Source organism: Choristoneura fumiferana, chromosome 16 (assembly GCF_025370935.1).
Source record: "Choristoneura fumiferana chromosome 16, NRCan_CFum_1, whole genome shotgun sequence".
Taxonomy (NCBI): Eukaryota; Metazoa; Arthropoda; class Insecta; order Lepidoptera; family Tortricidae; genus Choristoneura; species Choristoneura fumiferana.
The window spans coordinates 6,428,574-6,546,229 of NC_133487.1; the positions used below are offsets into that span (position 1 = coordinate 6,428,574).

Here is a 117,656-nt window from a genome sequence, read left to right on the forward strand (position 1 = left end):
ATTTGATAAATGAGAAATTTGGTCTCTGATATACATAAGATTATAGTGTTAGCGCACGCCACCTCGCATCCTGAACTAATGTTATTGCATGTTTTACAAAACCGCTTCTTGTGCCGAGACTCCGGGGCTAAATGGTATAAGCTGGTAGAGTTAAGCATGGTATTAGGTTTAGGTGGTACAGCTGATAGAGATGATTTTATTTAGGTAAGTACAGTCATTAATAATATCATCTGGCTAAAATCAAACAGTCGATTCTGGGAAATTGCATACGTTTTTATAATAAAATTTCCAAAAAATATTACCAATGAAACGGATACAAAATTCAGATCTATTGTCAAGAAAACGTATATCTAAGGCGTATTATAAAGTTTTTCTGAGAGGACGCCTGTGCCCAGCAGTGGGACGTATATAGGCTGGGATGATGGATGATGATTTTAAAGTTAATGATTATATCATGGACAGAGATATTTGGAAATTATTCCGAGCCGCATTGGCGATCCCTTACTTAATAGCGAACCTACTGTGTTAAAAATAAAGTTGTGTTAAATACCTGTGTAGGTATACACATCAGCATTTAATAATATTGTAAATCTGTTTAAAAAAATATACCTCGTGAAGTTTCTTGCCGGATTCTTCTCAACAAAGGTTTTTTCCGAACCGGTGGTAGTTTTTTTTTTACATTCATAAGTGCTTGTTATAGCTTAAATTGAATAAAGATATTTTGACTTTGACTTTGATCTGCCCTAGAAATTTTAATAGAGACATATCAGATATTTATGCACGCATTTTTACATCAGATATTGGTGCTGGTGACGTAGAACTGGCACAATTATGTTAGGTAGCTTTAAGTATACATAAGGGGAAATATAGCTAGGGGGATACTTAAAGTAGGTAAATGACTATGAAAGGGATAAACGAATTAGTTACGTAACAGATATACCCGCAACAATGCATGACTAAATTTATTATTGTTGGGTCATTAAATATCAGGAAAAGGTTCACTAAGTGTCGTACATTTATGAGAAGTTGATTATTTTTCTGTGTTGTTGTCAGCCAATTATTATTTAATTAAATCCGTACTTCATTTGGGATAAATAATGGAAATCTCTTATAAAACCTTTCATTTCACTCTATTTTCAATTAAAGTAAAGAAGTTTAATTATTGTTTAGACATATTTTTGCTCTTGATTGTAGGCACTCCAGTTCTGAGCACAATAATGTATAATGTGTAGATAATACGAAAATTTACAAATTTGAAGACCAAGATGAAGGAAGCCAAGTTGATTTCAAAGTTTCCTCTATAGCTAAATACACAATTTCACTAGCATATGTATACTGACGCGATGGTATTATATACCTATTACAGTATTGCAATGTAATGTCTCCATTTCCTATCCGCATTGCTTTCAAAATGATCAATAACACGTCTCGAAACAGCGTTGAATGGGGCGTAATTATTTGAAATAACTGCCACTAACCACGGTCTTGGTTTAGCACTTCCATTATAACAAGGCCTTTACCTGTTTTGAATGTCGAAGTACGAGGGCTTTTGTATCGTTGGTCGGTAAGTAATAAACTTTATTTATATGGAGATCAACCTACACTGAAGCTCCACCCTGTATAAACTTTCTGTTGCGTCGCATTGAAATTATTGCTATAATTAAGTCTTAGTTGACCTATCTATTAGAAACATAGCAAAAACAATTAAATAGTCGAAAAAATATTTTTCTCAATTCTTCTTTTCAAAGCTAGGCAACTAAGATGGCGCTAAGACTCTTAAATTATAATTACTGTCTGAAAAATATTAATTAGGTATTTTTACGAGTATGATTTTAATATAACGAGATAATTTTAAATATCATTTATACTTACCTGATTACGAGAATTTCCCGGAGTTAGTAGTAATCAGTAATACATATAAGGAATTGAGGGTTTTTACAGAGGCGAAATATCGTTAGATGGCGTTAGTATCGTGAGGTCCGTTTGACGTTTGATCGTGATTAGTTAAATAACTAAATGAGCCAATCGCTACCGTACCGCGGCCAACCGATAGTGTCTTTTTCAACCTCGACATTGGCGGAATCATCGATAGTATCGATGGAGCTATTTTTTTTTTAATTTAATTGAAATGAGCCAATGAGGGCTATCGTTTTTTGTCTCACTAGATGGCGCACTGTTGCGTGAGGTTTTTAAGTATGGCTTTCAAAGTCTGTTATTACGGGCGTGAAAACAAATTTTAGATTAAAATCATATTTAATACACCTTAAAACCGTACCATAAAAATATCGAGCATGCCACAGTGTTCCATAGTCCCCGTTTTGTTCGGAAAAAAGGGAGGACAAAGGTTTCTAAAAGACAAAACTGTCTCAAAACACAGACATTCACTGCCCCGGAACGCATATTTGCCATAATTAATTTCAGATATTGCAAAATATTCACAAAATTATTCTAATTATAAATAAACCCGCGTAGCTCACCCAAAAACTATGAGATTTGACATTTCGGAGACCTCACGCTACACTAGCGCCTCTAGTGGCGAATTCATACGCGATAGCCCTCATTGCAAGCAAACGTCAAACGTCAAACGGACCTCACGATACTAACGCCATCTAGCGATATTTCGCCTCTGTCAAAACCCTCATTGCAATGAAAACTATCACACCTCAATTTTTTATAGGCTTTAAATACAATTTAAGGAGTAATTGTCAACCAAACGTTTTAATATTAAATTCTGCCATATACTACATAGTAAGAAACTCTTAATAAATAATATCATGGGACAATTGACACCAATTGACCTGGTTCCAAACTAAGCAAATTGTACTATGGATACTAGGCAACGTATAAACATACTTATAGAGATAAATACATACTTAAATACATATTAAACGTCCAAGACCCGAGAGCAAATATTCGTATTATTCATACAAATATCTGCCTCAGCCTGAGATTGAACCCGGGACCGCAAGCTTCATAGTCAGTTCTCTAACCACTTGGCCATCCGGTCGTCATGACGTCATAATGTACGATAAACTAGGCCAGTTTTTAGGGTTCTGCAGTCCTACAAAGAACGGTTATAGTTTGTTCATTTTCGTCCGTCTGTCTGTCTGTTCATCCGCGGCTTAGTGGTCCGACTCATACTTGGCCAGTTTTCAAAATATTGCGAAACAATTTTCTAGTAAGACAGCCCTATTTACGCACTCAAGCCCCTATAAGTCTTTTACCATAATTTCTGTCAAGGCCTCTAAGTAAATAGTTTGACGGTGTGTCAATGACCGTAGGCGCGACATGACGTAGAATAACTTTATGGTACACTCCCCATTCACATCCTACCTTTTCGTGAATCATTCGTTAATTCGCCTCGCCCAACCTTGGCCATTGGTGATGTCAAGTATGACTTACATAATGTTATCTAAGTTGTGAGTAATACCGTTAGAACTGACGACCCAAAAAACATGTTTTTCATCTAAGTCGTTTTTAAGATTTCGTACCTCGAAAAGGAACAACAGAACCCTAATAAGACCACTCGCTTATCTGCCTGTCTGTCAGTCGAATTGCTTCAAACTTACTGAAGCAATTGAGTTGAAAATCGGTGCTCATACCTACTAATGTAAGTCGGTGACCTAAAGACGGACGTGAACGTAAATCAATGAATTTTAAACATGGGGGGTCACTTTTAGGGGTAATTTACAGAAAAATAAAGAAGTTGCAAACTATGTCGTATGATTATATTAAAAGAAAGGGCTTGTTGTCAGAATATCAAATATGTAGGTATTTTACGCTAAATAGTCTTGAAGCTGTTCTCTCCGGAACTGCTCGGCTAAAAAATTTGAAAAAAAAGGAAAAATATTCTATATCTATAGATTATACAGGAAATCACACAGTTACAATGAAACTATGACACGATTTCCAGTTGATATATTATATTATACAGTTGATGTATATTAAATAGAAAGAACTATTTTTTTTCGGAAAAGTGGTAAATTTCACAGAAATAAAACGTGTTCACTGGCAACATACCGTAGGATTATGATTATTGTCACTTTGTTACTATTCTACTAGAATATGAGACTAGTTACGAAAGAAATAATAACTAAACCTTTGTTTTGGTTTGTTTAGTTCTTGTTAGTTAATATTAAAGCTATTTCTTCCATTAACAAAGACCCAGCCGTATATCATATTGCTGATAATAAAAGGGGCTTGCCAATGAAAGTGTAAATGACTAATACGTATAACACCGTTGTAAACTTTAACTATAATATTGTTAGTAATTGGTAATAAACACGTTTTAAACTATAACTACAAATTGACGAGCAAAGTACTAGTAAGTTATATAAGACATTTCTATTTACTTAGCGTGGGTTTATTCTAACTGAAATTAGTGCCTTGAGTTTCTTTTATTGGTTTATAACGAAATAAGTACCCCAATGGAAGATAATACATATAACACAAAGATTAGATGCTGGTATCCGTAATGATAAGTATGTACCTACTGAAAATTTCCAATTTAATGTACGTTTATACTGTCATTCAAAATATAATACTCGTTTTGCATAGTTACTTACTATGTAAGTAAACTGATAATCGTGCTAACTAGAAATACGAGTACTCCGAAAATTGGTATTTCAAGAATGTATTATCCTTTTTCTAAATTGACTGACACACACAAATATCATGCAAACAATTTTTTCAGCAGTTAGGAATCCCGACAAAATATCCCCTCATATTTGTTTAGTAAACAGTATTATATTTTCGGTAGCAAATAGATATGTTGTGTCAACGATCAATGACGAAGGCACGTGTTTAAGCTTATCTTATGACGCCATCAAGATGTTTAACAACCTTAGGTTGAATCATTTCGCCAAATAAGGTCCTTTGAAATGAACAACGACGTAGCAGAATTGATATAGAGGACACTGAATTACCTCTATATTTCAAAATTGCAGTGTACCTACTTCTTTGGCCGATCAATGATATATGTTAATGTGAAATTTGCAGCAAATAGATCTCCATTTATACAGCAGTCGAGGAAACTAAATCGTGGCTTGTACTTACAAGCCACCACTATTTGGAAAATTAATGAAATTATAAAATGTTAAGGGGCTGTTTCACCATCCATTGATTAGCGTTAACCGACGGTTAAATGTGATGCCGTCTCCGTCTATGCGAAAAAAACAAATATAACCGCCAATTAACACTAATCAATGGATGGTGAAACAGCCCCTAAGAGTATTTTACTAAAGATGTCCAACGCTTGCCTTGCTTGCTTGATCGAATAAAGACTAGACATCTTTTCGCTAAACAATCGCATCGCTTGGTACGTAGGACACCCACATCCCTTTAACGCTAACCGAATTGAGTAAGGTGTAATACAAAAACAAATCGAGAAAAATTATAGTGTAATTGACTAGACAGTAGACTCTGACTCGGTAACTGAACTTGTTATAGACGGAAACAACCTAAAATAGATAACAAGTTTGACGTAGTTATTCGAGCCAAATACAAACCAGATAACTTATGGCAACAATCGATGACGAAAGCAAACCGTGAATCTTATCATGACGCCATCAAATAGTCAAACCGTTCAACACGAGTTGATTCACTCTTCCAAAGAAGGTAGTTACTAAAACGCTCTGTCACGTCGCCAACTTTGTTTTATTCGGATATAAATTGAGTTGAAAACATGATTGTTCAATTAATTTGTTGCGAATAAAACTTTATGTACAATAAAATTAATTTGGAATACAAGTCTGCATAAAGTTGTCGCATTATTTACGGTTCGCTACTGAGACATTCTGAGATGATTTCTGTCTTGTTCTGAGAGGAGGCCTGTGCCCAGCAGTGGGACGTATATAGGCTGGGATGATGATGATGATGATGACTGAGACATTGCGTTTACGAACTCGTAATTATGTCAACGTTTCTATGTAACTTTTTTTATATTGAAATTTCGGGTTTTATCAGATTTCTAAGTTATTTTTGATGATTATGATTAAAAACCAACAAAATACTAAAGTTCAGGTCAATAGGCCTCTACCATGATCTAAATTTTCTACGCTTTCCATTTTTCTCATTTCTTCCTTGCTGAATATTTTTATACATCACAAAAATTATGCAAGTGCCTTCAAACCTTTGCAATACAGTGCTTAGTGTAGTTACAACTACAACTGAGATTTATCATTCAATGCATACAAATTTCCAATCAGCCGATTTGGATCTGTATGACAAGATTGGACATAATTTTGGTTCCGACCGTTTTCTTAAATAATCCTTGCGTAGTTTCAAGATTAAATATTTCAAAAACGGCTGCTGATATGAATATGCTGCAATAAGCTAGCTTATTGCAGCTTGCGTGAAAGCCTTCAATGTTTCATCATACCAATACTATTCAACACAGTCTTTACGGCGCTTATCGTATTTTAATTATTATAGGCGACGTTTCTTCAAGTACAAAAAGGCTTTATTATGCGTTTCAAACTGGCCGTAAATACATTGCGTCGATTCGCAGCACGGAAAAAAATAACAAGGGAAAATCTGTGATCCTCTCTCACTACGTGTTGTTTTCAATCCATAACAAAGAAAACTTTAGTTAAGTTGTTTTAGGATAGTTTTTATTTCAATTGCACTCTATGAAAATTAACATCTAGGTACTAATATTGTAAATGCAAAAGTTTGGATGTTTGTTACTCTCATCACGTAAAAACAGCTTAACGAATTTGAATGAATTTTGGCTCACAGGTAGTTTATACTTAACCTAACTTGACGCTCTTAAACTTGAAAAATTTAATGTTTCCCGCGGGATAGCGATAAATAAATTCTTCGCAAATTAAATCACGGACAACAGCTAACAGCTTATAATTTATTATACCAAACTCACCTAACTATTCCTTATCATTTCTAACCACAATCTAAGTCATGGACATGTCACGCCCAGACATGAGTTTGGTAATGAGGTCGTTGACATCTTTTCGCTTTCATCCCCCGAATCTTGGTCAGCGCGCAGACGGCGTGGGCGGGGCGAAAGTGCGTTGATTGACTGCTCGATGTTGCGCGTGCGCTCAAAAAATAATGATCCAATTTTAAAAGTCCTAGAGTACGCTCTATGGATTTTGCTTTTTTTGCCTTAGATAGTAAACTCTAAATTATTTTTTTACCCTGGTTTCGTTGAAAATGGTTTATATGAAGTCGATAGTAATTAAGTAAATAAATAATGTACGAACCTTGATAACTTCTGGTGAAGTTTCGGTAAGCGATTGATTTTGATATAATTTGTTTATGATTGTGGTGTTATTAACTTATTAATTACACACTAATTAGACAATTTATTTTAGCCGAATTATGATGAATAAACCAACATTGATAAATTCTTATTTTGTACGTTAAATTGTTTGACAAAAATACCTAATAAATAACTAACTTTGTCAATTGTGTTTTGTTTCTTTTCTTTTGTACAATAAAGAGTTTACATACATACATACATACATACATAATATTGAACTACCACAAACATAATTTTATTGTCTTTCTCGTAATATTGTTTATTCAATAAAACGTGCAAAGCAAATTAATGAAGGCACAAAGCATTATTGATGATTACTGGTAATAATGGGATTAATTCCTAAATAAAGAAATGTATTATTATTATTACTGAAAAAAATCTTCGAAATTTTTTTTTATAACTGACTATAGATTTATATCTTGACTTTTTGAGTAATAAAGGACTAATTTTACATACAGAAAAACAAATTGGTGTGCAAATATTAACCAGCCATATATTTGTAAAAGTCACTAAGCAGTAAACAATACAGCTTTATAGTGATTGTAGTAATAAAGCAGCAAGAGCGTAGGATTAAAAAAGTAGGTGGACGAGTGTGACCTTAGTTTGAAAGTGAAATTAATCGCGTGCCTGTCAAAATTACTAACTTTAATGGTGATACTTTTGCCGAAGATGATTCATTGAAGTAAAAGATAATGTTTTGGTGGTCATTAATTAAGTCAAAATTGTGTTTATCGCTTACATGCGCCATTTCAAGATATATTGTTTTAAACTTTCGTGATATGCACTCATAACCTATTATCGTAGGCGACTGTTTGCGACTAAGTCTCCTTGTCTTCATATTTAGGTTTACCTTTAATACTTTATTTAAATCCAGTGCAATCCGTCTTGCAGAGCTGAAAGGAACATTATTTTTTAATTTTCTTCATATTATACCTACCTAGAAACCATCGTAAATCCGTCTTTTTATTTAAATCGTCAACGTATCCGTACCCGGGACTTAATAATCATGATTTATTACTAAAGTTACTTCAAAGTTTTAGCCATAAACATAAAATCAAGATCAAGCGCGGGTAGTTCGAAAAACTCGCGTGGCTAAACGAACGTGATACACTACACTTAGTTTACTGGTGAGCACGGCCACTGCAATGTGAATGTGATGTGTATGAACTCCTTCTAAACTCCGAAAGTACTTACAAAAATGTGCACCTAAACTAAACTATTCATTATCTCCCTGTGATCTGTCAAGTCCAAAAGCTTTCTGCCAATGGTGGTTAACATAAACAAAACACCTATTGACCAACCAAATCACTTTTAATTAAATAATGAATAAACGTCCATGTGCCGCCCAAATAGTAATTGACAGGCATTCCTAAGTGTTAATTGTAGGGAAATTTCCATGCATTTATTTCGATAGCAATATAAACTAGCTATGAACACGGCAAAGTTGTCAATCTATTAAGACGAGTTAAAAACATAACTAGGTTTTTTGACTTGCTGCAATGAACAAATAGGCGAATGTGTCACAAGGGTATAAAAAATTAAATTAATGTATAATAAATACATTTACAAGACCGCAACGCACCAACAGTCCCAATGGTACTATATAGGTGTCCATAATCAGCAGTGATTACTTAATATTAGGTAAATCTTAGACCTGTTTCTTGGCTTTCGTAATAAAAAAAGGTAGGATGAAAAAAAAACAAATTAATGAAATGAACTTTCTGTTATACTTTTTTACCATTAGAAAAAGGGTAACAGTAACTATTACTTATGATACCAAAAACATGAAAATGATCATAATAATGTCCTTACTAATTATTCCATATTTGCTGTGACTCATTTTTCAAAAGTGTTTTTCAATAAATAGATACGTCAAGTCAAGATCGCTTTTCTAATGCTAAAAAAACGGAGTATAGGTATAATCAGGCTTCCTGTTTCCCTTTCCCTAAGAATTCAATATCAGTAGCTAGTTCATTCTTCGTAGTAGGTATACCTGCTCCGTTTTCACAGCCATCTTCTTGTGTCTTTTGGGTACCTTATGGACATTGCTCTTATGACCTTATGGCCTCGATCGCAGGTTCAAACTCGGGCTCGCACTTCTGAGTTTATCAAAATTTAATACATTTGAAATTTATCACGAGCTTTACAGTGAAAGCAAACATCGTGAAGAAACCTGCACAAACATGTGAAGTAATTCTATGGTGTGTGTGAATTTCCCGATCCGCACGGGGCCCATGTGGGAACTACGGCCCATGCCCCCCACCCCCCCACCCCCCATTCTGAGAGGCCTATGCGCAGCAGTGAGACGTATACAAGGTGTTAATTAAATAACTGAAAACCAGAAAGTAGTTTGCTCAGAATCGAGAGTAGAATCGATTACACTATGTTTCAAATTAGGTTATGTTTGTGTTTTTAAATCCCTTTTTTATTGCGCCCAGTCTAAAAGTTACGACTGCAACAGGCGCTTATTAAATATTTTAGCGAGGTTGCATACTATTTCGATAATTTAATACTAGCCGTTTTGCTGTCAATCAATGTGTGATTTTCTTCTACAAACGTCAAAGCGCAACTGCAAATACAAATTATAAGTGTAGAGTTAGAAATGAAGTAGAATTACTGACTTAGCAAAACACACGAATATTTTTTTAAATAATGATGGTATTCAAAAATAAATGCTATCAACTAAAATTTTTTTTGGAGTGTCTGAGGTTTTCAGTTATTTAATTAACACCTTGTATAGGCCAGGATGATGATGATGATTACCATTGAGATAGTGTCGCATACACACGGTCAAAATTCATTACAACTGTGCAAGTTACATACAAGTCTTCTGGGAACCGACTTGTCGACAGCTATTATTATTTTAAAGGAAACGAACAAGAAATGCTCCGATGCATAATTACGCCGTTCCATAATGATAACAATTACTCGGCAGCGGCATGCAGAAATTATTTTGGCCTAGAAATAATCTGTAAGCGAGCTTGCTTGTCCCTTTCGAGTAAGTACGCGTCGCGTTAATGAATTTAATGAAAGGTATAAAGGGGGCTGGGAAGATAAAGGGGGCTGGGAAGCACAATTTTTACGCGGAATATTACGGAACTAGTGTTAAGAAATATCTAATAACTCGCTTATTATGTCACTCAACACACTTACTGGATCAGGCGTTACTTTGCGGAGGTCCATATTAATGAACTATAAACAATTAGGTACTTTGCTCGCTCGCGACCTTACGACAGCTAAGTCTCAAATGCAACAAATGTAACAAATATATGTCCATGCGGCTCCTCTACCTCCACGCTGTACGATAATCATACAAAATTATCTATCACCACCATCAGACTACGCTGACACGTTTCGAACTCAACCAGAGTTCATCATCAGAGCAACACAAGCAAGAATATAAGTCATATCTGTTTTTTTCTTTAAGTATCTGGGACAGAAAATATTAAGATCTCGAGTAGGGTTAATATTTTAATATACTACTTTTATCGATATAAAATACAATCTAAGCGTTGGCAGGTTTCTCACTAGATAGACGATGACATTGTGAGAGTTGCAGCCGGTGGATCCAAGTGGCGAGTTTGTTCAGCAGTAGACATCTTCCAGATGATGATGATGATACAATCTAAGCGAAAAGGTTATCCATAGATGTCCAATATGTAACGCTATGTGTAGCGAATGTACGAAAAGTCGACCTGAATAAAAACGAATTTAAGAGTAACTATCATTGATCAGTACTAGGATCAGCAATCATGAAAAACCTACACATAACGCATTAAATCGCTTTCACTCCACCAACATCGGAATCCACTCAAATAAACGACACTTATCTCTCCGTACAATAAGCAATTTATCATAAGCAAAGACGTTACACTTACCCAGTAAGTCAAGGAGAGAGCAGACCGTGACCTTGATACTGATTCGCACCACCGCATAAAAATATCTATTGGTGTCACTTTTTTTTAATGTCTGACCCGCGTATATGCAAATATAGGTACCGCAAATTTGAGTACGTCGACCTTGCTCTACACGCCCACAGTGTATGAATCAATGCGACCATCCGTTGGTGCGAGTAGCTAGGAGTGACCTACTGATATCCATACTGCCGTAGGCGGCATGTATATGACGTTTCTTATTTTTTACGAGACGACACAGGTGAGTTGGGTCGATGACAATGTAATGATACCGCCGCTAATTAATTATCCTGGAGTTTTTTTGAGCTCAAGAGCATAATAAAATGTATTGCAATAATAAAGGTTGCTCGCCACTCAGTTACTATTACCTAGTGTTAGAGGTAAAAAATATATATTTTGCTATCATGCAAGTTCAATAGAATATTATAATTAGCCATTTAGTATGGAGATCAAAAATTGCATCACTCAAATGGTAGTTAACCATACAAAACGGGTACAAAACGAATGCCTGAAAGAAATATCGTTTTGTATAACTATTTATTATAAATAAAACTCACGAAACAGTTAACCAGAGAAAGAGATATACAAAGAAGAACTATCTCAAGGGATGTCTTCCATTTCACCTTTGAACAATTGATAGGACACGGGAAACTTGAAATATCACGATTTGGAAACTATTGCGCGGAGAGTCGGATTGTCCAGAGCTTGTTGGTAGAGTCGTGAGATTGTTCGTGCCAGAAGTTCCACGAAAAGCTCTGCCGCTGCTCAATGCGCTCCTGACGGCGGCAGCTCCTGAGTGTGACCTGCTCGCCTGTCGTTGGTCGACTATGTGCCATGAATGTCTAAGATTTTGTAAGATGATGGATGATAGGCAATCTAGTGTTTTTTCTTAAGTTATTTTTTTCTATTTCTGTTTTTTTTGTGCATAATTTTTAATTTGCGTATTGATAAATTACTATAATGCTGTGTAGAAACAAGGGTAGACAGCAAAAAAGTCAAAATATAAAAATGTCATACTTAATTACGTTAGGATGTCCAACTTTTTCAACTACACTCCAAAATGTTTGTACAATATCCTTTACCTCTATACTACTTAAATACTTGCTTTACTTTTACTTTGTTACTTTGGTGTTAATTTTCATTCAAATACCTATGAAGTTTAAGCGACGCTTCTTGCATGGATGCAAAGGATTCTGGTCTATTAGAGAAGATTTTACTATTTTTTTAGTCACGTCATGTTTTTATTCTTGCAATTACTCATTGGTAAGTTGCTTACCTCAGTTGCATATATCAACTAAATTTATACTTTGTTTAATCCTAAACGATCAAACATGACGTAAATAGAATAATTATAGCATTGTTACAATTACGTCCGTCAATAAATTGAAATCCGTGACGTTTTTTCCAAGTATGTATATTACATTGAGTTATTTATGATGCCATCCTCATTGTAAGTAAATGTACATCACGATTAATGTTTCTAAAGTTAACTTTAACAATGGTGATGTTCGTTTTATTCGATATTTGGCGACCAAGTTTCCCGTGGTCGTCAGTCTGAACTGCAAAGCTAACTGGTGGCAATTAATTAATGTTAGTAGCAAATATGCTCTACTACTATAAATTATTTACAAGGTGCATTATCATCAATATATAAAAATTTACACGATAACCTACACCCGATCTATTTAAATTCTCTTATTATTTTGTTTATTATTCAATAAACATTAAGTCAAAACACGAAAAAGGCCGACCTGCAAATTCTAACTAGAAGCCTGTACTGCTTAGTTAAGTTTCTTGCATCACATTCTTCTTGGCAATAATCGTAAAACTGAAGCGTGCTATACTTTGTTTTTTTAGCATTAGAAAAAAGGTAAACATTCTTGACGAGTCTTTTTATTGAAAAACTTGTTAAAAAAACAGTATTTATTACTTATAATACCAAAAGCATGTAAATGATCATATGTCCTTGCTAATTGTTAAATATTTGCTGTGACTTATTTTTCTAAAGAGTTTTTCAATAAAAAGACACGTCAAGATCGCTTACCTCCTTGCAAATGCTAAAAAAAAATGAAGTATAGTAAGTATTAAATGACATGTAAAAGAACAATTTGCGGCCTACTTAAGGAATAACGCCCGTTTTCCACTGCGTGTATAATCCGTATACGGATTCGCAACAGTCAACGGAATAGAAGTGTTTAATTAAATTGATTGTTCTGAGTCAAGCTGAGTCCATACAGTACCCTCCGCTCATATTAAAAGGCCAGCATATAAACATTTGGATCTTGACTCGTGCCTTATTGAGATTTTACGGTCTTGCAATTTTTATATGATAGGGGAAAACGAGCCCGCGGATCACCTGATGGAAAGCAATCACCACCGTCCATGGACATCCATAATAACATTTATTTATTCGTGCCACTTACAAATGTTTATATGTGAATTTATAATTATTTGTTAAGATAAAAATTAAACAAAAGTTGAGTTACGAATTCGTTGCCAGCCCTTTAAGTAAAAAGTAGGCTCTAAGTAAAGTATCCTCAAGTTGTACCGGTCCGGAAATATACTGATACTGCAGATTTCAATTTAGATCTAACTTAGTAGGACCTACTACTTGAACTCGAACGTGTCAAAGATTGAATGGTGGGAAGTTTTTCATAATATTAACACTTGATTATATCAATGATTTAAGATGCTTTCAAACAATAGCACGCAACATCATTCAAGTTCTAAGACGTTACTGTGAAAATGTATTTTGCTATATACGAATTGAATTGCAAAATTTCCGTACGTCGTAAACACAAGCTATTAAACTTAACAATAAATATTTTAAGTACATCGTGAAGCTAATATAATAATGCAATTGATGATTATTTATTACACTACAGGTATGATCCTATGATTAGGTTTGTCATGATAAGCAAACAGTTAAAGTTTATGAGCTTAGACTAATAAGATGATGAAATAGATAATCTCTTAATATATTTTATTTATAACAAATCTTCAGGAATTGATCATCGATAAGCTCAGAGCCTAACATAATATGCTTATTATGGTTTGCTATGAAAAATCTTTCAAAACTGTTATTAAAATAGTTAAGAGAATATAATAGTGACATATTACATTCAATCAATCAATTATTAGGTTATCATAGCATGTCTTTAAATATGCCGTTATGTGTCGTTGATTCTATTCTAAAACTTGTCAAAAAAATGGATTTGTTTCAGTCAACATTAACCCGTACAGCGACCTACCCACAGAAAAAGCGCAGAATCGAAAAGGTTACTTTATAAATAGCACACGGACTTAGCGGCAGTAAACATTTAATGGCTCAGTAAAATTAATTCTCGGGTCAGTAATTTTACGTAAACGGCCCCCACGCGCTATTCAACAATTGTGAACAATTAGGTAAATAAACATTAAACTGTCATAGTTGTTATAATATTGCCTAGTGGGTCGCACGACCTGTTGGGCTACTACGGAACTCGAAACTCGAAGTTCGTGTCGTGCGGTCCCTCTGACACTTATACTATTTAATACGAGAGCGAGAGGGACGGTACGATACGAACTTCGAGTTTCGAGTTTCGTAGTAGCCCTGCTGGTCGCGGATGCTAGCCGCGGTCGCTGCCGACCACTTGATGCTCTAATCGCTGAAATATAAAAAATAAGACAAGTCCTGTAATGTTTTCAAAAGTGTCAGGATATACACTAACTGGAATACCATCAATAGATATTCCGATTTGGAAGACACCGACTACCGTCGGCAACTGACCACTATGAGTCTATAGAGAATATTTATTAGTCATAGTAGGCCTATACTCAAAAGTTTTACATAAACACCGACACTTAATTTATTGCAAGCCTTTTATCTGCTTTGTTTTATATGCTCCTTAAATAGACTAAAACAAAACCGTAATAAGTCGCCACAATTTAATTTACTGCAGTTAATCTGCAATAAAAAACGAAATGTGCGGAATTACATTTGAAATTTACCACGAGCTTTGCGGTGAAGGAAAACATCGTGAGGAAACCTGCACAAACCTGCGAAGCAATTCAATGGTGCGTGCGAAGTTCCCAATCCGCACTGGGCCCGCGTGGGAACTATGGCCCAAGCCCTCTTGTTCTGAGAGGAGGCCTGTGCCCAGCAGTGGGACGTTTATTGGCTGGGATGATGATGATGATGATGAATCTGCAATAAATAAAACCGAAGAAGTGCGAGTCGAAATTTCGTGGAGAGGGTGCCGTGCGATAAAATGTTTAATAATAGTAATAATAATATCAAGGGACAATTCACACCAATTGACCTAGTCCCAAAGTAAGCTTATAAAATATGTTTAGCGCAATAAATAAAACTGCGAGTCGAATTTAGAGATAAATGTTTAATAATTAATAATAATATCAAGGGACAATTCACTTGACCTAGTCCAAAGTAAGCTTAGTTGTTTATTACTAAGCAACGGATAAATATAATTATATTGATAGATACATACTTAAATACATATTAAACACCCAAAGAGAACAAACATTCGTATTTTTCATACAAATATTACACAGGAATCGAACCCGGGACCTCAAGCTTCGTAGTCAGGTTCTCTAAACACTAGGCCATCTGGTCGTCAAATCTTAATATTTATGTTTTTTTTTAATAAGCTCCCATTTTTAAACGGCACAATTCTTTTAGATTTTCAAAATCAAAATATATCTATCAAATTTAGGCTACAACAAGCAATGACAAAAAATCTAACACCAATAATAAAAATAAGTCTTCTAAATGTATAGAAATAGAACTACATATTTTCTATATTTTTTAAAGGGTGTAGTCACAACAGGCCCCTTTACGTGACATGCCATATATTACCGATATATTTTGCAATTACTTAAGTATTTTTTCTGAGTTACCCCCAAAAAGTGATCCCTATTTTTAAAATTAATTATAATTGCGTTACAAGTCTGTTTTTAGGTCACCGACCTCTATATCTACTCTACATTATAAATTTCAAATCAATCGGTTCAGTAGTTACGGTGCAAATTGGTTATGACAGACGGATGGACGGACAAACAGACACACGAGTGATGCTATAACGGTTCCATTTTTCCTTTTGACGTGCGGAACCTTAAAATGGCACTGTTTTATCCTACCTCGACACTTATACGTCCGGTCCTAAAAAAACGTACCGCAACCAAAAACAATAGTCACATCAATTTACACGCCTGTTAACATGCGGTCAACCTCCTTTGATCAGTTTTTTGTTTACGATTGTTAAATTGAGACAATGATCATCATTGTAATGAATCATTATGACAATCGATCAATGTTTAAGTGGAATAAATGCCGGTTGACGCGGTTGACATATAACTAGGTCTTTCATTGCATTCTTGATGCAAGCCGTATTGTTCATAGTTAGTTTAGATCGGATTGATACAAATTTCAGGTTAATTTGACCTTTCCAAAATGGTATTTGAGTGTATTTTATTTATTTTATAAATCACAGCTTGTAACGGTTGAAATTCAAGATTAGACAGAGAAAGCCAATACTGGCATGTGACGTCACACGCAAGTAGCGCCATCTTGCTGCATAGAGAAAAGCGTTTGAGGAAGAGACAGATATACTTAGAGAAAAAAATACTATAAAATAAATTAAATTTTCAACCAAATTATTTTTTCTTCGCTAAATATTAGCCGCATACCTACATATATTTTCATAATAATGTACATTTACGACATTGCAAATCCAGGAGTTGTCAAATACTGTGTAACTCTCGCAAATGTTTTTAAAGGACTTTACCCTACAACTATTACGTTTTTTTTTATAAGTGAATCTTTTGTTTAAAACGTAAATAATTTTCTAATTTAAATAGGTGGGTCAACGTAGAAAATGTAATTTACTTTTGTTTTTTTTTTACTACGTATAAGGAAGGATTTAAACATTGTGAAACCATTCGACAGACTTTAAAAAAAATGGTAAAATTAGACAACAATTCATCGGATAACAAACTTTTTTGCTCAGTCTGTGTGGGCTCCACTACATTTTGTTTTGGTTTGGGTTATAAATCATTAAAATGATCCTTCTAGAGTAATAATTATAAAGTAGCTAAACTTTTTTAAACAAATGCATTAAAAGAATTTCTTTGCTCACCCGCGACCTTATCATAGCTAAGTTTATGCAAGATAAGCGTGTTCATGCAACACAGTCTAACATTTGGTAGCATGGTGTGCGGTTGTGTTGCTCTGAAGATGAGCTCTGGTTGAGTTCGAAACGCGTCAGTGTAGTGTGGTGGTGGTGATAGATGGGTTTGTGTTATTTGTGTGTGTTCTTACAGTGTTGAGGTGGAAGAACTGCATAAACACGCATATCTTGCATAAACTTAGCTATCGTAAGGTCACGGGTGAGCAAAGAAATTCTTTTAGTTTATTGATATTTATGGACCTCCGCAAAGTAACGCCTGATTCAATAAATTATTTTTTTAAGCAAAATAGGCTTACGTGACCATGATCACGGAAAGAGAAGATGTGGCCAAAGATGAAGCGCTCTTGTATAGTAAATGTCCATTATCCTTAGATTTTAAGAACATCTTATTGCACCGGGAACAAAGACACAGGCAAAGAATAAATTGGTATTGGAAAATAATAGAAACCAGGGATGTTACGGAGCTCCGATTCCGTTTCCGTTAAGTCGGAACTTCCGTTTGATATTAAACATCCGTTTCGGTTCCGGTTCCGTTAATTTTGAAACGGAAGTTATATCGGATGTCAATGCTTACCGCGGCGACTGTACATAAGCGGCGTACATCAACAACAAACAGAAGGCTAATTATGTAACGCTTCTGACACTCGCGATCACAATTAAATGACAGTTTTTGTATGCGAAAACTATCATTTGATTGTGATCGCAAGTGTCAGAAACATTACGCAATAAACCCTCAAGTTTAGTAGACCTACCCTAAACATCTCGTCTACCTATCACTCAGGCTCCGATTCTGGTTCCGGTTCCGTTTTCAGTTACGATTCCGTTTCTGGTTCCGATAAGCTAAATTGAAAACATCTGGTTCCGCTTTCGGTTCCGATAAAACCACATCCGTTACATCCCTTATAGAAACACATAGTACATACTAGGTACATATTAATAGTAGATTGATAAACAAGGGTTGTAATTGACCATTTACATTCGAGTTGACGCGAGTAAATTGATAAAAACCGTTGTAATTGTATACGTTGAACAGAGCGGAAGTAAATTTATCGCGCCAAACCGTCTTTTTTTTTAATGGCCTCGCGCTCTTTGGCTTTGGCACATTCAGCCAGCACTGGCCAGCAGCATTATGCTAGCATGGAGGTTTAGAGGAAAGTATTACGCATTACAATCTCCTTGTTTACCAGTTCGTGGATACAAAGGAGCACCATTCGATTTTTAAATTTACTTACATCTCTAAAAGTTAATTAATTAAGAGAACTACATAATTCTAGTTATTTATGATAGAAATAGAAATATATGAAAAAAAATAGAACAGCATTGTTAATGAAAATTTAATTGCACTATTACTGTTAAATTTTTTTTAATTTCTCACTATCGAAGTGAAAAGAAGAATGTATGATTTTGTTCATAAAACACCTTTTACCCTGAACTTGACCAACCCGCGCCAACAGCTTATGTGGATATAAACCTCTCGGGTAAAATGGCGCTTTTTATACACTTGTTATATAATCTACCATTTGGTCTATGCTGTCATCATCTAAAACATTATTAGTTGCAAGCACTTTTCCCGCAATTATGAACAAATCAAGAAATGCTTTCACTCGTTCGCATTCGAATGATAAAGACGGAAGGCTAGTGCTTACATAAAACTGGCACAGCTGCAAAAAAGCTAATTCAAGACTGGCCGGCTAATGATGGCTCTTTATACACAACCCGTCTTGTATTTCCTGTTCCCTCTACAACAAAATTACTCTGAGTTAAAATTCCATCACTATTGTGGAAGGCAATCGGTTCTCGGATTTTTCACTCGCTTTGTTTGAATATGCATGTTGCGTAATTGAATGAAGAGCAGGTTTGCGGTGTTGTGAGGGCTAACTGACGGCGGAATCATATGTTTATGTTTTGTTTTCTATTAAACTGACCAGCGATTGGCCTTTAAATTGAATACTTTGTTAGGGTTCCGTAGGCAGCTCAAAAGGAAAAAAAACGGGTCTAGTGCGAATAAGACTCGCGCACCGAGGGTTGCGTACAGTCAAGAACAATAATAATGTATACATCACAAAATCTCAAAAAATGTGATTTATACCTACTTTATTAATCTTTTTTATAGAATAAATGCAATAGTAAACATTACCCACCAAAATTTTATAAAAACTGACTTTGGTTGCTACCAAACTCATTCCTTTTTTTACAATAGGTATTTTCGAAAACAAAAAAAATACTGGGTTTGTCTATTGAATAGATTCTATTCAACGAGCTTTGAACAATCATTTTTCTAATTAATAGCTGGACCCCTGAAATATTCATAAAAAATCCCAAAATCCTAACCGCTAAGTGTAGAGACATGAAATTTTGCATAGTTGTTCGCCATACAACGTAAATGAAGACCGCCATGTATTTAATAGAAATTCTCAGGGGAATTTAATACAATCCCATTTCGACAGCCCGATCTAATGAATCTAATATTTGCTTATAAGTGAATCAATAACAGTCAGTTATGTAATGTAGCGAAACTCACACTGTGTATTAGGCTTAATTGATGTGATAAGACAATAATATCAAAAGACGTCATAGCACTAAACTAGGGAAAGTTTTATTGACTTTGTCAATGCACTTGCACGTAACAAACTCAAAATGTGCACTTCTGTTTTCACTTTCTTCTGAAATAACTATTGTTGTCTTTTTAAGTCTCATAAAACAAGCCGAAGAATTATTTGAACGCTTCTAGAATAGTAAATACTTGTCTTCGTCAACAATAGAACATTATGTAGGTACCATCAAGCAAGACGGATTATTCTGCACCATATAGGTACTTAAACCATTTGAGAAAAATACCAACGTCCTTCCTAATAATATTATTTATGCGGAAGTTTGTGAGAGTATGTGTGCGAGCTTGTGTGTTTATTTATCTGGTACCTACATTAAAGTATTTTTATTTTTAAAACTGCCAGGCTGATTATAATTAGACTTAAATAGTATATAATGTCGCAGGGAAATGACCAAAACAGAGATTTGAACAAATTTCTGAGGGAAATGACCAAGTCTCGTAGGATGTTGAAATGTCGAATCCATTTCACCATTTGCCTAGAAAAAATCAGCCATTTGATCCAATTACTGTACCTTTTTAGTGTAAGTCATAACAAAAACAGCCAAAAAATTCGACTTGCTTTTAATTATTTCACTAGACGCGTTTGAGTCTAGAGTGTTTGTAGATAAAGCAGACGAAGTAAGTTATTGTTAAAGAAATAGTTCTATGTACCTAATTAAGTCATTAAGATTAATATTGATTCATTACTTAATTTGTTTGTTTGTGTATCTATTTATTTATTTGTATGTTAATGAAGGAACCTTTTGAGTTACTAAAGCAATAATCGTTTTCTTGAAAAAGTAGCCTAATGTTAGTTAAATATAGTGTTGTTTTCTATTAAAATGAGAGAATGTTTCAAATCGGTTTAGTAGTTCCAGAGATTACCCTGCATACAAACAACCAAACTATGTAGAATACCAACACAGTAATTAGTTTTTTAAGAACTCATTTATCGCTATCCCGCAGGAACTATCGGAGGTTCCCGAAAGTAAAAGCACAAGTTTCTTAGGACCTATCAAAAATAGGTACCCTATGTCCTTCTTAGGGTCTAAAGCCGACAAATGTTATCTAAATCACTTGAGTACTTTAAGTTAGAAAACGTAACAAAAAATACATGATATTCATCATTAGCTGGACCCAGGTACCCAAGAACCACCGACACGAGCACTACTCTACCTTCCGGTCGGGAACTGTAGCTCTTAGGTACCTACAAGTGATGGTTCCTCGATACGCATCCCTTACGAGTATCAAAGAAGTTACCATGAACTCATACCGATATAAAATGACATATTACTATGTAAAATACACACACTACTTTTTAATCATTAGGTGCCCGTGACTGACGTGGCCTGTCATATTTTATGGCAGAGAGAAATCATCATCATCACCATCATGAACATAGGCCACCTCATAGACCGCCAGTTGCATCGGTTGAAAGCGACCTGCGTCCATCGTGAACCCGCGACTTTGAGGTCATCCGTCCATCTCGTTAATGAACGTCCTACGCTGCGCTTGCCGATTCGCGCGTCTCCATTCGAGAACTTTTCGGCCCCAACGGCCATCTCTTGTAGTAAGTGCTTTGTGGCACGTGCGAACATTTTATCAATCTGCATGTACGATTGTAATTGTAACAAATAAATATACAACTGTCACGCTACGGATAATCCTACTTTTTACCAAAGTACCATTTCTGTGTTTCACTGAGTAAATGTGCGCGTGCGCTCTTGTATCGTAATTGTCAATGGCTACACGTTAAGACAATCTTCTCATATTCCTATATAAAGATGTTATACAAATTATAGTTGCGGTATATAGAAATTTCATGGAAAATGTTTATTTTGCGATTGTTGCAACGTTATTTAAAACTAGCTTGTTCTCATGGCTTTGAAAACTAAAAAAAAAAACTGGCTCCTGGGAATATTCAAAAATCCCTTCTTGATCCTTTAAGAATCATCATTCTAGCCTATAATGTGTTCTACTGCTGGGCACAGGCCTCACTCAGAATGAAAGAGCTTGGGCGGTAGTTCTCATGTGGGTACAGTAAGGATTGGGAACTTCACACACTCTAAAAAAATGGCTTCCTTTAAGAATACGTCTGTCAGATTTCAAGTTTCAAGTTGTAATAATTTAAGCTGATGTTTGTCTGCCAGTCAGTCCCTTTACTCTTACTTATCTTGGCTTTTCCTAGGTATAGATTAAATCTACATTATATGTATAAAAAAAGGTTAAATTACCGACGTTTTAAAACTGTTTTACATGCCCATGATAATCATGGAGCGAAACTTGAATGTAGAATACACCTTGCAAAGCTCAATTTTAGATAAATTCATTGAACATTAAAAACAGTTATTGCTGTAATATAATTAGCGCATGCCTAAATATTTATATCACTTCTTAAACATATCAACTAAAAAAAGTAATCGAAGAAAAAAACGAACTAAAATAAACGGTTTTAAGTAACAAAAAACAATAGCACGATAAGAAAAATCTAACACATCTATGCCATCACAGCATCTAAACTCCCAAGGTCTACAAGCGCCGTGGGAGCGATGCACCGTATTCAAATCGGTTTACCACAGAAAAAACCGTTTTATGGAAAACCTTTCCAGTTTTTCCGGTGTCGTTACATCGTGATTTTAAACGACTCCAAAGGAACGAGATCGTGTAATTATACAACTGCACATAAAGATGTACTTGCATATTCAAATCAGTCTTTGTCGCTGAAATGCGTTGCGTTTTAAGCTCTGGACTTTCCTGGCTCTAACCTGATATTAAGTAAGTAAATAATCACATGATACAATGAGGTGGTGTTGATGCAACATTACAATAAATTTGTAGATGATTTGATCACGTTTTTGCTCTCGCGCAATCTCTTTATTGTTGTTTATAAAGAGCACAATAGTAACTGGGCATAATTGTAGAAAGCACTGGTTCACTAGCTAATGCATCGGTTGTTTAATTCCTTTACATTCGAAAAATACTTAAATAAATAAATTACTTAAATGGAAAAAAAACATCTTCTAAAAAAATGACCTAACCTAATAACAAGTAACCTTTATTTAGTCACCGGCACAGAATAAGTAAACTTTACTTTCACTTTTACATGTAGATTGTAGAGCTTAAATAGTGATAGAGATGCAACTTAGTACATCCATTACTAACGCTGTACCCAATTTATCTATCAATATAAAGAATCCGAGAGATAGGAATGCGTACGGTGAAGGATACCATCACGAAGAAACCTGTGAAAGAAATTCAATGGTGTGCGTGAAATTCGCAGTCCGCACTGGACCCGCAAAAGGAGCTACGTACGGCTCAACCTCTCTCATTCTGACAGAAGGCCTGTGCTCAGCAGTGGGGTGTATAATACGAGATGACAATAAAAAACCATCACTGAATTACGGTTTCAATACATAAAACAATCGATTTATAAAAAACTATAGGCAAACTTTTCCTTAGTTTAAATTTATGGTTATGCCGAGGGTCATGGTTAGGTTTATCTTGTAACGATCTTGTTCCTAAATCAATACCTGGTTTGCGGTTAGCCAAGTTGTATGTTTAGCCAAACTCGGTTTTGTACATTTGTTTGAAGTCATGTGGGGTTTAGTGCCATGCCCACATTTTATAACAGGCGCAGTAAATTTTCAATTTTGTTTTAACTTTATTTGATTATTGATAATACGAGAATATTTCCAGTTGATAGTATGTACGAGTAACATAATTATTTTTGCAATATACCTATACTTATAGTGTAACAAAATACATGAAAGCTTATTATATTAAAAATACTTTTACAGACAGTGTTATAAATTGGCTTTACACGTATCAAAATAAATATTATGTATGACTAAATAAGAAACAAACAAGGTGAGATATGTGGTGCATAGGAGAAATTCATGTCTGTACTCCTGTCCAGTGGTGGTGTAGCAGTATAGCACGCAACACGGAATGCTGAGGACCTGGGTTCGATTCCCAGCGCTAGTCTCTTTTTCTGGTTTTTCTGTGCATCCATGTCTCAGTTTATATTTTTGATACCTAGATATTATACAAAAAGTAAATAATCTTTAGACGGGCTATATCATTAACTCACTCGAAAAAATGTAAATAAACTTAAAACACTCCCTGGGAACATTCCTCATTATTGATAATGTTTAATATAATAACATTTTTCATACTTCGGACGAGACATCCTCGCGCCCAGGGCGAAAATACCTTGCACTTAACCGACAACCAACCCGCATACTACGAGTATTAACATAACAGTAATTTATTTTTACGTAATTCTTAAATAATTTGATGCAAATATGAAACTGTAATTTTACAGTTACTTGCCCCTAAATCACACTTTTTGTCACCATAATGATTAAACTTAATACACCTCCGAAGAAGATACACGTGATAAGTACCGTAAATTTTTACTTCGAAAGTTTTAATACCAAAGCTGCAAAGGTAACTAGCCCTCTTAACTAACCCTACTGCCTCTGCCTACCCCATTTGGGAATACAGGCGTGATGTTTGTATGTGTGTGTTATTGTGAATAGTGTTAGTGAACTTATTTATATAGTTTTCTGTTAGTATTATTTAATTGTTTATTATTAAGTTTCTGCAAGAACCCCTCTACAGGCAAAGGCCTCCTCCAAGTTAGGCAGTTCTTTCTTGATTGAAAATAATCAGGGCCCAGACCCACTGTCTATATAATATCGTCTTTCCATCTTGAGTAGGGTCTCTCTTTATTTCGTTTCCCTTGTGGTCCATTTCATCTGGTTATTTTTTTGGTCCATCGTTGGTCTTGAAGACGTGCTAGATGGAGCCCATTTCCATTTTAAAGCTAGGTCGTGTGTTAATGGATTTCGTGGTATTTCGTATCTTCGAGTGTCTTATTTTTTATTTTTAGTATACTCGTACTATGTTCCATTGCACGCTGACTAGTAAACATTTTTTTTTTTATTCTTTTCAGGTTTTGCAAGCGTACGTCTTACTCGGTAAGAGACACGAATTCAATATTTTTGTTTTAATATTGATTGGTAAGTTGCTTTTAAATATATATCTTAAGCTCCAGTATTTTTAAACCCCGACGCAAAAAGAGGGGTGTTATAAGTTTAACCGCTATGTTTGTCTCTGTGTCTGTCTGTCTGTCTGTGACACCGTAGCACTTAAATGGGTGCACCGATTTGAATGCGGATTTTTTTTATTTGAAAGCAGGGTTTCTAGCGATGGTTCTTAGACATTTGTTTTATCAAAATCGGTTCAGCCATTTTTGACATATTTAACTTTGACGTGACAATGTCGGGGGTTTTCCAACTTTTTGTTTGTTAGGTTACCCAGGTAATTTTTATTCTACGCTCGATTTCCAGCTCATCAGCAGCTATCGAAACTAATTTGTGTATAGAGGTAAATGTACTAATCGGTGCATTTGAAAGGCACGTTTCCCACGGTTATCGTTTTTATAGAGTTCTTTGTCAACAATAGGCCGGTCAAAATTAACAATAATAAATTAATAAAACATGATGTATCTCTGATTTTTTATTGTTGTTTGGACCCATTAGGGCTATGTATTTCCAAGTTTGCAATTTCCAAAAAGTTGCGGAAAAAATTTTATTCACCAAAAACTACGAAATTTTTGGACTAGATCGATGTAAGTCTGTGTACTAATATCTAAGCATACTAAAAACTCATACTAAGTATTTGACGTAATAAAATATGAATTAAAGTTGTATTACTAGCCCTTTAAAAAAGGAAGTGAACTAACCTTGAATCGCAACTTTTCTAACGTCATAACGATCACAGTTTTGGCATTTCCTCCCGCGTAGGTATCCGGTCAAAAGTATTCTCGGAATCGTAGCCCTGTTAGTCATACAATATGTTAAATCATACCTGAACTTTTGATAGCGCTTCCCTATTCCGAACTTCTGACAAAAAATATCGCCTCCGTCTTTTATAAAACCAATACAAACGAACGAGATGAAAAATAAGCATGCGAGTTGAACTTTCGAAGTATTATCAGAATAGAGGTGAAATTTTGCCGGCATGCTTCAGAAATACCTTAATCATGACTATACGTGAGATTTGTGAATGGCGTCTTGTAATTTGGTAGAACGTGAATTAACATTTCAGACATCAGACGCACCGAAATATTTTCGTTTGCCGAAAGTTTGATTTGATCTACTAGGTCAGTGAGTCACTGGAATTTTGAACAGTTTCATTAAAATTTCAGCCTTGACACAAAATTAAATTAAAATTAAAGCATAATAATTTCAGAGGAAGTGACTAGTGTCTAAATACTATGTACCTATTATTGAGAATATATATTTTAGTTCATTACAGTTCTTTCTATTAATTACAGTAAGATTATCTTACTGTAATTAATAGACGAAAAGATGCATAAATATGGATTAATTTCTAACTTTTTTTTATCACTGAAGTAAAGCCGCGGTCTTATGCTAGTTCACTATCAAAAAGCAAGCCGTCACCATCTTTTTGTATATTAGATAATTTATGTTTTTTTTTTAATATTTCAGTTTCAGTACACACTTTTCACATGACTGTACTTTTTGTGAACTCTAGGCATTGTCGCCCAAACTACATATCCGTGGTAAAGTTGACATGTTACATTTGAAGACATTTTAATATAAGAATAATGAGAATGCTGGGGCGAGAGCTTAACTTAATTATGTGTTTCTTGACAAGCCAATAATCGCTAGATGACGTTAGTATCGACAGGTCCGTTGGTCCGTTTGACGTTACAGTCTTGCTTGCGATTGGCTGCTTTAGTTATTTTTCATCACACGATCGTAAAAGTGTCGTAAAATGCAGACCTTGGTTTGAACCCCCAATAAAACCTGACCTAATGTGCTTGTATTTGTGGTAAATTGTCCTCATAACTAAATACTTCTTTTGTTTCAGAAAGGTTGTATGCTCATTTTTCCGTTGAGAATAAACCTGTATGGAGTTCGAAAGTGTTGTGATAGTTTGTTCTATGTGACATAATGTCGATTTATGAAAAATGGAGATGGGCGAGTTCTGCATTTAAAACATACATGTAACGCACCGAGATAACTGTCACGCACGTTTACTAGCAGAGGAGCTTGATAAAAAGGTTAAGTTTAAATTAATTAATACGGACCTACGGACAGGTTCGGCATCAATATCAACGGCGAGTACATCACCCATTTCTTTTAATGTATAGTCATAATAGCGGAGTCGCTGGAGGAGCTCAATACTATGCTCAGTGACCTCAGTATCGTCTTAAGATGAACATGGACAAGACTAAAATCATGTCAAATGTCCATGTCACACCCGTGCCGGTTATCGTTGGGAACGATGCACTCGAAGTTGTCCAAATTTCCAATTACAAAGAGGTCGCCCGAAGAATCCAACTCGGATGGGCAGCGTTCGGAAGCTTCGTGATGTCTTCTCGTCCAATATTCCGCAGTGCCTGAAGACTAAGTTTTGGACCAGTGTTGTTGCCAGTGATATTATGGCGCTGAAACGTGATCCTTGACTGTTGGCCTCTTAGAGAGGCTCAGAGTCACGCAACGAGCTATGGAGAGGCTATGCTTGGAGTTTCTTTGCACGATAGAATCCGCTTACGGCAATTCGTGGAAGAACTAAAGTCACTGACATAGCTGGAAAAATATGCAAATTGAAGTGGCAATGGGCAGGCCACATCGCTCGAAGAACAGATAACCGTTGGGGGAGAAAAGTCCACGAACTGGAAGACGAAGCGTTGGCAGGCCTCCCACCAGGTGGACAGACGACATCGTGAGAGTAGCGGGAAACCGGTGGATGCAAGTGGCGTGTTGTCATTCATTGTGGCGTTCTAAGGGGGAGGCCTTTGTCCAGCAGTGGACGTCTTACGGCTGATGATGATGATGATTATGAATACGGACCTCCGTAATGTGACGCTTAATCAAACAAATATTTAGACTATGTGCAGTGCAAGAGCGGCAAGAGCTGAATTACTTGTGTAGAGTACCTATGTCCATTGCTGAGTGGAATGAGGTGTAAGCTATGCAATATAATGCAATCTGACTATTTATGACGGCATTGTCATATTGCGGATTTGCATAGACAATGACTCAGCATGGAAATGGCTCGAAACGGGGGTTTCTCGAATCCATAAACTGTTCCTTGTAATCGTTCACATCAGGATGTTTTAAAACCCTAATGAGGGCATTTAAATCACGCGCCGATCTTGAAATTCCCTAAGAAAAGGCGCTTTTTCTGATTCGAACGTTTTTTTTTAGATGCAATTACACCGTCGCGAACGTTATATAAGACTTTGTAAGTAGATAAATAAATGTGCTGTCATAGGAAATTTTTTAGGAAAAAACATACAATTATTTTCAAAGAAACACAGCTAAATATCATTTGTATTTCTAAAAGATTCTTGTGGCGTGATCATTCATTAAGATTTTTGATGCGGGATTTTTTTTTTCTTTATACCTACCTTGCAATGTTCACATCATTATATAGGTAAGTCGTTCAAATTTTGCATACATGTCTAATCTCGCCATCATGTTAGCCGAAAGACGTCCACTGCTGGACATAGGCCTCCCCCAAGTCTCTCCATTCAGACCGGTTTTATGCTTTCCGCATCCACCGCGATCCCGCGATCTTAATTCAAGTAATTATTTGTCATGTCGTCTTTAGGTCTTACATTTTGATCATAATTATAATCTCCTAAGGCCTAGAGTCCTTAATAAAGGACTTATTGTAATTTGAACATCAAACTCTACCTATCATAAATGACATAAAGTTTGATGTTCATAAATAAAAAGTTACTTTGGCGTTTCATGAGGCCATCGTTAGAGCCATTAAACCAACATGTAAATTTATTATAAAATTTTCGGGTGCATGTTTAATCACCTTTCCCATTTTGATTAATTTAACCTCCTAACGGTAAATGAGATTATCGTCTCCATCATAAACTTCGAAAAAACAAATGAGACGGCATAAATCAAATTATTTGACTTGGGCATTAAGAGGATAATTAGAGACATTGAACCCGTAACGTAACGTTTATTAGATTTAATAATACACTTAATTAAAGCGAAATTCCCGCAAATTTTGTCCAAAACAAATAAGCAGCATACCTACACTCTACTCACCAGACGTCCTCACTCTGATAGCTTCAGTAACAACGGTGTGATACAAACTCCAATACGTAATTAGGTCTTTAGTCTGTATTTGCACCGTCGTTTGTTTTACGTAGCAATTACTGCGTGAGACAATGCGCGGGAGTCACGGTAGCTTTGACATACTGCCGTTGCTAAGTTTGTACTATGACAGGCATTATGTGTATCGAGCGTCGTCACTTTTTCTGCGGACTTATCCAGACAGTGCGTATTTTCATTTAATCCTACTAGGTGGTACGAATATTATAAATACGGAATATTGCAGGCGCGTTTACGTGGTGTGTGTGTGTGTGTGTGTGTGTGTGTGTGTGTGTGTGTGTGTGTGTGTGTGTGTGTGTGTGTGTGTGTGTATTTGCGAATTTTTCAACGGTAAAATAGCTGTGTTTATGTAGTTGCAGTCGCAGTCTTGCTTAGGAATAACGTTGGATCTGCACTATGGGCGATTGTTATCAGAGGACTCCACGCGACAGGCTCAGCCTAGTGTGTGGCGATCCTAGGCAACTAGTAGGTACAATTGATTTTTATTTTCTGGCAAATAAACATACCTATATACTTTATATTTATTTACAGACTTGGACTAAATTAGTAATAATAAATAATAACAATAATTAAGGAATATTATGCAACTAGCCTGTTACCCGCGGCTCCGTCCGCGTAGAATTCTTTTTCGCTATCCCGCGGGAACTATTTAATTTCCCGGGATAAAAACTATTCTTTCCCGCGACTCAAACTATCTGTATCGGTTCAGCGGTTTAGACGTGATCCAGTAACAAACAAACAGACTTACAAACTTTCGCATTTATAATATTACTAGCTTTTGCCCGCGGCTTCGCGCGCGTGGAATTCGGTTATCGCGCGCTTTTCCCTCGGGAACTGTGCATTTTTCCGGAATAAAAAGTAGCCTATGTCACTCTCTGACCCATAAACTATCTATGCCAAAAATCACGTCGATCCGTTGCTCCGTTTCGACGTGAAAGACGGACAAATATACACACAAACACACACACACTCGCATTTATAATATTAGTATGGATTAGGATAAATGAATTGAATTGAATTTAGCAGGATCTCAGGAAATTCGTTCGTTTGTTCTTATTTAGTTAGTTAGCTAGTAAGTTATCTAGTTAGTTCTTATTTAGTATGCACGTATACTATTTATACTCCATTTATTTTAACATTTGAAACTTAACGGTGAAATTTGCACAGTTTTTTAAATGAAACAACAATTTAAAATTGTGTTAACTTCTATAGTAAAAACGTAATAATAACCGCTAATAAATTTACATGTAGGTATTTTTAGTCCATTTGTATTCGAAATACCGAGAAACGTATGTTACAATTTGATCGTTAATTCAAAACTTTAATTAAACGGAGTATACCTATTAAATTAAGTTGGTAAAACGACGGCAATGTATCGCAACTCGTGCAATATAATTCTAGCACCATCAAAAATTCATAACTTCAGCCATCATTTATTTTCATTGTTATATTTTCTACAAAGAACACATTATGACACATTAACGTAGATGAATGCGTATTTGATATCGCGCGTCGGCTCATATCTATGTATTTATACCTACATGTTGCTTTATATTTAACTTTCGTAGACTATTCGTAGCAAGCGTAGCAGTCTAAAGCTTGTTTTAACAAATTATACATCTTTATTCTTGGAATCTTTTGCGTCAACCATTAGGTTAGTAGTTGAATTAAAATACTAAAATTTTACTAAATTGCCATAGGAATTTCCAAATATTACACAGAGCTCTTTATAAAGTTTTACGTCTTGTAAAGAAATTCCGTACACAATTTCATGCTTTTAGTCTTAGCGGTTTAGTTTTGGGGATTTTACATGAACAAATCTCGATCCCCTAGGAGTATTGGGATAAAAAGTGTACTGTTTTTAATGTTATTAGTAGTCAGAGAACGATTGAATATGTTTTTGTTATTTTATATTCTTAAATCACACTATTAGGTATTGCAACTGAAAATTGCCGAATGTGGAATAAAACTGAAACTGCAATTGGAGTAAAGAGACAAAAACATTATAGTTGACATTTCTACTGTCATTTTAGTCACCGGAAAATAATGAGAAGCATTGACATCTTCCCTGTGAATATCGCGGAGAGGACTAACCCATTTATATGATTCTTCACTTTACGTTTGTCATTACTTATGTCACTAATTAATATATCTTAGGTACTTGTAAGTAGGTGTAGTTAATAACTACCTGATCTATAAAGAAACAGGGTGCTTCGAGGAAAAACAACAAAATAGCTTACCTAATGTTTGTGGTTGGCTTAATTACGACGGGTTAGTAAGTTTTTTAATTTTTTTACATCTCAAGTAAGACCTTACTCAGACTTTCATGATGGTGTCTAACAAAATTTAACCAAGGGCAGTTTAAATTTGATCAAACTGTTATGATAAACGTCATACTGATAGATATATTTATACTGAACTCCCTTTTCGTAGAGAGGTAAAAAGAGTTTGAATCGATAATTACATCTTTCCGTCACTTAAGGTGTGTTCATATTGTTGCACTCTCTCAGTAGTCCAATTGACTAATTTAGTATTAAAGTGCCAATCCAATAACATTGCAATAATAAAGTATCTTCGATGAAAAGTTTTAGGAAATTTCATTTAAAAGCCGGTATGACTAGTCCTTTCTTTTATATTTTCTTTTAAAATCTAGGATTTATTTAATTACACATTACACCCCATCACCCACCGGTTTACCTGAATGCGCGTGTCGTGTACCAAAAATATAATGACAATGTAAAAATAACGACCGTATACACGCAGAAAGAAACGCTAGACTCTATTGTACCTACTCCCGCAGGCATCTAAACGTAATTTGAAAAGTTCAATCAAATGACACCGACTCTCTTTATTCTGTGTAATGTTACTAACTTTATTTCCAGTAAAGTAAGCCTGAATACTTAAGCTAGTAAAATGCCCGTTGAATACCAAACGCTCCTGTAAACGGCCGGCAACTTCAAATAACATTTGAAGCAATTAGCTCCTAAAAAGTTGCCTCCTTTGTGCGCTCAAGACACCACAAATTAATACAGTTAAACAAACGAACACAAGAGAAAAAAATATGGCTACTAAATACGTGTAATAAAAGTCTGACGTTCTGTTTATGTTGCAGATTTTTCACAACAACACGTTAAGTAGGTACAATACGAGTAAGTAGCCGCAGGTGAAGAATCAAGTGACGATAGAAAAGAACAAAGCAGCTCTGAGGGTGAGTGAGAAAGAGAAAGTATGAATGGTGTCGTCATTTTGTCTAGCGTCGAGTAACATTCAGTACAATGTCCCCCGAATACTATGTCGGGTTAAGCGATTAGCAATCGGCAAGCTCAATTAACATTCAAGATGGCGTCCCGGCTAAATACCTGCTCCATTATACTATTGTTTAAAATTATCTAATGAGAGGGATAGGCGATAAGAGGCTGCACTAATCCGCCTAAGGTATTTTTGAATATGAGATAACTAATTGTTAGTTTAAGTTGCTTTTTGTTTCCCACGTACTTACTTACATCTTAAGTTGGATTTAAGTTTACAAATTTACTTTTGATTTACAATGATAATAACAATAATATAAGCAAAAAGGGTCCCATGTACCAATTTGTACCTATTTTTAAATTATATTGTAACATGATTCGCTCGTTATACTCTAATGATTAGAGTATAATCATTAACGAGATTGTGAAGATCGATTAAAATACCGAACAAGCAAACTATGGAAAACAATATTTGTCAATGATTTTCTTTCTGTATCTAGGTACTTACATAAAATATTTCAAACACGATATTGTATCTCTTCACAATTTGATTTATTTTCTTTCCATAATTTAGAGCCCGAAATAAGCTGTATCTCTGCTAAGTAAAAATGCTCACTCAATTTTAACGCGTACTTACAAACGCATTTAACTAGGTCGCGCGACCGAGCAGAATGTAATAGGCGAGATGATTATTCCCGGCAACCAATAGAAGGGGGCTGCGGGACTCGCTCGCCGCCTCCCGGGCCGGAGGTGGAGCTCCGCCGATTGCGAATTTAAAATTGGAATGTCTGCACCATTGAATTTTACAGCCAGGATTAAATTTGCGCATGTGGTTATGCTTTGGTTTTTTACGTACGGAATAACGAGCACCAGTTTAAAATTGGACTGATCGAACAGCGGAATTTTTCAGCCAGGACTCTACAGTAATGGTTTATTAGGTTTTTATTTTTTAATTAGGTACTGAGTGGATCGTAATTCACTTAAGGCCGCGTGCATGATCTAGAGTTTACAAATAAAATGTTCCTATAGAACTTCAAATTTAAATTGTTTTTGTTAGTTTTTGGCCTGGAGTTCAGCAAATAATCTTTAATTTGTACGGTGACTAAAATAATAATACTTAATGTACTTTACTGCAATATATCAACTTTTGCTTCTTTATCTATTAGGTATATTACGCATATCTTAAATTATACTACGATGACGATTTTGCAGTCTATAAATATCAATTCGTCGTTGATAAGGGCTATCAATGACCTTACGTGCATAACGCATTTATTTTGAACAATTATATAAATATTCAGGTATCGAGAGTTAACTGTTTAACTCCATTTACAAGAAAGTGATTCAGTCCTAACCTAACTAAATTTTAAGACTTTGTAAAATACAAATAATAAAAATACAATTAAATTTCTCTCAAAAGACAAGTCGGGAACAATTTTTTCCCTGTTTATTTCTTGCACGAATTCTCATAATTTCTAAATAGCTTTATACACATAAAGATAAGTAATTTTCTTATTAGTACTTTCATTTAATGTAATACAAATGTTTTAAATACAATCATTAATAAATACAATCATTGAAATGCAAAACAAAATAGATATTTCCTTAGCTTTAATTAAAAGTAAATATTGGCATAGTACATTCAAGGGTTTCTGTGCTTTCGTACACTTTTTTATCTTTATTATCATTTCGTCTCCCATTTGTATAAAATTTGCGGAAAAAAACAATTTTAGTGGTGAACTTTGAACAGGATAATTTAACGGACATTAAGTAAAAATATCAATGTCACAAATATCTTCTAATGCCAAACATTTTAAATTTTGTCTATCTTTTATGACATTTAATTTTATGTAACATACCTAGGAACAATATTATAGTAAACAACTATTTAATGCTGACTGTACCTAACTAAAACAAAATTGTTATTTTCTATACCGTACATGCTCAAAAACATACTAGTGTAGTTGTTACTAAATGCAACGTGTGGAGATATACAGCTACGTATGTAGAAGAATAGAGAAGAATACACACAGTAATCGCGTTGAGATCACATAAAAAGAAAGAAATAGCTTAAATCAGAGGTTTTCCGCCGGTGTGCCGCGGCAGACCAGTGTGCCGCGTATATTTTCAGGTGTGCCGCGATCGCCGCGAAGTGTATGCGATTCGTACAAAAGGTGTCAACGAGGCCCTATTAATAAGTGACCAGAGGCTGTCCGTTATGTTATACATATTATGGGTATACTCTACGGAACCCTTTAGGTGCTCTAAGCGCCAGTTCGACTCACACATGGCTATTTTTACTGGTGTGCCGTGAAACTTTGATTAACGAAAAGTGTGCCGTTAAAATCAAAAGGTTGAAAACGCCTGACTTAAATATTAGATTATAAATGAAATGTATTTTCTTATGGACTAGGCTAGGAGCCTGTGTTACCACTCATTGATAATTTTATATGAGAGATAATTAAGATGCCTCTCTATGTATTCGAACAACACAAACAGAAACAGTATCACATATAACATAGCAGCACTATATTTTTTAAGATGATAAACACCAAGACCCGGGGATGTCATTTTTCATAAGTACTTGAAAATACTTAAGATCTTTTTTTCTAATAAAAAATATTTCTTTAATAGAGTAGAACTCAAACTTAACGAACACCCCCTCCCCACGCCCTTATCCTTCGCTAATTGTTTCTTGCGTCTCTTTCACACTTAGCTGACAAGAAAGAGACAAGTGTATTTGCAAATCTTAAGGATCCCACCCCTTGGCTGGGGGCAAATTTGGACCATCATAGATTAGTATACTTCGTGGTCTGTAACGAGACACTTGTCGATCAGTGCGATTTGTCGAAGTGACGATTTTGTAGTGGTCAACTAGAATGGTTGTACTTTACAAGTTTCTATTTTTTTATTGTTTTTTGGGCTACACATCAGCACACCCATGAGTAAGTTATTTGATTTAAAGAACATTACTTTTTAACAATATGAAATATGCCATAAATTGTATTAAAATAACATTTATTGCACTGGTATTTTGGGATTAATTCAATTTTAGAACTTTAAGATTTTTTGAGCCAAATATATATTTAAAAAAATTATATCATAAATAACTATTGTGAAGGTAGTTTCAACGGAACCAAAATACCAGTTTGGTATCTTTGTGCACTATATTGCTATAGGACCGTGACTATTAAAAAGCCATTTATATAAACAGTTAACCATAAAAAGGGTAATAAATAACATAAATAGGAATAGGGATACGTAATAAGTATATAGGGTTCGCCTTTAACAGGAGCAAATAATTAAAACATAGATCACGCTCGTCAAACTGAATGACAGCGACTTTTAAAATGAATTCTTTTTTCATGTCTATTTCCCTGTAAATTTTAATCGAAGTAGCAATGTAAGACAACATTTTTGATGCCTCTAGCGTGGCAGGCGTCGTCAATTTAGCTCTAGGATGGCGTACATTAATAATATTATTTAACTTGTAGAAAAAAGGGAAAATCTATAGACCCAATCATATTTAAAAGTCACTGTAGTAATGTAGTTCATTTTGACGGGTATGATCTATGTTTTAATTATTTGCTCCTGTTAAAGGGCCCACCCAATATATAAATGTATCCGGGCCATTCTACTTTTCTTTGACCAGTAATTTTTTGTAATGTGCTCTTCAAATATTTTTTTTTACAAAAACGGTAAAGTGCTTGGTTTTATCATTAATCATTTAAATAGGCACATAATTAAGCTTACATTTAAAATTATCACTACATATAAAATGTAATCATTATTATCTATAAAGTAGGTAACACAGTGGACATGCATGTCCCGGCCATTTGTATGGAAATTGGTGTATTTACCGCTGTTACCAATGTTTCCACAAATTTTCTTTAATTTTAATGTTTTCTTATTTTAAAAGATGAAATTTAGTTATTTACACTTGTAAAAAATCACCAGGTATGCCTTATAGTTGTCAAAAGATTAATGGCTACTTAAAAGTAGAATGGCCCCCTTATTTCCCTTGGTCACGCCATTACTTGAGAACGATTTTACCGATTTCAGCCATTAACTTAACGACTACTCAGGGTAGTAGGTATACTAGGTCCGCACTTATTTTTGATCTATATCAATGATCTACCAAATGTTACTGATTTTGTTTGCGGATAGTATTTTGTAGCTGTCGCTCTGTGGTGATTTGTGGCAAAAATCCAGATACATATGAAATGGAGGTAAATAAAGCCTTCAATGAAGTCAACAGTTGGTCAACAGCAACCAATTACGAGCTAACCTTAAAAAGACAAACTTCATGCAGTTCTATGCTCCACAGGGAAATCCCTGAAGATAAATCTTGCATACAACGGTTGTGAACTTGTGACATAGAACAGGTAGACGTAACACGGTTCCTGGGTATTATGATAGATACGCATGGCAACTCGGGAATCACACATGGAGCATGTCTCAAAAAAATTAAATACGTTTGTGTTCGTTCTGCGCAAATTGACAAGTATCGCATCGGAACACACAGCGTTATTAGCCTATCACGGCAATGTAGTCTAACGTACGTTATGGTATTATACTTTGGGGAACTTCGTAAGCCATGCAAAAACTATTTAGGACACAAAAAGTGCATTCGTGCAATATATGGCTTGGGACCAAGAGATACATGCAGGCCGCTTTTTGTTAAATATAAACTCTTAACCCTGTCTTCATTGTATATATCTTTGAAGTAAGTATATCTGTAAAAAAAAATGTCAGATTACAAAATTGCGAAAGTAAACCCGAGAACAACATCAAAAAGCCACGGCTTGTATCTTGTTTTGCCTACTTCTAAGACTGCACATTACAAAAAAATTATGCTGTATGTCAGTCAAAATATTTAATCACTTGCCCTTAGAACTTAAACGATCCGAGCTCCCAGAATACAAAGCTAAACTGCAGGGCTACTACGAAACTCGAAGTTCGTGTCGTGCGGTCCCTCTGACACTTATACTATTTAATACGAGAGCGAGAGGGACGGTACGACACGAAATTCGAGTTTCAAGTTTCGTAGTAGCCCTGCTGTATGAATGGTGTGTGGAGAAGGCATATTATAGAATCGAAGATCACTTTATGGTTGTAAGAATTTTTTACATTATTATGATATTTTAAATAAATTTAGCCTATTTTTTGGTATATTAAATTCAATACTCACAATTCAATTATACGGTTTGTTTTTTTTTAAATAGTCTGATATGTTTTGTTTTTCAAATGTATTGTATTAACTAATTTAATTTATTTTGACGATTTTAATTTTATAATTTTTGCATTACATTTAGGGGCTGTTTCACCATAGTAAAAGAGAACAAGTAGGCTCACTACGAACAAAAGTACATCGCGCGGCTTAAATGTGTGCGCGCCTGTTGGTGCCGGTACGCACGCACCCGCCGCACGCACACACTGATAATTTAAGGAGGATTAAGTTTTCTTTAGTCAAGTCAAGGCTGCGCTGCCGTCAGCGCCGTACGTTTCGATTTTAGCTCGCTCGTCTTGCCCTCGCTTCGCGAGATGATCACCTTTTACGTTCGCGTACTCGTACTTACGTATTTTTGTATTAGGTATAGTTGTAAATTAATGTATATAAGTGTACTATAATAGTTTCGTGCAAGGACACATAAAAAATAATAGATACCTACCTACCTATAAACAATATAGTTATAGTATTATGTATAAGTAAACATGAGTAGTATGTATACAGTCGCCATCACCGTTCCGGCGAATTTATAAATAACATTTTTAAACAGTACAATAATAATAATATGACGGCATAGAATATCTGTCTGGTTTCTTTAGACACAGACATTAGACAGTTTTAAGTTAACTTTCGTATTAAAATTATTTGCCGGTAGGTAATTAATCTTAAATAGACGTCGACAACCCTAAGCGTTCGCGCCGGAGCAGGCACTTAAGTCTCCTAAAGGGTCGGGGTGGACCTACTTGTTCTCTTTTACTATGGTTTCACCACCCATTGATTAGTCTTAACTGACGGTTAAATGTGATGCCGTCTCTGGTTGTTTTGTTCGAATAGACGGAGACGGCATCACATTTAACCGTCAGTTAAGACTAATCAATGGGTGGTGAAACAGCCCCTTAAACTTGCAAGTTATTTGTATGCCTGTGGGCGAAACATAGTGATACCAATAATTATGTTTACAAATAAAGATACTTTGACTTTGACTATAGGTATAAACCGTCACCGTAGCGTTAAATTACAACTGTTTAGATAAGAAACAAAATTTAGCGCGGGATTTTTTATGCAACGCTGATAAAATTCACGATGTACTTTTTGAGAATTCCCACGGGTTTTTTATTTCACCCGATAAGATTTAAGTTTTTTTTCCATTTAAAGTATTGTGGACCTTAAAAATCTTCTTCTTCTTTGCGGTGCCTGTCCACTACTGGAGGTTGGCTGTCAGCTCCGTATATCTCTCCTTATCTTTCGCCAGAGAAAACAGTTCTTCCACACCACACTGGCGATACCGGCCCACTCTCTGATGTTTCGGAGCCACGATTTCTTTCTTCTTCCGACGCGTCTTTTCCCCTTAATTTTTCCCATCATTATTGTTTACCTATGTATATCAAAACCATATAGTTACGGCTACCTAATTTTGATCTTTATTATTTATTTTATTTTTATTTGACTGGATGGCAAACGAGCAAGTTGGTCTCCTGATGGTAAGAGATCACCACCGCCCATAGACATCTGCAACACCAGGGGATTGCAGATGCGTGATGGTCTCATTTATAAATAGTTATTTTATGGTATTTTTTGTTTATGTTTTTTAATAGATTTTAATAAATTATTCGCAACACCATGTATGCCTCCTGTGATTGAAATAAACGATGATGATGATGATGATGTTGATTAGGAAAATATAATTTATTAGGAAAATACGAGTAAGCAAGGGCAAGGCAATCAGACTAATCTTGCTCCTTCTTTATTGTGATTTACAAATACAAACAAGCTGTATGTAGGTACAATATCCCCTGTTAATGGACTGACTTTAATCATGTGTGCCAGCCCTAAGTGTTTTGGCGGGAGAGTCCGATGTAAGATAGCGTTAGATGCTTTTCAATATTATTTATCAGAACGCTCATAAGGTTTAGTTGTTACGTCTATTTCATATATTATATTTAAATTATATATGCATTATAACTTGCTTAACTTGAACTGTTTTTAAGTTTCAAAATCTATTGAGAACCAACCTGCTAATATTGTTAATCTTACTGTCTTAACTTGCTCTATTGAATTGATTGAAATGTTTATTCGTAATTTATTAAAACATTCCATAGACAGTTTTGTTCATAATTTCCTGGTAGGTATATAATAATCTGTGCCACTTACATAAATCCCCAACCCTACGCAAAACCAGGAAAAGCCTTGACGCCGAAACCTTGTATCAAATATAAATTATTCCATAAACTAGTTACATGAACCATCTACCACCACAACACATAACAATTGTTAATTTTCACATACGCCCAGGATCCGGCACGGCACATGTATTTATTTGGACAAGCGGTTACGCTATAGCATCTGGCTCTCTTACGTCCTAATCGCGCGCGACGTCTTATCCGTGACGTAATGGCCCTCTAGTCCAAACAATCCGTTTTTTGCACCCTTTATCATGGGTGCCGGCCGCCGCATAAAAGCCGTGGAAAACGTTCAGGGCACACATTACACGTAAAGCGGCCTGAACGACCCAGCGCCTGAACGCCGCGCCGCTAATTCAAATGTCGAACGCGTTACATCGTCGTATAAAATTGTGATGTGCCAGTGATATATTGACTGTGAAAGTGATTGAACCAAAGATAATTTTAATTTATAATCTGTGATACTTAAAAATAAATTATGGATACCTTACACTGCAACAAATGTTCCTCGGAAAATCAGGGATCGCCAATAAATGGTAACTTTTTTTATCAATTAAACTAACAACTTTTTACTTGTTGGCAACAATAGGCTATCAATCTGTTCTGTCAGTGTAATTCAATTGTTATTTCAAATCGGCATAAACAACTGTAACTCAACTAGGAACATCAATGCTCACTAATTTATTAGATTGGTGACAAAGCAACTGGATCAATTGATTGGGTTGATCTATTTTGTGCTAATAAAAATTAAAAACATTTCAATTCCCTTTGAACTAATTTAAGTATTTGTCAAAATATTGTTATCAACTGCGTCACTTGTATTGATGACTTCACTGAGTATTCCAATATTATTAAGCATAGCTTAAAATATAAAGAGGTAAACTGGCAACTAATGATTTCATATATTCGTAACACATGATTTTGCGGCATCTAAATCTCAACAAGTCCTCATCGATAACAGCTATCAATGACCTAACGTACATAACGCATCTACTCGTAACAATCATCGAGTGATATAATTCGATTAACAAGAAAGTGATGCAGTCATAACCTAACTTAGTCTTAAGCCTTTTTAGATGACAAATAAAAAAAAAATTCAACAAACACTATACTCGGGAACTAGCTACTTCCTAAGTATTTCGTCTTCATTTTTATAATTTTTAAATAGCTTATAAAAACCCAGAGATACTCAAGTAATTAGCCGATTATTTTCTCAATTAGATTAATAATTAGAAAATAAACATTGATAAGCGAATTGAAAAGGTTTGTGTTTATTTGTTTATCAGTTAGGCCTAAAAGTATGTCTGTAGTTATAAATACCATCAGGCTGTTTGATGATGAGTCATTACGCCTCCTACTTATTTGCCTAAATTTTGCAAAAAAAAGAAGCAATTTTACTGATGAATTTTGAAGGGGATAATTTAACGTCCATTCGGTAAAAGTATCAACATCGCAAATAATTTCAGATACTGTGTTTTAGTAACAAAAACGCATAGGTACGTTTCGTTCAAAGGTGCACCCAATATTCAACCACATTTAACCCGTTATCCAATTGAATTCATTTTATAGACAAACAATAAAATTGTGACAAAGTAGTGCTAGCGCGTTTGCATTCATAGTCATTTAACCTATGTTTACTTACCCCGAGAGTGCATCAGCAGAGGCTTTCTCGCGCCAGTCAGGCTTGATTTATATTGCGGCTGGCAAACAATGCCATTCGGCTATTGGCTCCAAGCCGCAGGCAACGCCGGGCGGAAGCTAGTATATGTATACCTTACGGTAAACTTAAATTAACTAAACCAAGATACTTTAGCAACACGCTAACAAAATGTGTATGCAACTACGACCTAGGCTTTGGTTGATTCACAAAAACCTACGACATCTCGGCGTCTAATTCACAGTTTCGACATTCAAGGATGAACAAATTAAGCCAGGCGGATCTAGTCCCGCACTTTCTACAAGCGTGAGTAACGCGCCCGGCCACCCGAGACGATGTTTGTAGGCTTTCCTTCATTTTCGCCATGACTCCGCTAAAATTCGGGAAATCCGTGACTCACCGATGAAACAAGCGCCGGAAAAGCCGCCATTTAAACTAATTATCGTCTGAAAAACTAGCAATGAAAGCTAAGCTGTATCATTATGTCAGTAGACTTGAACAAAAACTCACGCGCTGGGAAACCGACGCAAAAAACAATAGTAATCTCCCGCAGCTCGTATTGCAATTACAAATTGCATCGTCTGTCGTATCATTTCACCGCGCTACTGGCCAGTAATTGCATGCAGCTTTGAGAAAAAACTTAGCTTGAATTTAGAAAAGAACTCTACGCCCGCGGTAGAGATGTACCGCCCACAGACTAAAAACAAACGAATAAAATTTGGTGCGTTATTAATCATGAACTTTAATAATCCTGTATTGACACTATCAATAAGCGGTCACGTACAATAACGACGGCTTGTTAAGCACGAGACAAAAAAACGTGTCAAAGTAAATAGTGCGCCGGCTCCAGAGTGCCAGCCATACGCGGTAAAAGTTACCACAAGACTTGTTTTCAGACAGCCAGTATACAAAGTGATATGAATGTCTACACATTTGTCTCTGTAAGTTAGTATAAAATAGTAGTTTATTTTGAGTGCCTACGTATGGACGTGAATCTCTACTTTAATCTGTGTCACAAACTCGTCGAGTCTTTCTCAGACTCGAGTTGTTTTTTGTAGTTTGCTTTCTTATTTTGGTCCTTGTTTTTTCGCATCGTGTTTGCTGTTCTTGTATTCAAAGGACGGTCGACATAAGTAATTTTCTGCGCTCGGAGAAAACGAGAGTTGTATGTTATTTTATAGCTATTGCTTTTGACTTATACCTGCTTATTACAGGTGGAGAGAGTATTGTTTAACATTATATCACTTTAAGCAAAAAAATACAATAATTTCTACGTGATCCATCAAAGTTTAATTTACAATGTTGATATATATTAATGAAAGATTATCCGAATAATTATGATTTTATCTCCTAATTTCAGTAACAGTCAATTATCGCGATGTCGCGAACTCGTAGTGCTGCCCAGCGCCAGACGACGCGTGTTCGCACTCGATAAAAACTTTAGGATAGACTCATCGATGAATCACCGCGCGCCGACCGAATGATATTGTTCGCTTGCACAAGATGTGGAAAACGATTGGAATAGAGACTTTCTTTCAGTAGCTTAAACTTTTTTTTTTCATAATATTGAAACTAAAGGTCTGTAAATCAAATGAAATCTATTTACTTCTGAAATCTATTTATTTAAATATTTAATATTATTTTTTAAAAATAGTACCTACATTTTTAATTTAGCTTAACTACTTTATTTTTTATGAATTAACCGCGTTCCCTGTAATATCGAAATTTTCGTTGAAAATCAAGGTGCGCGGAACAAAACCTGAATTTAATTCATAAAATTAGTAATGACCGCGATAGTCTAAAATATTGTAGCTTACTTTATATTTGCCTATTAGGTATTTTTAATCATTTAAGAAGTGATTATTAAGTATGGCATTGTAACATTTATGCTCTATGGCCCCTCGACGCAAAATTAAAAAAAATAGTTATTGCCCTTAAGAAAGACATTGTCATTAAAATAATTGTTAGAACAACATCGTCTCCTTAATCTGGCGCGCTTCTGTGCTGCTAGCGGGTAAGGGTTTTCGCATTATGTTTGACCGGCTATTTCATGTACGGTGCCGCATTTCGGTACCCATTCATCGAGTGGAGGTTGCCCGCGCGCCGGTCTCGCACTCGCGCCTCGCACCACATCGGTGTCACACGAATCGAGACAAATAGTCGAGTGCGAATATTAAGCCAAACTATAGTGCGTTCGAAATTTTAAAATCATCGTGATTTTTTTTTCTCAGTGTTTTTCGCGGGTGCTCCGTTTTCGGCCAGTGTTCGATTAATTTGTATGCTTATTAGTTTTCCGAATAAAGGAAATCGTGAAAATTTGCCCGCGTGAATATGGACTTGCCCGAAGAAGCTACATCAATGAATTGTTCATGGATGTCCTTTTAACCGGTGTGTGATTTTGATTAGAAACTATTTTTTTTCTAAGTGTAACGTTTATTATTAGTATAAAATTAAGATTAATCAAAAAATAAAAGTGTCCTGACAGTGAAAATATTAGCAACACTCAAAAATTAAAAATACGCAAGTTATTCAAACTTACGCAAAACTTAAATCTAATGTGGTTACATTTCCCATTATGTCACCGCCACAATCAAGTCGGCTATAAACAAACAACAAATCACAACAGCTCATTAATATGCATACAACAGCAATAAACACAGAAATGCTGACACAAGTGAAGGTGCACTGAGATTACATAGTGCAAGTACAATTCCTGAACGAGTATGTCATTGTTATATTTTGAATCGATTGCTCATTTTCGGAAGTCAACAATCGATGCTCAGATGTAGCAATGCCTAGCCAGCAGTTCGTGTGGGAATGGACAACACTGGCCGTCGGCGAAACGTCAAAAGGATTCGTTGAAAAATCTGCGACATCCGATACTCGTTTGTTTTCGATGAGCAACTTTTTAATTAGTTAGAACAAATACAATGTATCGATTCGGTAGCTTGTTTGCTAAACGCGTTGATGTCGGACTTATCTGTATTTTTTTCCTTCGTGGTTCTTAGAATCCATTGCCTTGCACACATTAGAAATTACTTCGTAATAATGTTATGAGAGTACACAACATTAATCCGATAAAGCAGAAAATTTTAATGAAATTACCTAACTATACAAGATGTTACGTCTATTTTGAAAGAAAGTCATTCGTATATATATGTATTTTATTGTGAGTTATCGGTACCTACTGCCAAATTTTCCCGGGAAAATTGTAGCCATTCGAAATATAAATTTAAACGGATATTACATAATTATAATCTTAATCCTTTTGGTAATTCACCGTGTGTAGTATTGCGGAAACTTAGCTCAAACAGCTATGACGGCAATAAAAAGGGGAAAATCCAAAGTTGTATTGTGATTTCAATTTTCGTGGTAATGCACGCCATGGCATTGTTTGATCTCGTCAATTCATCCCACGATGCTAATACGCTCCTAATCGTACACAATGGACACAGAGTAAAAAAGTTACAGCAAAATGTGGAGCAGAATGAGCAGACTATAAACATAGAGAGTTGTTAAAAGATTGCTATGGTGAAAATAGCGTCATGTTTAGTTAACATACATTATATTGTCAACGACACGGCTTGACCTAATGATTCACTGACCATTAAACTCGATTTTTCCTTATCTGACATAATGTATTACGTACGAGGAATTGCCATCATACCTTAAATAACTATATTGATCTTCAATCGGTTCTGAAAATTTACAAGTGTTTTTGCAAAGGTTAAATTGGTATGTAGATGTAACCGCAAGCAGAACCTATGGTCTAAATAAGTATTTGCTTGGAAATCTTGTATTTGTATTTTTTTAATGTCAAATTTTAAATAGGTAGGTACATGTAGGAGTTCTTAGCAATTTATTTCCTTATTTGAATAAAAATACACCCAACTACTTATTGCGCCTAATGCAACTTAACTGACGATCGCAATCCTAGGTCATAAAACAGCATATTTACGCAATTTGAAAGGGTAACTTTCTACGCATTTGCACTCAGCGTTGCTTTTTAAAACTCTGGAAACGTCGCCTCACAGAATGGCGAGGCTGGGCCGTAAAACATATTTTATGGTTGGCGCGCAACATCAAAACCTTCAATAACAGTCAAACGTTAAATCGAAAGGGACATGTCTGTAAAATTTTGCGCAACCTTTAAGAGGCGTCACGCTCAACAAAAGCTACAATCGCTCTAGAACTAGAACTTAAATTATATTTCACTTTAATCGATAAACTTTCGGTTAGAGAACCTGACTGACAAACTTTAAAATACCGGATGCGATCCCGGTCGCTGATATTATGAAAAAATACGAATATTTGTTCTCGTATTTTGAATATCATTTATTTATTTAAGTTCACCCATAACACAATCTTTGCTTACTTTGAAACCAAGTCAATTGGTGTTCATTATTTCATGATATTATTTAATTTTTATTCTCATGCCGTAAATAAAGGGCTCATTATAAAAACCGACGCGTATTCCCCGTCTGATAGCTATGAAAGTGGTCCAGAGATGAAGATCATACATGCCCATATACATAAGGTGTACACTGTAGGTACTTACATCTTGGTGCGGTAATCGCGGAGCTTATTATTTTTTATGTGACTCTTCAGACGCCCGAGGAATGCCACGCTACTGTGTGAACCGGCCGTAGGAAGTACCTCATTGCGTTCACGAAATACTAATCGCCTCTTCTTTTTCTTAAATATCAACGAAACAAAGCGAACTTAGAAAACAATTAACAAACTAGCTAAAATCAAAGGAAATGAGCTGCATTCCGTTCGTATTATCTCAATCAGATCACTTTTAACTTACTTTAGAACTCTATTCCACATCTCCGATAACTCACATATTTTACTAATTGGACAGTTTTACATAATATTACGAAAACACTTGTTCCCTTGAAGTCACAAAATTCACAGTGCTTTAATGTTGTGAAATTGAAACCTGTTAAGACTCGTCCACTTCTTTTTGCAATTGATAACCCATTTCTTTTCGTAACGATAGCGTAAGACGTAATCAAATTTCGGACATTAGTTTCATGATAAGTTTCCAATGGCATGTAAAGATAACAATCCATATCAACCGGTCCAGTTTCTTATCGGAGTGATGAAATTTATTAACGTTCTTATGTTTTGTTACAGGTTTTCCTAAAAAGCTGCTGGTGGCTATCTCCGTAGTTCTTATTATCACCATGTGTCTGCCGCAAACCGAAGCTCTGTCGCTTGAACACAAACAGAGGCATAAGAAACACCATAATAAAGAGAACATGCCAACACAAAGAATAACCAAAGACGCTTCGCATATAAGGAGGCCAAAAAACGTGGATCTACACTCAATGCTGGCGAGAAAGATAATTAAAAAACTAAAAAACACAAGGAGATTCTTCACTGACGCGCGGAAAGAAATCAGCGACTCCAGAGAGAACAGATTCGGGAACCCAAGATGGCTGCCCAAAGTGAATTTCATCGAGATTCATAATCATGTTTACGATGACCTACCGAAAGGAAAGCCCATGTCGGCTCAAAAAGTAAGTTTTTACTTTTTTCATTGCACTGAATTTAAAAACATGTATTTATTCTTGTTTTACCGACGGCGCTGGATATGCAACATTGAAGTTTTAAAATAACCGTCTGAAAATTCGCTACTTCATTTCATTAATTATAAAAAAAACGACCAAATTGAGAACCTCCTCCTTTTTTGAAGTCGGTTCAATAACCTTTATCATCTGTTCAACCACCTGTTTTGTAATTTAACATTATGACTAAAGCAAGTTATGTCACGTCTAGGAGCAACCGGATACTATTAAATAGGTCACTGATGATTCGTTAGGGTTAAATAGATGAATTACGTGATTCATATAGTATTCTAATATTTAACACAGATCTCTTGACCACAAATTACTCTTAATATTTTCGTCTATTACAGACGAGTTCATAAACTTGTGAGCATAAATTTGATCAAAAATATCTGAACACGACTCTATTTGTTAACGGCGTAGAAGCGTGTTCAGATATTTTTGACCAAATTTTTACTAACAAGTTTATGAACTCGACTGTACATTACATAAACGCAAGTATCAATTAGATATTATTTACCCACAAATATCTGGTATTAAAATTCCAAATGTCTGTTTTATTATTTTATCACATATCATCTATATCATATACTTCACCTGTGATAACGAAATAAATATATTTGTACTTTTATAAACACCGGTTAGAGTCGGTATGGCGCGAGGGAGGTTTGGTCCAGCCCATCTCTTTTATTCTCCGTTCAATGTTTTTAAATTATTTTTCCATTTTTGCTTTCTTTGACGCAAAGTTCCCGCGCATTAGCCCCGCTCGAGGCTTCGCTGCAACTAAATGAGACTCCGCCGGCCAAATTACACGTGCCCGGCCCCGGTGCCGCGTTTATTTACTTCACATTGTACTTAAGGGCAATAACTACAAATGCAAGCCCTTAATTTCCAATACCGCAACAGTGCGAAAATCGATGCAATTTTTCGACCCGCGAGGCGGTCCGTATTACTTAATCCAGATCTTTATTGACGCCTTAATTCATACAATTAAACCGATAAAGTTCAATTTTGCGAGTCGATTATCAATTCAAAATTTAATTGGAACGAATTATCGCTTCAATTTTAATATAACACCGCCTTCGAGAGTGGCCAGCTAAGAATGAGCTTCGGTAAACCGCCGGCGGTATCGGATAGGCTAAGCTATTTCGAGTGTAGGGGGTCTAGCTGGACTGGTGACTCATAAATCCGAGCTTTACGTGCGTGTTAGTGGGAGCCAGCCAAACAAAGAAGCCAGTTAAATATTTCGAGGAAATTTGCATAGATCGACAGTCCGCAGCGGCACGCGATCCCGATAACCACAGGTCTACGCCGCGTATGATAATTGCTTTTAGACCATCGATTGTTCTCGCCGCCTCCGGGACATATGAAATACACAAGCGCTTGTAACGGGTCTTCTTAAGCTCTTTTATTATTTACTGAGCAAACATCTGGACCGCGACTTTCTATTACGTATTAGTATTGGACACCCACTAATTAGTACACAAAACTAATGCGACACGAGACAATAAGCATATGTGTATTTGAAGCGTTCGGTGTTCGTACGTACTGGGATAGTTTGGCCGCCCGCCGGCTGGCAACGCGTTATCTCGATACACGACCGCACGGAGTCGCTTGGTGTCTACACGGTTGTATGTTAAATATTTCTGACGTTGGACTCGACATTTCATCGATGTATGGCCACTTAAGAAATTCAAATATTTGACTTTGGGCAAAGGAAAGCGTTAGAATTCAAGTGATCTCGGCTCCGCTCTGGCTTTAGTTGACTTACGGACAATTTAAAAACTAAATAGCCCTCAAATGAGACGTTAAAACACTGAGACTCGTCAAGAGGATAATATGGATGAGTCTTTTAAACACATCATTCGAATGACTATTGCATATTCAAGGATAAAAAAAATGTAAAAGAATAATTTTACTTACTTCCTTTGTTTGAGAATTTCCTTCATAATAACCGTCGCAAATATTTTCCTCGCGAACATGAAACGGGCATTCCTCTTGTCGGAGCTTCGGCGCGGCCGCGGCGACGATCGCTTTAGCTGCAGAGACGCTAGAGTTTGTTCAGTATTTACGATTTAACAAAACAACACGAAATGTTAAAAACACATTATTTGTTCAAGTGAGACGAATGTGAACTTACGATTCCGGGCTGTGCCGCGTTTGTCCGCGACACGTTCTCGACTCTTTAACGCAAATATACGGCGTATTGTCGGGTTTTCAGCTTTAATACTTGCTCATATTTGCCCACGAGCCGACGCTTTTATTATCGTTCGACAATTTCTTCTCCGGAATTCTAAGCGACGGCGGGAAACTGTGAAACGCGATACGTTTTATGAGCCAAGAATTATCGACTGCTAATAATAAATTTTTCATATCATTAAATCAAATGTCATTTCCTTTTTCTTCGTCAACGGATTGCTTTAATAGTCTTTTAGTTAGATGCCAAATGCTTAATGTTAATAGTAGAAAAACGGTTTCTTACAATGTAGCTTTAGAACAAAATGTATCATCGGAATTCGTATTATGCACAATTTATAAATAGGTCAGCCCTAAGCGCCAGAATTCCAGAAACATTATCCCATGCCGGTCATTCATGAATCACTCATTCACAAAGAGGAAGTTTACAACTTGCGACACTGTTTATGCGTAAACAAAATATTCAATTACGTCCGACTGTTAATTGTCCCTGTAATATTATATTCTACGAAGACCGTTACTAGCGGGATGAGTTCATTCATTCAGCGGCCATTCAGCATCACTTGAAACCTTACTACTTTATTAGAGCATAGTGAACTCTACATGACTCAGGCAAAGTTTAAAATTATTCGGAACGAATCGGGAGTGGATTTGAGCGATCACAAAATTGAAACACTGCTCTATTTGCCTCGTATCGTACAAATGTCACGGTCATTGTGAATTTAAAAAAAGTTTATCTATTAGTGGGTTTCGATAAAAGCAAAACATAAATTAAATTCAAATTTAAATTGTCTACTTCATCCATCACTTCATTTGCCTACTTAATCCTTTTAGCAACTTTATTCTTTAGAGTATTGCGAAGAAAGAAACAAACAATACACGTGGGCAGATATTTATCGTTCGCATCAACTAAGGTCGTTTTCAAAAGACAATAATAACCGATCAGTTACAGCGTCGAGGCAAACCTGTGTGGCCGGTGCATGTACTTCTATTTACCTACATTTTGCGATCCATCACGGCTACACTGAAGCACAGCGCACTAAACCTCGCGTTGTCCTAGGACTAAAGCAAAATAAAACCCTGCCGGTGCAAAAGGCACTTTCCAGACGGCAATTGACTTTCCGAGTGCATTTCAATGCAATTTCTATTCGGACCGCGACTTTTAGACGCGTGACAGTGTTACTAAACAATGATATCACTCCAATTCATTAAATAAGCCAAGTTATCGATGAAAGATTTATCAAATATTTTACAACATGCCGTATCATTATGTTGATGTGTCTTGATAGCTTGTATGAACACTTATTTATTAATTCAATCGTCAAATTCTACCTTCTCGTCACCACCGCCGGTGCAACTGGATATGACATTTGCAATTACGCTACGCAGATTGTGTCATAGGCGAGCAATGTGCTTCTCACCATACTCGAAACAACTTAAAAGATGAATTATCCTGAGGCGTTTAAGCCATTTTACATGAGACACAAAGTTATGTAGAGACGTACCAGTATTCAAGAGTTAGGAAACCGCGATTCTATAGGACGCACATAAATTAAACAATATCGTGTTTCAACTAGAAACATGAATTTAAAGGAGTGTTGCCTATTTGACATGATTAATTTTATAAGTGATAGTAGGACAGTGATTAAAAGGGTCTTCGTTAGTAGTTAAATGCGTAAGATTGTCACACTTTGATATTTATTCAGCAAAACACTTGGATGCATTTTACAATCAAGTCGACGTATGTAATTTGAAATAAATTTAAATAAAAACTGCGACAGCTATAAGCAATCGGTCATAAGTTGAGCAAAGTTACATTAATGTTAGTTGCAGTCCTACGATCACAAAAACGGATTATACAACCTCGACACGAATTAGCTTCGCAGTAAAATATCGCAGTTTATATGTATTTAAAAGCCAACAATGTGATTGCATCAAACTTAGAACTTCGTGTACGTGTAATAGATCCTGAAAATTCCCTTTAGTTTATAAGAGTTACATTAATATTAAGGATGCTAAATGTCATGACTAACGTTATTTCTCTTTTGTTTTAGTTCGCGTACGTGGTGCCGAAGCTGTATAAGACTCTGCTAGACTACAAAGCGGTTTGGGAGCGCCTCCACATTGTGAACATTCGCCACCTAGACAACGACTTCCTGATGAACTATACGCGAAAGCGTGATAGTCTCATCCGAACAACGCTAGCAGAACTACAGAAGTTTATCACAGAAGTAGAAGACGACATGGAGAAAGCCAACGTGGCCAAACCACACGTTAACAAAAATCGAATGAACTTAGAACATTTGCAAATTGACGACGTGGATACCAATCGGTGTCTTCGGCAAGACACAATTGCCATTAGAGCTTATGCCAACACTCTGAAGAAGTGGTATTGGGAGTTGCGTTGTCCCGATGACTCCTTTAGTACACAGTGCAAGAAATCTGCACGCCAACTCTTATCTAAGAAGAACGGGAAACAAGTGAACAACCCTAAAAGAGCCATGAGGCAAAGAAGACATAGGCAACTCAGATTAGAACAACAAATTGAGTGAAATTGAGCATCGGTGAAAGATTGCATTACTGACTCCAGTCAGACTAAGTATTATAGTGGCGTAATTTGGATTATGGTCTATTTATTTATAGTGCCTGTATTATTTATTGTTAGTGTCTAACGTGTGTATGCTCTCTTTGATATGTTACGATCGTCGTATACTGTTTCTCTTAACTAGTGTCATGATTACTTAGTCAATTAACGACCCTTGGCATCTTTGAAAAGGAAAAAAAATACAATTTAATCAGTGTATTATTTCCACAGTAATATTATATACGGCGATTGTTAGTTTGAAGTGCTTGACGGAATTTTTTCGTCGAATAAGTATTGTGGGTACTTTCTCTGTGATATTTAGTAGTGCATTGTAAGTAATCATTAATTTATTTTAGTGTAAAGCACTTGTTTGTAGTTCCTTGTCATCGCCATTCGTCAGTATGAAAATTCCAGTGTCGTCTCATATGCCAACTATTTATTGTAATTCATCTCTTCATCTATCACCATTGTCATCTAGTACTTAGACATACCTCAAGTTGCTTAGTAACTTTTCATTGTATTACATATTATATGTAAAAAATGAAGCAATATTTCGATTTCACTTTATTAAAGTGTTAACATTTAACTGTTGCAGTCGCTCTTTTTAATTAGTAAAAAAATTCTCCGTTTTTTTGTCATTTTCGCAGGTTATTATTACAAAAGTTGCTAATATCTCAAAATTTGAAATAAGCACCTCGGTACCTACTCATCATTTCTTAATCTCCTTTACTAAATAGTATTACTAATAATAAGAATATAAATATTATGATGTGACTTCGTTCAAGAAAGACTTAGCCTAAATAAGTGATTCTCCTTATTTATAAATAAATAGCATTATAATATAAATGTTGTATTATAGTAATGTCCATGTAGTTAGTAGTAAGTTAATGAACTGAGAATTGTAAATATTATGAATATAATATTTTATACGAATAATGCGAATATGGTTACCGCATATTAAAATGAAATAAATTTATGCGATGTACTTCTGTCTTTTTATCTAACCTAACCCCAATTTTAGTCCCTTTTTGGTAATTATGTATTCATAAACTCCAAATACAATATTAATCATTACACTTTTAAGAAATCTGCTGCTTTTTATTATTTTAAGTCATACATGCCTACCAAAAACGGATTATAATGGTCAGTTGCCATGAATTATAAAAAAATCTGATTTTATATTCACTTCTACAACAATATAATTAAAGTAGTAATAAAATCCACAATCAATTTGAAATATGAGTAAAATAGGTATTAGAAATAAACACTCGTCGACCCACCTGGCTAAATTCTATTAGTACCTATCCTATTCATCATCATCATCATCCCAGCCTATTAACGTGCCACTGCTGGGCCTAGGCCTCCTCTTAGAATGAGAGGGCGTGGGCCGTAGTTCCCACGCGGGCCCAGTGCGGATTGGGAACTTCACACATTACATTGAATTACTTTACAGGTGTGTGAAGATTTCCTCACGATGTTTTCCTTCACCATAAAGCTCGTGGTAAATTTCAAATGTAATTTCACACATGAATTTCGAAAAACTCGAGGTGCGGGCTCGGGTTTGAACCCACGAACCTCTGCTTGAGAGGTGATAGGTCAAACCACTAGGTCACCACGGCTTATGCTATAAGTAGAGACTATTCATTAAAATACATAACTGAACAATACTATTTTAATCTTGCTTCAAAATATAATATAATTGAGACTCTCACAACAAACCCTTGCATTTGATAATAATTATGCCACAAGATACATAATTAGTTGGCAATTTTTACAATATTTCTAATTTAAGATTAGAAAGACACGCGAATAGTCCGACAATAAGATGAAATGGTCGTTTTCTTGAAGTAAAGAAAGTCCAAATGAACCCGGCCTCCCAAGTAAGTTGTATCAAGTTGTCTACCAACCAATTTATTTTCATACCTATTGCGATTAATTCTTGCGGCGCAGTAATTCTAGATTCTCTCATTCTGATTATGGGCTGGAGGTGTAATGGTGATGTGTAAAATTGTCAAAGTCAAAGTCTAATATCTTTTTCAATTTAGGCTATAACAAGCACTTATGAATGTCAGCTTACCACCGGTTGGAACCTCTGTTGAGAAGAATCCGGCAAGAACTCAGCGAGGTATATTTTTCATTCTTTCTTAGACCCTATTTTAACATAGTTCCTTTTGTACTAAATCAATTGTATCGACATATTGTAACAACTGCCAGAACCTAATACCTTAATGTGCTGTCTAGGTATCTGATTTGACTATTTTTCATTTTTAATGCTGATTTAATTGCAACAAAGGCAATATATACAAGCAATTTATGGTGTTCAAAAAAAATCAAGCCTAATGGGTGGTTCTAATGATGACGTATCAAGAAGTTCATCGTCCCGTAATTTTTCAAATAAGATTTACATAAATTAATAATAAAAATTTTTATTAACGCCATTTTAAAAACCTACGCATTAGAGTAAAAATTTGGTCATTTGATGGCTGGATGCGGATTTATTATTACAAATATCTAATGGATGATTATATCATTTTTGGGTTTACTTAAAGGCCTTCTAGATTAATTATTGTATGAAATTTCATACCAATAAATTGTTGTTGTTTACCATAGCATGGCGTTAACAACTTTTGGTTTCGGTATTTAGTTTATGAAGAATACTATAATTATATAAATGTTTGTCAAATTATTATCTTTTTTCATTTATTCTAGTGAACAAACAGAATGTTAAAAAACCACCGGTTATCTGTATGAGAAGAATCCGGCAAGTAGTTTATTTTATATTAGGGTTTTTTTTTTTATTATGTAAAGTCCATTTAGTTATTGTATTTACAGTTTTTACCTTTTCAAGGTTTAGTCATTAACGATTTTCCTCTAAATTTAGATTTCATATGGTTTTACTTCTTTCCATATTGGTTCATAAATTTTAAACATCCATGTATACATAAATAGAACTTATATTTATAGCTTATCATTCAAGCCATATTTACTAAACCACCATAGGTACCTTTTAAAAGGTAAAGTCATTATAATTTTCCTATTCGTGCGATTGGTATATTCCTTAAAATGGCAATTTGCTTTGTAGCAAATCGTATAGACATTTTCATCTATTTTAAACTATACAAATATCTACATATTTGATCTACTAAAAGCAATTGTAAAAAAATTCAAGAGTTGTAATTCAGAATATGTACATAGAGATTTAAAATTTAATAATTTAAAAAACAATCATTAAAAAAAAAAAAATTTTTAATTGCGAAACAGATTAAACGCCATCTAGTTTAGGGTTATGAATTATTTTTAATAATTGCTATCGCTGTCACCGCTAGATGGCGCGCTTATACAACTTGTAATCAAGTTATGGTTGTAGTTATAAATAATGCTACTAGATGTCACTATTGAAAAACTAAGTATAAAATTATATTTTAATAACCGACTGATACCAAATTAAAAAGGAGGGTCATGTTCTTGTCTCGTTTGTATGAATTTACGAATATTTCATTGTTCCTCTTTAAGAAATATGCGATTGGTCTGATTTTGATACATAAATGCTCGCTTATTCGATTCCTCTCACATTGGGTGTACCTACACTCCGGATTCGGTAAAATATAAAAATTTTCAAAGCACAAGAATATGATGATTTTTCTATGCACTGAGGAGAAGGGAACTACGGTAAGTGCAGTTGATTAAAACTTTGCACAGATTTTTTTGATGCGAAAACTGCGTGTGTACTTAGAGCTAAGTATTTAAAACAGCTTATACCTTAAGTTATTTGTATGAGCAATAGGTATTTAAATAATCGGTAAACAATTCGAAAGGGAATAGATCATGGTCCCAGTAAACAGATTACTTACAGTAGTCCACAGAGCAACGCTGTTTCTTACCGATTAATTAGAAAAGTATATTGCACAAGTATTTTGAGTTCCAACCGATATTTTGCTAGTTACTTCTATGGTTTAATGCCAGCTTACTTTCGCATTCATTAGTTTTTTTATCAAGCTTTATAGGTACAACGGTAGTAGAATTCAATAAAATTAGGGCTTGGGCCGTAGTTCCCACGCTGGTGCAGTGAGGATTGGGATCTTCACATACTTTTTGTACAGGTCGTCACGATGTTTCCTTTCACCGTAAAGCGCGTAGTAAATTTCAAATGTAATTTCACAAACTGAACTCACTCAAAAACTCACGAGGTGCCAGCCTGGATTTGAATCTACGATCTCCTGCTTGAAAAGTGTTAAACCACTAGGCAAAGGCAACCGCGGGTATTTATAAACTACGTTTATTGCCTCTACTTCCAAGTAGTTTTTGCTACTTTTTCTTTTTTTTTGTCGGACGGACTGTTGCTGTTAGCCTCAGACGGCTTTTACAGCTTACCGGAGAGATGGCGAGCAACCAGATGGGCTGCTCAGCAGTTTTTACTACGTTACAATAAATTACACTTATAGCCAGCTAGCTACTAACTGAGGAACAATCTGGCAGCACATGATTCTATTAAGGCACAACTGCTATTACAGGACAGAGCTTAAAATTGTACCAGGTACTAGGTAGATTCGACTAGTTTTTTTACTTAGTTACAATACGATGAGGAAACGTGCACAAACCTGCGAAGCGATTCAATGGTGCGTGCGAAGTTCCCAATCCGCACAGGGCCCACGTGGGAACTATGGCCCAAGCCCTCTTGTTCTGAGAGGAGGCCTGTGCCCAGCAGTGGAACGTATATAGGCTGGGATGATGATGATGACAATACGATGAAAAGTGGATACAATACAATACAATACAAAGACTCTTTATTGTAGGTACACCAGAAATAGTAAGCGATATCGAAAACAGATACATAGAGGAAATTACAAAGTAAGCAATAGGCGGCCTTATTACATATTAATACATTACATATTTAGATTTGACGACCGGATGGCCAAGTGGTTAGCGATCCTGACTACAAAGCTTGAGGTCCTGGGTTCCATTCCGGCCGGGGCAGATATTTGTATGAATAATACGAATGTTTGCTCTTGGGTCTTGGATGTTTAATATGTATTTAAGTTAAGTATGTATTTATCTATATAAGTATGTTTATCCGTTGCCTAGTATCCATAGTACAAGCTTTGCTTACTTTGGGACTAGGTCAATTGGTGTCAAGTGTCCCATGATATTTATTTTTATTTTATATTATTTAATCTGCCTCAATTTAAGTTACTTACTTATACGTTATTCTGATTTTAAAACTGAACGTGATTTTCTTAACAGGTTCTTTACCTAGATGTTTTTTCTAGATGGATAAAAGAAAACATTTATTCGTGACATGAACAAATGCGTATGTCTCGAAATAGTCCCAAATAAGTAAATAATATATCAAAATGATCTGAAGGTACTTTGTACTAAACTATATCCAGCTAGTTTTCAAGTTCCTTAACTGAATCAACGAAATAGTTTTGTTAGCACATCATCTTCATCATCACCCCTATCTTAGTCCACTGCTGGACACAGGCCTCTCCAATTGCACTCCACTGAGCACGACACTAGGCCACTCTCATCCAGTTCTTGCCAGTCACCTTTCGAAGATCATCGCTCCACCTAGTCTGAGGGCGTTCCACGGCACGCTGGCCGATTCGCGGTCTCCACTCAAGAACTCGTTTACCTCAGCGGTTATCGGTTCTTCGGCTGATATACGATACGATATGCGGCGGCTAAAAATGCCTTTTATGATTTCAGAATATAATAATAATAAGAATAATTATTATTTAATTCTAATTTAAGTTTTATATTTTAATTTGAATTTTTAAACTTGATTTAATTTTTGATTGCGTTGATTATTTCTTGTATGATTGCATTTTATCTAATTAATTATTATTTTTTTATTTCAATGGAATGATTAATATCAATTGTATTTTTAATGTTAATTTGATTGGCTTCGGCCGAATTTTAAATTGTATAATAAATTGTATTAATGAATTTATATACTTAAATATTTGACATGTAAAATTTTTAATTTTATGCTTAAATGAATATGAATATGACCGGCCCACTGCCACGCTTTTTGTTAGCACGCTGCGCATAAAATGCCTCCTGTGACCGTCCTTCACGGCGCGTGCGCTGCTTCCGCCGGCTTAATGGCGCAAACGCAATTCGCCAACGACCCGCGTAGCCGCTGATAAAACTGAGCACTATTCATTTAATAGTGGCTACTTGCTCATGTCTAATTAAAATAAGAATAAAATAATAGATACAAAATCAATTCAAAAAATAAATAGGTAATTAAACTATTATACTACTGGGTGTAGTATACTAACTAATATACTATACACTCCAGCGTGGCAATGCTGCCAGTATCCTGGGATCCTTGCCGCGGGTCAACTGCGATAGTTTGTATTTTTAAATTAGTTTTATTCTCCTACTTTTTTATTAATATTTGTAACTTAATGTGTTACATTTTTAGTTGCTATTTTGTCAGTTTAGTTATGATGTATATATTGTGTTAGTTTAGGTTAGTTTACTATAATATTTGATTAAACTTGATAATTTGAATATATCAAATAATAAAATAACTTCGTTTAGATAGAAGCATGTTTCTTAACACTGCCACCACAAAACCAAAACCAACACGGAACCGCCGCCAAAGAAAGAGATGGTATCAAAATGATCGACAATCATATTTTACTTAATACTATATAAGTACTAAGCAATAAGGCCGCCTATTGCTTACCTCAGAAAGTCTCTGTGTATTTCTGTACTGCTTGCTATGTGTTGGTCTGCAATAAAGAGTTATTGTATTGTATTGTACTACATAAAATCTGAATTCTAAATTAAAAATTAAGAAACTATTTTGTTTGATTCAGAGAGCGCGATGTGTATTGTTTTACTTGTTAAGAGCGTGTTGAGCTTCTAGGTTTGTTATTCCAGCGTTTATAGCAGCGAGGAAACCGTAAAAGTTAAATAATATAAAAAAAAAATTGAGCCTTATGTTTTCCGTTTTTAGATTAAATGAATGGTATATGTTTTAGTTGTTATAGGTTGCGAATATTATATTATTTGATCGTTATACATTATGAAATTATATGTTTTGTTTTTATATATTCTATATGAACGAGTTCGTACTACTTTTTAGTGCTGACGCGTCGTATCACACCGTCAGCTGTTAGAAATAATAAGTTTACTTTGTAATATTTGATTGTACGATTTTACCAGTTGAACAAACTCATTTAACCTTCACGGTCGTGTAATTCCTAGTTATTATGGTCCGTGACCTAACCTAACCTAACAAGTCAATGTAAGGAGAGAACCTTTTGACCTTACACTATACGTAAACTAAACGTAATATTGCATATTTGTCGCATATTACTACGGAACCCATCACTGCGCGTGGCCCGTTAGGCCGTTACGTAGGTATTTGGCTGAGTTTATAAATATATGAAACGAAATATTCAAAGGAAACGATCTGTCAAAAATCCCATGGTATTATTTTCTTTGACGTTTCTATCGCATTATAACGACTATCGTCAATGTGGTTACTAAATTATACCCAAATTATTATTTTGAATTTTATTTAACTATATTCATCACGCTAAAAAGTTTATTTAACAATTCAACTTTTTTAAGTTATTATCACAACTTCTTATAATAGACAAAAAGGTCAAGGGTTAAATCTCATCGTAATTTCGGAAACGTAAAAAATCTGTAGTAAAAAAAAACTAAAAGGAAGAAAATAAGTCTAGTGGTCTAGAACTCTATTAAGAAGCTCATTTAAGGTTCAACAGTCGGGACCCATTGCCATGATTTTTTGAGCTGGTTACGATTTGAATGGGTCCCGACTGTTGAACCTTAAATGAGCTTCTTGATAGAGTTCTAGACCACTAGACTTATTTTCTTCCTTTTAGTTTTTAAGGCAGTCGGGTTTTTGACTTTTTAAATTTAATGTTTTTTGATATTTCTGTGAAAATAGTAGATTAAAAGTATTATAACCCATATATATTTAGTATGGGCTAATTATTAGCTTTCATTTGAATCCCATATTGTTACTATACAAAATATTTTTTTTATTCCTTCGCCATATTTTTTTTCGCAGACGCCATATTGAAATATTATATACCCTATGTCACTCCGACAGTTATGACGAATCCAATGATACCTCATACATACATACATACATACGTACATACATACATACATACGCTCGACAAACATAACCCTCCTTCGGGCAGTCGGGTAAAAAATGGAGAAATAGCATTAAATATGTGCACTTTAGCGTATATTGCCAATTTAAGGGCTTAAAAAAATAACTAAAAATGTAAACACCCGCAAGCCGTGTGCGTGCAACAATACAAAGCCCGCAGACCGGCGCTTGCGCATAAAACAAATAGAAAGTTCCGCAACGAGTTTAGTCGCCGACGGACCGCAAGCAGGGACTGACGTGCGACGCAAATGTGACCAGCGCACGCGGCCAACAGTTGCGTCCTGAAAATTTATTAATCTGTGAAAAACAACGTGAATTAAAAAAAAATGGGTGCCAGTGCGTTTATTGCTATGTTTTTGCTAATTTCCGGTGCCAGCGCTGTTCCTGCGGGAGCTAACAGGAAGCTTCCAGCTATAGGTAAGTTTTAAAAAAAACTTTTTTTTGACTGAAAGGAGCTTTGACTGCCAGTAAATCTCTCAGATGTAGAAAAGAAAAATGTTTGAAATTAGGATTGTGCTTTGTGCTTTAAAAGCTTTCTGTCAGATTCTATGCATTTTCCTTTTGGTATAGATGCAGAAAGGATTAATCTTAAGAACCTATTTAAGACACAAGCACAGACAAATAGATTAGTGGTCTGGATATTTATGAGTAGGTATAACATGACTACGTAAAGAATGAAAAATCACTAACTTTTTACATGTTCTTTAGTAACACCTTTGACTGTACTACGTACTAAGAGTATATCTGTATTTTATTTATAGATGTATCTTTAAATATGTAGTATGTAATGTACCAACGACCAATGCGGTGCGGTACGGTAAAATGCATTCCTTGCAAATAAAACTTGTAAATTATCAATATGAAGAAATAGTAAATAATTCTTCTCCCAAACTCAAAATGCAGAAAATATTCACTAAAGTATGAAACATTTTAAGTATAGTTTATTCAATAGACTAGTTAAATATATTTTAATCGAAACAAACGCAGAGGTATTGCGCAAACGGGTTCACGAACTGTTCGAAAATTAGTTGTAAGAGCTGCAGAGAACTTTTACGCTAATTTCACGGTGGAAAAATTACTGCACGCTTGACAATGACCTAAAACCCGCGTCACGCAGCAAGATTACAAGATTTGGCATGTTGAAGCAGAAACAAAATGAACTGTTTCGTAAACCTTGAAACTGTTTTGTCATTTGGAAAACGCACAATTTACAGCGGCGGTTCGATGTTCCCCCGCTGACATTTTTGTCTTCGAAGAACAGAGCTTTTCTAGAACTATTGTTATCAATCTAGTTGGTAACCATTACCTACCAAATAGTAGATTTACACGCATACATATATCTAACTACATAAAGCTATAGTGGTTTGATCTATGGCTTCTCAAGCAGTGGGTCGTTTTTAGGGTTCTGTAGTCAACTCGGAACCCTTATAGTTTCGCCATGTCTGTCCATCTGTCTCCATCTGCCTGTCTGTCTGTCCGCGGCTATGCTCAGAGACCGTTAGTACTAGAAAGCTGTATTTTAATTTATGTGCGAAATTACAATTGAAGCTTTACGGTGAAGGAAAACATCGTGAAACCTGCACACATATGCGAAGAAATTAAATGGTGTGTGCGAAGTTCCCAATCCGTACCAGGCCCACGTGGTAACTACGGCTCAAGCCCTTTCATTCTGCGTGGAGGCATGTGCCCTGCAGTGGGACATTATACGAAATAAATGTTAAGTATCATATGACCTAACCAATTAAAAGTTAAGATTGGTTTCTGAAGTCTTTTTGTATTTTTTAATTCAACTCCAAATTTTGTTACTTATATGGTCATCCCGTTAAATCCATATCCAAAATACAAACTGAAACATAGATGCACAGAAAAACCAGAAAAAGAGACCAGCGCTGGGAATCGAACCCAGGTCCTCCGCATTCCGTGCTGCGTGCTATACCGCTACACCACCACTGGTTTTTCTGTGCATCTGTTTCAGTTTGTATTTTCGATATCAACAAAAAGTTGGAAAACCCCCGACTTTGTCACTTCAAAGTTCATTATCTCAAAAACGGCTTAACCGATTTTGATGCAACATGTCTAAGAATCATCGCTAGAAAATCTGACTTCAAATAAAAAACTGCATTCAAATCGGTCCACCCGTTTAAGAGCTTCAGTGTCACAGACAGGCACACATACACACATAGCGGTCAAACTTATAACACCCCTCTTTTTGGGTCGGAGGTTAAAAAATAAAAACTAAACAGTTATAATGTGAATGCAATTAAGTAAGTAAAAACCTTTTTAAGAACATTATTGAAACGCGAACGAAGGAAGAGGCAACAACAATTATTCACTTCGCAAGCATAACATTGCCCATTAGAACCGATGGATAACGACCCAGATACCTAACGGGGCAAAATAATCTGATATTTGATAACGCCGCGAATTCTACAAGCATCAAGCAACTAGCTTTTAGAATAGAATAGAATAGAAACGTTTATTCGCTAATTCGCAAATTACATAAGTACACAAAATAAAACAAGTATAAAATAAATATTAATGACAGTATTTGCGAAATCGCGAAACGGTCTCAGCTCAGCATAGTGTTGGCCGTAGAGGCCAACGCTGGTCTTCCGCTGAGACCGCTTTTATGTATAAGGATCCGTTTCCACCAGACATTTGCAGTGCGAGGGTCGGTAAATAAAGTGTTTCAATTTATTGGTTCATGGAAAACACATTCCTTGCAACACAGTTGCAGGTGCAGGTGGTAGGACCTTGTGCAAGGTCCGCCCGGATTGCTACCACCATCTTGCTCGCTACTCCTGCCGTGAAGCAGCAGTGCTTGCACTGTTGTGTTTCGGCGTGGAGAGTAAGACAGCCAGTGAAATTACTGGCACTTGAGGTATCCCATCTTAGGCCTCTAGGTTGTTAACGCATCTGCAATACCCCTGGTGTTGCAGATGTTTATGGGCGGTGGTGATCTCTTACCATCAGGAGACCCACTTGCTCGTTTGCCATTCAGTCGAATAAAAAAAAACATCCTCACACATCTTTGGTGGAAACGCAGCCTTACTCGGATTAGGATTGATTTTTATATTGTGTACCTACTATAATAAATGCGAAAGTGTGTGTTTGTATGTTTGTCCGTCTTTCACGTCGAAACGGAGCGACAGATCGTGGTGATTTTTGGCATAGAGATCATTTATGGGCCAGAGAGTGCCATAGGCTACTTTTTATCCCGGAAAAATGCACAGTTCCTAAGGGAACTGCGCGCGATAACCAAATTCCAAGCGGGCGAAACCGCGGGCAAGAGCTAGTTGTATATAATACATTGAATTTCTTAGCTTATTAATTTTTATCTTTGACCTAGGTCAGTGGTAGGACACTGGAATTAAAAGGTACATTTTATACCGTTAATTACTAAGTATCGAGTACCTTACCCTAGGCTGTCAGACACCATAACCTAACAAATTATAGATTTTGGTCTAAAATAAAAACATTATTTATTTTAGTTTCGATTTGTCCATTTAAAAAATTGTTACTAATAATGTCACCAGGATAATATTCTGCTAGCTGTTACCCGAAACTTTGTCTTCATCCCGCGGGAACTTTGTACTTTCCCGGGATCAAAAGTAGCCTTTGTTAATCTGGGATAGCATAGGTTAGTGTTAAAGAAAGATTTAAAAACGATCCAGTGTTTTCAGACATGTGACCCTACTTACATAAATATAAGCAATCACAAAATTTCCTGTAGAAAAAAAAATATAACAAAAAATTGAACCGACTACAAAAAACCATGAAAATAATTTTCTACCAGTCTGAAGTCGGTGCCTCAGCACGAGTCAGCAGGAGTGGACCTATAGTCATCTACTTCACCTACATACCTACTTATATTTTGCTGAGGCACCGACTTCAGACTGGTAGAAAATTATTTTCATAGTTTTTTGTAGTCGGTTCAATTTTTTGTTATAAAATGTAGAGTCTTGAAATTTTGGACAGTTGTTCTTAACACAACCTCAATGAAGACCACGATATAAATTTTGGGGATTCCCAGGGGAATTTTGTAAAATGTGTGTGTGCGGGTAAACTCTAGTAATGACATAAAGTTAAGGATGGCATGCAACTACTACCTACTACTACTGGGACAGTGAACAGCACTTATGTGTCTACCTTATAAAAAATAATTATAAAAGTTGAGTTAGAAGATAGTTAATCAAAAATTAAAGCTTTAATTAGCTGTGTTATAACAATCTAGTGTCCCAATTCACCGGAAACATATTTCTTACTCTCATTGTCCGTTATAAGCGGTTTCTTACCACTCTATTGTTGTCACTGTATTGTCTTATTTGTCTACAACCTAATCTGACTTAAAACAATATCTCTTTCTAAACTCGTCCAAACTATGTTGACGAAATAAATTGATCGCACATTTTCTGACAATGAAACTTAATGTCCATCAAATTGCGTTTAGCTGATTTTCTTTGGCCAAGGATATTTGCTTGCGTCAGTTCTAATATTGCCTAATTGCTTCAACCTCCAGTAATGGTGGGTAACAATGGAAGCCCAGCAAGGCTCTTTAATGCTTACAGTTAGATTTTTAATGCTATTGTTAGAATGGCAGTGCCTAATGCGACCGTTCTAAGTGTGCATCCTGAACTCTATATAATTTAAAAATCGTTTTCGGAATAAGGTAACGATTGTTTAAATTACATCACCATAAGTATTATGATTTTGTCTTGGAATAGCAACTGTCGCTAAACTATCGCAAACGCAAACTGCATGACAGGCATTGCTTGTTACAGCTTAAACTGTGTGTCATGAGGCGTCATGGTACGAAGGATTCAGCTCTTGTTGAATGCGCGGCCCATCTAGCGAGCAGATGCGACGACCGTTAGTCATTTGGTTCTGGAGTAGGCTTTGAGTGTGTCGATTGGGTGTTAGCATGTTCTATTCTATAAAGCTACTAATTGTATTTCTGTCGGTAAAAATAACTAACATTTCTAGAGTTGAGAACTACTGGTTGTTATTTTTTATCAACTGTCGGCGAACAGACTATAGGGTAGCAGAAAATTATAGTTTTAATTAATTTTGTCTCGGATTTTTTACATCTTTCGAATGGTATTTTCAAGGTATTTAATTTCAAAGACCAGTTGCCAGTGCCTTCTTAACAATCATTATCTCCATTACCTTAAGTAAACTTATTTTAGTGCATGGAAATTTCCTTAAGAGCATAGGTTACTTATCTTTCTTTATCTCAGAAACATCTTCCCTAAGTGACTCTTACCTTTTACCTGTGCATCGCCCTGTGTCCTTTCACAGTTCAATACCCTCTCCTTTTGCCAGCTAATATTGACAATGTACTTTGACTTTATGACTGCACGCTAACTTACCTCGGTTAAGAATGCTGTTTACAAAAATACGGCCAAACCTTGCATATGTAATAAGTTTTGCCCACGCATATTTAAAAACTGGGAAAAGCATTAAAGACTTGCCTCATGTGGCTCCGGATTACTTTTACTTTATTCTCTTTCAACTTACTTTTAAAAATTAAGTAACGCTATAGAAAAAATAATGACTCAGTCTCTCTAACAGCAATGTTGATTAACACTCATTAAGCTCTAACAAAACTTTTATTTTATTCCATTATCCTTATTTTGTCTTTCGCCTTTGGAACTGACATGGACCATTAGATATAAATCTTGCCCCAAGCGTATTCAATCTCTAACCCTCGAAAGTACCAATCTGAATGTTGCTGTTATCTCATCACAACACACAATGAATGAACAATTGTAGAGATTATAAAACCAGCCATTGCAGTTCCTATACTCAACCTCCCCCCCTCGCATTGCATCCTTCTCGCACTCATCCAATCTTGTCTAAAAATCCTTGCCGAAGTATACTCAGAAGATAAGAATCAAAATATCAACAGTATACCGGTGTTTATTTTTTATGGACAATTAGAATCAAGATACAACACGTCCGTCAATATTAAAAGCAACCTCTTTTCAAAACCATTCGTCATCATTTCTCGCAATGAAGTATAGAATGTGTAACGCATATTTGTTTCTTTATTTATTTCCTCATGCATTATCATTAATTTTATAATCGTGCCAAATATATTGCCGTACAAGTTTGATTACCGATTTCGTTATTATTATCGTCGGACCGTCGTTTACTGAATCACAATCTGTTATGTCATATTTATTTTGCAACAATACCTAATCAATATTTTCAAAAGTAATCGCTTTATTACGAACGATAGGAATAGCGGTTTCCTCAACGATCAGTAATATTGAACATTCCTGATTACACGAAGATACAAAACTAATTAACGGCCCATTTCGTAGAAAAGATACAATCCTAAAATGTTACGTCAAGTATTGCTCTACATTTTTGATTGGAACAAATGCATACAAAGTTACCAGTTCTACTTGTTTTGTTTGTAATGTTACAAAACACAGTAATTTTGAATGTAAAACATTTGTTTTAAAATGCCGATACCATTCTCAAGGAGGCATTAGTGACTTTTGTATTTCGCGTAATGGTCGAAGCATAAATAAACAAATACATCTATGCAATAATTCATCCAATTTTAAGCACTACGATGATGAACATAAAATCACTACCAACTTATTTGTTTCTTTGGGTATCCTATCTTTTCGCATAATTATTGTTTGCCAAATGTCAATTGGCAAATGTTTCATTTCCCAACTATCAAATTTCTCCGAAACCAAATTTTTTCTCAGTGTATTTTCTTATAGTTTTAAAGAGCATAGTAGGTTAGGTAAGGTTTGTTTTATGAAAGTTCCGAAAATAATATAGTTTCAGCGAAAATCATGACTTGGGAAATTAAACATTAGGGAAAAAATAATTGTGTGAAACGGCAGAGAATCTTTTTTAAGCGTAAAGAATCCGTGCAAGTATTTTTTCTTCAGCAAATTAACGAGCAGTAACTATTACGATTTAATCACAGACATCTACATTGTACTCTTACTTACTTGCGATTTATCGTTTACTTTATTTTAACTTACGTCTACTACAGACTGACATTCTTCATAACCAGGGGGAAAGGAGCCTAAGAGAATGTTTCAAAATTTTAATCTGCCACTGAAATAGATAATCAGGCTTCTCAGCGCTTACAACACCGTTTCGCCATCAACTCTTCATCTGCACCGCCTTTGTGTTGGTTCCCTGTTTGTGAAACTTTGCGGCTTATAAGACGAATTTATTATGAACCTTATAAAGCTTTACGGTATTACCAAAAATGTAAAAGTGCTGCTTAAAGATAGCGCCAAATATGCAAGCAAAATCACGAGCTTAGTTAAGCTTATTGTGCTTATAAGTAGGAATGAATGGTCAAAAGAATATGAAGTTGAGATGATCTTTGTTGTATGTGCCATATTCACTCACATGAGCGAAACATACCAACGTAGTTCGTGGAAGAGTTCATCGTCGACAGATACGTGTACGTCGTGGATCACGTAAATGTCTCACAATATGTATATGTGTTTATAGTACAAGTGGTTTGCTTTTCTACATAGAAAAATGAAATCATATGAGAAAACAGTGTTAAACATATCAGCTGTAGGAGGTCCACTGTTGCATTCCTACTTATAATGCATATGGCAAACGGGTATGGACCACCTGTCTACCTCTCGTGCTGAACAGCCTCCCCAGGCATGTCCTAGATGAAGTACTAGAAAAACCCAAAAGTATTAAAAACTTTGCCTTCTTAGCACTGAATATTGTGATAAGATAACATAAGTAAATAAACAGATAAATAAGTGATATAATTATGATTTAAATTTTCATAGTAGGTAAGTAAATAAAAATGGTAATATATTAAAAAGACATAATGATAATACAGTTAGCTTACATTAAATAAAGCAAATAAGAAGTAAACAAGGCCAGGCAATAACCATTTACCTACAATAATAATAACTAAGCAATATAGATATAAGTAGCATGTAGCATGGAAACATATGTGAACATTATATTTTAATTATAGATGATCATCTCGGGCTCGCCCGCCTTTCGCACTCCTTAGTTATAAAATCTTAAATAATAAAGATTATTAGCTAAGTAATTATAAAATTTTGTTATGTTATTCTGATTTATAATAAACAGTTTTTTTTTACATAGGACTCCCCATAGCATATTAGATATCATGTGTTATTACATACTTTATTATTTATTTTATCATTACTTGGTTACTTAATTATCTCCAGTCGAATTTTAGGTACTCTTTGTAAAATCTTACTGATTTTATTTACTGTTTAGTAATACATTAAGTTTAAGTATGTACATTTCCAATATGTAAACCGTCACAATGATGTTCAAAATATCGTCTAAAATAACACTTTAAGTAACATTTAATTAATATTCAACATGCAAACACAACCTAGAGCTCTCTGTTAACAATTCAAACCCTCCCAGTGTTGGGCAATCGTTTTCAAATGTCATCAAAGATGTTCATGTAGACTGAAGGGTACCGGGCGATACTTGCAACACTATCTTAATGCAATGCAATACATGCATAGCAAACGCTGCATATAAACAATGAAATGCTGAATCAAACATTGTGGATGGCAAACATGAATATAGGGTGTGGTTCATGATTTGTCTTGGCTCCTCTCAAGCATTTTAATTAATAAATATCATGAGACTAATTCACATCAGTTTACTTTATCCAAAATTCAGGAAAGCTTGTGCTATGGGTATCAGGTAGTGAAAGAATATCTAATATACTTATGAAATGTCCAATACTTTTGAACAAACATTCGTATGAAGAAATTTATGAAATTCGTCGAAGTGGATAAGTTATACATAATTTTCAAACGCACATATTGTGGGACGAGACTTGTTCTTTAGAAATGTGACATTGCGGATTATTATATGTTATTGGTATAGCGATGAAAGCGTTATGGATCTTTTTATCAATGTCAACAGCGATCTTAAGTATAAAAGTTTTCATTAATTTAATATTTGGGTATACCGCTCAGAATACAACTAACATTTTACTGCTTTTAGTCTAGTTAGGTTAAAAATTAATGTTATTTAAAATGAAAATTAGAGGATACTTAATACTTACCTGTACTTTCTTTATCGACACATGTATGCACGTTAAGATATTCCGAAAATAGGTACGAGTAGCGATTTCATTCTAAACAATATGTATTCGCTTAAAATAATACGAGTAGTTTATTTTAAATCAAACTCAGCATATTTCAAACACTGATCCGACCTAGGAGTTAAATAATGTACTTAATATTTTTAATGTTTTCTTGGCTTCTGTTTTTGGTTTTAAGTAAAACATTGTACACCTTTAAACTAGATCGCAGAGTTCTTTATTTTTAATGTGATCCTATACAGTGTGTATTGTTGATAAAGCCTCAAACTATAAACAGACGTAGATTTAAGTGCTGTGAACCGATATTAAAACAAATTATAAATTTAGAATTAACTACCAGAGCGTAATTATTTTTTTTCGAGCAGCAATGTAATGCGTAGAATAATTTGATACATACGTCAACAAGTGCGACGTTTTGGATAAAAACAAAGTAGTATCACATAGAGATACATTGCGTGCTAATTTATTTTATAAGGCATTTTTACTAAAACATGATAAAGTGTGAGAATAAGGGCCTTAACTAACTACCCTTAAAGTTTAAGGTTATATCATAAATACACGCTGTATATCTTACCTGTGTATCTACCACAAATATTCAATTTCATTGCATTCCATAAGTAATTTTCTCTGTGTATCTGTTTTCTGTATCGCTTACTATTTCTGGTGTACAATAAAGAGTCTTTGTTTTGTATTGTATTGTAATTCGATTCCAGCTGTCTGCTTTTATGAAGATTACAGCAACCCCTCATACAGTCGTGAGCGTGTCTATAACACCACAATCGGACGAATCGTTTACTTTGTTTCATCACCAGCATCCATCATCTGACAATTTACAGCAATATTGTGCCGCGAAAGATCGTGACCGCAGGGACTCGAACGAAACGCCTCTCATAATAACTGTGATTCAAGTACCGAATCCTCATTATTCCGAGCTTGAAACGTAATCGAAAATGGGCAATTATGTCGCCGACATTCAATTGTCCTAAATTGTCATTGGTAAGAACAATTCAATTCGTACGACCTTCGGCGACTTGCATTTGTTTCCATCGACTGTCATCAAGCAGTTGGGAAACGTCTTCGCTTGTCGCTCCTCGATTTGTGAAGATTGTATGAAATTGGCCAGACTTGATAGAAAAACGTGATGTATTACTCGTAAATTACGTTACTCAAGGAGCTGGCCGAATATTGAAACGTAATATGGTGTACAGTAATAGTGCATAATATACATCGGAAAAAGTCGGAATACGACTTATTCTATTAAATGAGTATTAACATTTTCTTATCTATTATTATTATCATCATCATCATCATCATTTCAGCCGAAAGACCTCCACTGCTGGACACAGGCCTCCCCAAGGCTCTCCACTTGTGCTTTCCGCAGCCACCGCGATCCCGCGATCTTAACCAGGTTGTCACCCCATCTTGTTGGAGGCCTACCGACAGCTCTATTAATATGTAATGTCAAAACGATGTGCACTGAATACAATGAGAGAGCACGAAAAATACGAACTTTTCCCATTATATAATGGAAAATCATTACACACTACACCTGTAGGAATAAAAAGCAAAATTAACCAATTTGCAAAAACATAAGCCTCTTCGTGCAGTTGGGTAAAAACAAAACGTCTAACTACTTCATTTATGAAAACAAAGAAATTCTATTAAAAAAAATGCTCTAAAATCTGATATTTCCTGGTATGCCAATACTGGCGATGCATTCGCCACAAAACCTTGATCATTTGATTTTGCAGTTTGCAGACTCTTTGTTAGCAACGTAGGCAAATTAGCAATACACACCCGAACTGAACTAGTTTTGCGAGCCATTGCAAAACGTGTTTAGTTCATAATAGCGGACTACGCTATGTCTCGGCACTTAATATCAGTAATGACATTGCATTCGGTCTCAAGTATTTGCAAAATGACCTATAAAATTCACTTTCAACAACTACTTATACGAGTATGTACCTAAGTATTAATCGAACACCTACCTAACAATTTCAATGTTAAGCGATAGCTTGCCATGGATTTAATGTACCCATACTCAAAACTGAATCGCAAACAGACAATGCTATATTTGTATTAAAATCACATGCAAAAATATCCATGGTGTTACGTATATTTCAAACAACATTTACATGAGCCTACGTGATAAGGTGCATCGCTTGCCTTTCTCCGACCATTTCACACGTGTAAATTATGTTTATTATTCAATTCATCGGCAACAATAGGAATGCTTGAGTAAGTAACGCCTCTCGAGCCTAAAGAGTTGCGAAATTTCTTACTAACTCGAATCTGATTTATAGTAACTGTTCAAAATGCAGAAACCTATTTAGAGAGCCTGATATTTATCGGTAGCTGTGAATAATTATGCATCCGTAATTTCAAAATACTAACAATTCAGCTAACGATCAAAGAAACCACTGCTTAACGGCATATTTTGTTAAGGGTCTGCTTGCCAATTATATGTGGATATTTTTTACTTTCGTCCCATTTTATCAAAATGTTCGGAACTCACTTCAAATAAAATCTGAAGCAGCAAAAAGTATTTAAAAATACCAAAATAAACACCCAAATGATAACATTTAATGGAATGCAACGCCACAGGTGAATTTAGCTACCGTATTACCAAAAACTGTAAGGAATTTTTATGCGACCCAATAAATTTTGTTTTTATTTTCCACGTTGAACGACCTTCAGGTTCGATAACCTTGTCAAGCAAATAAACCGTATCTTTATCGTTTTATTTGGGATGTATACGATTTCAATTACACACTCGGTCGTTTATAAAATCACATTTTACTGTAAATTCTTTGCGTAGTGCGCTTTAAGGTAATATCCGATTTATATTTTAAATGCACTCCTTTAAATTTGAATGGTCAGATATATTTTAACAGAATCGAAATATTTAATGTCAAGAAACACAAAGACGTTGATAGCCAGATAAAGATGTTATTTTCGATAAAGATGAATTGTAGTCCTGTTCTTTCAATAACACTTATTTTAGTAATAAAAATATTGACGTTCCTGCTTCCAATCCATCTGAATCATGCATGTCAATATCAATAAGCTTTTATTTAATCTTTACTTACTTGTCAATAGGTACTTATAAGATCAGGCTTAACATGAAAATAAGAGATCCTTCCGAGAAGGCTTTTAACCATCACCATCATCCATTTTTCACAACGATTTGAATCATCATGCTTTGCAAATTTCCGATTTTAATTACGAGACGTGAAATCGTTTCACTGCAATTGATGTTCACGATGTCTTGAGACAAATTTATATTTGTCCCGCTTATGAAACTAGGTGCTAAGACTGTTCAGTAGACATAATCATCAATAGCTACGTGAGTGATACGCTAAATTTCACAAGAAGGTGTTAATTTCTTGCTTCAATCATCTTTAAGCTACTTATTCAATTTCTGGAATGCTACTCTTTCTTTTATCTTTTAACTCATCATCATCATCATCTCGGCCTATATACGTTCCATTACAGGACACAGGCCTCCTCTCAGAATAAAAGGACTTGGACCATAGTTTAGTTCCCATGCGGGCCCAGTGTAGATTGGAAACTACACATATCATTTTCTTTAAAATAGTTCTGCTTATGTTTTGAAGAAAAAAAATCCAAAAAATGAGCTGAGAAGTCAGTGAAACTGATTCTTCTTTTGTGAGACTACATGCTATTAGACAAATAATAAATAACTGACTACATCGATACTAATATTATAAATGCGAAAGTAATTGTCTGACTGTCTATTACCTTTTCACGCTTAAACCACTGAACCTATTTAGATGAAATTTGATATGAAGATAATTTAAGACCCTAAGAAGAACGTAGAATAGTTTCCCGGTAAATTTCATAGTTCCCGCAGAAAGAATTATTCGCAGACGAAGTCGCAAGCAACTGTACTCGTGCGGACGGACGTTCCGAGGAAGAAGCTATACCTAATAAGTTCTTAAGTATATTGCTATTCTTGTAATTTCCTTCAATTGTTACTTCCGTTGTCCGGTTCTCCGGCGGAAAATACTAATAAGAGAACATTTTATAATTCGATGTATGTGTCGTAATTTAACAATTTATATCTGTTTTCCGCGACTTCGTTTATGACGATTGGTTCTCTATGGAAGTTATGCAACAGGCACGGTTAATTTTACAAGCTTTTATTTAATTTGCAACGTTCGTTTTTTTATTATTTGTAAGTACCTGTGGAAGTTATGGTTTAAAATTTGCAAACCATTTTTCAACAACTTGATTATCTGATTGAGTTGAAATTTAGTCATTTTTTTTAATCCTTGTGGTACAACAATATCCAGCAGTGAGATCCTGGTGGTCCAGCCAGGATCATCTCGGATTGTTGAAATTTGGAACAGAAAGTAAACAGTAGTTGGGATGACGTGCAAATACAGTCAACTAAAAGTACAATCACTAAAAACAGGTTAATTTTATTTTGTGTATTGTATACTGTAGTTTCTAAGGAGTATTTTTATATTTTGTTTTTTATGTTACTTTATACTTATGTGTATTATATTAATATATTATCAGTAAAAAAAAAGTATGATAAATGACTTATATGAAAATTTCTTTTTTACTGTGTGAAAATAGAGAATAAATTATCATATGTGTTAATCCAATTTATAAAATATTGGAGTTTCGAATTTAATTACAGCCCTTTTTGATTTAAGTTAAAAAGTTATAAATAACCTCACATCTATACAGACACACATACTTCCATGTTCATAATATTAGTAAGATTCAGATATTTTTTCTTGACGAGATGATCACCTGATGATAATTAATTCATAATTCTGTAATTAATTTCATAACTTGGCAACTATGACGATCTGGCCCAGTTTCACTGATTTTGAGTCACCACATTATAGACAACACTTTTAGGCAACAGTTTGAATTAGGAACAACCATTTTTAAATTGGTAAAACAAAGACATCCGTTAAAATTCCAAAGTCTGATAATATGGTTTTTACTACTAATAATAATAATAATGATTTATTTCACAAAACACTTTTTACATAGTATTAAAATTGAAACACTTGAAGATGTGAGACAAATCACATTTATTATTTAAAATACATTATCAATCGAAAAAGGGCGTGGTTATTGTGTAGACTGTATTTTTTTATTTTACTTGTATTTTGATGATTTTATGGTGTGGTTAGATTTATCAAAACCGATTAGGTACAGAAATTTTAATTTCTCAAATATTTGTTTTGAACAATATTATATTAAACTTCGTAGTTATCCTCCGATGATCAAGCGATCTGAAAATATAATGGGTACGACAAGATCTACATACAAAGTCAGAAAAATGAGCCTATAACGTTTATTAAAATACAAATTTTTACTTCTATCAAAAAAGTAAGTTGCGGAGTAGGTACGAGTAGCAGCTTACAGTTCATTGTTATGGACCTTCGCAAAATAAAATCTAAATCAATCATCTACATGTAACCTTTATGTTACTCGTAACCATAATAAACGTGAAAATATAAAAATATCAAAGCATAATTTGTAGTAGGTATACATGCACCACAAATACCAAGTGGTTCTTGTTAATTACAATAACAGATCATACCGTCTAACCTTGATCTAATGGCATTTATCTCGGCTCCGTGTCAATCACCGTGTATTGCTTTCACCCATTCTTCACACCAGTTCGCGCGCCGAATCATTGTTTGGCCCATTTGACATTTGTGATGGGTTAAATAGGTCAAGAGTAAATTTTGTAATTTGTTTGAGATATGTTGTAAGTGTAAGTTTTGTTTGCTAAAATGAAGTGTTATTGTGGTTGAAGTCTGCAAGATACGTTGACATTCAATAAAGAAACGCAAGCCTCTAATCAATAATTTTCAATGAGACACTGGCAGTAGTGAAAAAAATCTTCTCCGCCTATAGAATTTCAGCAGTAGGCTCCATATAAATAATTTACCCCGTCTCTAACGAGGAGAATCGACCACACTCATGGGCAGCCTTCAGTGTTTGGGACAGCATTTACGATACAGTTTCACCCCGGATCACCATTTCATTATCTTGGCCTATATGTATACCTGAAGGGCACAGGCCTCCTCTCAGAATGAGAGGGTTTGGGCCGTAATTCCCACACAAGCGGAGAGCCGGATTAGGAACTTCACATAGCATTGAATTTCTTTACAAGTATATGCAGTTTTTAAGCAAAAAAGTCAAAGGTAGGTAGTAAGTCAAAAGGTAGGTCCAGGGCTGGAACTCACGAACGTCTGCTTGGGAGGCCATAGGTCACACCACCAGACTATCACGACTACGGTATTATAACATCACTGAATATTGACGTGAAAAAGAATTATATGAATAAAATTATCCAATCAGAAGGCGACTGCTATAGTAACTGCAACTGCAAAAAACGGCATTCATGCTCGTAAATTACTAACACGTACTGATTTACCAGATTTTGTTAATCTGTAATCTTGTAATTTAAATTGAATGGATACTTATTACCTCGACTACCTACCAGACTTTCGCTGCGATTGACTATCGCTTTACAATAAGTGGTTATCGGCGGTGCATCAAGCTTTCCCCATGCAAAAACATCAAAAGAAAGACGCAGAAATACCGACTCCGAATTCGAATCGGTACGGTGCTATTCAGAGCGGGGGTTTAGTCACACAGAGGTAACTCACGGCGAAAGTGAAACTTGAAATATATTCGATGTCGCGCGTTACGCAACCACGTATCGAGTCGAGAGCACGCTGTGATCGAAATTTTTAAAAGCCATACCGGGGAATCGCGAGTTGTAATAGCCACGTGCTTGGATTACACACAAGTACCCTTAGAATCCTGAAGGCATGATAAACAATGATTTACCTTGTATCTTCTCACTGTATTCTCCGTATTATATCTTTACTAGCTGTTGCCCGCGATTTCATCCGCGTACAGTTCGTTTATCGATATCCCGCGGTAACTATGGAATTTTTGGGGGATACAAACTATCATATGTCCTTCTCCGGAACACAAACTATCTGTATACCAAATTTCATGTAAATCCGTTTAGCCGCTATTGCGTGATTGAGTAACAAACAGTAGGAAGTAGGATAGGATTTGATCAAGCTACACTTTGTAAAGATCAAAACCGATTATTAGCTTTGCTTAAATTCCTCTACAATTCTCAAGCATTCTTCTCCATATTTATCTTCTTTTTTCTCAAATTTGCTGCAACACAAAGCCTTAACTCTTTTCGATTTACGTCAACGCCTTTGTAGCCGGATTACTAAACTTTTTGTGCCAATATTTTCAAGCGGGCTTATTTTTAATTCACATAGAGCGGCTTTTGTTCGTTATCAGCTGATCGTAGATATTTAGCTTTAGCACTCGCTCATTGAATTACTTACATAATATTTGTAATTGCTTTTTCACACAGTCTCGTAACTGCAATCTTTCTTCCTACTTCTCGCATGCAAAGCCGTCGTCGTTCGCTTCTTTGTCTATTTCTTCCGGATCTCGATTGCTTTTGCTGTCTGAACTGGTTTCTGGGGTTCCGTTTAATTGGCATTGTCTTAGTTAGATACAGCTTTACTTACCAAGCCGTATCGTTTTTTAGCTTTCTATTGAATAGATTTTCTTTAAGATGGTTCTGTTACTATCAGATCTTTTAAATCGGTGAGGTAAAGAAAAATAACAGCCATGTTCTTTATTTGATAATTCGATTTATATTGTTAGTGGTATTGATGCACATTTAGATTAACTTATGCTTATCGTTTCAACGCTACAGAACCTTCAACTTCTTCTATAAATTCATGCAGATTCTAATGCAGTTGTTAGCAATAATCTACAGGCTAAGTGCTACTGTTGTTACGATCAACATTAAAAGTCGATTTTATGATTTGGGTTAACGTTGTCTATCCGTCTATTTTCATGCAATTACTTTTGATTTGGTTCCTGTAGTTTGGAGCGGATACGCTGATTATAGTCTTTGATAGATGCAATTTTTGGTAGAATTACACTCGTTTCTCATTTTGTTTAATATCGGTTGATTTTTAACTTTAAGCTGGAGTAACTTAAAAAAATGTATGTGTAATATTTTCATCCAAATTCAGTACTTATGATATGTTACCTATTTACTTTAAACTTGGCAATCTTTAGGTTTAAAGACATTTATTTATCTTTACTTGATACACATACATAGAAGTATATCCCACCTAGTAACTGCCAAATCCAAAGACTTTATTTAATTAAAATGTACCCATGGACAATTCGACAATGGACCAATGGATCACATCAAGCGTAAACTGCCAACTTTCAACTTTGCCCTTGTTTAATAACCATCGCCATGTTTTATTTAATTACTTCTTCAATTGTATTACTCGTATTTTCATTGCAAATTTACCAATTAAAGCTTTACCAGGAGAATCAATAGTTCGCAATTTATTACGATTGACGTTTTCATTGCTATTTGATCACGATTTTATTATTTATCTCGATTATTTGCTGCATGCGGCATACAGAATTACGGTTTCGTGTGTGATTAAATCAGGATGGTTTTGATAATTCAGGCTGTAAGATTAAAAAGAAACGCAAATATCATTATATTTTATGTGGCCATATTTTCGTATTTAGTGCTGTATGGACCTTCAACCGTTAAATCTTTAAAACGTTAACGTTTAAGGTTGCTGTGGTTGCTTGCAACGCAAAAAATATACATAATATGCATATGTTTTATTTTTTGTATAATTAGTTTGTAATGCTTTAAAAAAATGTAGTTTAATAAATCAACGATTTTTTATACATTTCTAATAGGTATATTAAAAAAAAATCGTATTGTTAAAAAAAATAGTAATAAAATCCAGTGTTCTAGGTAATCTAGGCTCCTAAAGTATGTTTCTAGGAGATCCTTATTAAGGCTTTGAACCTATTCCGATATATTACCGATTTGCTATAGTGTAGAACTGATTAATAGTAAAAGTTGAATTAAAAATTACGATAAAAATTTAAGTCCCGAAAAAAACTACCCTAGTAAATACCTATAAATTCGTTAGTTAATCATTACTTTTCTTTGACTTCTTAGTACAGCGACGTCTTAAGTATGTATACCTACTTAACTCCTAATATCCGCAGTTTTTTAATTTAACTCTAAAATAATTTAATTGCCTCAGGTATTGTGATCTTATTACTAAAGAACCTCCCAAGTACTATAACATTATTACACAACATAAAGTCAAGCGTATCTAATATAAAATGAATTACTATTAGGTTGTAAAAAACTTTTACTTTCGATTATCGTGCAGTATTTACAGGTGTCGTGCTGTATATCGTTATAGTTAAAGAAGATTAACTTGTAAAAGAATTAATACATATAATGAACAAGTCATGAAGTGTTAGATTTATTATCTAGGAAACGAAGAATTATCATAAGTTCCTAGTTCTACATAATTCAAAGTATATCATCATCATGTGGCCTTTGATTTAAGCTAATTTTGGCGCCAAAGTGACGCGTTTTCATTGATAACTGAGAGCAACATTTTATATTTTTATTGTAATACGCAAAAGACGAAATCAAATTATATTTAGAGTTTTATACTAACAGGATTTATTGCTTTGAGTTTTAAATAATATTCTGCTCAAAAACTCTGCTAAAGTTAATCGCATTCCAATTAATTTTGAAACTTTTTTCACGTGTGTAATTTCCATCATATTTTGTCAGCAGTATGTTGTTATAATATTTTTTACTTATAAGTTTGGTGTTCGTGCCGTACCCGGTTTAAGAATATCCCCATTGCTTTCCATGGGTTTTGTAAAAGGCAACTAAAGTACCAGGTGTAAAAATGGGCAGCAGTTCTTTTTATTGCCAACTACAAACTCCGGAGCGCTGCTGTGTGGCAGACAAAGAGAAACCATTACCTATACTATTTTCTCAAGAAATTCTTCATAAAACTTAATTACTGATACTCAATCGCCGACCACGACCACTCTGCCAGGAGTGTAGCAACTTAGAAGAGATAAATCTTGTCAGATTAGTAGACCATTGGTTTTGATTATTTTTGAGATCATCATCATCATCATCGGCCGGCCCTAGAATGTCACAATGAATGACAACTCGCCACTTGCATCCACCGGTTGCCCGCAATTCTCACGATGTCGTCAGTCCACCTAGTGGGAGGCCTGTCAACGCTTCGTCTTCCGGTTTGCGGTATTTTTGAGATGCATCCTTTATACTATTCTCCACGGTCCCCGGTAATGATTTCCTGACAGTCCTTGTTCTTGTTTTGGGTCAGCTGCTTTGGCCCTAAACAATGCATGTTGTTTGTACAAGGGTACCATTGAAACTTAATGTATGTACGTAAATAATGACATTGACTTCTATTCCGTGTGCGACTGCTTCAATTAGTATTAAATCTGCCTCAAACCATTCCCAAGGGCAAGCAAAATCTTACCATACAAACATTTTTACCAACCGCAAATGTTGTCTGTGTAATTATAGTTATTAATATATTTTAAGCATGTGTGACTTAATTACTATTTGAGTTTAAGCGTGTCTTCGTAATTAAATCGTTTATCAAGTTTTTGTGGCTTAGTCAGTGTCTCGGCCATAAAATATCAATTAATTTGGTCTCTAACAGAGACGTATATTTTAGTAAAGTTCAGTTCTAAGAATGTGCGATACACGCCCAGGTATTAATTATATTCTGTATTATGAAAAAAAAAACTACTTTAAACAGTTAAAGTATGAATTTACTTAATCAAATCAAGTTCTATTTTCTTGACCAAACGGCCACTAATGTTCTATTTCAGAAAAGTTTGCAGATAGAGTTTAAATTTATTTTTGTTAAAAATATCATGTCGCTGATTTCATCATTATCATAACATATGCCTAACATAAGCCTCCCCCAAGTCCCCCATAGATCTCCAGTTACTTTGGTTGGCAGCGGCTTGCATCCAACGTGAACCCGCGGCTTTAACCAGGTCATTGGTGGACGTCCTACGCCGCGCTTGCCAATCCGGGGTCTCCACTCGAGAGCTTTTCGACCCCAACAGCCATCTTTTCTCCTTGCTCTATAGCCAGCCCATTGCCGCTTCAACGAGCTAATTCTGCTAATTTAACTGGCTTAATTTTTGTTAATTATACGTGCATTGTCATTCAAACTACATATCCGTACTAAGTTTCAAGTCGATGCTATTAACCGTTGAAGAGTTCTCTCTTGCAGAGACGAGCCAGAACGGACCACCAGAATTTCATTACCAGATTATTGCATTGTCACTGGAAATACAATGTATGCACAACAAATTTCAGCTCAATCGAATAACAAGAAGTGGTCGAAAAATAGTTGGCAAATTCCAGGACATCTATAGGTAACATAGGTATGTGAATTTTAAAATAACTTTTATAGCAATGCGTAGCCACATACTGTCAATGATACTTAACAAAAATGTGTCTGCTTTTTCTCAACTCACGTTTCCCGAACATTTCACTTGCCAAACAGTTTCATTTGCCAACTCAGGATTTTATCTGAAACTATATTTTTTTCGGAACTTTCATAAAACAAACCTAACCTGAAACCTAACCTACTGTGTTCTATAAAAGCATAAGAAAATACACTGAGAAAAATTTTTGGTTTCGGAGAAAATTGAGTTGAGAAAGGAAACATTTGGCAAACAATAATTCTGCGAAAAGGTAGAACCCGTTCAGGTATTCTTTTGCGGAGGTCCATATCAACCGCAGCCTTGTTATTTTGCTAATCTGCAACCAACATTTGTTTATTTATTTCAGTAATATTTAGACGTAAAGCTACTCGTATTGTTGCATTGCGGTCGGTGCATAGCTGTGCATCGTGACAGAGTGCTTACGAAAACAGCTGCTTAATTAAATTAGGTAGGTACTAAATGTCGTTAGCAATCATTTATTGCGTCAAAACATTGTTCGCTGCTGTTGTAGGGAACGCTCGTGACTTGGTTAGAACATCTCCGATTGAAGGGATTTCAGGTTTTGCAGCTTACAGTACAAAGTGTGCATTGCAGCAGGATTAGCGAGCAATATGGTGGTAGCAATCCGGGCGGACCTTGCAAAAGGTTCTCGCCAACAAACTGTAATATCAGTTTGGCGAGTGGATATGTACAGTAAGTAAGTGTATGTAATACCTATAATAATATTGTAAATCTCTTTAAAAAAAAATACCTCGTTGAGTTTCTTGCCGGATTCTTCTCAACAGAGGTTTTCTGAACCGGTGGTAGATTTTTTGACATTTATAAGTGCTTGTTATAGCCTAAATTGAATAAAGATATTTTGACCCTATGAGAAATAAATAAAAAAAGGTCCTACCACCTGACACATCTACTGCATCTTTGTGTGTTTGTATGTTTGTCCGTCTTTCACGTTGAAACGTGATTTTTGGCATAGATATAGTTTACGGGCCAGAGTGACATGCGCTCCTTTTTATCCCGGAAAAATTCACAGTTCCCGAGGGAACAGCACGTGATAACCGAATTCCATGCGGGCGAAGTCGCGGGCAAAAGTTAGTTATAAAATAATACTGGCATTAAAATGCCAAATCCAGTAATTGTAATGCCTTGCCTTGTAAAATAGGATGGTAAAGAAATTTAAAGATCGAAAATAGTGAACTGTTCAAGATTATTGTAATACCTAGTACCTACATATGTTATAGTGCGAATTCGTCTATATTTCTTACAAATAACGACGATAGATATTAATGAATATCTATGTGTATCTAATATATATGAAGTAACTATTTGTGTTTATTTATTTACATACTTATTTCAAGGATTCCATTATTTATTTATGTCGTCGTAATTTGCTTGGAAATATTCGAAGACAAATAATCATTCTGACTTGGTCTTATCTCTGGGAAAACGCGAGTTTTTAAGTTTACGTCCGAGCAAAGTTCGGTCGCCCAGGTATTAGAGTGATATTTTAGAAAATAATTTTACTTTAAAATAATAAGAATCACGTAAGGGTCCGTATACCCTTCCATTATCGGAATGGAATAACATATATTACGATGATTATTAAACACACAATATATTTATATATAACTATAACTTTAACATTATTATATTTTAAGCTTTTATAGTTTAGGGATACCACAAAAAAATATGCTAAGCAGAAAAACATAAAAAACAAGTGAACGTTTAATACTTACCTACTTATTTTTTATTTCTATCGGTTTTTTGCACGCAATATTTTGTGCGTGACGCTTTACTTGGTTATTTGTAAAACGTTACTTCACAATGGTTTCAACTATTTTTCCTTTGACAACCTTTAAACCATGCCGAAATCAAACTACTCAAGTATTTCACAAATTGAAGCCATTTACAAAAAAAAAATAACATAACAGATATTTAGTTCATACTAAACGCGTAACTAAGCAAATTACAATAATATCCAAAGTAAAACCTATTACGCAATGTTCGTGAGAATATTCTCGAGATCCTCACTTAGACGTAATAGTTTGAGTAACGCATTGTGATTGTTTGTCAAAGTGTACGTAGCGTAGGTACTTCCGGACGCGATTGACATCGGTGATAATGATGTATAAAACTTGCATAACAAAGCAAATCGCATCAAAACTAACATTTACGTCAGGCGCTGACAAATAGAATATTGCTCGATTTACGCACTGCGTAAACGCGGATGAGGCGTGAAAACTGTGATCAGATTTACGCGTAAATTTCACGCGTATGAACAAATATCTTACTACACTCGTATCGTTAACCTACTTAACATAATTATTGTGAAAATACAAAACCTGACAAAACTCATCAGCTAGGTATGGGAATTCGCAGTTTACGCGTGTTTCTTTATAAACACGTAGCGGTGAGATGTAAGGCATGTCTATAGTGACCGAAGTTGCGTAGTGTTAGTGTTTGTCATTCAAATATTAGCTTAGGAGATACTTACTCGTTTCGTGTGATGGAAATTGTCATTTGTATCATTTTATTACACGAGTGCTTTATCGAAAATTTGAGTTTTTTTGTGTGGGCCAATATTTTTCGATAAAACACTCGTGTAATAAATTCAATTACATGTATATTATAAATTTATTCAGACTAATTAATCGTAATGTTGACAGTCTGATCATCTTTGATCGTCAAGCTTAAGGGTCACAGAGTTTACAACGTTGTATATGTCATAAGAACCGGAATAGCAGCTAGGTTATAGTTTTTTTAGCAACGATGTTATCTCATCGATAAGTTGTTGGCCTTAAAATATTTGAAATAAAAAATCTAAATTTACAAACGCCGTGAAAGAAACTAGTTCAATGTTGCGACCTCCTTAGGCTAATTCGGGTAAAAAAACGGATTTTCTGTTCTAGACTTTTGACTTCTGCTTAGGTACTTTAGTTTTTAAGGGATTAGATACTTCGAACGTTGATCCTTGTCATGCCATCCATTGTAATTATTGAAAGTAATCTCTCTGCTTATAGTAATCTCTACTATAACATTGTGTAAAATGTCGAACACGTGGAATCTCGCTATCGAGAACAAGCAGGGCGGTTGGAAATTTGATTTTGATGTTTTGAATTACATTATATTGTATCAATTTGGCTACGAGTGCCATCCAAATTGCGTTAAAAAATCCAGTTTTCAAGTGATAACTACGGAACTCTTCGTGTGCGCATCCGACTCGCAATTGGGCAATTTTTTTTATTACAGTATAGTTCGTCATCAGCATTACTTGCTTAGTTCCCTCTTTGTCCATAAATATTTTATTTTTCTATAAGTTATTTTTATCCAGCAACTAAAACATTGTTTTGTATCTTACAAAATAAATTACCTCCACATTTATTAATGCGAATGTTTTATTCATATAGAATCAGCCGCCCATACTGCCACTATCGAATACAAGAACTATCGAAACTATTTTTTCCATTTTCTTTACTTCTGTTTGTTTCATCGACAACACATTCACCTGTCTATTAATTTTTTTCAAGTTATGACTTAAGTACTTATAAGTTGTTGGCCACGATATCGTCTACAAAATATATTATTTCAGTGCTATCCCGCGGGAACAATGTAATGTTCAGAGTTTTGAAGTATATCATAATGTGCGCCAAATATTATTCAAATTATTTCTGCTATTTCAGCGTGAATGAGTAAGAAGTGTGAGACATGCGCTCAAGCGTTTCCATTTATATTATTAGTAGGACAGGATTTGTCAAGATAACGGAAGGATTTCAAAAAAAGTATGCGAATTTGTCTATCAAAATGGTAGTAAAATCACTACGAAATCATTAAAAAAATTCTTGACTTGATGGGAGTACTGTTATAATAAAGTTAATAACACAGTTTTATTATAAGAACCCATAAAGAAAACATGACCAGCTTTTACAAGGAAGCGGAACATAAAGCGCCTACGACATACTGGCAACTACTTAGTTCCCGCATGCCCATATTACTAGTACACCCTACAGGTTATGTTAACTGGTCGTTTACTATTACGACCAGACCTCGACTATGTACAGCCAGCGACGTGGGACTGCATTTTTCTTTCATTGCTTGGTAGACACCCTCATCGCATAGCGTCTAACTGTCAATACGGGCAATGTATTAGAAAATTGTTGTAGCGTCGCCTGTCGCACTCTATCTTAGCCCTTACGGTAACTAGAGAAAGTGCACGTGGCTTAACCAAATACGTTTGCACTTACGTTTGGGTCGTCTTTACTTAAGTCGGTCGGGTTTGAGGTAATCTTTATGAGATCGTCACGTAAGACTTCTTAATATTTAGGTACAGTTATGTTCTCAATCCTGTTGTAAACATTGTACTATACATAGGAATGTCATCTCGTCACAATAAAGAAAGAACCTACAGAAAGTATACCAAGTAAGAAATAAGTTTTTGTTTACTATAGTTACTCATGCTCATGATCGATCACATTATGTAGGTAGGTACGGTCAAAAGCATAATTATGTATCAGGTATATACGTTACCAAGACGTCAAAAATATCTCTACACCTTTATGCCACTAAACTTAAGATGATGTATACATATTTTGACGCTATGGCTGTATAGGTATATATTTTTGCATTAGACTGTACTTACATGTAAAAAATGACAAATGAATTCGCTCCTTGGATGTGTATAAAAATTCATTTCCAAAATTTTAAGCAAAATAACAAATAAATAAATAAGTATCAAAAAAATAAGTATCAAGTATCTTAAAGTTTGTCAGTTGTATTTTGTTAATTTTCTTTTGTACAATAAAGAGTTTACATACATACATATAAATAAATAAGTATATCAAGTAAAGTTGAAATGAAATATTTCAAAAAGAATTACGTGCTTTTCCCTTCCTCCTGATACCCTGCCTTATTTTTAAAGTATAATAATAAGAAAAGACAACTTTAAAGTTCAAATGGCTTTTCTTTACTGCAAATAGAACAACGGTACACTTAAACGGACGCTAATGTTTCAGATCTGATTTAGAGTAACATCCAATTACTGGTTAAAAGGTGAATAATTTAATTAAGAGAACGACCGTGAAGTAATTATTAAAAGGTTTATAAAGTAACTCGGAAGCTCTTGACCCAGTGCGTCAAAGCCCGTTACAATGGGACAAAAAAATAAAAATATTTGTCATGTAAGTAGAGTTCGATAAACTACGTCTATTGGTCCAAAAGTCAACGAACGGCATCGCTGCCTGACTCATTGTTTGGTCAAGCAATATTGCATGTATTGCCAGTAAGTATTTGCCTAACCGCTGAGTTAGAGTTGATAGATCTGTGCCACTGTGGTCCAAGGTAAGAAATAATTAGGTTATTGCGAATTTAGTGTAAAAAGTTATAACAGCTCTTTGGTAACTTAAAGTGAGGCCATAGCCCAGACTGTCACTTAACGGCCTAGCTTAGGAATTGAGATAACAACCATAGCTGCGAGGTTGTTAAATAAAAACCGGCCAAAAGCGTGTCGGACACGCCCGAAATAGGGTTCCGTAGCCATTACGAAAAAATTAAGTAATATTTTTCTTAGGATTTCATTTTTTGTACGGAATATTCCAAGTTTAGGTATATTTTATACCTTGGGCTGCTATTTACTCTTAAACTACTAATAATTCTTAAGAAAACTTAACCGTTACAGTTTTTTTTGTAAGTTTGATATTACTATTTTTAAAAAAAAACCACTCACCGGTTTAGATTTTAGAGGAGAAGGACGCTCGATTTTAATGAAAATTTGCACTTTAAAGTTGAATATTTGGCAAACAAATCACTGAACCTAAAAATCGTTTTAGCAACCCCCTAATGGTTTTAAAAGACCGATCCAACGATACCCCACACTACAAGGTTGGATGAGAAAAAAAAACACCCCCATTTTACGTCTATGGGAGGTACTTTAAAATATTTGTTTTGATTTTTTTATTGTGCAAAATTACATTATTCGTGCAAAATTACAGCTTTCTAGCATTGATAGTCCCTGGCCAAAGCCGCGAACGGACAGACAGGCAGACCGACAGACAGACAGACATGGCGAAACTATAAGGGTTCCGTTTTTGCCATTTTGGCTACGGAACCCTAAAAAAAACTGTGCCTTAAACAGTACGGAACGTACTTATAATATGATTATTATGTTTAGTATTTTCTTTCCCTCTTTATTAATTAAAATCCATATACCTAAGACTTTATTTTAGTTTTAAACACGTTTGAAAGCAATATTGCATCAACACAGTCAATTTGAAATAGTTTCGTTGCTAATAAACATTGTATTTTTTTTTGTATAAATCGTGCAAAATCAACTGTATTTTGAAACAGATCATCAACTTATGTAACCAGTAGCATTGACCACATACGCAGTATGTTTGCCCCATGCCCCAATAACCTGTTGAAGTAAGTTCCGTCATATCACCAAACCGTAATTACACTACAAACTTAACTTTTCCGGTCGCTTAATCTGGAACTGCTACCGTCACATAACAATTTCGATACAGTTGAGTGGTAACGACAATTTTCTCATATGAACTTATAATTTTGTCACTCAAACGCCTACGGCAACCAAAGACTGTGACAGACGGATTGTTATGTCACTGCGACAATAAAACCACATTCAGGCCGCTCTGTAATGGATCTAAAGGTGAGAGTGTGTTTCAATTTGTATATGAGAAACAAAAGTCAAGTTCAAACAAATACTACTTTTATAATGTTGTTCTGAATTGTTTATTAGGAAAAGCAAGTTTAAAACCAGACTTTTATTATCAATATTAATTCTTTAGTGATTTCATTTTGACGATTGCGACTAATCACAAGATAAAATCCTAACTTTTACGTCAGATTTAATTGTATTCTTAAAAAGATTAAAGACAAAGAAAACCTTGTGTTTCTGTAAGGAATCATTTCAATTCCGCAGCTCCTTCCTTCTTGGGCCACAAACAATACCGCAGCCGCATCAATACCGGTATATTGCGGTAAAGAAATATGCCAACAAATTATTCACGCGCACAAAATACTGTTAGCGAATATTCTACAATAACGACAATATGATAGTGGCTTAATACCCATGGTATAAAGGACTTGTAATCGTACATCTCAAATTGAATTTGACGTCGAGTACTTCTACTTGACACAGTTAGAGGTGCGGGTGAATGAGATACTTCGTTTGCACCGTCATTTATTATAAACTGGGGACCGTAATAAGGTATATGTAATGGAATATATATTTTGTTATTTAACCTACATAGATGCGCGATTTGTTTCGTTCTTCAGTTGAAATTAATGTGTTTTTACTTAGGCATTGTGAGATACGAGTATTTAAATAATAATTTATATGGTGAATGTAGGACGTATTTATTTGGGTATTATATTTTAGATTGGACTTTTATTTACAATTTTATTTACTTAATGTACTTTAATATAAATGTAAAAGTAATAAATGCACTCCGAAGCAAAATAGTAGTAATGCGATTGTAGGTAAACTACAATAAACTTTAACCTACGCAAAAGCAAAAAATAAATGTCAGACGATCAATCACTGTGATTATTAAAATGTCCAATTAAATCCTACACAAAACCTCAGAGGGCACATAATGTCCTAAATATGCAGTCATTAACTCATTGGGTACGAGTTCACACGACTGCATCCACACGCTACTATTGTTCTCTTTGTTCAAGGACATCGTGAGTCCGTGAGTGTTCATCAGATAATACTGACTTATGTTACATTAAAACTATTTACACACAAACATGCGTGCAACGCCGCGACGCCAAAGAAAAAGTGAAATACCTTCATCATATCATAATCATTCTTATTTTTAAATTTGGTTGTATTTGTGTCTTTGTCAATGTGAAGAAATGTCTTCTTTCTTTCTTTCTTTATCATTATCATCATCGTATCAGCCGTAGGACGTCCTCGGTTGGACATAGACCTCCCCTATAACATACCTTAACACCAAGACATTAACACGCGCTAATTTTTTATCACATTCCTTCATTTCATGAAAAAATAAGAAATCATGGTGTATAAATATAACTATTTTTAAAATTAACGAGCTGTTTATTGCTAATGAATGTTATAAGGCAATAAACTGTTCATAAACCTACGACTTGAATTATACATAATCTATAAATCAATTTGAATACCCTCGCTGACCAAATACTTGAGAGACACAGACGATCATCGACTTTATATAGGTTATAAAGTCGATGCAGACGATACTTCATTTTTAACTAGTTTAAGTCTATTTATAACTAGAAAATAAAATAAAGTAATTAAGTATGTTTGTATCCGTTTCCCATGAAGAGACGCACTATGCATTGTGTTTTGCGAGTAGCATAGAGATTTGGAATTCACGAAACAATTATTTACCATCAGCAAAAGCCTCAAGGCCTTGTCGTGAATTATGTGGTTACGGATGGTAAATGTCAGAATCCTTAGAATATTCTCGAAATATTGTCTCCTATATTACATACCTTCTTAAAGTATGTATGCATGTAAACGAGTATACTTAAGATTATTAACTAGTACTTACAATATTTAATGCCAATCTTAAGTTAATATACGATTTTCGAACGGGAAAAAATGGTTGTTATAACTTGCAGAAAATTTTGTAGGACGACAATTTTTAGAACCGAAATGTTGGTACATTAATTTCACAAAAAAAAATCTTGCATTATCCATAAGGAAATTACAGAGAAGCCAAAAACGCTAGGAGTCTCAGCGGGAGCACTGCCGTGCCCTCTGTTACTAACGAAATTCATCATCATTGTCGACCATCCCACCACTGAACACAGATGTCCTCTCAGAATGAGGTTTTATAGTTCCCACACGGACCCAGTGCGGATTTTAAACTTCAATACAAACCATTAAACTGCTTCGCAGGTGTTTGCAGCTTTCAAATGAATTCCGAAAAATTGAGGGATGATCCCAAGCTCCTGTCCACAACCCTCTGCTTGGGATACGTCATAGGTCAAACCACTGAGCCACGTGGCCTTTTTTTATGAAATTGCATAAAACTAATTCAAAGCTAAAATCCGTAAAATCACAACACTGTGCAAATCAATTATGAACGCTGACGTTCCTAAAAAACTTCGAACAAAAATACAATTTCCAACAATTAGAAACAATTAATCCGCTATTAATAGTTTTCAAACAGTAATTAGAAATCTTTCTGTAATAAGTCCAAGGTTAGTTGTTAAAAAGTAATATGATAGCGTGACCGCTGCGCACGCGCCGTTCCGCAATAATCTTTCCTTTAGCTGTCACAGAAAAAGTGTGCACAGCGGAACCAACCAGTATGTTGTAGGAAAATAGGTAGGTGCAATATGTGCACAGGCTGGAACGTTGACTACCGAATGTGTCAGTTTTTAGGGTTCCGGAGCCAAAATGGCAAAAACGGAACCCTTATAGTTTCGCCATGTCTGTCTGTCTGTGTCTGTCTGTCTGTCTGTCCGTCCGTCCGCGGCTTTGCTCAGGGACTATTAATGCTTGAGAATTATTAGTAGTTTAAGAGTAAATAGCAGCGGATAAAATATACCTAAACTATGGAAGATTCCGTATAAAATACGAAATTCTTAGAAAAATTTTTTTTTTCGTAATGGCTACGGAACCATATTTTGGGCGTGTCCGACACGCTCTTGGCCGATTTTTTACACAAAATTAGGCTTGCGTTTGACCACAATTACACCTGATGGTAAGCGAAGATGTGAACTAATATGGAGCACGCTTGATTAATAAATGCCCATTCACTCTAGATTTGAAGATGGCCAGATTGTAGCGATCGGGAGCACAGAAGCCCATTCCACTCCACTTCCACGAAACGGAGTTTAACGGAGACAAAAGGTTTTTGCAACTGTATGTGGAAATAACCAGTTAAGATTAAATAGTTAGAATAGCTTGATTTTTCTTCAAAGGGAAGCTTAATGTTGTTAATAAATTCAAAATGAGAAGTTTGATGTCAGTATTTTAAATCGAACAAAGTATAACTATAGTGACTACAGTACGTATAGTGCCGTATTGTATAATTTTTAAAAAACTATTCGAAAATTAAAATTAAAATAATTTTGGAAAACCAAGTATGGGGAATTCAATCCCGGGATCGTAAGTACCGCGATCCCGAGATCCCGAGATTTTTAATATAAACCATAATACCTAATTAATACAGGCAACTTGCCGAACATTTCTTAGCGGTCTGTACCCTTAGTGTAAGTTTTCGGTTACAAAATACGTCTCGATCGCGTTCGCGTTAAAATCTCAATTCGTATGGCAACACGAACAGCGCCTCTAGCGGAACGTTTGCGATGTTCGTGTTTCCATACAAATTGAAATTTTAACGCGAACGCGATCGAGACGTAATTTGTAACCGAAAACTTACACTAAGGGGTCACGACCACGCGCGATCCTATTTTATTTATAACACGGCCGAGACAGTGTGGCCAAATCATCTTCCTGGCAGCACACGCTGCACATGCAATAAGCAGAAAAAACTCTCACCGCGTTGATCGCCGCGTACTCGTGGCCGGGCCGTAACTTTTCACGTAGCGGATCCTAAAATGGCTACAACTTTATAAGCTTCCTTTCCCCCAGAAACCAATTAGTACTGTATCAAGATCCTCGTGTCTTAAGTTTAGTTATTTCCATCGTCCTGCAGATTTATCAGCTCATTGTAAGCAGTGCCCGATCCTTGAACTATTGGAATAACGTAATGCCGATAGAGATCACGATCAGTTGGACTTTCAAAGGTATAGCTGCAGAAAAATAGTTCGCAAGGATATTTGTTTTTACCCGGAGTGTTAGAAATTTCGATAATAATGTATAAAAATTGTTAATTGGCTCTTTTGATTTCTCATGACATGACGTAGTCTTGTTTCTGTTGTCCTATCAATCGTTGGAAGGCTAACTGGAAGATATTCCTTTATGGGATAAGTTGGACTTTGTACATCTGTTTTCAATGTAAGTTATTTTTTGTTTTATGTGCAATAAAGAAATATAATCTAAATACATCTCTGGTATTGTAAGTACCCTTTTTACCCTTTTGACGTAATATTTATAATTAGTTACTTACGTATATCTACATATAAAACGTGTCCTACATACTTACCGTTTTATTGGAATTCCTTTAATTAGTATCGAGTTAAAACTAACTAATTCATTAAGATATCGATAGGTGAAGTACCGATAGTCAGACACTCAAACAAAATGGAACCCTTATACCTTAGCTCAGAGTCTTTTAGCACTATATATAAAGCTATAATTTGACGTAGGTTAGGTATACATAATAATCTCACCGGTAAACTGGTAGAATTAAATCTTGGAAAATATATAAAAAGGGTACTCATTACGGAATGTGAGAATTTTCTTTCCTCGGCTGTCCCTTGGTGTGGAGTGAAATTGCATAGATTTTTAGAAAAATGTTGCACGCTAAGTTAATAATTATTAACTCAGGAATTAGCTTGTGCAATGATACGATTTTTTTTGTAATGTATAGTAAAATACAAATTTTGTTGGTGTCGTGGGACGTTTAATATTTTTTTCTGTACATCTGCGTAAAAAATTTCACGGCAACCGTATATACTTATATCGCAGTTAAAACGAAAACTATCACAGCGTAGGTATTGCTTTACAATACAACTTAACTATGGAAACTAATGGATGACCAAAACTTATATTGAATATTATTTGCCGTATACAACCCTACACATCACATGGCCCGACACGCACTTGGCCGGTTTCTTTAGTTTACAGTTAGTATCTAAATAAACGTGATATTGGTCTATAAAATCATAAAAGTTTTATTTTATTTTCTGTCTAACTCGTTTCTTCCTGCATTTTGTACACTAAAAGAAGGCACGTAACTAAAAGACATCAGAGTAATTATGCGGTCAAAGCTAATCTTGACTGTTTTAACACTTAATCCAATAGTATCTTGTTCGAAAATCCTCAACATCGCATTTGACTCTAATCTGGTTTGATAACCCGATACATTCCACGCTTGCATATAACGATTTATTTATATCATTAATACCAACTTGCTTGTTTATTCAGTTATTTTTTACGTGGCCTCTATTAAAAATTCATAGAATTGTAGATTGGCAGCATTTTTCTGCGATATTAAGTTGAACGGATGTTCATTAGATTCTTCGGTAGCCTTTAATATGTTTACAGGATGAGATGTATTAAAACATTTTTTGAATTAAACCGCAGATAATCACAGATAATTATAATTATTATATTTGTTCATGCGTCGTGAATCAGATAAATAAGCAATTGTTAACTACCCGCGAATCACGAAGTTATTAATTATTGCTTCCTAAATAAAATAATACAACTATTAATCATTTTTGAGTCTATTATAATGATTTTCATGGGGCGCTTCCTTGGCCTGACTGGTTGTTGGAGTATGAAAACGAAGGTTGCCAGCCAATTATTTTCCCGCATTCTAATGATTATTTTTGTTCACGGTCGTTTTGTATTCTTAATCGTCATTTCATGCAAAATGTACGACTCGATTTAAAAAAAAATATATAACGAAAAATAGAACCGACTACAAAAAACCATGAAAATATTTTTCTACCAGTCTGAAGTCGGTGCCTCAGCACGAGCCAGCAGGAGTGGCCCTATATACCTAATCGTCTACTTCACCTACATACAACTATACGAGTATATTGGGATTCTATCACTCCTGCTGGCTCGTGGTGAGGCACTGACTTCAGACTGGTAGAAAATTACTTTGATGTTTTTTTGTAGTCGGTTAAATTTTTTGTCATAATTTTTTTTTCACGCTTTTTAGTGTAAAAGATCTAAGATGCAATAGTTCAATGTCAACTGCTCGTCACCTTTTACGAAAAATTGCTTTTTCCGGTGCAGAGACGTTCATTATTGAGGAGTACCTACTGGTACTTCATCACCCGTTCCGTAATATTTCACCACGTGATTTACGATGAGCTTTAATTGCTTAGCAACTGCGTTAAAGTAATTTAAATTCAACCCGTGAAGTACTTGTTATTTAGTAGTCGTTCCATTGGTCAAATTTGGTTTTCATCATCAGTTCCACTTCACCAAATGATGATTTTTCAAGAGCAAATGCACGAGTTACTCCTAAATATATGGAAATTACCATTTCCTTAGGACCAATCATCAGATCCCGATTTGGTGCTTATGGAACCTAATTGAAAGCATACCTAGACGAACGAAAAAAAATTTTTTCAAATCGGTTTATAAATGACGGAGTTCTGAGGTAACAAACATAAAAAAAATACAACCGAGTTGATAACCTCCTCCTTTTTTGAAGTCGGTTAACAAAAGAGAAGCTCCTCAGTTAGACTGTATGGTTTTTGTACATAGACTTTGCTAATACATGGACTGCTAAATTCATAACCCTTTCTTTTGACTCTGCCGTTGTCGAAAACAGTAATATTTTTTACTCTGGGATTCAATTAGATCCATATTTTGGATCTATGTTAGCTACTTTCGAGATAATAAAAGCTAAACTAAAGCTGAGTGGATAATTTCGAGCATCACAATTGCTTATGCACTTCTGCCGCAGACTGTGGCACGGAGCTAACCAACATGTACCTATATTTCTCTCGTGACCCTTTATTCAGAGTCACGGTACAATTGAATGGAGATATAATTTTACTTGTCATGTCAGAGATCAAGAGGTCAAAGTTTACATGTTACTTAAGTACCTACACGGTTAATTGAACATTTTCTGTTTAACAATGTAAAAGACTTATTTTTGAATTTGATGACAAAAATACACTTTTCGGCTAAGTTTTTGTGTCTTTGGTAAAGAATGTAACTTTAATAAAGCTTCTTTCTTTATTTATTGACGGAACAAGTTCATTGATTTTTATGAACATTAAGCCTAAAATTTCATAATAACAATGCGCATTTAAACTCTATTTCAACATTTTTAGAACAAATTACTAATTGTACTAAGCTGTCTGTAAGTACACAATGTTTACAAAAATTGCAACTACACTGTCATGTACTACACATTATTTCAAATCATTCAAGCGAATCATGTATACGTATGGAGTGCAACAGCAATAAGACACTTCGAAACCTCTGAACATGAAACTGGGCCTTGAATCTTACTCGGGTTACAACAAACGCAGTGTTCTTGTAAAAGCCCATTGTTATATTATAGTTATTTTACATTTACAATTGCACGATATTTTCTCATAAACTTTGGTAAGGCTTTAAGTTGATTGTTATCGATGATTTATTAATTATGATTTATGACACGACTTTCCGCTGTCTTCATCTTGATTAATTGTTTGACGTACTTGTCAGTAAATTATATAAGTGAATTAAAGCTAATTTAACAAATAACTTATCGTTTTAATCTATGAAGTCGTTCTGCGGCTGTTAGGTGTAAGTTAATAAAATATTTACTGATCCGAAAAATGTAAAAAATCCACTAATAGATAGATATTGTTACAGCTACTTAATTAAAGCTTGATTATATCCATAATCTCACTCATAGTTCATCACTAAATATGTAGTTGTACATATCCAACTTTGAATACAATACGATTCTTTTTGAGTTAAAGTTTCCTCTCGAGACGATAATGAAGACGGATTAAAGATAAAGTAAACAATTTCATACAAAATTCCTGCATCATCCAGACATTTTACGTCAAAAATGTGACTCTGCGCTATCGTACGAGTACAGGTACTTACTTCAAGTACGTAGGTATTTCTTTAGATAATAAATAAAATCCATTTTTTAAGGGAACGAGATGTAGAACTCTGAAGCCAAAGTAGAATGACATAATATTGCGAATTTTCTTCTTCTTTGTCGTGTCGCTCTTGGCAGAGCGGTCGTGGTCACATTGAGGCGTCCGCGTCGGTGGTAGAGGCGGACACAGCTCTCCGTACGATCTCCCGCCATACCCTTCTGTTGGCAGACTGTCTGGCACAGTCAGATACGCCGTTTCCTACAGCGGCCTTCACTTGATTGCGAATTTTACTGTTATTCAAAAAGCTACAAAACTATTGCAATGAAATTATGTTTGATCTATGTCTGGATAACGCAAATTTCTAAGTGAAGGATAAAGCCAAACGTATGTTACACGTCAATTTATAACAGGTGTCAAATAAGAGTGCTACACTCTCTTCTTTCCCAAACTACACTTCAAATCAAAAGACGTCAATGAAACCAAGTCCTATTTGTAACAAATTCTGTTTACAAAACCCAATTGAGCGGTAAACATTTTGAGACCTAAATGTCATCATTCAAGCTTTTGTAACTTTGACTAGACTTAGGCACAATCTTTAGCATCGGAACCGCTTATCAGCAGACTCGCGTGTCAATCCATCAAAGCATGAAGCATGTCGAAAACTGCGACCTACTGTTTCGAAAATATACAGCAACCTTGGAAGCTTACTGGGTTTCTTAAGCGGATAACAATAGTTCTTCATGCAGCAAAATCACATCGAGACACATTGGTTTGCTGACTAGCGTGCGAAAACTTTATTGCTTCGCTTTTAGGCAGTCACTATGTGGTATGTATTGTAGCAATTAAAGTTAGGTACAATTATCAAGAGAGCCATGGTGGCCTGGTGGTTAGATCTACATGGCCTCTCAAGCCAGAAGCCTGAATGGCCTCTCACTTCAAATCCCGGCTCGCATCTCTGAGTTTTTCGAAATTCATGTGCGAAATGACATTTGACATTTATCACGAGCTTTACGGTGAAAGAGAACATCTTGAAAAATCTAGCTGCACATTAGTAGCCAATGGTGTTTGTGAAGTTACCAATCCGCACTGCGTACCTTGCGTACCGCGCAACTATGGCCCTAGCCTTTTATTCTGAGAGGAAGCCTGTGTCTAGCAGTAGGACGTGGTATATAGGCTGGGATAACGATGAGTTCTCAAAAAAAAACTGTGCAACAAGTGAAGACCTGTTTTATTAAATCGAAAAACGAAGCTTTCTAACTAACCTAACAACAATATATTGAATCAGGCGTTACTTAATTTGCGGAGGTCCATATCAATGAACTAGGTAAAACAATAACTTTGCTCACCCGCGACCTTATGCACAACGCTTAGCTTAGCTACGTTTATGCAAGATATGCGTGTTCATGCAGTTCCTCCACCTCCACACTGTAAGAACACACACAAATCACACAAACTCATCTATCACCACCACTACCACACTACACTGACGCGTTTCGAACTCAACCAGAGCTCATCTTCACAGCAACAACCGTACAGCATGCTACCAGATTAGACTAGAATAATACCCGCCTGAAATACAAGTATTCCGGAAGAATTTAAAGACACTCTGAAAGGGTGGTAAACTACAAAGTGAAAATTTAGAGTCTGAGTAGGCTCGAAATTGGCTGGAAATAATATTGATTTAAATTCTTAAAGGCTGTGTGTACTTAAATGTATTTACAGATCGCGGGAAACAGTGCAGAGGTGCGGTCGCCTTGACTTGATGATTATTAAGTTGACGTTTGAGGTCGATAACTTGGTATCTTAACCGCATTTCGCTTTAAGTTAGAAGGTGACTACAAACTCCGGGTCTAGCAATAATTCGGCATCTCGAAAAAGTAACAATCCACTTATTTTTACATGTTTTTTTTTATAGGATTATGGACAGTTATGTGTTCGTTTTGTACGAATAAGCAGAAAAGGCGTCACATATATCTGTCACATAAAATTAATCAATGAGTGGTGAAACAAGTCCTGAAATTTATAGGTATGACATAGATACAATTAATTAATTGGTAAATAAATTGACTAACAAAATATTTAGATAGGTACTAGCAAAGTATCGGTTTGATTTATGAAAACGAATAATGGTCGCAGCTGCAAGTTGCAACCACCTACGTATCGTGAATGTAATCACTTTTTGGATTTATTACATCTTGCATCAGGTGCATTATTAAAACTGTGTCAATTAAATATTCCTTATTTGTAAGTATACTTGATTTGGATAAGTATTTAACTAATTGTAAAGAAAACAACGTCAATTGGTGTCTTAAATATTTAAATTCTCCCATTAAACTATCTAAACATACATTTCTGTATTGAAATACACTAGCATAGTTTGTATTACAACTGTAGATAAGTAAAATGTTTAAAATCCTTGAATTTACCAAACCTGGCAGCTGAAGTTTGTTTAAATTTAGTTAAATACCTATCCAAACCAAGTATAGTTTCCTTGCCGCGCTGCAACCCCACACATGTATGACGCTATGACATCTACGTCTTTATTACACATATCGAGACAAAAACCCACCCTAAAGGGTGCTTCTACTTTAATCAACATAATAGTCTTATCCAGTAGCCCTTAGTCCAAGTAACACCAACACCAAATAATACGCTAAATATATAAAATGTGATACTTATATGAGTTTATCTTCAAAGCTGCAAGTATTCTTTTATTGCCCAGATGACATTTTCCATTCCACTCTGAATACACACATATTTACATTTAATGTCTTACTGTGATTATACATGAATCATGTCATTGACATAATAGTAACTATACTTCATGACTCCGTGAGATATAAATGCCTTACTAATTAGAATCATTGCATTCTCTTGTACTACATCCGCTTGCGTTTATTTTGCTCGTCGTGTTCTGCTTAGTGAACCTTTTCAGATAATAAGTTTTGGTAAAAAAAAAAACATTTTTAAAACAAGTTTTTTTTTGCTGACTGTACTTTTATTGTCACCCAAACTACATTTGCATACCAAATTTCAAGTCGATGCCATTAACCATTGAAGATTTCCGTTCTGTGGAGACGATCCTGGCCGGACTACCAGGATGTCTCTACCAGTTTTTTTTATTCGACTGGAAGGCAAACGAGCCAGTGGGTCTCCTGGTGGTAAGAGATCTCCACCGATCATAAATATCTGCAATACCAGGGGTATTGCAGATGCGATGCCAACCTAGAGGCTTAAAATGGGATACCTCAAGTGCCAGTAATTTCACCGTCTGCCTTACTCTCCACGCCGAAACACAACAGTGCAAGCACTGCTGCTTCATGGCAGGATTAGCGAGCAAGATGGTGGTAGCAATCCGGGCGGACCTTGCACAAGGTCCTACCACCTGACTGTACTGTCTACCTGATTAATGTATTGTCACGCAATTTACATAAGTATGCCAAATTTTAAGGCAATCAGACTACTGGAAGTTGGTTGAATGTAACTTGCAAGATTTGATTACAGACAGACAGACAACGGGACAGGTAAACTAAATAATAGCTTGTAAAAAGATTTTTCTAGTTTTAATTTTAGATTTTTTTTAATACCGTTACATATGGCAACTCGATCTGCTCGGTCAACTCAACCAAACTTTATCTAGCATAATATTAATCATAACAACACTGGAAATTATTATGCATCGAGCATATTAAAGATAAATATCCTGTGATTCAAGCTACCACATTTTACGGTATGTACTTCAACATCTCTACTTCGATGACGGGTGTGTGTGTTCATTGCAATATAAAAAATATATATATTGGAAACAGTGACATTATAGATTACATAAATTAAGCTTTACCCAGGAACTGTAGTTTCGCCGTACCTGATTTTGCAGTTAGTGGTTACCCGTGTCACCTACACTAGGCTAGGCCTGTCCCGTAGGTTGTTTACAGTGTTTACCTATTAAACTATTCAAATGCTAAAGAAAATCATAAAAATATAAAATGAAAATTAATATATAAAATATTTAAGTACTAAGTACTTATGCCCTGAATATGCGCACTAGATGTAAGAGTTCTGCATCTACTCATAATCGATATTTTTTCTTCAGCATACTGCGAGCAAAGCTTCAGTATCAGTATTTCAAATACAAATATATGTATAAAAATTGTAAGTAACGAAACCAAAAACCACATCGATCATCAGCATCAAGTAAAAGTCCGAGTTCATATTAGGTACATCAAAATCGAAACAATAATAACATCATGCAAGTTAATTAATGGTGTTAGGCACTGTTGAGATCGTTATGTAAACTAACACTTAACAAGGCAATTCCTTAACAATCATTAAGTATAATCATCTTGGTTGGCGACTCATTATAACTGGACATTTAGTGTCACAGTGATTTATATCTTGAAATAAAATTGTTTGTATTGCGAGCTTTATGTGCTATAATTTTTGCAGTAGGTGACTATTATTAATTAAAATGATGAGTGATTTACCTATGCATATATCTAAGTAATTATTGTACTCTATAAGAACAGATGTCACACCATCTTTACAACTGAAAGCTTTACCTAATTTATACATCTTTATTTTTCAAATAAATTAAGCAAATGTGTAAATACATAGTATTTTCTACACCCAAAAAAATATAAGATATTTAACAACGTCATCGTATTATTATTCTATTCTATCTACGAAAACTTAAAGTTTTCGAAAAAGATCCTTTATTCTTGACAATTGAAGATTAGATTAAACGCTTAAATAAATAGAGTTTAGGTAAGCTATCATATAAGTATGACTCCAGTAGGTACATTATTACGAACTATACCTCTATTAGATCATCACTGAAGAAAGAGCGGACACTAAACTACTTTGCATTTCTGAAGTAATTTTCAAATCATCTTCAGTGACTAGCCATTATTTATCAAAATGCTTCGTTTTCAAAGAAAAGGTTAAATACTTTTACGCTTTCGTTTATAACGCTTTTCACATTTACGCAATAGACACGCATGACATTTAACCGGAAGTCGCAGCGTTTAATTATATCAATTGTTATGAAAACACACGGAGTACAAGATTCTGTTTGTTTGGAACTGTAATCAAAATTCAACTGTCTTTTTTTTACTTTAAAGATCATTGTGGAGAACTAGCAAATGTGACATAAGGCTTTTTGGTTGACCTTTTTCACTCGCGTCATTTTATACAAAAGAGTTAATGTAGAAAAGAACTAAGCATAATGGTACGGTTTGTTAAGCAAAGTGATCACTTGAGGTCAGATTACAAGGTACTTTATATAACCGTTAGGTGGTATGTTTATTTATTGAATAGAATCGTGACCTGACCCACTAGCGTAGAATGGATAAGTTAGGTTGAATAAGTAGTTTATGGGGTACATAAACAAGATGAATTACGGCGTAACAGCTTGTTGGACACCAGTGCTAGGAACCTAAATTAAAGCCCGTTTTGCATGATTCAAGCAGAGCGTGTACCCAAGTATCAAATTATGTACACAAAACTTTAAAACAATAATGAATTTAATTATTTATACTATTCAATCTGATATTGCAAATTTCGAAGATTGTTTTAACTTTTAGTATTACTAAAGTCAAAGTCAATGATTTAATTGTAATCAATCATAGTTACAACTGGCCACAGTTGTAGAAAAGTTTGGTATGCAACAATAAAATAAGTAGACCTAACCTAACTTTCAAACTAAAACAATTAAATACCTACATAAACAGTAAACACCTATGTACGACCTTACAAATTTCGTCCTTTTGGCAACGGATGTGTACTCGGGAGCTCGGGGCTCGGAAACTGGAAAGCTTTGATAATGATCTCATAGACAGTTCGAAACGCGTTAGCATTTTTTGTAGCGCTCACATTTGGGCTTGTGTGACAATGTATTATTTTATGTGGAAGGGGAGGATGGCGAGTTCTACAAAAAGCAAGTTAAAAAAATTGTATTTAGTTCTATAATAAGTAATTTCCGCAACCAATGCAGCTCTTATTGAGAAAAGCGTGAGAGGAGCGTGCTTCGAGGCTTCCGTGAGATTGAACGAGGCAATAAAATACATAATTGGAGAAATACAGTGTGAAAGGCGCACGGATATGTATATTATAATACCTTCCGTGATATGAGACTTTTCTTTTTTAGATGCTCTGAATATGTTTTAATGACTTTTAGACATGACCATTGGTCATTGCACCGCAAACTGCGCATTTAAATCTGAAACTTAATCAGAATCCACCGCAACGTTAGCATGCTGCAAAAAGTTATGTATAAAGACTTCTATACATATTACGAGTACCCATACATACATATATTATATTGGCAATACTCAGGAACTGCGGTGCTCACACAGATATAGATTACACTAGATAACGCAAACACCTCAATCTGTATGAAAACCAACCGTGTCACTTTTTATATCTACTGTCAAGAGCGAATTAGCGATGTGAATTCCCCGATGTCCGCGCAAAATCGGTTCAAATGTGCCGCCCGCCCGCGCCGTGGGGCTCGAGTCAGTCACTAGTCATGATTAGTCAGTTAGGTCGGGGTTCGGTCACGCTAAGTAGATGCATTTGCGTAATATAGTGTTATCTATATCTGTGGGTGCTCAATACGGATTTTTTTTATTTAAGAGCGTTTATACCTGCTGAGCTGGCAACGTTGCATTTTTTTCAGTTTTTCTCGATTATTCCATAAAAAAATAATGAAAATTAAAAATGTGGTCTGTTAGAACTGTTCTTAATAATACAATTTAACGTAATAAGTTAACGTGTCTACGAGTGCTCCAATAATTATTCGTTATAGACTTATTTTGTTCACAAACCGTTAATAAACAATAATTCGTTTTTAAAGAATATAAAAGTCTATCACGAATAATTATTGGAGTAGACACATTTACTTATATATTAAGAAGAACTCTATCAGACTACATTTTTAATTTTCATAGAATTTTTGTGGAATAATCAAGAAAAACTAACAAAAATGCAATGTTGCCAGCTCAGCTGCAGGTATTAACGCTCTTAAATGTATGGTGATAAATGTGCTTTTGATTCGAATCCTCCCAGATGAGCATACTTAATATACATAGGTGCAAATGCACTGGATATCACAAAATAAACCCTTCTAGTATTTTTATTGTCCAAAACACTTCACCCCTGTAAGCCTAAAAATGACATTTACATACGCCAAATTGCTCAGCTTCATAAAAAATATAAAATAACATTTATTTACTGACATTAAAATCTATCTGGACCACAAAGCACGATGTTTGATATATTTTTCTAGTTATGTTCGCCTTTAATGATTTTAATTATCAACTCTCATGTATATTTATGAAATAGATCATTATTTCTATAGTCGTATTAGACTAACAACATCACGATCGGCTGAGCATGAGATTGTAGAACATTTTGCGGAAATTACTTGCGACATGAATAGCTTTCAAGGATACTTCATAGACCGAACTGAATTAAACACCTACTTGTACACTCTCTTTGTTTTATACGGCTTTAAGTTTATTTCTTTTTTTGTTGTGATTCAAAAGGGTATAAGAGATAACAAAAGCTATGCTTACTTTGAGACTAGCTCGATTGGTGTCAGTTGTCCCGTGATGTTACAAAGGATCAACAGATTCGATTTCTTTATTACATGCACAATAAAGAATGAATATTTTTTACGTATCCATGAAAAAAATACCATTTTTGTGACTGAAAAGTAAATTATAATCTTCTTCTTTCTCGATTCTACTCTCTTAAATCACCCAATCGCGTTATACCTGACACCAAGTCAGTTGATAGTTAATGATTTGATTTGCTACCTATAAATAAAAAAATATGAACGATTAATCAATTATGTTAACAAATCTATGAGTTTTTTTGGTAGTCGCTGTACGGAACCGATTGTTCCGGGTGACTATATTCTGCTAGTTCATGCCCATTTGGTCGCATATCTATGTGTCTGCATCAAAAAAAAATCTCCAGTCCAGATTGAGTATTATATAACCTAACCTAAACAAGTTGACTTTGGTAATTACAAGTTACTCTATTTAACGCATTTTTTATTTCAAATGTTAACTTCGATCAACTTGACATTCACTGTAAACGCTATTATCTAACCTAGTAAGTACTTACTGACACGTCGTATTTCACACCAAATTAATCAATATGTAAACTAATAATTAATAACAGCACAGTAAATCTATTGCACAACATTTAAATGCCAGATTTAAACTCTTTATATAACTATCGACAATAAACTATCAGTTTTGACACCGTGTATATAAGTTTTTCACTTGTTTCATGTGAAATCGTTCGATTATCTAATTCAAAGGTCGGGTTAAGGGTCATTTATTGCATATCTAAGATTAAGTTTTACATAAACGATTGTAATCGAAAAAATACTACAGTAGGTGTATGAGTTGGTGACCATGTATTTATAAACGAAAAAAAAACGAATTTTAACTTTATAGTATTTATGAACAAATATATAATATATTATCTTTATTACCCATATTTATACGCTTGCTTAACTAAATATCGTATCAAACTTTTATTTGCTTTATTATCTTAATTATATGCGACTGCCAATTTGACGTGGACGATGCTTCTCTATCGTATCAAATTATTGTAGGTAAGTACGCATTAAATTACTGCTCAAATTTTTTTTTTATTTAACTACGATTTGGTGGTAAACGCGAAACTGAAAATTTATTGGAATATCGCTTCACAGCTTAAAAACTAACATCTGTTTACTTTTTTGGTTGTATTTAAAATACACACTGTATTTCGCGAAATCTTCTCCGTTCCGCGGCCTCGCAGCTCTCGGTTTCGCCGCATGCGCACTCTCACTTTCCAACTTTTTCTTATCGGAAGTTCAAGGTGAACTGCGGACGTGATGTTGCCCTAATATTGGTGATGCCGATTATTGGCTAACTAGTCGTAACCGTTACATGGTGAGTTGAATGAACGTTATCTACAATCTTGAGATGCCCGATATTGTTTTGTTTGTGAATGTCTATTGACACATTTAAAAATACAGAGGTTCAAACAGGTTCTTGAGAACAAATTGTATTTAGTAAATACACCCGCAGCATAACGGCAAATATACTTATATGTAATTTCATGTAAAAAAAGGAATATTTTTAGTACAAGGTTTATTTGCTGCCTTTACTTTTTGTTGAACGTACTTTGAGTGTCATCCAACCTACATAATGTACATACGAGTGTCGAGTATACCCAATTTCAATCGACCACTGAAACTGAATCAGAAAAAACTATTGCAATAAAAATACATATGTTTTCTATTTGTTTGCATATGTCTTTTATATGTTTTTTTTGTTTTTTAGTACGTATGTTTTGCAAAGCAATTCAATGGTGTGTGTGAAGTTCCCAATCCGCACTGGGCCCGCGTGGGAACTACGGCCCTAGCCCTCTCATTCTAAGAGGAGGCCTGTGCCCAGCAGTAGGACGTATAAATAGGCTGGTATGATGATGATGATGATGTTTTCTTATCTTAAACCCGCATTACAATTTTAAACTTGGTAATTTTTTCATACGATATTTTATTGTGATTAAATTATTATTTATTATTGCCAATCCGTGTTTTCGATCACGAGCCAATGGGGCCCAGTCATTTCAAAGGCATTCATGAGGCTGAAGCTAACATGTAGAGGCTTTTGGTATACCATTTAATACAATTAGAAGGGCGCAATTACCTGGGGGTCTATCCCTTAATACACTAGCTAGCTGCTAGCGGAAATAATTACCTATTCTTTAATACATATATCGTCCATGTCTTGACTTCAAAACTCTGAACCCGGGACCACTACCTACCTTCATAGTCAGGGTCAGTAACATCTACAACTAGGTTATCCGGTCGTGACTAATGATGTATGAACAGCTCATCACAAAAGCATAGGAAGTATTAGTAGTTAATACTTAATCTCAACTCCATTTGAATACCTTCTTACATTTCAAATCCGACACTAATCTCAGTGAGCTCACTCATGTAATCTTTATAAGTATCGTACCAGTACTTACTGCAGTACGACTCAAGACATCGGTTGCTTCACTTACGACTCAATGATTTGACAAATGGGATCAATTACTTGGCGTGTGGTGTGTTACGTTACGAGGAAGTGCGATGTGCGATGCTCTTATGGGTTTTGCAATGGTTAGGTGGATATGGGTTTAGTGCAACAAGACTGAAGCATATTTTTAAATTCGATTTGGTAGAGATAAACGCCAACAAAATATTCCTTTAAAATTAGACTGCTTGTACCCCTATTATTCCGAAGCGGAGACAGGCCACCCACTAGGTGGACTGACGACATCGTGAGAATTGCGGGCAACCGGTGGATGCAGTGGCGAATTGTCGTTTATCGTGGCGTTCTATGGAGGAGGTCTTTGTTCAGCAGAGGACGTCTTCCGGCTGATGATGATGATGATTAAAAATCTCCGTTAAAACCAACGTTATTTGCTTTAAATTTAAATACGAGTGTCACGGAAGCCAGAAAACGCGTAAAGTAAAATTTTATTAACTCGTGTAGATAACTACACGATTTAGTAGGTAATAGATTAGTATAGTATGGTCGTAAATGTTTACTGTTAGTTATAAACATTGCATTAGTCCACTTTAAAGTGAAATAGGTACTTTTACTTTAACTCTGTCACCGTCAATACAATCACAAGTACTATAACTCTGACTTCTCATTCGCTAATTCAGTCGCCGAGCAGCAGTGTTGAAGCTGCTCTGTTCCGGAGTGAAAAGTAAAGCCAGTGAAATGACCGGTACGTGAAGTCTTCTCAGCCTTCTAGCCTGGTAAATAGATAGCTGGACGTCCGGAAAAAATCATGGGGTACTTTTATCGTAATATTCCCACGGGCTCCATGTAAAATCTCCAAAATGTTAACAGCTGAGTCTATAACATGAAATTTTGCACGGATGTTCTTCATACAACGTGAGTTAAGACTGCGATGTAATTTTTTGGAGATTCCCATTCGAATTTAGTATAATCCTAAAATCTCGATTGAACTACTAGATCGAATTGTAGATGTTTGTATTTAATTTATTTGCATAAGATTGTTTTTTTTCTCTGCGTAATGTCAAATTTCTCTCTTTTTAAGTTTAATTGTATGTAGTGTATATCTTGTGTATGTCTAACTTGATTAAGTTACTGCGTGGACCCACTGAAAATCAGCGTCGTGGCACCGCGTGCCATGACACATGCTGAGTGCTGTGCTGAGGAGTGTCCTTTTTTTGTATCAACTACCTACATTCATGCATATGTTTATGTTTTTCAGCTGTATTATTGTAGGTGTTCAAAAATAAATATTTTCTATTCTATTCTAATTGTTTATGTGGCTTTGTAATGGCTAGTTATAAATAAGGATCAATCTTTCCGATTTCGTCGCATAGACATAGCTTGTTTACACGTAACGAGTAACAAGGCAATTGGATTTATTGGTAGGTAGTTACCATAAATGCAACAGTCATCCCAGTTACTATAAGTAGCTAGAAAAGCGGTTTAGTACTCGATATCCATAAAAAGATATGGATGGCATGATAAAATTTAATTGAGTAGGTACGTTACTTTCATAAAAAAATCATATTAATATGTAGCAATATCTGTAAGACGATAATTATGTCGAAATATTGAAAAACAAGAAGCTCGAAGAATTGCGAGACTGAAGTGGCAGTGGGCGGGGCACATTGCTCGCAGGACTGATGGCCGATGGGGTCAAAAAGTTCTCGAATGGCGTCCGCGGACCGGGAGACGAGCTGTCGGTAGGCCTCCAACAAGATGGAGCGACGACCTGGTTAAGATCGCGGGATCGTGGTGGATGCGGAAAGCACAAGACCGGTCTGAGTGGAGAGCCTTGGGGGAGGCCTATGTCCAGCAGTGGACGTCTTTCGGCTGGCATGATGATGATGATTGAAAAACATGGTTTCATGTTTTGCAAAATTCAAGATACTTACCTAACTTGCATAACTGGCAATAGGCTAGATCCCTAGAAAAAGATGTGTTTCTCCTTCAGTTAGATTACAAAAAATGTTAAATTATGTACTTAACTATACATTATAGCCGGTTAAAGTTCCATGTGACGTAGGTATGTACCTTTTACATAGATAAAAAATATAATAATATAAATTTCGAACTAAGTTAGGAAACCCTTGCCTTCGACGACGCTCACCTTTTCAAATCCCGTTGCAACAAAACTGCGGAGATCTTTGATAACGCTGTACTAGTACCGTATTATTTCATAGTCACGTTACTCAAACGGCTCGGAGGCAATCGAACGGTATGCCACGAATGCATTGGACGGTGCACAGATTGCAACAGTAGGTTAATAAGTAGTACGAAGCTTGTAGGGCGTGGTCTACATATTGTTTTTTAACACCCGACGCCGACGGGTGTTATAAGTTTGACGCCGTCTAGCTTTGGCATTGTAGCTGAATCAGGCTCAATAGGTACATAAGTAGTGGAAGGAGAATTAGCAACAAAAGTGGGATTCCAATTTACGCCATTTAACTAAGAAAATGGATATATAAATACACATTGAAGACAAGTTTCTCAAAAACATGATGAACTACTTTTTTATCTTACAAAACTGGTAATAAACATTAAAATAAAATTGGCACTTATTAATTATCACCGGCAATTAAATTGCCAGCAATAATTATGAGATATTTTGCTACCGAAAAGCATTATGTCATACGGAGCATCAAAACGAACTTGCCCGCGTTAAGTGCCCTCTCTAATGCATTTAACCATTACGTTATATGATGTGCATTACTTGTTTTAAAGCTTCTTGCAATTCATGTAACGTAAGATAATCACTTACAACTTTCGGATAAAAGTGCGGCAAATAAAACGCTCTTACAAAAGAGTACTGTACCAACTTATGTTTCTTCTTTACAATTATTAACGGTTTTTGAGCTCCAAATGCACTTTAGTTCTACTTGTTGCGTCTGTCGTTATGTTTACGTCAATGTTCGCAACGGATGAGCAACTAAATTGCTTAATCATCACCGCAGTTGTCAGTGAAGAGTCGTCACTACATACTATGTTAATGGGTGCACTTCGCAAGTCATGTTTATTTAATGAAATAGGACGAGCAGTGAGCTAGTAGATCTGCTGTTAAAGTACCACCACCCGTGTGGATGTCGGCGGCCGATCGTAAAATCTGCCAGATCCCGAAATTCCTAGGCATATCGTGAAATAGCGCCATTTCATGATATGCCTAAAAGTTGGCCAGGCATATCATGATGTGCCTGAGAAACAATACGGCAAATCGATCAGAGCAACGCATTTTTCGATATTCCTATAGCTCTGTACGGCACATCGTGATATGCCCAAAGAAAAATTTAGGTACGACGAGCGAAGCGAGCGTGGCGCGACAGCGGCCGGCGATGTGCCAGAACCGATATGGCGCCATTTCAGAATATGCTTAGGAATTTCGTGATCTGGCGGATTTTACGATCGGCCGCCGGCCGACATCCACACAGGTGGTGGTACTTAACAAAAGATCTACTAGCTCACTGCTGACATTGCCACACCAGAGGGTATCAGACGTGCTTTAATTATTTTAAATCTTTTGGGTTCTGTTTGGTTTGTATAATAATCGGTAACACTTCAACAAGAAGTGTTCAGATACTTGAGATTCAGAAATATGAAACGGTTTCCTATAAAATAACAAAAGCAGTGTCACAGCTTTATAATCTGAAAATTTATTTAAAATCAAAACAGGTCCTGGTTTTAAGTAATATTTTGAATTGGAATGTAGTTTTCATGGACAATCTCAACTTGAACTCAGTGAAGTTTTATTGAACGAGATATTGCAAAAGAACGACATTCAAATATATCTGCGATTGAATACCCGACTGTTGAATGTCCTTGTGATGCTTTGGCAGAGCCCTGTTATTTTACATTTAATTACTATATAGTTTCGAACTTAAATAAGTTTTTGTTAAAAAAATAATTTTGAATACAAGCTTTTTTGCTGACCGTACTTTTTATTGACTATAGTTGTATTGTCACCCAAACTACATTTGTATACCAAATTTCAAGTCTATGCCATTACCTTTGAAGAGTTCCGTCCTGTTGAGACAATCCTGGCCGAACACCAGGATGTCACTACCAGATTATTGTATTGTCACGCAATTTACATAAGTATACCAAATAGTTATTAAGTATATATTGTGCTTTGATCGACTATGACCCATCAATCAATTTGTGAAACATTTTTAAGTAGGTACAGTCAAAAGAACTGATTCGCGTACCATCCCATACATCTGCCACAAAAACATAGCTAAATTGGTTATGAAAGGTTCCACCCTGGTACGTGTAATGGTGTAATGATGATGTAATAGTTTTTCTTTTAAATTCTTTAACTACCGCCGTGAATTTTATCACTTATTCAGATACATATTTTACTCGTATAACCATCTTTTATAAAAATATACATATTTTATAAAAATCTTGAGGTACTCGTGTTAGTATCCGTCTACCAGTTTGTTTGTCAAGCCATTCGCTACGAATCTACTGGACCGATTAAGTAGAAAATTGGTTTACGAGCAATCTGACAGTAAGTAGGTACATAATTACAGAGACTGTTATTCATTGTAGAATTTATTTCAATCAATACAAAAGCAATCGTCATAGCTAACAAGGAAGAAAAAACTTCAAAAGTCATTCGTCTTTACATATTGTACTTACTGATTTATTATCAGTTACTATTAACACACAAACGGTCATTTATATCGTTCATTTAAACACATATAGCCTCACGTTCCGTGTTCAATTTCTTTAGGGATGGCATTGGAAATGTCCAGCGTATAAAGAGCTCCAAATGGAACTGGCTGCAAAGGACTTATATGTTAAGTTACGCTGGTTTTGGTTGCAAAAACCTTAGACAAAGTTGTTGAACGGTGACGCATATTATGTCGAGTAACAAATGACTGTCGTTAGTGTAAAGACATACGCGGAAATGCGGGAAATAAGCGGATGCTGTGATACACAATGCTAGGATCAATGCCACGGGCCATAGATATAATAAAAGATAAATTAGGGTAGTTCATGTCATATGTGTTTAGTGTCCACGAGTTGACAAAATATCTTTTTATAATTTAAAGCTAGATATCGATAATTTTTCATTATAATGTTACGAATGCCATAGTAACCTATATTTCTTGGGGAAAGTCTTCCTAAGTTATGAGTCAAGTTAGTTCGAAAGTTGTAGATTACACTGAATGACATAGTGTCGTCACTATTCGAAAGCTTTGGCAATGACGATTTTACCTAAGTGCAGCTATTGCAATTTCTTCATGCACAGGTAATGCAACAATGCTAAAGGATTTCAATTTCCACCCACGTTCTTTAACATTTCAATTGTTACTTAACATCCCTGTCTAGAATAATAAACTATTATACATTTGTTGAATAATACATATCGTGCTTGTGCCATTTTTGCAAGCTTTTCTACAAGCTTTTATTTAACATGCGACGGTCAAGTGTAGAACCGTTTCAAAACTTACAAACAAATTTTGACCCACTTTCTAAATTACCTGTGTCAAATAAAATTAATATGCCAAATAACATTACTTAATATTTTAAATTACCTACATAATTGTGTTTATAAGAACAATGTGTTTACTACATTTCTTTACAGCTTCATTACTCAAAAACTCATCGAACGAATTAAAGCATTCTTCTTTTAGGAATGTCTTTTTTTTTAAATCTCGTTTAAAGTTTAATGCATAATTATTCGGACCATTTTTATTGAGGACCATTTCTGAATGTCGCAAAATTGGATTTAGGTAGGTAATAACAATTTATTTTTATTTTATGTGTTTTAGTGTTACTTATGTCCATTTTCGTATTAAAGACATCAGGATGTTTATAAAAAGTGCCGATTCCAATTGTGCAAGTAAAAAAGACAAACAACAATTTACTCAGTTGCGATGCGAAGCCATGCCCAATCGCGTAGCCATATTAGAAAAGAATGCGTATTTGTTTCACTAATCGATGTCGTGCTCTACATTCCAACATTTCCAACTATGTCGAACATTGCAAGATGCTTTACCGAAATTAGTCATTTTAATTCAGTGTTCGGTGGATGCAAGTGGCGAGTTGTCGTTCATTGTGTCGTTCTAAGGGGAAGGTCCCGCTAGAGGTATTTGAGTGATTTGGACCTGTTCAATGGTGCAGTGAATATTATTTTGAGTTGGCCGGTATCGGAAGATGCAGTACGAATTTACAGAAAGAAAGAAAGAAAGAAAGAAAGAAAGAAAGAAAGAAAGAAAGAAAGAAAGAAAGAAAGAAAGAAAGAAAGAAAGAAAATACATTTATTTAACGCCATAAAACAAACATACACACACAGGTTCATCAAGCACTCCTTTGCATCCAGATAATCTGGACATCGCAATAGGAGTGTTTGATGAGTGTGGACATCGAGTCTTTCAATGAGGCTGGCATAGTCACACAGGTGCATAAGCCTCAAAAAAAATAGAAAAAAAAGTGAAGGTCTTTATTCAGCAGTGGACGTCTTCAGGCTGATGATGATGATGAATTCAGTGTTAATACCGTAGGTAGTAGACATATACAGGGCAGTTCCAAATTATAGTCGGTCCATGGGGGTCCCCTGATGGTAGTGATCCCCGCCACCCATGGACACTTAGAGCATTATTAGGACTCCGGGTGCGTTGCCGGTCTAAAGAGGAAGAGGAGATAGAGGAGGGGGAAAGGGGATGGGGAGTAAAGGGGGGGAGGGGAGTTGGGCCTCCGGATCTCCCACTCACCGTACGAAACATAGAAGCAAAACTACTATTTCACGCTGGTATTCTGTGGGAGTGTGGTATTAACCCGGTCGAGCCGGCCCATTCGTACTGCAGCCAGCAAGTGGTTACAGGTAAGGTGTGGTAGACCACATGTAAATGTGTGCCGAAATCTCAGGGTTTTAGACTCTTTTGCAGGATTATAGCCGGATTGTGTAAATATCAGGAAGGTACGAGTATCGCTCGTTAGATTTTTTCAACTCCCGACGCAAAAAGAGGGGTGTTATAAGTTTGACCGCTATGTGTGTCTGTATGTCTGTTTGTGTGTCTGTCTGCCTGTCTGTGGCACCGTATCTCTTAAACGGGTGGACAGATTTGAATGCGTTTTTTTTAATTGAAAGCAGGTTTTCTAGCGATGGTTCTTAGACATGTTTTATCAAAATCGGTTTAGCAGTTTTTGAGGTGTTGAAAACAAAGTCGGAGGTTTTCCAACTTTTCGTTGGTTAGGTTATATTTATATTCACATAACATTTCCATCCAAGAACATTTCGGCCCCAAATGCTTTTTGTTCTCCATGCTATAAGGCCTACCCATTGCCACTTCGACGAGCTAATCCAAAACACATGTTATTGTTATTAAATTCTTAAGAAATATACCAAGACAACAAAGGTACAGCGGAAACTGTAAAGTAATAATTTAGTTAGTCATTTGTTCTGCCTTAGGCCGTCAGGAAAATGCATATTATACACAGAAGGAAGCATTGAAACAAAATTATGTATCAGTCATACGAGTACATAAAGAAGCATTTAATACGCAATAATTTGTTAAGAAAATGATGGTAAATGTGTCTACGCGGAAATGTTATGACATGCGCGAGGAAGAAAGGACTTGTTATGTCACCTGCATATGTATTACATGGTTTAGCAATATGTATGTATAATTAGTTGACCCGCGCCTGCGTAGTACGGTAGTAGTAGTGGAAAACATAAGGGAAGTAAGCACATGGAGAAGAGTTATCGAAATTTGTTAAGTTATTTCGGCAAAAAAAATACAGTAGGTATTTATCTACTCAACGAGTTCTAAACAACTAATTACCCTCGATGGGGTAGGTAAAAAACTAGTGTTTGTTTGGGAGCCCACCTTAAAAACATTTTCAAATAGTTTTTGTCAATTTGTACGGATTTAGCTCCACAAGATACTATGAAAATTTGAAGACTGTAAGTAGTTCCAACCGTTTGGCTGTACAATCTGAGTGATAGACGATAAGACAGACGGATACATGAGTGACAGCAATAGGGTTCCCATTGGGCCTTTCGTGTGCGGAACCTTACAAACGGCATAAACAAGCGAAAGTGATACAGTTGCCACATGTCCACAAACAAAAGATAATCCTTATTCCTACGCAACTTGCGTATTGCCTAGTAATGTGCGTTTAATCTGATACAAACGCACATTTTATTCTGTATTACGTGGAAAGACGTGACTAAAATTATTGCGTCGGTATTATACACTACCTCTCGTCAAAAGGCCTGCCTATTTCAAATCTAGCCTTGTTATAACCTAACCCGAGCTTTCTCCTGACCTATGGCACAGTTATGAAATCTCGCGTTGTTTTCCCAACAAAAATGCAGATTTTATTTTAAACAAACTGACTATGGGCCGAAGGTTGCAAAGGTCAGTAATTAAGTAGTTGACTCAAAACATTGTATTTCATAAAGTTGGAATTTTCTGAATTAATTTAAAATTCCGTATACCTACCTATAAATAGTTATATCATGATAGGCTGCTATTTACTCTTGCACTTTAAAGTTGAATATTTTGCAAACAAATCACTGAATCGCAAAATCTAAAAAATCTAACCTATCCAACGATACCCCACACTACAAGGATGGATGAGAAAAAAAAATCACCCCCACTTTACGTCTATGGGAGGTACTCTAATATTTATTTATTTTAATTTTTTATTGTACCATTTTGTCGGCATAGTTTACATATATATTCGTGCAAAATTACCGCTTTCTAGCATTGATAGTCCCTGAGCAAAGCCGCGGACGGACAGACAGACAGACAGACAATCATGGCGAAACTATAAAGGTTCCGTTTTTGCCATTTTGGCTACGGAACCTTAAAAGTCATGACTTAAACCAACATTGACTAACTGGCCAGTGCTTGTAACATAATCGAATGAGTTCATTTGCTTCGGTCCAAAAGGCTCAGACATAGCAGTTCATACAACCAATCGAGCAGAGTGTGACAATATCCATAGACTTACGTCGTTATACGTAATGGGAGGACGTAATAGTACCGACTAATGATAATGAATACTATTAATCATTACACGAAGCTGTGTCAGTTTGTTGGTTAGATATTTTATCATACTGTAGCCATGTGGGCTACAAAATTGTTAAGAGACAGTCGTTAAATTGACTTAAAAATAGTAGATTGTACAACAAGAGCATAAAACGAGCCCGCATTTTAGCCGAAATGTTCATTGAGCCCGAGCCGGTACGGCGAGGGTGGATAGACAGACACGTCGAGGGGAAAATGAGTTTAATGCTCGAGTTTTACACTGCTTTTTACTTCGATTGTGAGGAAATTAAATAGTAACAGTGGAAGCAATTGTTCGCTTACTACCTATGTACCTTTTATGTTTCATGCATTGATATATAATTATATTTTTTTCGTTTTATTGATTTATTTTAATTGATTTTTAGTTTCTTATAAAATAAAAATATAAAAAATATATTTTATATAGAAACTTTTCGTTTCTGGCTGTTGACACCTGATTAACTTGGTCTTAGACAAAGATTTTACTTTATGCACTAAAGCATAAAAAGTAATTTTTTGTCGCCTAGATCCAGCATAAATACGAACTTTACGAGCATGAGAAGTGAAAAAACTAACAATCTAATAATAATAATAATGTATTCGATGTAGTTCAGGAAATGTAAAATGCAGTAGCAAACTAATTCCGCATCAAAAACAATAAGCCACTTATAAACATCTGTTTAAAACCGTCGCAAATCACGCCGGGACGTCACGCCTCGCGCCCACAGCCCAAACTTAATTTACAAGTGTAATGAAAACAATGCGTTTATGCATTATTTATAAACAAGCGCAATCTCCGTTACAACACATCAAACCTACATGCGTCAAACTCTGTATTGTTTTATCGTTATCAAGGTCTCAATCTATCTTTTGAATGAGTGCTGACATTTGATGTACTCGTAGTACTTACATCGGATTGACTAAAACTCGTTGTTTTGGGCCTGTAGCTTCTTAAATTGCTGCCCATTTTAAGAAGTTACAGGCCCAAAGCTGCCCATTTTAAATAACCAGTTCTATAAAATGCAATTTCATATGCCCCTGCCAATACTAAACATAGTCCTATGAATCCTTTTATAAAAACGTGTGCTTGTCGTGTCGTTAAACGTTACAAATAAGATTTCTTTTGGTTGTTTCAGATGACCTAACAGACCTCAGTGCGGAATCATCAGAAATCATCCCAGAAGCAGTAGCACCACCACATCAGCATTTTGAACATCAGAGCGCCCACGAACCCCAGCCAGCAGCTTCCACGTCCGTCCAGACCGATCACTCCATAGAACTTGTCGGTGGATCACAAACCTTCTTCCCCTCTTTTGCAAATCTTTTTGAACCGCGCCAACAGAGCAGCTACAGCCTTGGCTACAGAAACCAAGAGGCGGCTTTCAGTCAGAAACCACAGTCGTACAGATCCCTGCTAAACTATCCTCTATTTGGAAACTACAGGAGCCTCGATGGTTTCGGGAAACAGAACAGTGCTGCTTCAGCACCCCTAGTTGACGCTAGCTCCAGTGTTCTTGGCTCAGGAAACTTTGGCATTATTCGAGGAGGAACATTCTTTGCTCAAAATGACGAAGACAGTGACGACTTCGGCGATAGCTTCAATTCGTTCTACAACAACGGTCACGGAAGACCGTCTAACGGACTCGGGTACATCGCGAACCCGAGACCCAACTTTAATCAGGACCAATTCGCAAACTTCCGAGACTTCGCCGATATAAACGCGCCATCAAACTCCGCCTACTCCCACTTCGTTGTAGTATACGCGAACAAAAACGCAACTATGGACGAAATCAGCGAAGAATCGAGACGCGTCGTCTCCAAGCCAAAAAACATAATCGAGACATTAGAGCGTCTAGACGTGAAACCGCCAAAGATTACGAAAGCTAAAGCTAAGCTAGCGGCGACAAAGCAGAAGTTCAACAAAAAGGAACAGTGGAAGAAAGCTAATTCAAAGCACTCGAGCCCAAAACACGACCCGGAAGAGCCTTTACTAGCTTTAAGTTAAAACCAGTGTTAATACAAAGACTTGCGTTATGTAAGTGATTCGACGTACCAGTAGAAAAATGTAGTGACATGTGAGTCGCCGAGTGATGAAATGTTACTGTCTAAATTTAATTTTGTGTAGTGTGGTCTACTTGTGTAAGCGGTTTTGTGTGATACGAATGAGTGGATGCGAGCTGTGTGCTTATGAATGGAAAAAATGAGACATTAAATTAAAATACGAACCTTAACTATGGTTTTATTTGGGACTTCCCGTAATTAATCAAGAAGATGTACACATCAACTTTCTGTGTTGGTAATGGTGTGTTGTAAGCAAATTACTAGTTACAAAATTGAACTAGATATTAGTTTCGAATTGATTCAGCAAAATAATACAGCACTTTTAAATTTCGTCTGAGACTCGACAGCCTAGGCAAATGAGTTAAGTTGCATTTAACTAGTTAGCTTATTGTCAAGACCATTAAATAGCTCAAAAGCTATATTCAGGAGTACAAGTGTAAAATCGAGCTAATGCCTTATAAATTTGTGCAGGTAAAACTACGACAAAGCAGAAAGACTCTGACCAAATCTAAATTGGCTTTCTTATGGCAGTATCTTAACAAAAACCAGTCGATATGGCAAAGCGAAAAAAAAATAGTTATGTCTAAAATCTTATTTTTTTAACCTGTCCTTAGTCTTTATTCTTGTAACTGAGATGTTTTTAATTCATAACACGAATACGTAATTACACTCATACTTACCTATGTAAAATATAGACGATTCGTATTTATTCTTTACTAACTGTTGTTCGGCGATGATTTATTTTTAACCGACTTCAAAAAAGGAGGAGGTTCTATTCCAATGTTTGTATTTATTTTATGTATATGTTCACTGATTACTTGTTGGAAGGTGTAATGCCGTCCTCATATTTCTCTATGGACATTATTTGAATTTGGTGATGACAGGTTCTACCAATTTGTCTTTCAATTGTAATGTTTTGCTAGATACCAATAAAACTAGTATTTTTAATTCACAAAATGTTTTAATATAATAGCTATATGCTACAGTTCCATCTCTATCAGTGGTAGCAGAGCGTGGTTGTGGCAAATGGAAAATTAGCTACTTTTATAAACAAAAAGTGAGTAAACAAAATGGGCTCAAATTTTCGGAGCATAGAACCGTTGACGAAATCGAACTACGATACCTGGTGTCTACAGGCACAGGCAATTCTCATAAGAAACGACTTGTGGGACATCGCTAGTGGCGAAAAAACGTTAGCGGCGACTGCCAATGCCGATGAAAAGAGTGCTTACTTCAAGGAAGACTTAAAGGCAAGGTCAGAGCTACTGTTGCTTATATCTCCTGCCGAACTCAAGCAAATTAAGA

The 117,656-nt window shown here is 35.4% G+C and overlaps 2 protein-coding genes across 5 annotated transcripts; both read left to right on the forward strand.

Moving 5' to 3' along the window:
- The first annotated feature begins 32,287 nt into the window (after positions 1-32,287).
- LOC141436246 (uncharacterized) lies at positions 32,288-52,760 on the forward strand. Of its 4 annotated transcripts, none has more exons than XM_074099149.1 (3): positions 32,288-32,352; positions 46,599-46,984; positions 51,283-52,760. In XM_074099149.1, the coding sequence occupies exons 2-3, from the start codon at positions 46,649-46,651 to the stop codon at positions 51,778-51,780; spliced, it is 834 nt and encodes a 277-aa protein (XP_073955250.1). In that variant the 5' UTR covers positions 32,288-32,352; positions 46,599-46,648; the 3' UTR covers positions 51,781-52,760. The 4 variants fall into 4 exon arrangements, with proteins under 4 accessions (XP_073955250.1, XP_073955249.1, XP_073955247.1 ...); XM_074099148.1 differs by lacking the exon at positions 32,288-32,352 and adding an exon at positions 35,214-35,337; XM_074099146.1 differs by lacking the exon at positions 32,288-32,352 and adding an exon at positions 40,128-40,338.
- A 7,423-nt stretch (positions 52,761-60,183) lies between these two features.
- LOC141436027 (uncharacterized) lies at positions 60,184-116,521 on the forward strand. The gene is made up of 2 exons (XM_074098862.1): positions 60,184-60,393; positions 115,427-116,521. The coding sequence occupies exons 1-2, from the start codon at positions 60,303-60,305 to the stop codon at positions 116,293-116,295; spliced, it is 960 nt and encodes a 319-aa protein (XP_073954963.1). The 5' UTR covers positions 60,184-60,302; the 3' UTR covers positions 116,296-116,521.
- The last annotated feature ends 1,135 nt before the right edge of the window (positions 116,522-117,656 follow it).

What these genes read in the sequence shown, in the direction of transcription:
- LOC141436246 (XM_074099146.1), top strand. Translation starts at nt 40,281, where the DNA reads ATGGATACCTTACACTGCAACAAATGTTCCTCGGAAAATCAGGGATCG. An exon ending in TCAGGGATCGCCAATAAATG is followed by an intron (nt 40,339 to 46,598) that starts GTAACTTTTTTT and finishes GTTTTGTTACAG; the next exon opens with GTTTTCCTAAAAAGCTGCTG. An exon ending in AGCCCATGTCGGCTCAAAAA is followed by an intron (nt 46,985 to 51,282) that starts GTAAGTTTTTAC and finishes CTTTTGTTTTAG; the next exon opens with TTCGCGTACGTGGTGCCGAA.
- LOC141436027 (XM_074098862.1), top strand. Translation starts at nt 60,303, where the DNA reads ATGGGTGCCAGTGCGTTTATTGCTATGTTTTTGCTAATTTCCGGTGCC. An exon ending in CAGGAAGCTTCCAGCTATAG is followed by an intron (nt 60,394 to 115,426) that starts GTAAGTTTTAAA and finishes TGGTTGTTTCAG; the next exon opens with ATGACCTAACAGACCTCAGT.